Source organism: Spea bombifrons, chromosome 9 (assembly GCF_027358695.1).
Source record: "Spea bombifrons isolate aSpeBom1 chromosome 9, aSpeBom1.2.pri, whole genome shotgun sequence".
NCBI lineage: Eukaryota > Metazoa > Chordata > Amphibia > Anura > Pelobatidae > Spea > Spea bombifrons.
Genome location: NC_071095.1, coordinates 26,686,998 through 26,810,147, shown reverse-complemented (window position 1 = coordinate 26,810,147; position 123,150 = coordinate 26,686,998). Strand labels below are relative to the sequence as shown.

General features: G+C 41.5%; 3 protein-coding genes across 4 annotated transcripts; 1 reads left to right on the top strand and 2 right to left on the bottom strand.

The window, feature by feature from the left end:
• Positions 1-11,605: 11,605 nt before the first annotated feature.
• On the top strand, positions 11,606-26,644 carry LOC128505357 (carbonic anhydrase 14-like). Its single transcript, XM_053475725.1, has 11 exons — positions 11,606-11,789; positions 14,959-14,979; positions 16,247-16,426; positions 21,238-21,380; positions 22,452-22,547; positions 23,075-23,141; positions 23,420-23,577; positions 24,288-24,411; positions 24,611-24,634; positions 24,902-24,986; positions 25,456-26,644. Exons 1-11 carry the CDS (start codon positions 11,705-11,707, stop codon positions 25,553-25,555), a joined length of 1,083 nt encoding a protein of 360 aa, XP_053331700.1. The 5' UTR covers positions 11,606-11,704; the 3' UTR covers positions 25,556-26,644.
• Positions 26,645-27,897: 1,253 nt separating this feature from the next.
• On the bottom strand, positions 27,898-35,094 carry APH1A (aph-1 homolog A, gamma-secretase subunit). Of its 2 annotated transcripts, none has more exons than XM_053475726.1 (7): positions 34,923-35,094; positions 29,795-29,965; positions 29,625-29,698; positions 29,119-29,241; positions 28,765-28,892; positions 28,537-28,660; positions 27,898-28,205 (listed from the first exon to the last, which is right to left on the bottom strand). In XM_053475726.1, the coding sequence occupies exons 1-7, from the start codon at positions 35,033-35,035 to the stop codon at positions 28,141-28,143; spliced, it is 798 nt and encodes a 265-aa protein (XP_053331701.1). In that variant the 5' UTR covers positions 35,036-35,094; the 3' UTR covers positions 27,898-28,140. The 2 variants fall into 2 exon arrangements, with proteins under 2 accessions (XP_053331701.1, XP_053331702.1); XM_053475727.1 differs by having other exon boundaries at positions 27,898-28,158; positions 34,923-35,092.
• Positions 35,095-44,361: 9,267 nt separating this feature from the next.
• KIRREL1 (kirre like nephrin family adhesion molecule 1) lies at positions 44,362-122,116 on the bottom strand. Its single transcript, XM_053475724.1, has 15 exons — positions 121,650-122,116; positions 63,377-63,526; positions 60,494-60,643; positions 58,861-59,018; positions 57,432-57,582; positions 55,553-55,658; positions 53,709-53,857; positions 52,980-53,107; positions 52,749-52,875; positions 51,050-51,150; positions 48,034-48,232; positions 47,634-47,741; positions 47,018-47,157; positions 46,459-46,533; positions 44,362-45,260 (listed from the first exon to the last, which is right to left on the bottom strand). The coding sequence occupies exons 1-15, from the start codon at positions 121,699-121,701 to the stop codon at positions 44,790-44,792; spliced, it is 2,265 nt and encodes a 754-aa protein (XP_053331699.1). The 5' UTR covers positions 121,702-122,116; the 3' UTR covers positions 44,362-44,789.
• Positions 122,117-123,150: the final 1,034 nt, after the last annotated feature.

Here is a 123,150-nt window from a genome sequence, read left to right as displayed (position 1 = left end):
TCTTTGGGCATTACTGGATCCCTGATTCAATGTGTGTAGGTCCCTTCATGTGTCTCAGTAGATCCTCAGCTTACAGTGGATCCCACCTCTGATGGGGTCTCTCTCTGTATCTACCAATACCTATGTCCCTTATCTAGGCTCATGCTGTCAGCGGATCCACTGCTAATTGCTTCCCTCTCGGTAGATCCTCAGCTCAGTGTGTCAGTGGATCTCCTACTAGCAGTATGCATCAGTTGCTCTCCCAACAGCTGTGCTTGTCAGTGGATCCTCTGCACAGTGTGTCAGTGGGTCTCCAAGCAGTAGTGTGCATCTCAGTGGATCCCTTGCACAGTGTGTCAGTGGATCCCTTGCAGTGTGTGTGTGTGTGTGTGTGTGTGTGTGTGTGTGTGTGTCAGTGGATCTCCTACCAGTAGTGTGTCACATTCAAGCATTATGCCTCTTAGTGGATCTCCTGGTAAGATTATACTTGCCTTTCAGCAGATCTCCGGTTCAATGTGTGTCAGCGGATCTCCTTCTTGCAGTATGCCTGCTTCTCGGTGTATCCCCGGTTGGGTTTGGTATGTCAGCGGATCCCCGGCTCGGTGCAGTCTGTCAGCGGATCTCCGGCTCGGTGCAGTCTGTCAGCGGATCCCCGGCTCGGTGTGACTGAATGTGAATGCGTATCTCTAGTCCCCGCCCTCTGTCAGCCACGGAATCGCTTGCACACAAACACGTGCCGCCTCGCACGTGCCTCCCCCTGTGCGCCCGTGCCTGCTACTCCATTGGCCAGCGGCTCACACCCAGACGCCCCGAAACAAGCCCGCCCCTGATGCTTTATTGGTCAAGTCCTCTAGAGGGAGGCTGAAAGAGGAGGACTAAAGAGCGGATTGGTTGTGTGCCTCGCGTCGGCTCCTCCTCTGCATGTGGACCAGGCACTACCTGTCTGAATGCAATGTGAGGAGGACAGCAAGCTGAGCGACACATAGAGGAGGAGGTACAGGGAACTGGCACTCGGCAGGGCTGGCCCTTAGAGCTGCATTCTGTAAGAGGAGTCATAGTGAAGGATTGCAGCGTCCTCAGTTTAATTATTTAATTCAGATGTGGAGGTCAAAGCAGTGCAGCAGCACATCTGCCCTAAAACCACCAGCGACCCCCTCCTGCAGGGGCAAGTAATGGCCTGGGCTCCCCATCTGAAATAGGAGCTGCCTCAGAGACTCTCTAAATATTAACCCATTAACAGCCCAACCTGAAGATTATATGTGACAACCCATTAAATGGGTTACCCAAATGGCATTAATGCCGGTCGTCATGGAAACATAAGAACCCCCTACACAGAGCTAAATCCTCGGACGCCGGGGGCTTGAAAACCCGCCGAAAACCCCCCAAATATTTTCATAAAATTAAGATTTCTGCTAATAAGCGACTCAAACCCCAAAGCAAAGAGGCGCACAGGAGCATAGATCATAACGAGAGCCCGGCGTGTGCCATTACAGAGTCCAGAACACCGTGCGTCTGAGTAAGAGCAAAGGAAAAACTTATTATTGATGTCAGAGCAGGTCGCTGCCACGGCTGAAGCTCATTACAGCCAATGGAAAAAACTTCTTATGTCAGAGTGGGTCGCTGCCACGGCTGAAGCTCACTATAGCCAATGAGGTACAGCAAGTAGCGCTGGGACTTCTGATTGGCTGAGATTACTTTTGAGTTAAGAATATGTCTAGAATCCGTGATCAATATTTGTGGTTTACTCAGGAGCAATTTTCCCGCCATCGTTGAGGTTTAGTGGGGTCACCGCATTGACCCCCCGGACCCATTTCACTCCCCTTGAGCGGAGTGCTAGCGTACCTGGTCGGTCAATGGTTAAGTTCAGATCCAGTCGTATCTTTGGCTCTCACAAACAGGAAAATGAAGTAACGAGCGCTGTGTGTCCTCAAAACCGGGTCAACGGATCCGTGACCTGGTACATCCGCATGGGTGCAGCCCGTCGGTATCCTCGGTTCAACCGAGCACGGGTGATGCATTTAATTACCACTAATTGCTTTTCTATAGGATGAGTAGGTTGTTTGCCGAAAGTTCGTACGGCATGTGCCATCCTGGGTTCTTGCCCAACTCACCCAACAACAGGGTCAGGTGACTAAGCGGTCCTGGCTCTTTAAGGCCAATGGCCGCGCATTACCTCTTCATACAGCTAGCGACCAGGCGTATCCAGCCAGCAGCAGAACTTATCAACCACTGGCCCACCTGAGCCGGATGGCTAGTCCAAGCCTGTCCATGAATGCCCAGCTGGTTATAATATTTTTAATAAAAATACGAATTTTTAAGAAAAATATGAATTAAAACAAACCCAACAGCGGTTTTTAAATTTTTTTTTCATAGAATGCATTTCAGTAAACACAGAATGAAAAGTGTAATATTAAAAGGAGAAAAAAAAACAACAAAATGTGATAACTCTAAATACCAAGATCATTCTGGGTTTTTTTTTGGAGGGGGGGGCTAATTTTAGGAAAAACTACTTTTTAAAAGCATGACTAGAGAAAAAAAAAAGTTTTTAATGCCTTTCAATACAGACATAGAATAAAAATGTGTATAAAAAAAAAAAAAAAGTCTTCTCAAAGGGAAAAAAAACCAAAACAAAAAACAGTAACATTCATAACTCCATCCGTAATTCCAAACCAGATTTCTTTTTTAACGTTTTCATTTTTCACACCCTTGTTTCCTTATTAAAATAAAGTATAAAAACAAAAAAAAAATATTGAAAAATAGATGAAAAAAGCAAAAAAACAAGATTTCAAAAAAAGTCTTCTCATTGGCCCAAAACACAAAAATTCACGGTTTCCCTTGGCCAAATTCTGTGAAAATATAGATCTCCGATTATAGGCAGCAGGTGGAGGTGTTTGAGTTCTGGTTCTGGTGCAAAATAGTGCAGTTACCATGACAACCAGTTGTAGCTACAAGTCTATTTTGATGTCCCATTGCAGGGCAATTTGAGATAAAAATGAAGCAATTAGGGGCTTTGTTATTGGGCATGTAGTAAAAAAAAGTCTTGGGAGGTGGTATTTAGTTCATAGCGAGAAGATTTAAAGGGGTGGCAGAATATCCCCATCAGCCTCACCCCCCCCCCAAAAATAATGCATATTAAAAAAAATGTATGAGGACTTTAATATGCATTCTTTGAAAAGTATAGAGAAGCTGCAGCTCCCTGCTTCCTCTGTGTTCTGACAATTATCACCACTGATTGGCTGCTTGAAGAAGCCAATCAGCTGCAGGAAAGTGCTCTCATTAAAATCAGTGGGGGCTCTTTCTGTGCTTTTGTATGGGGGGGTCTAGTTAGCCCCCATGGGAGCAAATGCACATGGGGGATGATTCTGTATACACATACGTGCTTATTGCCGCCCCTGAACCTGCTGCCCCATAATGCCCCTCTGTACAGTATTCCATGTAATAAGCACATGCTCGGCTCGGGGTTTCTAGACGATTAGCATGACGGCAGATGCATGGAGAGATCGCTCACGTGTTTGCGTATTCTGCAGACGGAGCACAGGCGAGATTAATGAATGGGGAGGCAAGCCCGCCCCTTTTGCACTGGCAGCCAATCACAGCCCTGGCCACTCCCTGTTGTTTTGCCAGGGAGAAGGCTCTATGGCTAACACGCAGAGGCTCGGAGCCGGTTATGTAATCATGTGTAAGCGTGTGTAACCATCTCACGGCTGCAACGCAACACGTGAAGCCCGAGGATGCGTGCTTATATTAAACAAATAAGCACATATATAATGTATACGTTATATAGTATAGAATAAGTACACCATTATATAGTATTGCCTTTTTATTGGATACTTTAAAGGGATGCTCCAGCCATCATATTGTTATGATTATTTTATATAGCGCCATCATATTCCGTAGCGCTGTATAGTGAGATGTAAGTGTATATGATAGCTGTGTGTTCTCTGTTATTTCTGCAGACCCCCCTCCCACACCCCATGCATTTGCCCCGTCCCCATTCCCCAGCTCTGGCTCTCACAAGGCTTCCAGGGGCCCGCAGAGAGCCCTGGTGCATGCATAGGAAGCGGCCTTGTAGATTTCGATGGGAACGCTGTCCGGTCACTGATGAGTTGCTTCACGCAGCAAAAAGTGCTGGAAACAAGACCACAGAGGGGTTAACGTGCTGCAGCTCTGGAGCTGAAGCTTCTCCCAAAATTAACTACTCCCCCCCCCCCCAAGAATGCAGTACTTAATAAAGTTCTTCAATATGCATTCCTGATTGGTGGGGCTGTATTAGACACCAATTTATGAGATGGACTTTTGAAGGGTATTGCCCCCTCTTTTTGGAGTGACCCCGGGTGACATATATATTAACGTGGATCTATACCCTGTGCATCAGAATGACAAAGTGATATTAGTTACTGTGGCTGGATACACACAAGCCGCGGTACCAGAGTTATTCCTGTATCGGATACTTTCGGTGTAAAAAAGACATTCAGAGATTACACAAAATTTGTAAACAAAGTCTGCTCCCAGAAGTAAACATTTTTAATTAATAAATAAAACTTTCTGTTACCTAGAACCCACTATTCCATATGATTTTATTGTGGAAAAAAATGCTTTGTTAGTACTGCTTAATGGCCCCTGGGACTGCTATCACATTAGGTCGGCACACATCACCCAGATACTGGGTATAGCACAGCGGGGTAACACTGATGATGTGCATGCGCTGCGCTGGAATTGCATTGTATTTGTAAGAGCACACAAAGCCTCTAACGTAACAGCGCCCTGCAGACATCCATAGCATTTCCCCGAAACCCTGATATTCCTGACCCTTGGTGTGGCTGCAAAGACCTGGCTCATCACACACCAGTTCTAGAATGCTACAACCTGAGTCTTCTTACACTAAGCTAGAATGCTAGAACCATGGTCATCACACACACCAGTTCTGAAATGCTACAACCTGGGTCTTTATACACCAGTACTAGAATGCTACAGCCAGAGTCTTCATAAACCAGTTCCAGAATGCTGCAATCACGGTCATCACACACCAGTTCTAGAATACTACAACCAATGTCATTACTCATCCGTTCTGAAATGCTAGAACCAGGGTCTTCATACACCAGTTCTAGAATGCTATAACCGGAGTCTTCTTACACTAAGCTAGAATGCTAGCGCCACGGTCATCACACAACAGTTCTAGAATGCTACAACCTGGATCTTCATACACCAGTTCTGAAATGCGTCAACTTGGGTCTTCATACATCAGTACTAGAATGCAACAACCAGAGTCTTCATAAACCAGTTCTAAAATCCTGCAACCATGGTCATCACACAACAGTTCTAGAATGCTACAACCTGGATCTTCATACACCAGTTCTGAAATGCGTCAACTTGGGTCTTCATACATCAGTACTAGAATGCAACAACCAGAGTCTTCATAAACCAGTTCTAGAATGCTGCAACCATGGTCATCACACATCAGTTCTAGAATGCTAGAACTTGGGTCTTCATACACCAGTTTTAGAATGCTAGAACCAGGGTCTTCATACACTAGTTCTAGAATGCTAGAACCAGGGTCATCACACAGCAGTTCTAGAATGCAACAACCAGGGTCATCGCACAGCAGTTCTAGAATGCTAGAACCTAGATCTTCATACACCAGTTCTGAATTGCTACAACCCAAGTCTTTGTACGCTAAGCTAGAATGTTAGAACCTGGGTCTTCACACAGCAGTTCTAGAATGCTACAACCAGGGTCATTGTGCAGCAGTTCTAGAATGCTAGAACCTGCATCTTCATACACCAGTTCTAGAATGCTACAATCAGGGTCATCACACACCAGTTCTAGAATGCTACAGCCAGGGTCATCACACAGCAGTTCTAGAATGCTACAACCAGGGTCATTACACAGCAGTTCTAGAATGCTACAACCAGGGTCATCACACACAATTTCTGTAATGCTACAACCTGCGTCTTCATACACTAAGCTAGAATGCTTCAACCAGGGTATTAATACACCAGTTCTAGAATTCTAGAACCTGGATCTTCATACACCAGTTCTAGAATGCTACAACCAGGGTCATCAGACACCAGTTCTAGAATGCTACAACCAGGGTCATCACAGCAGTTCAAGAATGCTACAGCCACGGTCATCACACAGTAGTTCTAGAATGCTACAATCAGCGTCATCACACACCAGTTCTGAAATGCCACAACCTAAGTCTTCATACACTAAGCTAGAATGATAGAACCAGGGTCTTCATACACCAGTTCTAGAATGCTACAACCAGGGTCATCACACACAATTTCTGTAATGCGTCTTCATACACTAAGCTAGAATGCTTCAACCAGGGTATTAATACACCAGTTGTAGAATGCTAGAACCAGGGTCTTCATACACTAGTTCTAGAATTCTAGAACCTGGATCTTCATACACCAGTTCTAGAATGCTACAATCAGGGTCATCACGCACCAGTTCTGAAATGCTACAACCTGACTCTTTATATACTAAGCTAGAATGCTAGAACAACCAGGGTCAGCACACACAATTTCTGAAATGCTACAACCTGCGTCTTCATACACTAAGCTAGAATGCTTCAACCAGGGTATTAATACACCAGTTCTAGAATTCTAGAACCTGGATCTTCATACACCAGTTCTAGAATGCTACAACCAGGGTCATCAGACACCAGTTCTAGAATGCGACAACCTAAGTCTTCATACACTAAGCTAGAATGATAGAACCAGGGTCTTCATACACCAGTTCTAGAATGCTAGAACCAGGGTCTTCATACAACAGTTCTAGAATGCCAGAATCTCAGATGACACGGTCTTGGTAAGGATCTCCTGAATATATTGTGTAACTTGGCATCATAATGTCCCTTCCCATGTGTTAATGCCCATAAGCAGTATTATACAAATCTTTGTGTAATAAATGTCATCGGGAACCAGACGCAGCCCAGCGAGCCTGGCCAGGTGCCGGCGACACACATTGAGATATTAAAGCTCCTGCCGGGGCAGCGCGGGGATCAGATTGCAATGTGTGTGTGTGTGTGAGCATATGAGCAATATGATCTAACTATGATTACGGAGCAATGAGATACACATGTTCCATCTCACCGCCAGACACGACACGCTATACAATCAGATCGGCAAGTAAATAACCCCTCTATCGCGGGGTTCACCCCTCTGGCACTCAGGAGGGTTAGCCGGCAGCATCACGTTGAGAACACGCACCAGTTACATAAAATGCGATCACCTGGGACGCAGTCCGGTTACAACCTGGTAACAATACTGTGGCACGTGTTTGGAAGCCATGGGATTAATTACTTTATACAACCCCACTCGCGTAACACTCATACGTTTAAAGGGACACTGCAGCTATCTGATGCACTTTAATGCATATGACAGATGAGAGGTCCCTTCAAATCTGCGGTGTCCCCTTCCATCTGCCCCTTTTTACCCCACCCCACAGCTATTTGCCATCCAGGAGATCTGTCCGACTGATCTCCTTGCACAGGTTATACAGATACAGTGCTGGCTTGGTCGGGTGTTGGGGTGAGGGCAGACCCCCGTGCGCATGCGGGATCACGCTCCTGCCACTGATTGACTGCTTCAATCAGTCGATATGGGGCACTGACGCTACAAGAAGGGAATCGAATTGCTTAAGTTCATGCATCGCTTTGCACACGCAAGCACTTAGAAGGTGCTGGTCAGCAACATGTTAAAATCAGACGTGTCCTGGCAAAAAAAAGTATAAAGGTAGAATACTTTCCATACAGATCATATTAATTTATACCAGTATATCATACATATTCCCTCAATGGATTAACTTATACCAATCCTGCTGGGGGGCTGCTCCACTTATCTATCATCCTCTTAGTAAAGTAAAAACTTTGTTACATCTAAGTCTCTGACGCCCAAGAAGCAGCCAACTGAAGTCGCAGTTCTCCGTTTCTGATGCTATTTTAAATTGCGAGTGTGTTATTAAAGCGCACCCTTCTCATTACATGCAACGAGTGGCACTGTTACTGCACTGATAACTTATAGCCTCTAGGTGGCAGTATAATAAAGAAAGCATGATTCTGTTATTGTTTTGTATAGCGCCACCATATTCTGCAGCGCTGTACAATGGATTGCTAGAGCCCCATCAGCCATCTGCTGGTCTTTTATTGCCTCTTCGCGGGGCAGCTCACCTTAGCGGGAACATTACCGCCATCACTCACGTCCTATACTGTGAATTCAACTTACAAGGAGCGGGGGTCCTGAATTTGGTGCCCTGATATCCTAAAGGGGCTCCTACATGTGTTATATCCTCCTCCACCTCCTCTTCATGTGAATAATATAATATCTATCCCCATTGTACAGCGCTGCAGAATATGATGGTGCTATATAAAACAATATTATTATTATGAAATAATTATCAAATAATAGTACTAAAAATTATATAATTATTATGACTATAAATAAATAATAATCTAAATAATACTAATAATTATGAAATAATTGTGATGGTAACTCAAAAGGTACAAACTGGGACCGTTTCTGAAATGCCAACCAATGGCGGCCCTGGCTGAGTTATGTCTGCCAACAGCTTACTTATCACATCAGTCTTCGCTTCCAGAAAGATTTGCCCCACTCATCACCCTTAATATGGTTTTATACATATAGAACGCAGCACATCCAGGCGGTCCCTTTAAAAATCACTTTTTAATACTTTATAATAGCTTTCTGCACACCCCAAGCTTGCCAAAGCCGATCCTACTTCTTCCACCAAACGGCCATTCCACATATCTACTACCTCTTCTGTAAAGTAGAACGTCCTTACATTAAAAAGTTTGGCTGTAGATATTTTCCATAGTATAATAGCAGCCGGTAAAGGGTTACTCTGACGAGCTGCATGATGCCTTCATGGTACTCAAACGAACCATTATTTAGAGCGTAAGCTCTTTGGGGCAGGGACCTCCTTACCTATTGATTTCACTATAACGTCACTTATTATAAGTCCCCTGTAAAATGCATTAAGATAATATTATGCATGTATATGGGGTGCTTAGGGTCCTTCATTTAAATTAAGCGGGTCCCACGCATCATAAATTCGGGAGGGGGGGGTTCAGTTACTCATATTATTACAATTATTACTCTATTTGTTTAATATTATGACTGTTGTTTCTTTAAGTCAAATGTTTATGCGATATGCTACTTGTCATGTCGTAAATACCCATTGTACAGCGCTGCGGAATACGATGGTGATATATAAAACAATAATAAATACTACCAGAAACAAATAAACAATAATATTGTAAAAAAAATAATAATAATATTGTAAAAATAAAAAAAAAAATAATAATAACAATAATAAATAATTGATGCATTCGAACTTTTATTTTTGGGATTCTGCCTCCGTCACCAGCTCTTACTTTTTTTCCTGCTCTTTATTTTAAGTAACCCCCCCCCCCAGTAATGCTCCCCTTTGGCCGCTATATTCTTAGCCAAAGCACAGGTCACGGATGCCGCGCGTTCCTATAGAGGCCTAGGTGCCGGATAACGTTCGCAGTCACAAGTCTGATGTCTAAATTTAGGTCCGTGACCTATAAGAGACTCCTATCAGTTCTCTATGGATGGAGATGACCCACGAACCGAGGGTTCTACCCCAAGGGGGGGGGGCAGGGGGCAATACAGCCAAAAGAAATAAATATTAATAAAGAGTGACATTATGTATTAAGTAAAATCCAGGTTTTCAGAAGCACATGTAGTACGTGCCACGGATCACGTAGCGCCCTTGGGGTTAGTCAGCGGTGCAGGTCGCCCCTCCCAGGGTAAGGACCAGTTTGGTGATGAAATGGCAGTTTTGGCAGTAAGCGGGGTGGGGGTGGGGCTGGGGTGACCCGCTTACTATTGCCTTTTAATTGCGCCATCGTAGAACATCTTCCTATTACCTGCGTGACTGGCCGGTTACCAATAGCTTCTTCCTGTAATGAAGAGCCCATGACTTTCTGCAAATCTACAGACTTTAGAAAAAATATCATTACAGTTTAACCCCTTCTTTACCCTCAAAATATTTTTTTTTCATACTGTTTTCTTAACCACAATTCTATTTAACCACAAATAGAGCTTTCTTTTGAGGCCACTGTTTAATGTTTAGGCCAATATTTACGGCAGTATTAATAGTAGTTTTATGGATGTTAGGGGGCATGAAATGAAACGTCCCCGTTCCAAACTTTAAATGGTCTAATTTTATATCTGAAGCCTTTGTCTCATTTGGGGCCATTTAGCGGCCCACCAGCTCAAATCCCCCCTCGAACAACACGCATTCAGCGGCATCTCCGGGTTACAGAAATACCCCACAGCACACAGAATAGGGCCAGGCGGAAAATAAAGGGTTAAATCAACACACACACACACACACTATACACTGACAAAAGATACACAAGTATTCCAGCCTTCTGCTTTTCCTCGTCTCCATCGCTTTTGTAGGCCACACGTCCCATCATCCGTATCAGCTTGGCTGAGTGTGATGGGAGTTGCAAGCAGGTGCGTGAGAAAAGCAAAAGGCTGGCATTAGCCTATTTGTTTTTAAAAATAATGCAATTTTAGGGTATATTTTCTCATTTTGATTATTTTTATATATTTTTATTTTGTTTTATTTGCAGGCGTGGGGGGGCAACTACAGATCAGCTAGCAACCTGTTGGCACACTTTGTTGACCTTTATTTTTTTTACTTTTTGAAAAATGATTTTAGATTATTATCATTTATTATTATTATTATTATTCACTTTTCTAAGGTTCCTGATTGGTCTGTTACCGATCAGGCGCGCTCGTTATACATGAATGGAGCATCGCCTTCATGGAGAACTGAACGCATCCAATTATAAAGGAGCACAAATGCGCAAGGCTTCCGGCACTGGGAGGGTTAACGGCAGCTCCCGAGAACACCGCTGGATAACTTTTTTTAAAAATGATTTGTATTTTTTTTTTATATTATTTTTTCACTTTACGGCATGGAAGGTCTTAAGGGGTTAAAACACAGTTAACTTTAAAATGGTATCTAGCTGGAAGCTGGCGATCAGCGGCAGGAAAGCGCTCCCACCGGGATCAATAGGCGCGCTATCTAAGCGCGCGGAAGGGGGGTTTGGTCTGACCCCTCCGGGAAGCCTCGCCAGCGCCGGAGCCGACCGGTGGCGAGTATACCCCGCATCCTGCGGGCCAGGAAAGGGGCAACTGCATATGAGGGGGGCATTTGAACATTTAAAGGGACCTCTCGGGCATCATAGGCAATAAAGTGCTTCCAGGCGGCGCGTCCCTTTAAAGAATAAAAGAGCATTCATGGATGATTCAGAAATTAGCCAAGACACAGAGCATTACAGAACACGATAAACCCGAACGCGGTCATCTATCCGCAGTACTCATCAGCAGCATGCGCGGAACGTATCCAGGATCTCCACCACCCCACCGAATTAATAGCATTACCCCATTGGGGGCGGGGGATTACTAGATCCTTTCATCCGATTGGCTGGCCAGAGCCAGCCTTTTTTTTTTTTTTTTAAAGACCACCTGGGGAGGAAAAAGAAAAAAGTGCAGTTGTGATTCTGCAATCTCATGATAAGACTTTGGGAGCTAGAGGGAGCAGAGGGACCGAAAAAAAAAAAAACCTTCCACGCTCTCGCTCAGTGCTTGGTCAGCAGAGAACGGGCAGGAAAATATTCCAGGACATTTATCCTTCACTTGACATCGAGACCGCAGCGGATATGTCTCTCCGCAGCACCTGCCGGCTCCGTGCCACGCTGCAACTCTCTATCCTCATCCTGAGCCTTCAGCAGACTGCCGTCCGAGGTAACTTCAACCCTTTTCATGTATTATAAAGAAGGTTCGAGACACTCGGCATCGGTGGATGCTTTTATTTTGAAGATCAATATTGATCGCTCATGGCTGCGTGCGCCGTTTGCTTTACTGAGAGGGTGGTGGATAAATGGAACAGCCTCCTGGCAGAAGTGGTAGAGGTTAATACAGTGAAGGAATTTAAACATGCATGGGATAGACATACAGCTCCCGAATCTAAGACGAGACCGGGGACTAGATGGGCCGATTGGGTCTGAATAAGGGAGAAATATTCACACGGTTCATCTAATATAAATTGTATATAGTAATAATTTATATATATAAATATAATGTATTTTTAAAAAAATAAATATTAAATATAGACAAGCAAGTTAGCACAAACACCCTGTGTATCACAGCATTACAAAACATAAGAATTTTATTAAATAAAAAAAATATTTAGAACAGATTTTTTTATAAATTAGACATTTGTTTTTTTTTCGTTTTTTTTTATTACCAAATAAAACATAACTTGGTTAATTTTTGCTATTGTATAAAATTACTGTACTGATTACTCTGCAAAATGAGGTCAGAAACATACTTTTTTGGAGCTAAGAATTATAATCCTATCTATCCCAAAGAGCCCGAAAGACCCCCTTTATGTTTCTCAAACAGCCCTGGGGAGGGGGGGGGGGCAGCCAGGGCTAAATCCCACCAAATCTCTTTCATGGATAAAGTTCTATCCTACATGATCCCCCCAAAAATGCAATTAACAAGAGGATGTTTTAAATACCCCCCCCCTTAACATTAATATCTTCTTGGTTGGTTGCTCATTATTTTAACTCTAAGAAACCTAAAAAAATAATAGAATGATTCCAAGAACTTCTCCAACCGATTTCCTCGGGGCTCACGGCACGTATTAAAGGACACAGACATACTTCCAGATCAAACACGGATATATCAATAGCTCTATATCAACACTGATCAGAATATCTAGAGTGTAAGCTTATTTGAGCAGGGAATTATTATACCGCGTCCTGTCTGCCCATTGTACAGCGCTACGGAATATGACGGCGCTATATAAAACAATAAATAATAAAAATAATCCCTGATGACCTGTGTGCATGAATATATATTTAATTATTCACACGCCGTCTCAGTGTTCGCATGCCGGGAATATTTTCCTAGCACGCGGATTGCAGAAAGTTTTTTGTTTTTTTTTAATATAAAAAACATGGATTTTCTCTCAATTAATTTATTGTATACTCTGATATATGTGCTTCGAAGCGATCCGGCCCGTCAAGTCTGCATGCTGGCCTCGTCTTAGATTCAGGGGCCGTATGCCTATCCCTCGCGTGTTCAAGTCCCCCTCGCTGTATTACCCTCTACCACTTCTGCTGGGAGGCTGTTCCACTTATGTAGCACCCTCCCAGTAAAATCCCTTTAGGTATTTAAATGTTTCTATGATGAAATATAATGGGGAAATCAGATTTTTATCGCAAATAATGCATATTTTTATTTATATTTATCCACTAATTGCAACTCTAGAAGTAAAGAAGCGTTATAAAGTCCTGAAAGCCTATTTCTTTTAATTTTCCTGAGATCGGCGCATGCACATTTTCCCAGGAGAAGCAGAAAAGCTTAGAATGATTTTCCTTTTTAGCCGCCGTGTTGGGATCTTACACATAAATCCGCGTCCTGGTTTGGGTATTAAAGCCTCGGTTATCCTTTGTACGGTAATTAGGAGGAAGTTGCTCACTTTTTGAACAAAAACAGGGACACAAAAGCAACCGAGGGGCAAAGTTCCAAATTTGTGGCAATCACCATGGAAACTAAAGGAATGCTCTACATTCAGCTGTTTTACTCCAGAATCACTCTTTAGAAGTAGAACTTCTCGGATCCGGAGGGATCAGCGGTGGGAACGATCTGCCTTTCGTGATAGAAGATGGATTTAAAGAAATAAAAAAAATATATATTTGTTTATAATAAATTGTTTAGAAATATGTAGAATTATAAATTAAATTATAAATAGTTTATAAAAATTATAGAAATTATTATTTATAAGTAGAATTATAAATTTTTTATAAATATGTAGAATGATTTATAACAATGCAGAATTATTATAAACTGTTTATATATATATAGTATATATATATATTGTTTTCTGTAATAGTTTTGTTACTTTCACCAATATTGTGACCTCCGTGTAGTTGTTGAGTCTCTATTTTGAAGTGGTTTTGGTAAAATGCCAACGGTAACTGAAGAAAGGGTAAATGCGGGATGACCTTCACACGGTGCTCCGTCTAATCGCTCGGATAAGGTTAGGCGTTTTCACGCTCCGGTCCGCCGGGTCCCGTGAGAATGGTATGGAGAAAGTATGGGGAGAGTATGAGTTGACCCCCCCTCCTCGGAAAACACTTTAAAAGTAGAGTTGTGTCCCGGCTCTTGTATTTCACTTTACATTATGAAGGGCCGATCGCAGTGAGCTTCTGCTGCAGGAAGAGCTTGACTAGCCCTGTATAAGTTATACTTAAATCTCCTCGCCCATTGAACTATACATTAGACAGGGCCAGCTCAACCCTTCTTGCGTTGGCCCTGTCTAACGAATTGGCTTAGGTGAAACCGCAGCTCTCCTGCAAACTCTCCCTTTAGTAAATAAACCCCAGAGTCTTTCTAGATGGATCAGGCCCTGTCTGGCAAACCATTCTCCGTTGAAACCCAATGCGGGGGTTTGTTCACCGGAATGTACCCGGTCACTACATTAAAAGGTATATTGGCCCAATGCATGGTGCCACTGTGTTATTAGGATAAAATGAATAGAAAATCACAGTGTTACCACTTTAAAGGCTTCATCCTAACATCTACCACCTCTGCTGGAAGTCTGTTCCACCTACCCACCACCCTATCACTTCTTGCATTTCATCTGAGACTCTTGTACAGGAAATAGAACTCTTTGGTAGTTGCCGATGTGGTTGTGAGGACATCCGTGGCAATACTCCTACTTCGGAAATGACCCAGAAACACTCGCTTCTTATATGTTGCAACCATTGTCTGCATGCCTATCCTAAAAGAATTTTCCTATGGCGTGTTTGGAAGTAGTCATACCCGCCTCCTCGTGGATTTCATAACTAAACCACAATATTTCATTAATAATGTAATCATGATGTCATTTTCTGTCTTTCAGGTTCTTCCTGGACCTACACAGGTAAGATTATTAGTTTTTAACGTATGGATTCAGTCGCTCCCCAAACCCCTGATGCCCCTCTTTCTCCTCCCCTGATATCCCCTCTTTTCTAGGAGCTGAGAATGTTTGCTGGATATGAGGGTATCGCAGGGTTCTACAGCCCTAAAAGCCCCGATAATGTATATAGAAACAGCAGGAAACGGCTTTAGAAATTAAACAGGGTACATAAAATGTACTACTATTTAATCATTCTAAATCCCCACCCCAGCCACGCCTCTACCCACACCCCAGCCACGCCTCTACCCACACCCCCTTAAATAATTTTTTGGCCATTTAAATTGTTGGAATGTTCATTAATTAAAAAATTCCTATGTTGTAACATTTAATGACGTTTGTCTAATGCCAATCCCAGTTTTAAGCTGTTTGTATGTTATATGTCGTAGACGGTATTCTAGTTTTAGTAATTAGACAGTTGCCCCCGGTGGGATCATCTGTTCCCCAAAAAGCTGTCGGCTTGTCCCGGCCTTACATACGCCGGCAGCTGGGTGAGATGCCGACGGGCCATGTGCCGTATTCTTGCTTTCGCCTAAATATAGGTATCCTTTGGGGAGGTTAGTCGCTGAATATTTTGCAGGTCGCCCCCACAGCTGATGGTTCAAATGGTTCGGTGTTTGTGAGCCAATTATACCCCTGTATAGAGCTTTTTGTCTATTCTTTTTAGAAAGGTCAGAGGTGGGGTAAATGCATTGAAGGAAAGGGGGGGTCTATTTAACTCAGGAAATTAACATAGCAAAAGAAGAACCTTTCATTTAAATGCAAATAGTCCCCATTTACTCAGATTTACCCCCCACAAGCGCGAGTGTTTTACTTCACACTTCAAGAGTCAGGGGGTGATTAGGATCCCGAGCACGTCCATACAATGGTGTTATTCACCAATCTTTTGACGGGTATTCTCAAAGTGTTAGCAGCTGTTTCGGAATTTAGTCCGTCGGTAGTGGTTTGTTATAGAAGAACCATTTTGGGAAGGAAAAAAATAAAAAACACTCAGTAGATCAGCATTATCGGGAGACAATCTATAGGACTTGAGGATGTCCAGTAGGTTTACGTGTCTTGTATTCTGATGCATTATACAAGGCACTGGACATGCACACTCCTTCCCTGGAGGAGACCCTACAATCTGGGGCACGGTAGCCGTTACGACACGCCTCGTATATGTAATATTGTATCTAAAATTGGGATTTTTTTTTCTGCCACACCAAGATTGTCATGTCTACATTTTCTACACCAGGACACGGAGGCCAAGAGCATTGGGAGGAGACGTTCCCAGACTGCGGGGGGACGGCACAATCCCCCATCAACATCCAGACGGCCAATGTTTCATACGACCGGTCCCTGCCCCCCATAGAGCCCGAGGGATACAACGCCATTGGAAGTGGACCATTCACCTTGAGAAATAACGGACACACAGGTAGCATTTCTTAGAAGGGGGGGCGACAGTTCCTCTTCGACACTCCAATAGTACAACGTAAATTAAAGGCGGGTTCTCCTTAAATTGTCTACTAAGTCCGCCGTCACCCTATGTACACAACTGGCTTAATTCTACGTCCTGTCGAATACAATCTCCGGGTGTTAAATTCCAATTTCCATCCAAATCAATTGTCTTAAATACCTTCTTTTACAATGAGCATCAGGGGCCTTAAAAGATGCAGATCAGCTCCCGTATAAACAGCCTCTCTCTCATAGAGACCCCCACATTGTTTGCCTTTATAGCAGTTCAACCATTTCCTGAATACACCTTGGACAAATCATTATTGTTTCCAGATTAGAATAAATGATAAGACATTTGCGTTAACATCCAGAAGACAATGGCTTATCCCCCCCCTAAACTTATATTATACCTTTATTTACAAAGGCTCTTGTTATCATGTTTATCTAGGCTTCCCCTGATACCATGGACATATACAAAGCTTTTAAACGGTACACTTTACGGCAGGGAAGGTCTGGTACCTTCTGGCCCCATCAGCCCCTTTCCCCCACCCCATACGCACTGGCACACACATTTACATAAACTTACACACTCACGCTAACACACATACACATACTTACTCATATACATTCATGCTAACACGCATACACATACTTACTCATATACATTCATGCTAACACACATACTTACTCATATACACTCATGCTAACACACATACTTACTCATATACACTCACGCTAACACATACACATACTTACTCATATACACTCACGCTAACACATACACATACTTACTCATATACATTCATGCTAACACGCATACACATACTTACTCATATGCATTCATGCTAACACACATACTTACTCATATACACTCACGCTAACACACATACTTACTCATATACACTCACGCTAACACACATACTTACTCATATACACTCACCCTAACACACATACTTACTCATATACACTCACGCTAACACACATACTTACTCATATACACTCACGCTAACACACATACTTACTCATATACATTCATGCTAACACACCCTCTCTCTCTCTCACACACACTTGCACATAAACATTCATATTAACACACACACTTATACCATACATTCTCATTCATATGTGACTAAAGGGGTAAATTAAAGGGGTAGATTTGAAGCGTTATATTGTAGGATCCCAGCTTGGCATATTCAAAGAATAGCACATCATTCTCTCTTTATTCCTACTTCACCCCCCCCCCTATAATTTAACTGTCCTGCCCCTTTTATCCCCTCCACAAAGCCGAGTTGCTTTCCCAGAATATAAATGAAGACCACCATGTGTCATTCAGAGATGCTGGATAAAAGGATATATTTGGTACACCCCCCTCCCCCCCAAGATTGCCAGGGCCCCCCACGGGCTCCTCTCCACCCCGTCAATGGACAATTGCTTTATGTTTAGAACAATCGGCCGGATTTAAAGGGAACAATTCACCAGAGTGCGAAGCCGGCACGTTAACGGGAAGTTCCAGCTCCCCAACCTCTGCTAATAATAATAAATAAATAATATAATGATAATATAATAATAATATAATATCACAGAATTCCGCGATCTGGTTGCAAGTCATTTGTGAAGAGTAACAGAGTAGCCTCGACGTGAAGAGCGTCTCCGCTTTCTGATGACTCAACACAGGAGCACGAGCAAAGGAATCCGCTTAGTCTGCAAGGTCGTGCGTAGAGCACGCTTTTACATTACGGTTATTTATATAGCGCCAGCAGAGGCCGTGGCGCTGTGACAATAAGAGGCAGAAAAAAAACGAGTTAAAAATCGCACGCATTTACATTATACAAAGGAAAAGAGGACCTTGCGAAAGGAAGAGTTACCTTCTTAAATGGTGCCGCGCCACTTAGACAGATATTCATCGAGCTCTGTAGCAATAAACAGAACGCGGAATTCCCATTTATATTAATATAGAGCCGGCTGTGGCTAAAATAGAATCCCATCACCCGAGGCTGAGAGTACTGAGAGTTAACTCACGGTGGGGGGGGATCAACAACAATCAACAACTTCACAATAGATGCAGATCTAGAGAACATTAAGTTATAGTTCTATTCCACCTGAAGAAAAGACCTCTGAGGTCCCTAAAGCTTTTGTAAGGTTACATACTTTACTTTGGCAACCATTTGCCCTCGGACTAAAACGGCTATATCCATTTTTCATATTAGGCTTAATAGTGCATAGTTCACACTATTTAGTAAATAAAGCCCTCCAAAAGGGTCAGTTGCTTCTGGGCTACGAAGTGCAGACATAGACAGGGTACGGCTACCCGTCGCTCTTGGCAGATACAGGGGTACAAACTCAGCATGCGCAACAATAACTCGCAGACATGGATTTATAATCACAAGGCGCTAGTACTGGATTCCAGCCAAAGCACAAACTCTTACCTGCCGTGCCACACCGTGCTGTGCCATGCCGTGCCATGCCATGCTGGGATAAATCCAGAGCATTACCGGGACCGTAACATGTCTGCGCAGCCAGAGTAAAGGAATAACGAGCAGGTGCCTGCTTCCCACACCTCACCCAATTAACCCCTTCATTAGGGAGCTTAGAACAAAAAGCAGGGATGGAGTTTTAACCGCTAACCAAAATACCAAAACAACATCATTACATACTACTACTAATAATGCTAATAATAATAATATCTACTACTACTAATAATAATTACCACTACTAATAATAATAATAACAGTAATAACAAAATACTAATAATAACAATAATAGTAATACTACTACTACTACTAATAATAATGCTAATAATAATAATAATATCTACTACTACTAATTACTAATAATAACAATAACAGTAATACCAAAATAACAACAATAACAATAGAAATACTACTACTACTACTACTACTACTACTAATTACTAATAATAACAATACCAGTAATACCAAAATAACAACAATAACAATAGAAATACTGGTACTACTACTAATGCTAATAATAACAGTAATACCAAAATATTAACAATAATAATAATAGAATAATAATATGAATACTACTACAAACAACAAAGCCAACAATAACAGTAATAATAGCAATAATAATAATAAGAAGATCAGTAATAATAATATCAACAATAATACTACTACTACTAACAGTAATAATAATAATAGTGATAGTAATAATTATTATTATTATTGTTATTATACATAACAAATGCAAGCCAGACCCACTTTTATAAATCAGATCTGTCCCTTTTCCCAAATCCTGTGTATTCCTTTTATATACATCAAACCCACGACAAATATATATATTAAAAACCCACCTTACTTGCAAACCATGGGAGCAGCCATCTAAACCCCCCGGTCTCGGGATCTGCATTGCTTATTCCTCCTCGTTAAGTTGCTGATTGCTGTTGATTGGTTCAGGCATTAGCTATAGGTGCTTTTAACACATGATTTTAGTTGTGATGAAAGCTGTGCCCCCCTCCGCACTTTCTCTGATTAAATATATCATTTTATGTATATCCTGGAGAAAAGACAGAAAGGGATCATGGAAAAAGGGAGTCTGGAAGTCGGGGTATTGTCATCACCGAACGCAACGGCAACCTGCTTTCCGGGATTTTATTACAGGATGAGGGTGGGGAGGGTCACGGGAAAGTTAACTCAAAAATGTGTATTAATAAAAAAGCTCCCGTTAAATTTTGGAGAAGAGCGGTTGTTTTTGGAAAAAGAGGAGACGGATGACAGAGCTGTGTTGGCTTTCGTCCTCGTAAAGAGAGGGGACAGGAACAAGGCCAAGGGACGAGATGCTGCAATAGGGACAGGAGTAGCCTCATCGACAGGAAGTCCAACAAGCGAGGGGGAATAAAGAGAGGGTGGGCATGGGGAGCAGTGGAGAAGGGTAAAGAAAGGGGGGCATTAACAGGAGGAATGAGGAAACCGAGAAAGATGAAAAATAGCCAACAGTGATCGTCTGAGAAGAGGTTAGGATATTGAAGAACGGAGGAATAAGGGGGCATTAGATAAAAGGTATGGAGGTTTGGAGCGATGCCATGGGGGGCAGAGGTGGGTAGAGGAGAGTGAAAGAGAATTGTGAGAGGTGAGGGGGGTATACACAAGGGGGGAATAGTGATGAGAGGGAAAAGGGGTGATGAAGATAGGAGAAGAGTACAAGGAGAAGCGAACGTAAGTGCTGAAAAATGTATGATGGAAAGAAGGAGAAAACCTGGAAAAAAGTGAAGGAATTTGGCGGTCCGGGAATGGGTTAAACTCATGACCCCCTGTGGACTTACTGTACTTACACAGCCGAGCTAATATCTGCTCTGATAAATCAGACTAATTAGCGCTAATAAAACAAAATCCGTAAGCAAAATGAAAATAAAATCCCTTGGCTTTGCACATTCCAGAGGGGGCAACGAGGCAGAAGATTGTCAGACAGTCCCGTGGCTAGCGGTGGGGTCAGCGTCACCCCGGGACGCGGTCCTACACCCCCCTCCGGCTCTGAAACTCATTTCTGAAATCATTTGACCTCCACCGACGAGACTCCCCTTTACTTTACAACTTGGCAAACCTCTGCAGGGAGAACGGACTGCGTAGCATTAGTAACGCGTTGGATCTTCTGCCAGGATCCCGTTAGCTTATTATATAAATGTCATCATGTAATAATTCAGCTTTTTTTTCTTTCGTACAGCTTCTGTTTTTACTGTCAGTAGTTTAGCGTTTATTTTCTTATAAAGATGGTGGCAGAAGTGGGATTTCTGCTATCTTCTATTAAAACACTACGCCGTGTGTTCTATTCCAGTTGTGATGAGTCTCTCCCCATCGATGCGTCTCAGAGGTCTGCCCAATAACTTCACCGCTGTCCAGCTCCACTTGCACTGGGGTAGCCCATCTGATTCCAGAGGCTCTGAGCACCGGATAGACGGCGAAGCATTTCCCGCCGAGGTAAACCTTTGACATTTTACACCGTGCTCGCAAATTATTTCAGCACGTGACCTTTCCACCTTCTGTCTTCCTGTTCTTCTCACTCATCATCGCCTATTTCTAGTCTACTTTCTCATGCTCTTATCATCTGTTTGGCTCGTAAACACCTTGAGGTTGCAGCGTGGCGGATACAAAGAAATCCATGTGTCCGTCCATAAGAGATGACAAACAGATACCCTGTAGTACTTCCCGCACGGATTATTAATGCTCCTGCGCAACCTGCCCTGTGCCACCTAATAGCCCCAGTGAGGTATTAGGAGCATGTCTAGATTCTGTTGGGCTCCATAATCTCCTCTAGACTTTCTTTATTGACATTTTTAAACAGCCCTGGTTTAAAGAACCCCCCGTATGTTTAGGAATTAGAAAAGAATCATTCTGTTTGGCCGAGGGGTATGCGGGGTTCCACTTACGCCCCATCTCACTATAGAGGCAAAGTCGGGTGGGGATATCTGTCTTTTTTTAATATTTTGTAACCCGATAGGTTTTAGTTTTGGGATTACAGGAGCGGCTGATTCCTCACGCTGGCCATAGGAATGCGCTTACAACTCCGTAGCCAGCGGCCCCATACGGCTCAAAGCTAGGAAAGAAAACAAAGACGCTTTAATAACTCAGCTAGCCGAGTCAGCAAAAAACTGAAATCCTCCACCAGTCCACGGGCAGAACTTCGCACAATAAGCATGAGATCATAGTGATGACTGTAATATCCGGAATCGGTGGGACCCCTGGTAAAGTGCGGATAAAATGATGGCACAGAGTCTCCTTCCATCGTAAGCTCCTTGGAACCATCATCATATTAAACCAGGAGAATGTTGGAACACGTTCTCCCGTTTTAAGGTCCTTGGCACATGGCCAACCTTTAATGGAGCTTCCAAAGTATACTAGACTAATATGCTACTGGGCAGCAGGATCCTTGGGACAAAGTTCATGCCATACTTCTAGACCTTTGACCCTATTCTATAGTCTCCTCTAATTCCAGGAGATGCTGAGAACATTGGTTGTCCCTTAAGCTCGGTACTTTCTTTTGTTTATCAGATGCATATCGTCCATTATAATTCGGACAGATACGCTGACATCGGAGAGGCAAAAAACAAGCCAGACGGATTGGCTGTCCTCGGGATCTTCATGGAGGTGAGGCTCGTACAAGTTTCTAAGGACGAGTCGCCGCGTTGAACATAGTCCATGAAAGCAAAATGGTTCAGTAAAAATCAGTCCTATCGTAGTACAGTCAAGTAATATCATCGAAGTGTACCGTGACATTGTAACGATACGAAGGGGAGTTCAGAAGTAAACGGTCATCTCAGAGCTCTAGTGGACATGATTCCTGCAGTTGGACAGATCTTCTCTCCTGCATGGCAGGATTAGAGAAGGTTCCAAAAACGATCTCCTGTTGTATGGACTCCACATTGTGGAGAGCAGACATGACGAACGTCTCCTGAATTAATATCAGAACCTAGACATGAGTGGAAGGACCCCCCAGTCCTATGTATCCTGGTTCTAAGCCCAGCTTGAGTGAAGGTGAAGAAGGGGGTCCCGTCATCTTCTTTTCACCCCCATAGCAGCGATAGGCGCAGAGGTTCATTTAAATTGAAATTCCTGCTGTTGTTTTGGAAGCACTGATCCGATACACCTTGTTTTTTTGTCCCCGGGTGGTGCAGGTCGGAGCCGCGGATAATCCAGCGTATGGGAACATTTTCAGCTATCTGGAGAATGTCAGTTACGCAGGTATGAAAACAATACAAAGGGGGCTATTTGGCACTTTTGCTCTTTACACACGTTGAGTAATAAGAAATAAAGCCTCGATCCTTAATGGGATGTCTATCTTGGGGTTAATCCCCCTTAATTCCAGCGGGCAGATGTGTATTGAGTCCAGCGGAGTAGTTTGAGAAGTAAAAGCGTTCTTAATCTCGCTGTGTTGGATTTTGGTCTCATTTATTTTTTTGCCCCCCCACCCAATAACCAAAGACCCTTCCTATAGAATCTTGTGTTCCCGTTGTTCACAGATCAGAGCGTGACGGTTCCAGCTTTCGACGTTGGCCAGCTGCTCCCTGACCATTTGGATCAGTATTTCCGGTACAGGGGGTCCCTAACTACCCCACCCTGTCATCAAAGCGTGCTGTGGACAGTCTTCCACCACAAAGCCCAAATATCAGTGTCCCAGGTGAGCAGAATCATTATATTTTTTTAGAAAATTAAGGTTTTTATGGGTTTAAATAGCCATCCCCCCCCGAGATATGCTGCCACTGTCCCCCCCCCCGAGATATGCTGCCACTGTCCTCCTCCCCTCCCGAGATATGCTGCCACTCTGCCCCCCCCCCCGACTTACCAGAGCAGACTCCCGGGTGTCTTGCGGGGCCGGCGGGGGACATCTACGCAATACGCGTATACAACTTCCGGTGCCGGCACTCAGCGGAAGTGCCGGCACCGGAAGTTGTATACGCGTGTTGCGTAGATGTGCTTTAACAATCTCCCTTGCCGGGACTCCCCCTGTGGGAATTCCCGGCAAGGAAGATTGTTAAAGCACATTGTGCAGACCTGCCGGCAGCAGAGGCTGTTTACCTGCATCGCCGCTGCCTGTGACCGTCCGCACGATGCGCTTAGACAACCTCCCGTGCCGGCACCACCCCCCGTGGAAAGTGCTGGCAGGGGAGGCTGTCTGAGCGTATCAGACAGTAGGATACAGGTCCCCTGCACCGCTGCGGGGGATCTGTATCCTAACCCTGCTGCCTGCTAGACCCCGAATATAGGCCGCACCCCCACTTTAAAGACTTAAAGTTGGGGAAAAAAGTGCGGCCTATATTCGAGCCAATACGGTATTATTTTAAAACAAAATATGAGGATCTTTTTTTTTTTTTCCTCTTCTGTTTGCAGCTGGAGAAGCTACAGACAGTTATCTTTTCCACCAAGACGAGCATCCCTCCTATACGACTACAGAACAACGTGCGCGACCCTCAGCCTCTGAACCAGAGAACTGTATATTCCTCGTGTTTCGTAGGTAAAAGACATTAATAAATTGCCTCCAATCTCTCGTTTTACGGAATTCTGTTAAATCGGATTGCTGAAAGTTTGTGGCACCTTTAAGACGACCGGTTTTGGTAATATTAACACAATGGCATATTTTTATATATATTTTTTAAATCTCGTCTCTGTTTTTAAGGCACTTCTGATCTTTTTTTTTTTTTTTTTTTTTACAGCTCCGCCAGGATCCTTCTCTACAGGTACCGTGTGTCGATCCGTCTGTCTCTTTCACTTTGATTAATCGCTCGGACGCTCGGGCCGTTAGATGTTTTACTTGGACGCAGAGTCACATTCCGATGATTGTAGAGCATTTACTAAGAACAGCGTGTGATGTTAGGAGTCCTGGATTATGTTTCGGCTTAACGTACAAAGCACGAGAACTAAAATATTGTTAAAATAAATGAACAGAGGACAGGACGGAGGATTCAGGATTCTATTAAAACTAACCTTTTTTCTCTCCCTACCAGCTAAAATTCTCGCCATTGTTTTTGGGACCTTCTTGGGAATATTGGGCATCTTCTGCATCATTCACTTCCTCTATAAGAATCACAGGTACGGCAGCTACAGTATGATTATGAAGGTTACCAAGTTCATTAACGGTTTGCCTAGGTGGAACAGCACCTTTAACCGCGTACTTCCGGCTATTAATAACACCATTTTTCCATATGGCGATTGTTCCATCCTTATTCTAGCGTGGCTCTTGTGTCACCATGCTGGTCAGCGCAGAAGTCTATTCACTTGTGTCCAGCTGCAACCAGATCACTCACATCGAGAGACCGGTGACGTTAAACTTGCTCCCATCCCAGGATTACTTTCATTAATGTGCAGTCAAACGCAACGTTCTTCAGCACTGAGCATTTTCTTAACGTTAGGATGCAGAAGACTTGGTGGAGCTGGACCCCGTTGTATAGTATGAAGTTTAGCAGCTCCACAAGACAGTCCACAATGTTGTAGGATGTATTTTTTCCCCCCGACAGGACCGTTGAGTAATAACTTAATTTTTGGTTGGGTGTTCCAACAGGAAAAGCAAGATGGAAGTCACTGGAAAACCAGAAAACGTTGTCGTCAAATCTCCCTCCCAGCCAGCTGAGCAGGTAGAGGTGAAATCCTTCCACCCATAGCCATCAGATGCAGAGGCTTTCAACCTTCTGAATACCATGATATTGCTGCTTTCATGAACTGACCTCCGGAACTCTGCCACACAACCACACACAGAAGTCTGTCATGACTGCCGCTGCGTCTACGGGCCGGGCAGAGTAACTTAAGTACCCTCTCAGGTGTGGTTGTAGCAGATGTCTTGTTGTGTTTAACCCTAAACCATGCCACCGGCCGCCGAAATACACCGGGTTACAATCTACAAACTCCATAGACACAAACGTAAAAAATCCCTTTGCAGCCGTACAGCAGAATCCTACCAACCATATTGCAAAGACTAAAGGTAAGGGGTTAAAAAGGTGCTTCTAAAATCCAAAGGAGAACAGAATTCAATGTCTGGAAGTGGGAGAAACGCAAAACCCAACTCCATGTTATATGCGACACGGTGCCCTGGATCTTTGGTGCCCCAAACATTCACCGATAATATTTGGAAGCACCTGAGCGGTTCTTCTACATCTATGTTGGGTCCTGGAGCCTATTCCTCCCCGCTGTTTGGGAATAGAAGACATACTGGTTTACCCAACGGTTCTGCTTTCTGGTGATGGCTGCCGCCAACTAAAAAGACAGGAAAACGTAAACCCTCTAGACGTTTCATGCCCCAGAAATATGAAGAACATCTAGTGGTCCCCCTTTCCCAACCGCTTCAGCAATACAGTATCTGCATCACAAAGTGCCTTCCACTTCTGCGGAGCACAAAAAGAACATGAAAAAATATATGGATTTCTGTATATTTTACCCCAAATACACACTGACCCATGTTCAGCTGTGAGCTACAAGCAGAATATCATAAATTAGTTGGACTAGCAAGCCCTGTCATCACCAAAAGTTAAGTTTAAGCCTCCCCTTGAGCAGGATCGGGTATATACTGCTGTAAGAAGCTCTATGGCCCCGCCAAGGACCTTTTATACCGAAATACCCAAATGATATGCCATATTGTGTATATGTCGCGATTATTTCATGCTTGTGTAGCATTTGGTACTGGATGGTTTTTATGATGTGTGTTTTTTTATCAGTATGTAATAAATTCTCTGCAATGTGTATTTTAATTCCATAAACACCACGTTTCTGTTTGCTTAGTTGGTCTATATTGTTTCAGAGTGGGCGCCGTGCCATGAACGGGTGGGCTCCGTGCCATGAACGGGTGGGCGCAGGCACATTATTAATGAAATCCCGACTAAAAAAACTCGATGTCAGCCTTTCCCATTAATCCAATATCATTTTTCATAGAAAATGTAACAAATAAACAACAAAAAAAAAAAAGCATTCTGCAATAAAAAAATGGAAAAAAAGAAAATTTTATTTGAGAAATGTATTCCAGGGCTGTAAAAACAGTGAAATTTTCATGTCCATTTTTATTACATTAATGTACACCTGCTGTTAATGATCCCGACACCGTATGGAAAGCCAGTTCTGCTCGTTTGCACCCTTGTGGTGTCACAGAGTCTGCAATGCATAGTAAAATACTAGGGGTCTTTGGGCTTCTAACTTATTCCTGGGTATAGGGCTTTAGTTGGGGTGGAATAAATTTAAAATTCTTTAGACCGCTGCGTGCGACCAGTGGCCCCCCATGATGGACTGTGACAATGTCTGTACAGATGGCACAGACCAGGCGAGACCTTGGAGTCCCCCCCCGAAACAAAAAGTTTTAAAAGCCCCTCTGCTTTACAGGAAAGCTAAACAGCGAGGGGTTAAATTTCCAGTTATCCCAGAGGATCCCAAACATAGGTCTGCAGCCATAAAGACACCAAAAGAGAATCTACAAACCAAGATGCTGATGCCTTTAAGAGCGATATCCGCATCCAGCTGGGACATCAAAAGCCCAAAACAGTGACTTCACAGGGGTAATAGATCGTCGCCCCATTTTCCTCTGTATGTGGGATCTAATTAATATTCATAAGCTGTGGGCTGGGCCTTAGCTGCACATTACTATGCAGAACTCTCCGCCCACCAGATAAGTAAAAAAAAAAAAAAAAAAAGGTTTTATACATGTATTAAATGACAAATTAACAAGACCCCTGCCATCTGCAGAAATAATACAGTTCCTGTCCCAGGACGTACTTTTCACCACTGGTAACGCTGTTAACCTCTGCCTCTCTGCCCTGGCACTACTTTAAGGGATAGAATGCAATAAAATTTAAATAAAAAATACTTTACTCATCTCTTAGTGGCTTGAATCAGCTCTCGGAGAGCCGCCAGCCTCCAGTGTTGGAGCGGTAGGGCAACCGCGAGGAGACGGGGGTGGAATTATTGACTCAATATGAAGTTGCAGACCTGTTCGGGATGCCGTGTTTGAGCAAAAGTTACGGTATTGTACTGGTTTAACGCAGGAGCAATTCCAGATTGCTCCATGCAGCCTGAGTTGGCCCAGTGCCGGCGCATAGGACGGGCGGAACCAGAGGAGGAAAAACAACTAAGAAGAACCAGGAGAGAAATGTCCTTTTCATCCGGGGAGGTATAGAAAAGGGTTTGCCGGCTTCTGGGATTGAGGAGCACTTTGATGGCGTCTCGGTCGCAATAACTGTTCATGGCTGCACGGCAGCTGAGCTGACCCTCAGTCCTCACTGGGCACCTGAAGAGCAGAATAGACCATAACCTGGTTACTGTCTTGCCGTCTGCCTGCAGAAACAAAACGGTTTCTGGTGTAACTAAACTCGGTATCGCCGCTGGGGCATCTTAACCTGCACAGAGCTATAACGGGAGTGGGGGCAGCAATCCTGCAGTACTCAAGGGGTGTAATATTTGACATTCTTGCCCACAACATACAATGTCAACCCTGCAAGCTACCCCCCTGCCACAGAAAGAAGGGTGTTAGGGTAACCTGCGCATTTCCCAAAGGTCACCACACGCCAATGGGGCATAAATAATTTGCATACAGGAACGCTTTGTATATCATTTAGGTCATAAGCTATGCTTCCTTGGTGGTCTATTACCCCGGACCGGTACTTACACGTGAGGCATTTGCGGATATTGTGATAGTTGCCCCCGGCTGCCAGGAAAGCCCAGATGCCCATGCCCAAGGTAATGATGTATATTGGAATCAGGCTGGCCTCATACCACGGGTTCAGGAACGTCTGCGGGACCAAAGAGACGGCATCGATCAACGGCAGAAAGCAAGTGAAATACACACACGTCTTAAAAAAAGAGCGCGAGTGCGAGTGAGCTCCGGGACACTTACCAGCCCAGACGTGACGAGGTGGCTGAGCACTACCCCCACGATGTGCAGCGGCTGCTTCTTCTCGCAGGCAGCAAAGAACACAATGCCCCAGAACGTGTGCAGGAACACGATCGCCATGGTCAGGAACGCTGGAAGAACACGGGGAGGAAACATTCACACAACCATCAGACTGGGGGAGCCCGCTGTGGGCCTCGAATTCTAAATAATCACTCCCATGACAGCCAGCCAAAACAGCGCTGCATAAAGCGCCTTGCAAATATATAGTAGTAAATAGTAGCCGTTATTGTGATGTATTCACACCGGACATGCGCAGATCCCTTATGCAGTCTCTACCCACCACCAGAGGCGCAGTACCTGACGTAAGAAAGTAATACTGGGAATCTCCGTGCACGCCGACGATGCCCGGCCCCACCGCATCTGCCAGGATATTGATCACCGAAAACACTCCGCTGATTATCCCGAAAGAGAAGCCGGACACTGCAAGGAACAGACAGCTTTTATTCAGAATCGCTAAGGATCCCTGCATACAATCCAGGATCTTTCAGCATCTGGCTGGCTGGGTCCAGTGGGAGTTGTAGAACCACTTGGACAGCAGAGAATGTCTACTTAAAGCCAACATAGATCTGTTCAACAAAGCAAGGCTTCTGCATACTGGTTAACTACGGCGACGACTAAAAGTTGCAATAAATCGGGGAGGAAAAAATACGATAACCTTGCTCATTTAATTAAAAGAGGACGACTGAAGATTTAAATGTTATGCGCACTTCTATATAATCCAGTACTTAAGGGGGTCTCCGATCCCAGTAAGGGTAAGAAAACTGGAAGGAGACGGGACACAGGATTTTCGTAGTCATGCTTACCGTACGCCATCTGCTGGATAGAAATGGGAGAGCGGCCATCTTCACTGATGGTAGCCAGGCCCTCGTCGGCTTTCCTGCGGGTCGGACACAGGGTTAGATAAAAGTGATCAGTTTGAACGGATCCGCGCACCCCGATGGGAAGGCTTCGCGGGCGCGGGGGGTTTACTTACTTAAGCAGCCGGTAGTAAGCGTATCTGAACACCTCCTGCAGGAGGACAGAGACCGCCGCGCCAAATATCAGCAGCCCGTACTGCAGGCTGGAGTCGTTCTTGTTACTGATCTGGACCGACACAAACCAGATGAGAGACGACAACAGGACGGACACCAGCCAGAAGAACGACCTGGGCGAGACCAGAGACCGGCGTGAGGAGGAGAAGACAGAGCATGAGGAGCCTAAGACCCCACATCTACGCATACACAGCACTGTACCTACAAACCATAGTCCCAGCATGCATCTCTAGACGCCCAGACATTTAAATTAAAGCCCATGCAGGGTATACTCAGTGTCACTATATACTACACCCCATCTATAGAACTGTGCAGGGGATACTCAGTGTCACTATATACTACACCCCATCTATAGAACTGTGCAGGGTATACTCAGTGTCACTATATACTACACCCCATCTATATAGAACCGTGCAGGGGATACTCAGTGTCACTATATACTACACCCCATCTATAGAACCGTGCAGGGGATACTCAGTGTCACTATATACTACACCCCATCTATAGAACTGTGCAGGGATACTCAGTGTCACTATATACTACAGCCCACCTATAGAACCGTGCAGGGTATACTCATTGTCACTATATACTACACCCCACCTATAGAACTGTGCAGGGTATACTCAGTGTCACTATATACTACACCCCATCTATAGAACCGTGCAGGGGATACTCAGTGTCACTATATACTACACCCCATCTATAGAACTGTGCAGGGTATACTCAGTGTCACTATATACTACACCCCATCTATAGAACCGTGCAGGGGATACTCAGTGTCACTATATACTACACCCCATCTATAGAACTGTGCAGGGATACTCAGTGTCACTATATACTACAGCCCACCTATAGAACCGTGCAGGGTATACTCATTGTCACTATATACTACACCCCACCTATAGAACTGTGCAGGGGATACTCAGTGTCACTATATACTACACCCCATCTATAGAACTGTGCAGGGATACTCAGTGTCACTATATACTACAGCCCATCTATAGAACTGTGCAGGGGATACTCAGTGTCACTATATACTACACCCCATCTATAGAACTGTGCAGGGTACACTCAGTGTCACTATATACTACACCCCATCTATAGAACTGTGCAGGGTATACTCAGTGTCACTATATACTACACCCCATCTATAGAACTGTGCAGGGTATACTCAGTGTCACTATATACTACACCCCATCTATAGAACTGTGCAGGGGATACTCAGTGTCACTATATACTACACCCCACCTATAGAACTGTGCAGGGTATACTCAGTGTCACTATATACTACACCCCATCTATAGAACTGTACATGGTATACTCAGTGTCACTATATACTACACCCCACCTATAGAACTGTGCAGGGGATACTCAGTGTCACTATATACTACAGCCCACCTATAGAACCGTGCAGGGTATACTCATTGTCACTATATACTACACCCCACCTATAGAACTGTGCAGGGGATACTCAGTGTCACTATATACTACACCCCATCTATAGAACTGTGCAGGGATACTCAGTGTCACTATATACTACACCCCATCTATAGAACTGTGCAGGGTACACTCAGTGTCACTATATACTACACCCCATCTATAGAACTGTGCAGGGTATACTCAGTGTCACTATATACTACACCCCATCTATAGAACTGTGCAGGGTATACTCAGTGTCACTATATACTACACCCCATCTATAGAACTGTGCAGGGGATACTCAGTGTCACTATATACTACACCCCACCTATAGAACTGTGCAGGGTATACTCAGTGTCACTATATACTGCAGCCCATCTATATAGAACTGTGCAGGGGATACTCAGTGTCACTATATACTACAGCCCATCTATAGAACTGTGCAGGGGATACTCAGTGTCACTATATACTACAAGCCCATCTATAAAACCGTACAGGGGATACTCAGTGTAACTATATACTACAAGCCCATCTATAGAACCGGGCAGGGTATACTCAATGTCACTATATACTACACCCCATCTATATAGAACTGTGCAAGGTACACTCAGTGTCACTATATACTAAACCCCATCTATAGAACCGTGCAGGGGATACTCAGTGTCACTATATACTACAGCCCATCTATAGAACCGTGCAGGGGATACTCAGTGTCACTATATACTACACCCCATCTATAGAACCGTGCAGGGGATACTCAGTGTCACTATATACTACACCCCATCTATAGAACCGTGCAGGGTATACTCAGTGTCACTATATACTACACCCCATCTATAGAACTGTGCAGGGATACTCAGTGTCACTATATACTACAGCCCATCTATAGAACTGTGCAGGGGATACTCAGTGTCACTATATACTACACCCCATCTATAGAACTGTGCAGGGTACACTCAGTGTCACTATATACTACACCCCATCTATAGAACTGTGCAGGGTATACTCAGTGTCACTATATACTACACCCCATCTATAGAACTGTGCAGGGTATACTCAGTGTCACTATATACTACACCCCATCTATAGAACTGTGCAGGGGATACTCAGTGTCACTATATACTACACCCCACCTATAGAACTGTGCAGGGTATACTCAGTGTCACTATATACTGCAGCCCATCTATATAGAACTGTGCAGGGGATACTCAGTGTCACTATATACTACACCCCATCTATAGAACTGTGCAGGGGATACTCAGTGTCACTATATACTACAAGCCCATCTATAAAACCGTACAGGGGATACTCAGTGTAACTATATACTACAAGCCCATCTATAGAACCGGGCAGGGTATACTCAATGTCACTATATACTACACCCCATCTATATAGAACTGTGCAAGGTACACTCAGTGTCACTATATACTACACCCCATCTATAGAACCGTGCAGGGGATACTCAGTGTCACTATATACTACAGCCCATCTATAGAACCGTGCAGGGGATACTCAGTGTCACTATATACTACACCCCATCTATAGAACCGTGCAGGGTATACTCAGTGTCACTATATACTACAGCCCACCTGCAGAACTGTGCAGGGTATACTCAGTGTCACTATATACTACAGCCCACCCGCAGAACTGTGCAGGGTATACTCAGTGTCACTATATACTACACCCCATCTATAGAACCGTGCAGGGTATACTCAGTGTCACTATATACTATAGCCCACCTCCAGAACTGTGCAGGGTATACTCAGTGTCACTATATACTACAGCCCATCTATAGAACCGTGCAGGGTATACTCAGTGTCACTATATACTACACCCCATCTATAGAACTGTGCAGGGTACACTCAGTGTCACTATATACTACACCCCATCTATAGAACCGTGCAGGGGATACTCAGTGTCACTATATACTACACCCCATCTATAGAACTGTGCAGGGTACACTCAGTGTCACTATATACTACAGCCCATCTATAGAACCGTGCAGGGGATACTCAGTGTCACCATATACTACAGCCCACCTATAGAACCGTGCAGGGGATACTCAGTGTCACTATATACTACACCCCATCTATACAACCGTGCAGGGGACACTCAGTGTCACTATATACTACACCCCATCTATAGAACTGTGCAGGGGATACTCAGTGTCACTATATACTACAGCCCACCTGCAGAACTGTGCAGGGTATACTCAGTGTCACTATATACTACAGCCCACCCGCAGAACTGTGCAGGGTATACTCAGTGTCACTATATACTACAGCCCATCTATAGAACTGTGCAGCGCATACTCAGTGTCACTATATACTACACCCCATCTATAGAACCGTGCAGGGTATACTCAGTGTCACTATATACTATAGCCCACCTCCAGAACTGTGCAGGGTATACTCAGTGTCACTATATACTTCACCCCATCTATAGAACTGTGCAGGGGATACTCAGTGTCACTATATAATACAGCCCACCTATAGAACCGTGCAGGGGATACTCAGTGTCACTATATACTACACCCCATCTATAGAACTGTGCAGGGTATACTCAGTGTCACTATATACTACAGCCCAGCTATAGAACTACGCAGGGTATACTCAGTGTCACTATATACTACACCCCACCTATAGAACTGTGCAGGGTATACTCAGTGTCACTATATACTACAACCCAGCTATAGAACCGTGCAGGGGATACTCAGTGTCACTATATACTACACCCCATCTATAGAACCGTGCAGGGTATACTCAGTGTCACTATATACTACACCCCATCTATATAGAACTGTGCAGGGGATACTCAGTGTCACTATATACTACACCCCATCTATAGAACCGTGCAGGGGATACTCAGTGTCACCATATACTACACCCCATCTATAGAACCGTGCAGGGTATACTCAGTGTCACTATATACTACACCCCATCTATATAGAACCGTGCAGGGGATACTCAGTGTCACTATATACTACACCCCATCTATAGAACCGTGCAGGGGATACTCAGTGTCACTATATACTACAGCCCATCTATAGAACCGTGCAGGGTACACTCAGTGTCACTATATACTACAGCCCACCTATAGCACCGTCCAGGGGATACTCAGTGTCACTATATACTACACCCCATCTATAGAACTGTGCAGGGTACACTCAGTGTCACTATATACTACAGCCCACCTACAGAACTGTGCAGGGTATACTCAGTGTCACTATATACTACAGCCCACCTATAAAACTGTGCAGGGATACTCAGTGTCACTATATACTACACTCCATCTATAGAACCGTGCAGGGGATACTCAGTGTCACTATATACTACAGCCCATCTATAGGACTGTACATGGTATACTCAGTGTCACTATATACTACACCCCATCTATAGAACTGTGCAGGGGATACTCAGTGTCACTATATACTACACCCCATCTATAGAACTGTGCAGGGGATACTCAGTGTCACTATATACTACACCCCATCTATAGAACTGTGCAGGGGATACTCAGTGTCACTATATACTACAGGATATTGGCCTAGATGCTGAATATCACTATACACTACTGTATATTATTGCCCAGCTACAGATCTGAACGAGCAGGAGATACTCAGCCCCACTATATAAAGCAGATAATATATACCCGGCCACCAGGATGATGACTCTCAGAGGATCCCGAGCTATAGTCAAGATGAACAGCGACAGAGCCGGCCCAAAGGCCACGAATGTACAGCCGAAGAACACGGCTGCCCCCATCTTCCCGGAGCGCCCCACTTCCGCCTGTTCGGTACGGCGGCCCGTACAGACACAAAAGGCTGAAAAGCACGGGGTAATGACGCGCAGGATGCCACGCGCAGAGCATGCCGGGAAACGTAGTCTTCAGACTGAAAGGCGCCTCCCAGTTTGGACAATGTAGTGCAGAGAATGTGTTTTCACCGCAGAAGCCAATGCTGAGCAATTCCATTAGTTGCTATGATAAGACTGTACATACAGCCATACACACACACACACACACACACACACACACACACACACATATATATATATAACTATATATACACACACATATATATATTTATATATCTACATATACACACACACACACACACACACATATATATATATCTATATATACACACATATATATATCTATATATATACACACACACACACACACACATATATATATATATATATATATACACACATCTATATATACACACACACACATATATATATATATATATACACATATCTATATATACACACACATATATATATATATATACACACACACATATATATATACACACACACACACATATATATATATACATACATATATATACACACACATATATACACACACACATATATATATATATACACACACATATATATCTATATATACACAGATATATATATCTACACATCTACACACATATATATCTATATATACACATACATATGTATGTATGTGTGTGTGTGTATATATATACCGTATTTGCTCGATTATAAGACGACCCTGATTATAAGACTACCTCCCAAATCTGAATATTAATTTAGGAATAAAAGAAAAAGCCTGAATATAAGACGACCCTATAGGAAAAAAGTTTTACCATTATATGTTAATTCATATAAACTACCGTATTTGCAAGATTATAAAACGACCCAGATTATAAACCGACCCCCCAAATCTGAATATTAATTTAGGAAAAAAGAAAAAGCCTGAATGTAAGACGACCCTATAGGAAATTTTTTTACCAGTAAATGTGAATTCATATAAACTATTATTTTAATAAAAGCAATGATTGAGAAAAATATTTTGGTTTTATTTCCTTCTATTTTCCAACCTGCCCCCCCCCCAGTTATGCACATCTGCCCCAGAAATGCCTTATACCCCCTATATGCCACTGTGCCCCATGATATGCCTTTTAACCCTCTAAATGCCACTGTGCCCCATGATATGCCTTTTAACCCTATATGCCACTGTGCCTCATGATATGCCTTTTGACCCCCTATGAGCCACTCTCAGGGCCGGCCCAAGGCAAAATGTCGCCTGGGGCGATTTTTAAAATGCCGCCCCCCCTTGTCTACCCTTCCTCTCCCTCCGTCCCCGCCCCCTCCCCCCCCCCTTGTACTTGCCTTTCAGCAGTCCTGCGGCGAGTCTCCCTCTTCGGTCTCGGTGCCGGCTTGTAATGCTGAGCGCCGGAACAAGCCGGCACCGAGACCGAACAGGGAGACTCGCCGCAGAGGAGAGAGAGAGGGGCGCCGAGCGGGTACTGACAAAGTAAGCGAAAACCACTCGGCGCCCCTTTCTCTCTTTCCCTTTAAAAAAAAAAGGGTTTGGGGCGGCGAAATGCCGCCCCTTCAAAAGTGCCGCCTGGAGCGGTTGCCCCACTCGGCTCCATTGTCGGGCCAGCCCTGGCCACTCTGCCTCCAGAAATGCATTATACCCCTATATGCCACTCTGGCATTTAGAGGGTTAAAGGCATATTATGGGGTAGAGTGGCATATAGGGAGGTACACAGATGCCATGCCAATCAACTCCCTGGGGTTCACAGTCTCACAACACATACACTGCCCTTACACATGACTCTCCATACAGACTGCCTTTACACACACCTGCCCATAAGCATACATATACACGTACACTGCCCTTACACACACATATTTACACATACACTCCTCACATACACCTGCTCACAAACACACACATATACTGTCCTTACACACAACTGCCTTTACACACAGCTTACAAATACCTATACTGCTCTTACACACGCCTGCCCAAACACACACAAGCTTACAAACACATACATACATATACGCTGATATTACACCCCTTTCTCCTCATCTCTTACCCCTTCCTTCTTCCTTCATTCTTCATCCTCCATCCTGTATCCTGTGGTGGGAGCACGAGGTCTGTCACTTAAGACCTCATTTTACTGCTAGTCAAGTGGCCCGTTGCACCACGGAATCAGCCCACCATTCATGCCCATTTTTTCCTGATTTTCTAACGCATATTGATGTAATGTGATGGGATTTGGAGTATTCAGTACATTTTAAAAAAAAGTCATCATACACGGAACGCCTAAAGCCACAATTTACTGCCACGAATCCTTCTTAATAAAATATGCCGATTGAAATAACACAAAACCTTTACTTTTCCTCCCACTGATTTCTGTGCCTTGAAAGTTTTGTCCTCTGAAGTGACTACAAATTCGGAAGGGGGTTTTATCTCTGGGTAACTAAAAATTAAATGTGTTCAATTTATTTCTACAGAAAGTAAAGTGCCAGGAAACCGCTGACCAAATACACACCAGGACAAGCTCTGCCACACCGACACAACAAACACACACCAGGGTAGGCTCTGCAACACTGACACACCAAACGCACACCAGAACAGGCTCTGCCACACCGACACCCAAACATACACACACACACACACACAGACACCAGGACAGGCTCTGCCATTCCGACACCCAAACACACACCAGGACAGGTTCTGCCACACCGACACCAAAACACACGCACCAGGACAGGCTCTGGCACACCGACGTCCAAACACTAAGAATCACTAAGACATCACACATTTATGAGGCAAAACATTGATCTCAATTGTTGGCTTCTGTTGGCTTTGAACGAGAAGGTCTATGTGTCTGATACCCTAGCCAGGGTAGCTTTAAAACACAGAGAATACATCGACGTCCTGGGGAGAGATGTCCCGGAAAAGAAGTGGGCAATCCGGGGCCACCCTGCTGAAAATTCCATTGTCTCCCATATAAATACATGTAGTATTTTACTGACCCTGGCCTACAGAGCCTTTAAGAACCCCAATTACCGTATTTCCCCATGTATAAGACGCACATTTTTTAGAAAAATTTGGGGTCTTAAAACTGGGTACGTCTTATACAGTGGTGGTAGTAATATAATATATTCTCAATATAATATATTATATATAATATATTTCCCAATATAATATACACTCACTGGCCCCTTTATTAGGTACACCTGTTCAATTGCTTGTTAACACAAAAAGCTAACCAGCCAATCACATGGCAGCAACTCATTGGATTTAGGCATGTAGGTGTGGTCAATACAACTTGCTGAAGTTCACATCGAGCATCAGAATGGGGAAGAAAGGGGATTTACATTGAACATGGCGTGGTGGTTGTTGGTACCAGACGGGCTGGTCTGAGAATTTCAGAAACTGACCATCTACTGGGATTTTCACCCAAACCATCTCTAGGGTTTACAGAGAATGGTCTGTAAAAGAGAAAATACCCACTGAGCGGCAGTTGTGTGACGGAAATGCCTTGTTGATGTCAGAGGTCAGAGGAGAATGGGCAGACTGGTTTGAGATGACAGAGCAGCAACAGTAACTCAAATAACTACGCGTTACAACCAAGGTACGCAGAATACCATCTCTGAACGCACAACACGTCGAACCTTGAAGCAGATGGGCTACAGCAGCAGAAGGCCCCACCGGGTGCCACTCCTGTCAGCTAAGAACAGGAAACTGAGGCTACAATTCACACAGAATCACCAAACATGGACAATGGAAGACTGGAAGAACGTTGCCTGGTCTGATGAGTCTCGATAATATAGTAATATAATTTATATTAACTAATAGAAAATAAAATAATCTATTAAAATCCTATAAACCCTAATGAAGGAAGTTGGTGCTAGAGTAATAAAAAATGTTTAGAGTCAGGCTTATCCATTTTTTTTTAATCGCTATGTGCTTTTCTTATGTATTCTGTAACGAAGATTAAATTCCATTTGTGGCGCAAATCATTCTATGATGTATAAGATATTTCATGGCCAGGCATATTGGTTACCGATTTCTCACTTTGATTGTAACAATGTGCTGGATCTGATAGAACTAAAGAATCCCTTTGATTCTTTCCTGTTGACAACAGAACAATGAACGTTGTTTGAAAATACACACACACACACATAAATATATATAGCTATAGATACCAAATATTGAGATTTTTCTTCTGTTCAGTCACTTTCCATTTTGTTAAATTTTAAAAAATATTTAAAAATAAATTTTTTAAGGCATTCTTACTTTATAGCATTTTTTCCACACCTGCATAAAACTTTTGCACAGTACTAATAATAGTACAAATATATATATATATTTTTATTAAAAAAAACTATAAAAAAACTCACACAAAACCACAGTTTTTGTAACATTGATATTTATTTATATATAAAAAATTAAATATTTCATATATTGTGTTGAAGACTAAAAAATATTGTACATAATATAAAAAAAAAGGAGAAAAAAAAAGTTAAAAAAACCCCGAAAGTGATTGTTTTACATGGGAATGGTGAAACACACATTTCTTTAGAATTATGAAGTTGGATGATAAAAAAACAAAATGCTTTTGTATTAATTAAATATGCCCCCTCCATACTCCTTCTGACCAAAGAGACTATTTGTTTTTTCCAGGTTGCGTTCTAATATAAGATTGTCCTCTAACTGTAATACACGCTGATCGCACAGTGTACCCCCATTCAATGGCGGAGTATCCGTTAGACAATAGGTATGTGCCTAGTGGCCCCCGAGCTCTGGTGGACCTCTTTGACCTTTCAGTGTATGTCCTGCCACTTTCATGACTGCATGGGCTACTGTAGTCTAGAGACAGGCACTCGGAGTGGCTGTACATGGGTGCCTAGGGGTCCCAATGGTCTTAACCAGTCGCTGACCCAGTTCTTCGAAACTTAATTGAAACACAACATCACATGGTATTTTCTGGCACAAAGAGATGTCTCAAAGCTTTGCACCATCGTCACCCTTGGTTCAATGACATCAGAGAACTCTCGATACCTTTTCTCGATACCACGTTATCCCTCGATGGGAGTTTTTTTTTGGGTATCAGAACACATCGTGCCTAAGAAGCAGTTACCCCAAAACACAAGAAAAAAATTCACAAACATTATGAAACCTTTGTGACCTAAAGCTTAGACGATCACGAAGCAGAGCAGGAAATCCAAGTGAATGATTAACACAAAACCCAACCTAATTATTGGAGGAATTACAGAAACTTTATGTACCCAATGAACTCAGCTGCAGAATACAGAAAAATATATCCTAAAATCGTTCAAACCAAATATTCTCATAGAGAAAAACTCTATTTCCTTGCGCTCATGGAAATAACCCCAAAAAGCTTTCCACAGCTGGTACATCAGAACTAAATTAATACATTTTAGCCTCCTACCAAACGCAAAAAAAAGTCTGTTCACTTTTCTATATGTTTTTCAATTTTGGATTCCTAATAACATGAACAAAAATTATTTGATTGTCCCCAAAAAATCAGTATAATCATCTGTAATCTGCAACCCTTTAGATTCTTACCAAATCAGCTATTGGCGTCAATTATCAAAGCAGAATATTGTAATTTTTTTTTTTTTTTTTTAAAGCTCAAAAATCTTTTGATTTTCCCTTTAAAGCCTGAAATGTATTACTGAATCCCGTGGCCGTATGTTCTCAAACTGGTGAACACCAGTAAAACACTAAATGATGTATTGCACATGTCTGACGCGCTTTTTTTGTAAAAAAAGGAGGTAATATAAAAAAAGAAAATTGTGATTTCATGGCAAATATGGCCAATGAAAAAAAAACCCAGCCATGCATATTTTTAGGTATTTTTAGGGTAACCGGTATCCTGAAGGGAAGACTTTACACCCTTTCGGTGATCGGTGGGTTAAAGATGCGAGGAATATCCGGCAGATCAGGCCGTTTGTGCTGACGGCTCAGACAGTCCAATGGCCATTTAAAAAAAAAAAACGCTGACCATTTAATACCTACAGCAGCCGCAGATTTCCCCGGGGCCCTATTCCTATCTTTGTAATTAGAATTCGGATCTAATAAGCTACAGGATGATTTTAAGGAGCCAGCGTGATTGGTTTTCTTTAGTAGCCAATGGGGACAGAAATAAATTTAAGGCCTAGAAAACTATTAATTTTGGGCCAAGTTGGCTTATTGAATAGAATTTGGAGAAACCGCCAGTTTTTCTGGAAAAAAAAAAAAATCGCTTTATTTATGCTTTGAGTCTTTTTTTAATTATGTGTCAAACACTTGTATCTGAGAAATGTCTTTAAAAGGAAGATTTCATACAGAGAGGCACAAAGAGACTGTCGACCAGCAACCCAAGGGCTCATCATTAAAGAGCCCGAGGCCAACAGATGACCCAACCTTTTTTAAAAAAATTTGATTTTGACATTTTCCCTTGGAAATCTTTACAAAAAATAAAAAAAATACACCCCATTCAGGTACATTTCTAAAGGTGACAAGCAACAAACAAAAAAAGTGAAGATAGTAAAGAGCTTTAATTATCACAATATTGGTTCTTTTGGTAAGAACTTCAAGAAAGTTGAAATTTGTGCTCATAAAAAAAAAAAAAATACAAAAAACATAATACTGATAATGACACACGTGTATGAAATGCACGGTTTACATCTGATATATATCAAAATAGATATATATATATATTTACACGCATATTGTACAAAATATGACTCCTAACATCTGTTTGCAAAAGGAACAGATGCCCCAACAAGGAGAATTTTGCTCCAAATTGTAAAAAAAAACAAACAAAAAAAACCAAAAGTGATATATTTCTATTCATATATGTACAGTTCAGCAGGACGCTGCTAAAGTAGTAGCCCCATCCGTTGTAAGGAGGTGACGAATCCACATCTCACCTAAAAATGAATAAAAGCATTGTGTATTGGCTTGTTCTTGTAGAAATAGTTAAATAGCTATCCCACTTCTGACACCAAAAACTAGGAGTTTATAGACTTAACAGGTGCGGACGCCGTATCGTATCAAAGGCGTTATACGTGATCCTTGGACCCTGCCAGGATCAATGAACGTTGCCCTTACCTCGGAGGCATCTCATCATTTTATTCTCTATTAAAATCGACAAAGTGTATAGGATCACCTGTTAGCGAATAAGCCAGTTTTGCTGATATGTAGCAAAAAAGAGGTGAAAAATATCATTACAATGAGGGTTTTTTTTTTTAGTTTTTGACCAGATTGGGAATATTACAAGTGCACTAAATATTTCGACTACCGTGAAAATGTGCAATACTATATGTGAATATGTAAAGTTCACATTAAACAGCGAAATAATATCTTAAAGCAGCAGATGTGTACCATGCCTGTTCATATAACAGAGACATTCTTAAACGCCCTCGGAGACCTCTCGAGAGGCGAGGTCCGTAGGGCGCTCCTTTGTGAGTACCGGCAGCCCGACAGCGGCTTATTGGGAGTCGCTCATTAAAATTAACCCCTTAAGGACAATGGGCGGTCCCTAAACCCATTGAAAACAATGCATTTTGAGCCCGTACATGGAAGGGGTTAAGATCAAATCCAATACGGCCCATAGGCATTGGAAAAGGACCCTCATAAAAAGGGTATTGTTTGTAGACTTTCGTCATCTCGAACGAGTCTTTGTTTTGATACAGTGTTATTGCAATTAGGATACTTTGGTAAAGAATAAAAAAAACAAAACAAAAAAAACTACATTTACACTTCTCGATAACCCCAAAGGGGGTCAGAATATCATCCATGCAAGTTTCTTTCTTGACCTCAGGCCAATGGCGTACTTTGGTGAAGATTGGGGCTATCAACCCTTACTTCTGCAGCCTACAGGCCAACGTATACTTAGTTCCGTAGCCTACAGGCCAACATATACTAACCAACTAAAATATTCTTCATGTTGCATCTTCGACGACGACGACGACGACGACACAATAGCCGGACTTGCAAAAAAACCCCAAAACATAAAAAACTCAGGTTCTAGGTTACGACTCGTGGGCTGATTAGTACCCCAATATAATAATAATTATTATAATAAAACAGTGCTATACAAGTGGAACCCCCTAACAACTAAAGATTAAAAAACAAAACGTGGCAATGAAGAATATCTAAAACATGGGTCAAGGTTTTTGGGGCAGTTGGTTCTAGACATGCATCTCTATGGAATGTTTTATTTTTTATTTTTGGGGGATCCTAATAAAAGCATAACATTCAAAAATACAAATGATCACACCGTGATTTACTTATTGAAGCAATAATCTGACATCATCGGACTGTAACCGGAGATATCTTTATTGTAGAGCTTTCTCTTCTCAATGAGATATGGCTGTGGTTGCCCTTTTTTTTTGTGGTCAAAAAGTCTATATTTTGGAATTGTTGCAATAATTTTTTTTTTTTTACAGGGAGACATTCGGAACCCTTTGTTTTACAAAGTCCCACTGGACGTATTTAGTTAACGTTTCTATAACAAGCAGAATCACAGGAAAGTATTTACGTGAACCATGACCTACCCGGCGGTCCACAAAAGGTTTAACCATTGAGATGCACAGGGGGGGGGGTGACACGGCTGGCATTTAAAAGATTAACCCAGTCATCCCTGAGTATTGTTCTGAAGTTATTTTTTTGTAGTCCGACCGCACGCAGCACAATATCTCCGCCTTGTATGTGTTGGCAAAGCCTATACAAGAGCATGGTCTACATTAAAATAATAATGTGCAAAGCTGGGGCAGTAATCAGGGGAGAGCTGGCGACATTCAAACCAGGGGAGCTAGTCCACCTGGTCACCCCGGAAAATAGCACCCCAAACATTACCTAAACGTTCACGACTATTCTAAAAATGTACAATGCGTTATCAACCCTATAGAATACGACGTCTTTGTATACGTGGACGATGATCATGCGTCTTTGGGGTTATCATGTAGGGGTGTTGTGTGAAGAAGCATATATGTGGATTCGCAAACATTCTTTTTTTTCAGATTGTCCAAATGTTTCAAATTTAGCTAAAGACAGGAAAAAAGCGGTCACACTGGCAATGACCCATTTTGTAGAAGAAAGAGGGGACTCCGCGTTATATGTCATGCATGTTACAGAATAAGGTTCCTCCATCCTCTCTCTCCCAGCGAATGGAATGTGTGCCTGAATCCCACCCACCCAATGAATCCCGCTAGCAATCTAGAACCGAATATTGATTCTAAAAACAGCAATAATCTTCACAAATGAAACAAAAAGAGCAGTAAAAGAAGTAGGAATGTGCCCCGACGGAGGGCAGCTGCAGGGGATCATCAAAAGCATTGGTAGGATGATAAACTTCACTGGTACCGATACAGAATTGGCTCGTGGTTATACTGCTTGCCATGCCTCCGGACGGCAAAATCAGTGGTATTCAAGGAATGATCAGGTGCTAAAAGGCCAGCCTTCTGTTTGATTTCTTTTTTTTTTTTTTGTATCAAAGCCTCAAGGCTCAGCCTGGTTGGGCAACCTCCACTGGTGTCTTCATGACATTAGAGGTCAAGACATTGGGTCCCTGAGTATCAGGAGACATTTTCTGAGAGGTCACATCTTCTGGAGTCTCCTCTCAACTGGTATCATTCCAGAGAGGAATTTCCACACAAAAGGGTTGTCCTGCTCCCTGTCCCCCTCTCCCATTTTTCAAGCCAGTCTTGGAATCCGTCCTCAGACATGCGTCTGCATCCTCTGCTGAAATCTTTGCCCGTAATCAGAATGTTGGGAAGCATAAGAAAAGCGCGTGGCTCCCGTGTATTTCCCTACTGGGTCGTACGTATCATATGGTCCCCGATCCATGCCGGTAGTGGTTGGTTGGGTGTAACCAAGACGAAAAGTGGGATATCCAGAGTTGGGTGGGAACCCGTGCGTCCCAAACTTTTCGTAGTTATCGTAAGACAGTTGGCTGGTGGTATCTGTTGTCGCAGAAGTCACTGTGGGAGCTTGGTCTGTACTATAGTCCGACACCGGAGCCCTGCTATATGTATTTAGTTGGGCATAACCGCTGGAATGCGAGAGGCGTGAGGATGGACGGCCGTCAAAACGAGTTGGACCAGTAGTACGGTAATCGCCGTACATCACAGTCCGGGAATTTGGCCTGTCGTCGTGAGCGCGGACGTTGTAATAACCGTTTGTTGGGTCCTAGGAAATAAAAAAACACAGAATATTCAGCTTGAGAAAACGTTGGAAACGCGATGATTTTATATTAGCGTTAGAGCAGAAGATCATGCAGATAAACCGGTTAAAAAAAGTTAATGGATGTGTCTTACCTTTCATCCATTAATTGTGCACAATACGGAATACGTTTGCACATATATACTTGGGTGAACATACAGAGTGAAGAGTAGGTCACTATACAGTTGCATAAATTTATTCATTTAATGATGTCAAATAAATAATTTTCATCAACAGACATACATGTCAACAGACTATTGTGGTTGCCCTTCCAAAAACAAGACGTTTTTAAGACCATGGATGAAGGAACAAGACATTGGCAGAACTCGGATTTCAGAGGTGGTCACAATCGTCCGCGTTACTCAAAGTGCAGAAGATAACGTTGCGTTTTTAAGGGTCCTCCAGCGTGTTTAACCGTTTCAGACAAAAATAAATAGACAACCAGGCTATACTAAGTCTTTCCATCCAGCAGTCAATGAACTGGTGATCTTCCCATAACGAATCCAGTTTTGATAGCAAAGTTAAACGTTGCCCCTTTCCAACTCCGACTGATATCGTGTCCAAGACCAACAGTTTATCGTTGCAGAGGTAATAAGCGTTATCAATGTTAGAGCGCCAAAGCATTAGCGGACTCCTCGTTTTAGAGTTAAGGTTCCAGAAATCCAATTTTGATTGTCCATCAACACATATTTATCATGTCCACAAGGTTAACACACATCCTACCGACGCCGGACGGTAATCCACAACAAGGTTATAAACACGTGACGTCTTAACTTGTGAATTGTAACACAGACCTTGGACTTACTCCATAAATTAGTGCAACTGTATAGTAAAGTTAACTTCACTCCGTATAGAAATCGTAAAGAGAGAGAAGCAGAGAGAGGTGTTATATTAGGCAGGTTATTTCATATTAGATCACATGTCATACAGATATTAAATATCACGTTCTGATTTGTCATGCAGGCTGATGTTCTCATGCTTATAATACAAGAAACGTTAAATTTCACTTCCTACCAATGACTTGATAAAGTCGGCCCTGTCGGTGCGATATTAAAGGGTTAATAACACTAGAGTGCTCTGAAAGGCACAAGCGAAAAACTGCGGAAGCTTGATTCGTGGAATAATTTTTTTAACTGCAATGTTTGGGAACGGACAGGTAGCGCACCTTCAGTTCGTATTCTTCCCTGTCGATTGTATCACAACGTAGGTCTTGCTTCAGGTCCACATCATCCTTAAAGGACTGCAAGTAAAGAAGAAAGAAAACGCTTATTTCACGGAACCTCCATCATTTCTTTTTTTTTATTTATTTTTTTTTATTATGTTTTGTTTTATATAGCGCCATCATATTCCGTAACGGTGTAAATTTTGTATCATATCATCAATGCGCAAAATGCGCCATATAGAATGGAACGGAATACATGGTGCCATTCCCATGTTCATATTTTCTGCTCAACTTTCATGGTCCGTGTCCTTAACCAAAATTAATTTTATTTTAAATAAAATAAGGTCAGTAAATTCCTATATGCCATACAGACATGGCCAGGTATAATATATAGATAGATAGATAGATAGATAGATAGATAGATAGATAGATAGAAGGTAGCGTGTGTGTGTGTGTGTGTGCAAAATCTCATGTAATCTTTACTTTACTTTACAAAATTTACTGAAATGTAAGTTATTAGGCAATGATTGACATTCCGCAATCCAAAATTCCTGCGGCTCACCGAATAGATAGCCTTCATGACCCGCGTTGCTGTAGACACGCTGGATGTGTCCTCCTCTCTATCCGTGTGTAGAGTCAGTGGCTCTCTGTTCACAGTTTCCACTTTGATATCAAGTTTCCTCAGGGTGACATCTTTACGGCCTGATGAGAAAATTAATTTGTATGTTAGGTGGCGAAGGCCTTGCGTATAGTTATAGTTTGGTATTTCATCTTGGAAATCTCTTACATTATGTCAAACTAAATAAAAAAAAAAAGGATTCACTATGTGTTTTCTTGGTCAAGGAACACCATTTTCTGTGGAGAGTCACACCAAAAAATATTTTGCCACGTCAGAAAATTCAAATCTTCCCTAAAACCTTCTAAGTGGAGGTCTTGACGACACTCATTGATTCTTTTAAAAATGCTAAAACTTCAAGGTATAGCTTAAAGAAAACTTTATGTATTTTGCATGGAATTGGAGAAGACCTTACTGGTTGGAACTTCCATATAAGTCACCAATAAGTACTACTCAAACCATGTTTTTGAAGAGGCATGACACAAGCTCTTAACTGGTTCCATGGGGAAACAAAATGGTTGCCCACACATTTTGAGAAGGCAGCCCTTGCCCCGGTACTCACTGCCTTTACGACGTCTGTACAGGAAGAAGACGAAGAAGACAAAGAAGATGATGACCAGAATCCCTGCTCCAATCGTTGCTCCGGCTATGATTCCTACGGGTACGACTTCTACAGAAAAAAAATGAAAGATGCGTCACTTTAACATTCTAAGATGCCTAATGGTCCAAAAGAGTCCTGGTAGGAACCTGGGTGTGGTTTAATGCTGACTCCACCCACTTCCACCTAGTCCCTTACCATTTAATCCAATGACCTTTGGCCCAAATCCCAATGGTTGTAGCACAGACATGGAGTCAATAGTACTATTACAACTTCTTTTATTTTTCTTAGGCCAAGGTATCTGGAGGTACTCGATATGTTAACCCAGCCCCGTCGTTGAGTGGTTAGCTTGTTACGTGGTTACCTTTCTCTACGAGTTGTATGATGGCCGTTCCGGGACCGAAACTGTTCCACGCCGTGCAGTTATACCGTGTCTGAAAATCCGCCTCCACCACGTTGTTGATGGTTAAGGTGGACAGGACACCATTGCCGGTGTCTGTCCGTTCCACCGTGTATTTCTCTATGGTTCCCGTTTCTAAAATGTTATCTTTCCAGGCCCAAGCCTAAGGTTCAAAAGTAAACAAAACAAACAAAAAGGATGTCATTTGGCAACTCGATTTCATGCTCGACAACACTTGCTGGTTGACAGTGGTTCAGAAATACAAAACCAGTAAGGTGTGTGGTATTATATTTATAATATTATATTACAATGTTATATTATAATAGTTTTATTCTATCTTATACCATTCTACCAAATTATTATATATAAGGTTATTATAATATAAAATATATTATTATGTATTCTATTATATATCTTGCCTCTTGTTCTTCTGAAGCGCGGAGAGTGAGAGTAAGTATAAACTTTATCCATTACATATGAATAAAAGAATATTATGAATAAATATCATGTATTTCTTCATATTTATATATATAATATTTGTAGCAAAATGTGCATGTCTTGTGGCTCTCAAAGATCCGAAGATGATTTTATGAGGCTTTTACGGCAAACAAGTTTGGCCACCCCTTTTATATGATATATTAACTAAGATAATATAAGATAATATAACATATTAACTAAGATAATATATTAACTAACATCATATAATATATTGACTAAGAACAATGTAGAGGCGCACTTTATACAGTGAAAACGTCACAATTTATCGCATATACCGGGCAGAAACGAGCGCAGACGTTTCGAGGCATAATGCCTCTTTTTCGATGAGCTAATTGGAAGCTTAAATGTTGCTGTTGCTGGTGTTGGCCACCAGGTGGTGCTCTCATGCTACTATAAGTGTAACATCTATCCTTGTAAATAAAGTTTGTTTCTGTGAATGAAATACTACTATGTTAGCGAGACTGTGTGCGTTACTCGTTACTTTATTATGTTTGCGGATTCCGTTTAAGAACCGGTTGTGATTACGTTTCAATGTGTTTTTTTTTTTCTTTTCCCTACTGATGTAATTGTGTTTATTTACCCTGACTTACCCGTCGGACTCTGATGATGTCATAAGGGGAGCATTAGCACATTGAAAAAGAGGCATTATGCCTCGAAACATCTGTGCACATTTCTGCCCAGTATATGCGATAAACTATGACGTTTTCACTGTATCCAGAGCGCCTCAGCGGTTTCTAGTTTGCATAATATAATATATAAAACACATAAAAATATATAATATAGTAACCAGTAAAATAATATTATATGATACATGCACAGATTTATTCATATGTAGTTTATAAATATAAACTGTTAATATTTATAAGTTTCAATAATCACAACAAGCACACGCATACATACTAACGCCATCATTCCCTCACCTACACTTACCCCACATTCTCTCACTCCATCTCTTTCTCAATGTCTCCCTCCCCTCTTCTTCTCCCTACCGACCGCTTCAATGCCCCTGTCTCCTTTCAGCGCCGCTTCTTTCCTTTTTGGGGATGGAAGTGGTCGGCGGGGAAGGCCATTAATCTAATTCTATAATTATAGCAAACCCGTCACTTCTCCCAAAAGCTACATTTTTAGTTAAATACCTACATAATTGTGCTTACAGATGAAAATAAGGAATATCTCCTACTAAAATGTCTATAATACGGGTTATAATATTTTAAGGTCCTGTTCTCATAATCTATCTCATTCAACAATAATCAGAACCCACAGGTGGTGTTAATTAAAGAATCACATGATACACTTACTATATTAAATTGATAATACACTATTATATATTAAAATCCATGAATTTAATTGTAAAGCCTCAGGCTTGCGTGGCTGTACCCGGCTGATATTAAATAGTTAAGCGGAATATGTCACATTACTACACGCCCGGCAATGATTTCTCCTCAGTCACTTCAATTGCTAAACACTTCATTTTGCAAGGCGTGATAAAATGATTCCAGCCGCGCTGGATGCAGCATTTCCCTGGAGACACTGTGCGGAGGCAGCTACAGAAACTGCCAAACTCTGCACTTTAATTAACAAAAAAAAAAAGAGAGAGAGAGAAGGAAAGAAAGACAAAAGAAATGTCTGAGATGAGACACGTCGGGCGGCTCTCTGATAACTGGAGCCGCAGGAACCCTCTCCTATGACCCCCTGCGTTGTCCGCAGAAGAATTTCCTCACGTCTGTTAAGGAGTCCTGAGGATTGTTGCCAATCTTAGCTAATTTCAGAGTGAAAAAATAATTTCACACTAAGGTGCAATTAAAAAAAAAACACTAACAAAAAGCAGCCGGCGAAACGCGTTGCCGCAAAGCCAAATAACGTCTCCAAAGCGTGTTATAATGAAGCCAATGCTCTTTGCACCCCACAGCAGGGGCATGTTCTCGCGGAGGGTGGCAGCCCCTCTGCCGCAGCACCAGAGGCAGATCACCCTACTGGGAAATTGGGCTCCCCTGTGCGCCACTTCTCCTTGGGCCAGCACTGTGCTTAGCCGGCACATCCTCCAGGATATGTAACCCCGCCATTCCCGGAAACATCCAGGCTCAAGCTACCCAGACCCCTCTCTTTTTGGGATGCGGGGAGACTTTCCCGCTAGCCCTACACTCAGGAAGACACCACGGTTGAAAGGGAGGTTGGCGGGAAGTGGGGCGTGCCGCAAAGCCGCTACCATGGTTCTCCTTGGAGTCTTGGAGAAGAAGCGCTTCACCCAGAGTCTGCAGGCGAAACTCGGAGATTTCCCAGGTATGATCCCCGCACTCAGCACGGTAGATGCTGGCGACAGAGGAAAGTGGTAGGGGAGGCCCCACAGCGGTAAGTTGGCCTCTGTTCTCCTTTCTTCCTCCAACAGAGACCTTTTTAGAAGTAGCACATTTTGTTTAACAGTTTTAAGTAATCTGAGCCATTTCTAATACAAATTTGGACCCCTGGCATAGCGTGTACTCACAATGCGGTCTGGCGGAGGGGTGCTACCAATGAAACACTCCACTTTTCCGATATCGCCACGAATCGCATACTGTATTTCTTCACTCGCAATCTTCGGGGGACCTTGGAGACAACAACAAATAATTCTTTAAACTTGACATTAAGAAGTCCCATTTTTTTTTTTTTAAGTAGAGACAGCCGGAAATGTAGGTATTAAGGAAGTCAAACAATTTAATAAAAAAGTGAAGAGATAAGACCCAAAATGTAAAATTCTCTAAAAAAAAACTAAAAAAAAAAATCTAGACCTCTCTCAAATGTAAAAAATATAAAATGTTCTTCTACAAAAACACTCCGATCGTTAAAGAACGAGCGTGAAGGATAATTATCGGAGGTGAAAATTGCAAACATTAGCATTTCATTAAAGAAATGCCGTTTCCTTCAATTTTGACAACCGTTTTATACAGCATAGCTGGCACTTGTCCTGGTTTTGGGGAGGCCAGTCCTGCTATCCTGTTTAAAAAGTTCTTGTTCCTTTCTTTCCCCCCGGTGCCGGTAGCTCCTTAAATATTACCGGCCACCGCCAGATATTATTAGCTGTATCTTTAATAACCCACAGACAACGCGTTCAACTCAATTCTTTAATAGAGATTAGAAAAAAGAAGAAAAAAAACCATCAGGTCTATTATCTCATCCAGAGAAATTAAAGCAATCCCGCAAAAGCCTCTATCACATTATGCATAATACGCACTATTTGTTTTATATCTTTTTTTGTTTTATCATCCAATCTGCTGATTTTATCGCCGCGTATAATTTGCCCGCGCTGGTTTAACGGAATCGGATATTATTATGATATATTTTATATCCCAGGCACAGCGATTCGTCCTCACATTTTCACAAAGGTCACTCGGATAAAGGACTGAAAGGCTGGGTAGTCACGGATCACGTTGGTCTATCTATGCAAACTGGAATTAGCTTGGATTCCCGCGGGTTTAATGGGTTCCTGACTGTGCCGAGCATACTTTTGGGAACGATAACATACAATTCACTATACGTTAATGGTCACCTGTCCGTCGGGCTCTCGCCACTTAGACCGAAATAAGTAACAACAAAGTGACACATGGTAACAACAGCGACACAGGTGAAAGAATTCTGATACCGTTACCATAGCAACAGAACGTCTACAGTCCCTCGTAAAACAAAATCTATGCACTTTTTAGAAGGCACTTGAAGGAGGAGGCTACTCGTGGACCTTATACGCAATTTTAAAGTTTAACTCTGGAATTATAATACTTTAGTATATGAGAAACCAGAATACGAATTAAAACAAACAAAAAAACTATTTTTGGTATGATAGGCCTTTGATGGACCCTAGGTGGGATGTCCGCTAAATTGTACTACAGCAGGAGAAGACACTACAGAATATGATGGGGCTCTATATAAATCAATACATGATTATTTGGTTGCCCCTGCCTCTTTTGGACACTGCACTCCCATCTCTCAACAATCAAAACCAAGACTGCTAGGGTAGCTTCAACCCTTGATGGAGGCAGGCAAACCGGTACGTGGACACCACGAGACTTCTGAAAGTCGTTCTTGCCTATGGGGCATTTATTGCAGACACCTAAGGCTTGAGTAACAATTCTTAATTTTATAGATGTGCCCCGAGTATAGTGTCTCTAGATTGCCAGGGAATATGGTTTATAAGAGACATAAGAACTTACCATTGACATATAAGGTCACCTCTCTCTCTCCGACGCCAATACGAGGGACTATGGCCTTGCATACATACTGGCCGGCGTCTTCCTGGCTCACCGACTTGAGGAACAGCTGGTTACTGTTGCTTAATACCTATCGGTAGTTTGGGAAAGCAAACGACAATGTTTACCTAGAACAATGTTTCTAGAAGATTTAATGCGGAGAACGATCTATGATGGTATTAAAGCCTCACTTACCATGTTAGATCCTTTCTTGGTCCAGGTCAGGGTGAGTGGTGGATTTCCAGCCCAGATACAAGTCAGCGTTACATCAGATCCCATGTCAGTGGTTGTTGGCTTTGGTTCAGCTACAACACGAGGGGCGACTGAAAGAGAATCGGATGCTCATTAGCTTGGTCCCCAGGCATCCACATCAAGAGAATAACTCGCTGAACCAACCACCGCCTCTTAAAATAGAAATCCCTGTTCTCCGTCAGGGGTATTGGCCATCATTTATTCATGGCTGTCTATATTACCAAACCAAGAGCATATTATAAATCAAAAGCTTATCACTTGAGAGATGGATTCCCACGCTGCCTTCAAAAGAATAAAGAATGTGTTTCTTAATGTAAGAGAAATGTACATTTTATATCAATCAAGAATGCCTAATTTCCGCTTCCATGGATTGTTTTTAACTATTCAGAATCTCAAGATGTAGAATTCAAGATGACCTCGAGCAGAAAAGAACACTTGAGAACATAGTTCTGGTCTACTTCTTTTTTAACTAGCTTCTGTACAAATTAACAAATGTCTTCCTAAAGATTTGCTATTCTCCACTATCTTGTCTCCTTCTGTTAGGATCCATTGACCATCGTTCCTATGCCAGCCCTCAGTTGATCACCTCAACTTCTAACGGCCTGAGACCTGACCCCATGGGCTCCCTTCTAATACGTCAACCATAGCAAGAGAATGAACACGAGTTCTTACAATGTACGTCTACAAGAGTGCTGACGTTGGTGCTCCCCACTTCATTGTGCACTTCACACGATACAGGTTCAGTGAAATAGGAAAAATCCACTTGGGTCTCAAACGTGCTGTCCTTCTCCGATTCAATAATCACACCTCCTTTAGCCCACCTGAGAATGACAAACAAGGGAAAGACAGGGTCAAACTCACCGGGTTTGAGAGAAGACAAAGACGTTCTTCAGGGCCCAACAGTAAAAGAAAAAAAAATATACAGAAGATGAAACCACTTCTGGAAAGAAGTCCAACCTTCTCCCTTTGGTTCGTAATTGTGCTGCAAATATTTGGTTTAAAAAATTCAGCTCATAGTAGCAGCCTGTGGCAGAGCCAGCATTACCCAATCAGTATCTGTCCCGATGTTCTCTCCCTTCCCCTTTACAAAGGTTGCCTGACCCAATCAACAATAATCAGCAACTTGACAACAGATAGAGGCAACTTAATAGAGAGGGATAACGAGGCAGGTCTTGTAAAGTTAAGATGACTGTTCCCATGGTACTTACAAAAGGTGGGTTTCTAATACATTCACGCATACACATACGTACACACACATACACGTATACTCAGACACGTATACACACTCACGTATACATATAAATACACAGAAAAGTGACAGACCCGGTCTAGGAAGCCATGAGTTAACCTATGTCAAGCCCGTCAACCCCAAACAACAGATTTTCTGAAAGTGTGGTGTATGCGGAGGGGCAGCGTGCTTAGGGCAACTAGAAATGAGCATTCCATGGGGTTTCCGCTAATGCTGATAGAGCCTCTTAGTTACTACATGCGCACCATAAACATGCAGAGGATAACCGGAGTCATAAATAAAACATTAATATACCTGTTGGCTTTAAATATGCAGGATTGTAAAACAGAAGCAGTTGGCAGTAAACAGGATCATAAAATAAAAGGCATTAAATTCCTCAGATAAGGTGTTTAATAGACAGCTCGGGACTGCTGCCTTTACACTTAAAATTCAGCGTCTGTCTGCACACTTTATAAAAACACGAGAGTTCTATTGTCATGGGGACTAGGCTGGTCTAGAACCAAGGGGTTAAATATATAATTAAGTCTTTCAGGCTCATTTTCACCAAAAGTACCGCTAATAACTGATTTTTCCAGCCAACGTCCCCTGGCACAGAGTTGTTGCTTTTGAATAAATCCCCCCTAATAATAGACACAAAGAAGAAATAATTGAGGGATGTGCCGTATGCGTAATGAAAAAGGTCTAGCCTTATATACCAAGTAGAAGTGCAGTGTAGCATTTTCTAATATGATGCGTTATATAGACTTGCCCATCGAGACAGAAGCGTGCCATAGTCTGGTCCACCAAGATGGAAACGCGGAGTAGCCTGGCCCACCAAGATGGAAGCGTGACATAGCCTGGCCCACCATGATGGAAGTGCAGCATAGCCTGGTCTGCCGAGATAGAAGCACGGCATAGCCTGGCCCACCATGATGGAAGCGTGCCATAGCCTGGCCCGCCGAGATGGAAGCGCGACATAGGATGGTCCACTGAGACCGAACTGCGGCGTAGAATGGCCCACTGGACTCTCCAGACTTGGAGTACTTTGATGTAGTGGGGGGCGAAGCGATATATGACTGTATAGTGTCACGAAATCCCCAATATTAATGCCGCCAATGGGTGTTTTTTTGAATGGCATTCGCTGGGCATGCGCTGAATTCTTGTTCTGTCTTGTACATTATTTAGACTTGCTTATCGCGGTGTAACCTGGCCCACCGAGACGGAAGCGCTGCATTCCCTTATTTATTGAGAAAACGAAACTCAAGAACAGAATGTGTGAAATACTGACCTGTAGCCTTTAATTGCTGGGTTAGCAGTGGCACTGCATGTGAATTTAACCCTTTCCCCCTCTAGCACGGTTTGGGGGTGAATGGACAGTGTGACAGTGGGGGGATCTGCGGAGAAAGAACAAAATAAGCACTTTATCTATAGCTTAGAAATAACAACGTATTCAAGTTTAATATCTCTCTATTCCTATTTGAACAGAAACCTGCTTGACATAAGGTGTGTTCCTAGGATATGCATGACAGCCCCTCCTATTAGGTTGCTCCTCTCTATTGGTAGGATGGGTTAAGGAAGACGAGTAATTAGTTATGCAAGTTTTGCCCCCAAATGCCAGTAAACTCAAAAATCACTAACTTCCAATCATTTTTATTAACATTTTCATTTTAATCGCTTTTTTAAATTTATTTATTTATTTATTTTTAACTCTCTGCTACTTTTTAGTTCTAGTGGCAGTAGAAGGGTTAAAGGTCTGTAGTAGTGCGGAAATGCTGTGCATGCACAAGGCCACAGATTGGGGTGGAACAGATCACTGGCAGCCACATAATTGGCTTATATCAGTAGAGCAAAGCTCAGCTTTCATGCGAGCGAGAGATAAATAGCCAGAGATATCTTAAATCACTATCAAAGAGATGCATTGTCTCTCCTTCCTCATCTGAATTCACCGGGCGTCAGATGCATTGAATCTAAAATAAGCGTAGGTTAGATAAATGCTATTAAGTAAATTGTTTTTTAAGTCACACAGCCATGCTGCCTATGCAAATGAAAACCTGAAAAACTGGCATTAAATGTGAGGACTGCAGTTTTCTGAACGAGAGAATGGGGAGAGAGTGATAATGAGAAATGGGAGGGAAAGAGAGATAGAGAGAAAATGGTAGAAAGGAAGAGGGAGAATGGTAAAAAGGAAGAGGGAGACTGGTAGAAAGGAAGAGAGACAATGATACAGAGAAAGAGAGAGAGAGAAAGAATGGGAGAAAGAAGGAGAGAAAGAATGGGAGAAATAAAGGGAAGGAGAGAGAGAGAGAGATAATGGTAGAAAGAGGGAGAGAGAATGGGATGTGAGAGAAAGACAGAATGAGAGACAGAGAGAGAGAATGAGGAATAGAGATAAGTGTGAAAGAAAGCGACAGAATGAGGGAGAGAGAATGATAGAGATGGAATTAGGAAAGGAGATCCTGGGGAGGAAGAAAAAGAGGGAGATAAATTATTGAGAGAGAAAGATGAGTGTGAGGGAGAGAGAATGGAAGAAACAGAATGGAATACAGCAAGAGAAAGTGTTAGATAATGACAAAGAAAAAATATGTAAGTGAGAACTGAAGGGTAGAGAGAGGGAAAAGACAGAATGAGCGACAGAGAACCGGAGAGATACTGAAAGATAAAGAAAAAAAGAGAAACATTTAGAACCAGGGAAAGAGAGAAGTCTATTCACTAAGGTTGATTTGGCCCCAGAATAAACCCAAATTCTACTAGAAGCAAACTGAGGATGATTACTCCAAACTGAGCGCCTGCAAACTCAGGACAAGTCACAGAATCAGATCGCTCTCATGTACAAAAGAGCGAAAACTCTTTTTTCACAACTGCCCCATCATTGAACTAGAATACTTTCGAACTAAAGCTATGAAGTATTTACACTCAACAGTAATAGGATATCACGGGGGGGGGACACAAAAAAATATGACGATGTTTGGAGAAATGTTCTACGGAACTTCATTTCCTGTTGTGAAAATGCTAAATGTTTGGGTGTACAGAAATACTTGACAGAAAGAACATAAGAAGGGCTTGGTTAGAAAATGAATGAATTAGAGAGTATGAATTAAAATAATTAAAACAAGATGAAATGTGAGACATTGGGGAGCTTCTACAGCTTCTGTGGCGCGTGGACTTACGGTGGACATTTAATCTGACGGACGTCTCTTTGCCAGATGGAATGGCTTCGTTGGATGTCCTACATGTGTAAACCCGGCCGATGTCCTGATCCGTCGGGACAATTAAAAGGAAGCTTACTGTAGTTTCCCTTTTCCCATCTGCTAGAACTTCCTGGAGGACAGAGACATGATATTAGTAATAGAAGAACTTGGATCTACTCAATGTCACCAGGCTGGACCCCTATATCTTAGAATAACTTGATATACAGTCATACAGTTGCTCTACAATCTATTGAATCATGGGGTGCACTTAGTTTTTCACAAATGGCTTCTCCATTTTGGCTTTATTTTTGTTGAATAAATCATGATTCAGTAAAATATGTCATGTGCTGCTGTTCATCTGAGATTGTATTCACCTCATTTTTAGACCTGCTAAGGAAGAGATGATTGTTATTATGTCCTGATATGTAAAACCATAGAATAAAAAGATGGTGAACTTTCTTTTTCATGCGACAGTATACAAGAATATGAGTTGGCCATAAATTTACTATAATCAGAGTTCCACTGTAGAACCTCCTGACAACACTGCCAGTCTTCTTAAGTCTTTTTTGGAATAAGGAGAATAACAATATGATATCTGGCAAACTTAGCTGGATTGGAAGTGAACTGGAAATCTAGAAGGCATTTAAATGTAAATGACCACTCATAATAATAATTATTTTGCTGCAGGTCTAAGACTTACTCAAAATAAAAAGGTTTTACTTTGTCTTTTCTCCCCCCCCCAGTCATAATTCATCTTAAAGCTAGGGCTTAGCAAATTCAAAATATATACACAAAGTAAAGTAATTTTTGCCAAACTTTATAAAAAAAAAATACAAATCAAACACCTGATTTATAAAAAAAAAAAAAAAACAAAAAAAAAAAAATCACAAAAAGTCACTCTTTTGATTATTTTGTAGATACTTGTATATTTTTTTTAACCCCATGAAGCCTGCAATATTGAAACAAGAAACAGCTACAAATGCACTATTCCCTTAAAGGCTTCTTTTTAGTAAGAAGGACCTTTTTAATGATTGTATTGTCTCACACGTCAAACCCTTAGGGTCCATACTATCTCTCCTGGGTTTGAAACACTTTACTGAGGATAATGAGTGTTACAGACTAATCCGGACAGGGTTAGATGCTACTCATGGATATAGTTACCAGGTTCAACAATAGAGCTCTGGTCACCTTAGATATCTCTTTTTGAAAATACTGAGTCTTCAAAGAACTTTTATGTTGAATTCACAGAAGAGATCAAAATGTCTTCTGCTCACCAAGGCCAGCCAGAGTAGCTGGAGGGCAGAATAAGACCGGGAGGGGAGTATTACAGAAGGAAGAATGAAAAATTCCTCAAAGGGAAAAAGGTTGGAGTAAATCAGAGAAACATCCATGGCCTCGGGCAACGTACCGTGCTGGTGACAGCTCCTTCCTGCTGGTTTCCATCTCGAAACCACACAATGGAGGCTGCAGGTTTAGCACTTCGAGCCCGACATGTTAGATTGGTGGGTGTCCCGGCCCTTAGCAGGATTTCAGGTCCACCATCGATAACTGGATCTTCTGGGGGAACTGGGAATGCAAAAGAGACAATTATTATTAAGATTGTATTATCAATCTATTACTTCTACATACTTACTTCACATCACTATCCTATACATTATGTGAGTTGAAAAGTATCAAGATCACCAATTTATATAAAATATTGGAAGCAAAATGAGAAAAAAACAAAACTTAATAAATAGCTCCTAAAAACCCAATTATTCCCAAAAATATTTCTGCTGAATCAGCAAAAAAAAAAGGTTTATTAATCATAATAGGAGGTTGGCGATTCCTAACCCGAAGGATCTAAAACAATCTTAAAACTGTTTAGATGACTCTGTAGGATCTATAATAGGTGAGAGCTCTCTAGGAGGACACTGAGTTCAGACTGCAAGCTTTTTAGACAAACCTATGGAATTTATTACAAATTCGCAAGATCAGCCTGAAAGATGAGATCGCAAGCTCTATGGACCAGCCTGTGAGATCAAATTGCAAACACTTTCATCTCCATTTTCATTGTAAAAAAATTGGCTAAGAGACCCAGTGGTTCCTCCATTTTTCATCAGTGGAAAAAAACGGTGGACAAAGCCAATTAAAAATATTCTACAGTGAAAAATAATCTACGACGGAGCTACAGCTGGGCTTTGGTGTCAAGTGGGTTTGATGAGGCCTCCTCAATTATGCGATTATAACCGCTGGGAGTTGTACATAATGGGATAGGTGCTTCAAAAAGACAAAAAAGCAGAATGGGGGACATATGAAAAGACTTCATGCAGGAGAAAGCCCGTACAAAAGGCGGATTGTTCTTGCGTCTGACAATGGTTCTCTATCCTTTGATTGTTAGCAAGAATTCTTGATTTCACTCTGGATAGAAGCTGCTCTGCCTCAGCGGTTACCGACGGCACAATGACAAGCTCTAGCAAGTCTCTCCCCAGCCCGTGACAAGCATTATTCCTACCCAAAGCTTCCTTGTGCAGCTGCGCACGTTGGATGGGTGGGTGGCCTGCACCTACTAAATAAACTCAAGAGCTGCTTGGGGTGTGAGAAGATTCAGAGGAACCCGGATCAAAGTCATGGGTGTGTGTGTGTGTGGCAGGTGGGGGCCAAGAGCTATAGATTTTTAACCCTTACAACCCTGCTGTGGCGTACAGAGCTATGGCCCTGAGCCTGTCTTGGGTTGAATAGGTATTCGAGTAATCACTTGCTCGTTAAGGTCTCTTTCTAGAGGTGGAAAGAATAGATGTTTGCCAGGGTTCTATCATAATGATGTATTTTTTAAACAAACACTTGCGTATTGTGTTCCATAGTCTAACTATAAATAAATGTATGGATGATGCTGGAAATTAACCCCTAACATTGTAGCTTAGGGGCCAAAAAAAACCCCAAAAGCTTCATCACATGGGTTTTATGGGCTCCCGTTAGTCTATGATTCTACGCCAAAGTAGAATGCTGCGGAATATGATGGCGCTATATGAATCAAATAATAATTTGAAGTATCTGCTTACTTAACACCGTTAGGTGGGCACGCTTGGAGCGGAGGGCGGCTTCCGTGGCCTGACAGTCAAAGTCGGCATCGTCCTCGATGGTGGCGTTGGTTATTTCCAAGTTGTACTGTCCAGAGTCTGAGTTCCCGATGATCTGATAGCGGGGCCAAACTTTGGGATGAAAAAAAAAGCAAAGATAAATGATTACATCCCCTTGTGAGGTATCTACTTAAATCATTCAGCTATTATTAATATTACTCAAATTACTCAGCATGTCCAGCCAATAATAACGCCGGCTTTTTAAAGTGTTAACCCTTTAAACCAGCTGGTAGCTTGCAATGCAGCACTCGGCCCATAGGTGTTGCTGTTGTCCTGAAATAGCCCCCCAAAATGCACAAACAAAAAGGATGATTAATTTTGCAGACCAGAATATCACAGGAAATAAGCCTGAAAAGTGATAGTTAAAGACAGACACAAAAAACAGCCAATTTTAAAGCCATATGCACCGGGATATAGCAAACATGTATCCAGGTTAGGAACGAACAGAGAACACGGAGAGAAGAATACAAAATGTATACATTCTAAAAATACTACAAACATGTTTTTCTTTTAAAATTCAGCAAAAACCATAATGTGTCTCATTAAAGGGACTCTCCAGCCATCATAAACACTTTAACATACGGCAGCTGGGGAGTCTCTTTTTGCCCCTATTACAAATGCATGGGGGATTCTTCAAAATCCCTCCGTCATGCATTTGTCCCCTTTCCCCATCCTCCAGCTACTTGGAGATCTCCTTCCATGTGATATACCCACTGTCTACACCAGAGCCCACTTGGGAAGTTTTCGCAAGGGGGTCAAAAGAGATCCCCAGTACGCAAAAAAAGAGATCCCATTGAGTTGATTGCTTGGAACGGCCAATCGGTGGGTGCAAAACATCGGCACGCGGAGGAGATGTTCCAAGAGAAGATCAATTAATGAATTGTAGAGCATAAAACCAGAACGTGCACTTGAGTCAGGAAGAACGGGTTGGTTTGCTTACGTATGAGTTTTGGTATATAATGACACCACGATAGAGCAAATGAACAGCTGAAGACCCCTCCGGTGTTTAGGGAAACCTTCCTGAACTGGACTTCTAAGTGAAGAAGGGTGTGAGAATTGTCCATTTGAGAAGTTCATGGATTCTCTTACAATGAATAAGAATGTACATGTTATTGTTTTAACAGCAATACGAGATCGAAGCAAGGCTAAAGCGCTAAGACCTGCGTCCAATCGGATATTTCCTTACTTGTGTTATGACTAACAAATCAGGGGGGGATAGTTTTCCATCCGCATCTGGATGGCTGCTTCTGCCGATGGGACCCCAAGAAATAAAAAAAGACTTCCTTAGTAATAAAATGACTCCAATGCTCAGTGTTTGCAAGAGATCCCCTATGTGGAACATCATGGGGTTTGGAAGGACGCTATCATGGTTGGGGACACTCCAACGTTTGCTGACCAAAAATGTCCATCAAACTTGACTATCCCCTGGGTTGTTTGGCCTCTTGAATGAATGGCCGTGTTTTATGTGTTCTTACGTCTTACATACTACCTTGTACAAATTAGAACCTACATCCTCTGTTTTGTTTCTACTTCATGTATCAGCCTCAGACTTTGCCTCAATGGCTTCTTGGATTTAGCTCCAGTTCTCCAAGAGGATCCAACTTAAAATCAAACGATACTTGATGTCACCCAAATATTGGCTGGTAAAATACATAGCTCAACGGCCACCAGATCTGTACTTTTGGGGTTTATTTGCTCAAGGATGACTGGCTTAGCATTGAGAGTTGCAGTCCTCGACAGGTGGAGCGCTAAAAGGTAATCTATCCCTTCCTTCACAGTAAGAATACCACCATAATAGATCAGATTTGTGTGTCCCTGTAGCTTTTATCATATCTCCCTGCTCATTGCCTCCTATGCTGCAAGCTGCAAACCCCTTGGCATCTATCACCGCGTGTCGACAGGACGCCAACAAAATGAAGCATTTGGAGCAATCCTGGTTAGTCAGCAGAATCCAGAGACGTGCGCAAGGCTGGGGAATAAATTGTTGCCTGCGGATTCTGTAGCATGAGCAGGGGGCGAGTGTACGAGAAGAACTTGATGGATGACGATGACTTATAGAACCTGTCCTGATATATTAGGTACTTGCCTTGGCCTGGTGGGTATATATCGAGCCGATCTATAACTTGTAGCAAATGAGCAGGTGCACAGAGCCGCACGGTACACTACATCCATTGTTCCGGCACATTTGGGACCAAATATATAATTTAATATAATTAGATATGCCACGCCAGTACAGCGATAGGAAAAAAAAAATGTTTCGTGACATTAACACATGGCACTGTATGCAAATTAATTGTTCTGCGTCATAGTGGTTTATTTACAAGTTGATACCGTATGGTGATGTCATACCAAAAAAAAAAATCGTTGTATTCCCTTATGCAAAGTCATACATTAATAATACTTAAAGATATACATTAATAGTTTTAGGTGCTTGTCCCATTTGGTACACGGAGTTAAATTTGGGGCTCCCCTCCTTGGAGGTCTGTGAAAACAGTATGATGTGCCATTAACCTTCTAAGAAAAAGTGTTGGGATATGACATCATATTTCAGTGTGCAGCAGAGGGGACTGCGGCCATGGTGGTAGACCATGGGGGGCACATGGGACACTTACCTGGTTCGGGCTTAGGCCAGTTCCCAACCTAAATACACCACTCACTGTCACATCCAACACGGAACACCATCTCTCTCATTTTCATATATATAATTTTTTATTTAACTTATTAGTTACTGGCACTTGGAACCTCAACGATTTATTGCTTTTCGGGATGAGTGGTGGAACCAATAAATAAATTAATGGTTCTTACTTTTTGTGGTCTTTCCGAGGCCGAGGGCCAGTCCATCTCTGGTCCATTGTACGATGCCGGTATAATTCGATACGACGCATGACAGCACCACTTTCTGATTGGCCACCACCGTCTGGTCTACCGGTTCCTGGATGAAATGCGGCTGGACGGCTGAAGAGAAGACAATAACACAATGAGAAATGTGTATATGATAACATGTCATCGCAAGTAATTTGGGGGATTGAAACATTTGGAACCCATGAATAAGATATCTGACCTGAATGATGTTTGTTCTTGAGGACCCCCGCCACTGGCTCCTTTTCATATATTTATATGGACAAAGGGATGGAACATAGGCGACAATTAACATAATTTATGTGGTTATGTGGACATAGAACCCAAACTAGTTCCATTAGGAAGAAACCATACATGATGTCTAAGTGACCTCTTTCTACTTAATATAACCTGCATTCTCTGGAAAATCACAGAGCACTAAGCTCGGGCTGAGGCGACCTAGAACTTTATTTTTTACCAAATCACTTTCCTTTCATTTCTGGAAAACAAGAAATTATTTAGAAACGCCAACATTTTCCTAAAGCGCAAACCCTTCTAAATTTCGAATAAAAAAAAAAAACTGTTATTCCTGGAAATGTTAATGCATATATAAAATGTGTTTTTTTTTTGTCATTCTGAGATGCTGATTTCCTTTTAAAAGGGTTTTGCCACATGAGATATAGCGAGCTGGAAGCCCAGCCGGCACTAAAATGTTTAATTCTGGACTTGTCTTCCGGGGAGAAGAAGGCTTTATGATTCTGCTTGGACTTTAATAGCCCTCTCTGCCCTCTCTCCAGACACATTTCAACTTCTCTTGTAATAAAACAATGAATCTCCATCAGGCTGGCACCGTTTTACGCCGGATTCCTCCTACCCTGCCACGTTTCTACTACACTCAGTATATCAACAAGAGAATCTAACCTCAAGGGGCATCTGTGCTATTAATTCCCCTGGGGGAACTAGAAGACATTGTCCTCTGCATGTTCAAGGGGACTTTTTTAAAGATCATTCAAAGGAACGTGGCCTGATGAGTCCCACCTAATTATGCACTAATTAAGGTGTGTTTATTTCTTAAACATTAAGTTCCTAAATGGGTTCAAAGAAGATTGTTAGAGTATAGAGTATGTTTTTTATTTTCTAATATTGCGTCTCAATCAATTCTTTTCCCCCAGCGCTAAGGTGGACCAGGTCAAGGTTGACCAGATGCCCTGAGGACTAAAAGTCCCCTGACCCCATCTTTTTCCAAAAAAAAGTTATTTACTAAAATCACTGTCACCACAAACATTCCCACCAAAATTTTTTCCCCATTTATCAGTGACGGTAAACGTGAGAAAATATGTATCAACTACATGAACCACCTCCTACTTGGGCGCATGGTCACCAACATAGTCTTGTGGTAGAAGGTGAAGACCTTCATGTGCTTGGGAACATTGGTGGGCTTATACACCCTTGATCAAGATGGGGTTTGGTTCGATTTTAGCCCGGCCACCTCTAAGTTTTTTTGTTGCCAACTTTATTAGTTAGATTAGGCTTTTGGGAGGTAAGTGTTAGTGAAGAGGACCTAGCATGGTGGCTTATGTCCTGCTTGATAAACCTTAGGGTTTGGTTTACGTCATCTTGCTAGTGATAGGAACGTGGAAAAAAAATAAAATTAAAAAGAACATGAGTGGGTGATTTCGATCCATCAGATTCACTTCCTAGACCCCAGTCAAAGAAGACAGCCTGAGACAATGTGCAATATCCCGACCAACACGCAGTCCACGGGGAGTAATTGGCGTTAACAGTGGGTCTAAACGCAGCCGTTTCCCCAGCCCCCTCTCCTCTGAAACATCCAGGGCAATCAATAACAGTCATGTTTTCAGAGAGCAATGGCTTGATTCCGTCCCGACGTTAAAATCAGCTCTGTCGCTGCACAGCCTGGGGGGATAACGGCGTATTGATCAGACAATGTACGGCTATGGCCTCCCTGAGGATTCTTCCCAGCAAAAGCCGGTACGCTGCACCGGAAGGGGGGGCGCCGAAGGTCACTTACAGAATTGGGGGGTTCCATTGGAAAACAAAGGAAATTCTCTTCAAAAAGGCAGAATGTGCATTCTTAATGAAGATGGGATCCCTCTACAAATGCCGACAAGCCTCAGAAGAGCACTAGCACCAGGGTTAAAACATATCCACCAAGTGTCCCTGTTTAGTTTGCCTAGTCACTCTTTGGGATCCAAATTCCTGATGCCCCTCTTTTCTAGGAGCTCAGAACGTTTGCTGGGTGTGAGGGTTTCGCAGGGTTCTAAAGCCCTAAAAGCCCAAATAATAAAAAAAACCCAGAAACATTGCACAATGTCTGACTGAGAATAATGAGTGTGGCTAGCCCTCTTCTACCCCAGTCCTCCTATATGGAAAGCTTTAGGACTGATCACACAGATGCTGATAGAACAGGGTTAAGAAAATACATATTTTTTTCTGCAGATCTCTAGAAAAGTTTAATTTACTAAAAGCATACTTTAAGTGCCTCCCTACCTATCCCTGTCAATTCAATTAATTGTCATAAATCATAAAAAAAGAAGTGGGAATAGGAGCTTTTGGCAGAGTTCCTGTGCCGAGTAACCCAGTTAAGTCCTCAGTCTTGGCGATACGTTTGTTTGGCAGGAATATTTAAATAAATGATTAGTCGGGAGTTAATCTACTCTTTTTTGGGAGCCGAGAGATTATTGATTTTATAACATTCCAACTTTTGACTTCTGTGAGGAATCAGACCATTATCTGCGAGTCGCACATCCACATTTAAAAGATACCAATTATTAATAAAAGCTGAAAAAGTGTTTTCCTGATAATGAAAAATAGCTATTTTTACTGCTGGGAGACACCCCATTCAATAATGATAATAATAATAATAACAACAACAGGTATATCTGCTATATTGCTATTTTTGTCAACTTACAGTATTGACGTGTTAAATATTTTTATAGTATTTGATAATGCAGGGAAAGAATTTCAACATTGTCCTATCCAATAGCCAAAAGAGATTAAAAAAACTAATTAAAAAAAAAAAATAATATATTAACAATAATATATACCGTATATATATATATATATATATATATATTATAAATAATATATATTATTTATAATATATATAATAAATAATATATATTATTTCCTTCTCTGAGCCTTTAAGACAGGTCTTGCAATATACTCTCGTCAAGTCATCAGTATGTGCAAAACTTTAAATATATATAACCTAACGTGGTTTGATTGCAGCGCTATACAGAAAGATTGATTTTTGAAGCAGGAAAAAAAATTGCATTAGAAGAATTTTTTGTTAAAAAAAAATCAGGTTTTTTTTTTAGTTTGTTTGTTTTTTTGTATCCAATCCTGTGCGCAAACCTTTATTTCGCGTTTTTTCTCCCAGGAGTCAATAAGAAAAAAATTAATTTAGCCAAATATTAACACTGAGCAATTACTTGAAAGCAGCAGTCCCATGAAATTTATTTGAAAATGAACAGTGCGTAAAAGTGGTTTTTTTTTCTATGTATTGACTGCTCAGAAAATCATTTGAACACAAGTAGCTTGTAATATCTTCCATCGTTGGTATCAAGCAGGAAGACGACCAAGGTTTGTGTAATTTTTAAATAAAAGCTCTTGAAACTATCATTTATAGATAGAAATTCACATTTGTTTCTGTCTATAATTGCGGAATTAGGGACACATTGTATGATGAACATCCTCCACCAACCTGCACACAAAGAAGACCAAAGTTGGCCAACCTTTTGATGTTTGATGTCACTTGAGTTGAACCATGGTGGAATTATAATGTACTACTATGGATATAATTTGATGATTTCATCAGGGTCTAAGGGGCAATAATCAAGTATTTCATGGAAATCACCCTTTTGGTTTTCAGTAGGAGATTCAATGTTAAACTAAATAGGACCTTCCTATGGAAGCTTCTACAAAATATACTCATTTTAGGACCATAAAAAAGAGACCTTAAGAAGAAGAAGCCCATATCATCATAAATGCTGACTTGTCTAAGATCATCCATCGTTGAGGTTTAGTTGGGTTGGGAACCTCAAAATTAGATGATGTTTTTGAATAATTTGGGTTTTTGGAGCATTTACATTTTAACCAGTGGGAGCACGGAAGTGGTAAGAAGACTCACCAAGTGGAAGGGGTAAGCAAGCCTGGGGAAAAGCATTATGGACCATTGGTGATCCAATTTACCTTCTCTCCTAAACAAAATGCTAAGGAAGGGAAAGCTTTTATTTATCCATCCAATTTTAGTTGCCGTCAACACCCAAACTAACATTGAGAAAAGTCAAGGTTATATGACTAACCGATTTGCTACGACCCAAAAGTTTTTCCCTAAAAACATTATGGAATGTCACAGTTTTCTAGATTTCAAACACAAAGCTAGCCTTTTAAGCTCGAGCACACATTTTTGTTTTCCAAAAAAAGTCCTAATGCTATCTGACTCCCCTCACCGCAAACTGCACGCGTTGTCTCTTCTTTGAGACGTCATCGAGGGAATATCTTTTTCATCCCTTTTCCCTTGTCCTTATTTAAGCTGTCTCGGCTCTTTTTTTTTTTTTTTTTTGCTACTCAGTTCAGAAAGAGCGCACAATAAGAAAGGAATGCCACCTGGGATATCAGCCGCAGATTAATAAAGTGTTCTAAGCCGTGTCTTTCAATAGTCGAAAGGATTCATGCCCTCCTTGTTCGCTTCCCAAGGAGTCCCAAGGAGTCACGTTGAAGTGAAAACTTTGGTTTTGTTTCAGGATTATCTCCTTGGTGCACCTCAAAAAAAAAAAAAGTACCTTAAATGGTACATTAACGTAACAAAAAACCCTGTTTTGGAATATACGTTCCAAATTGAATCAGATGCCCTATATAATCAGATGCCCTTTGCGTACTTTGATAGGTCCTCTGTTCACCTTCTGCAGAGCTTTTACTCAGAGGTCCAACGGGAAACTCGCGCACAGTATATCGAAATAAAGTTCCTCTTAGAATTAAGATTTTCTGTTACATTCCATTTATTCTTTACTCAAAGTCACAAAAGGAATCTCCACGCTTGCCATGATGCCTTAAGTAGCCGTCCCTACGTTCTTAACACTCAGTAGATGTGCGCCATTATATTTTTAAGTGTTTGACCACATTTTTCTGCCTTTAATATCATCACACGAAAAGGTCGTGTCTGGTTGAATATTCTTCCGATCTTTGAGACTTTGCAAGCGCTTTGATCTCTTTGAGATGGGATGAGGATGAAGGGAAAGTTATGACAGTCTCACCGTACTCTCATCTACATGACAAAAGAATGAGTGGAAGGACTGATTTTCATATTCAGATTATATAAAAAAAGGCTTAACTCCTTTGCTGTTAAGAATCTAGAAATGATAGACATTCTGGTCAATGGAACACAAAGGAATTATATTTGTCTTTAAATAAATTCTCGGAGAACGTTCTAAAAAGGAGAAATCGCCATAGAAACCCAACGGATATTCTTGGTAAACACATAAAACCTTTGGCTCTTTGGTGTGCTTTATAAACATGGATACATTATAATGCTTTTTTTTTCAGAATTCTTAACATTTTAAATGGTCCAGGAGAAAAAATATTCACTTGTTTCAGATTTTTTCTACTTAAATTCAGAGATTGCATCCTCTAACAAAGATCCTCTTAACAATTCATTAATTAGTATTAATGTTCTTCCAACCTCAAATTTATGAAAGCAAAATGAGGACAATTAGGCTTTTTATGCCTAAATATTTGGGTCAAACACCATTAGACTTTTGGATGAACGCGTCGGAGCCTTGTGGACAGATAGGAATGGTTCTATATAGAACTGACCCCATCACACACAGTAGATGACTTAGGCAATTGCAAATTAAAGTGGGTGCCACTATGCGTCACATCAGAGGTGGACAGAGTGGACATTCTAGGGCGTCTGAGAAGTCATTGGGTTGGGAGAGTCAAAGACCTCCCTGCAATGAGTTAGGGGTCTCTGCCGCAGACTGTGGCATGTCCTAGTCGATAGCCGAGGTATGGAGACACCGGATGCACCGTATTCAGTGGTAGAACATAATCCGAGGAAAAAGTCTGGAAGTCAAGAGGACCTCCACCCTCTTCAAAGGGAAGCTGAAGGGAGGTGGAGAGCAAAGACCTTCTTCTTTTCAAAGTATATAAAGACACCCTGGACATGTGCCTCCTGGGAACCCCTCTGTATATTCAGAATAGGAGAATCGGTTCATTTTAAGGAAATCTCAGTCTTTGAGAAAGCCTAGCTTTTGGAAAAAAAGGATCAAAAAGCCAAAATCACACAAGAAAACTGAATATTGCCTTATTGGTTTTGAAAGTTTCTGCGTTTCCGCACCCAATTCTTTGAGCATTGGTTCTACCAAAACGTACCTCAGACTTTTTCCGACTGTATATTAGGGCGATTCTGATCCATTTATGCATTACTTTAAATGAAGAGATCATTTAGAGGTCTTCAGAATCCGTTTATTGAATCTACCGACTAGATTTTATCTTGGTTAACAAGACAACAGAAATCGTACTCCCAAGATGCGCGCGGGAGAACACAGACTCCTAAAACCCAGACGATGCTGGGGAAGAGGAGGAAAATTTAATCTGTGGAAGTATTTGAAGGAACGAGAAGATATTTAATTTCTAAATATAAGGCTATGAAAAGATTACGGCAAATATGTCCAGAGATCCTCCTAATTAAAACATGCAGGTGACATGATAGAGAGATTAACCGATAAACCCCAGTGTAATTACATTTACAGAGCGAGGTGGTTAGAGAGGAGGGAGAGGAAGAAAGAGAGAGGAAGACAGACTTGCCAGACACACAGGAGAGAAAAGAGACAGACAGGGTGAACGGGGACCAAGAGACAGACTAGTAGATACTGAAAAGAGACAGGCAGAGAGAGCATACAGTGAGACATTGGAGGAAGATTGGAGAGGCATACATACAGAGAGACAGAATCCTTTAAAATGTAGACATTAATAGAGAAGATTTAGGAAAGACAGCCTCTGTCAGACAATGAGACACCTTGGGGGAAGAGACCGGCAAGGGGAACAGGAGACTGCCTCTGACAGACAAAATGTTGCTAAAAAAATGAGAGAGACGAGAGAGACGAGAGAGACAGAGAGATCTACAGGATGGACAAACACCCCTCCCCTCCTTATTTAATAAAATCCACTGGCTTTATCTGCTAAGAGCTGTCTTTTCACTGCATCTGGAGGCTTAAAAAATAAGACTCGCAATTTCTCCAAAGGCTTAAAATCCCCCGCCAAAAAAACTGGCAAGATATTTAGACTGAAACGGCTTTTGCCCCTCTCAGACAGGCCTGGAATCGGGGCTAACAATTAAGCCCCGTTTCATTTACCATTTAACCCTCTCTGTAATGATCATTTCACAGTCTGGGCTTCTTGCGAGGAAGGGTCTTTCGGCTGGTATTATACCTACGTGGCCCACCTAATACCCTCTGACGCCTGCAGCCCCGCCAGCAGTCAGACGTGAGGCAGCCGACCGTGTCACGACGTAAGCCATCCCCTGGCCAAATTAAGAGCAATGAGTTTGTTTTGCCAAGTTGTGCAGGAACAGGACTTAAACTAGTAGATTTGGGTGAAAAATATTTTGTGATTTTTTTTCCTTTTCACAAAACACAACAAGCTTCCTAAGCACTGCTGTTCATTCTTTCTTGTTTATCATTTTTAGGATACAAGAGACAATGGTTTCAAAAAACTTGATAGATTTCCAGCAAAGGAAATCTTTGCCAGGACACCCAACTGTGTATGATGTCACAGCCTGGCTACGTACAAGGTTTGTGACATCATACTGTGCCAACATAACTCCCTGGCACCGTACAAAACATTGGCCTACTTGGTTATCAACATTATTTGGAGACAATGGTGGGCAGAAGCAGCCCTATAGGCAAATTGTCTAAAAACCCTATGGCTGGCACATTTGGTCAGGACAACCATCAGCTATGACGTCAGGACTGCTCCTCCAAAATCTTTCCTGTTGGGAACGATGAACAAGAATAATCAAAGTTCTTACCTGATAATGTCACCTTTTGGGCTTGCATCCACTTTACATTCATGGATGTACATATAATGAATATCTACTTCACAATTAAATATTCTTCTAACCCTTTTGGCTCTAAAACCATTAAAAATGGGCCAGCACCGTACAGGCTCTGGAGTTTTACCCCGGGTAGATGATCGGGAAGGACCACAGGACCAATTGTCTTATCCACCATTAAATGTTCTATTTTGATGGAAGTCACCTCCGACGCTTCCTGCTGACAGGCCATTAATAATAACTGTTGGCTATTGCGAATTCATTATCCTGCTAAGAATATTACAGCCTGGGTTTTCCACTGAAGGAAAACAAATTAAATTGGCGTAATTTGCATTTTTCCAGTTAAACTGGGGGAGCACGGTCACTCGGCAAAACGCATGATCAAAAGCTACAAGCTCCATGATGTCTGTCAAGCCCGGCTCACGATCCCAGAATATTTTCTTTACGAGTGACTAAAATCTTCTATTTATATAATTCCTGTTGTTTTTTTTTTTCCATGGCAAAACACATTAAAAGTATTTCTTTGTTAATGCATCTTTGAACGTTATGCTAAGACCGACTGGATCCTACCCGAGAGTTTTTAGCCTTAAGAGGGATTCTGTGTACCAACTTCACTATCTCCATAGAGACTGAATTATTTAGAGTCTTAAAGGTCTAAATGAGGTTGAGCTGACAAATCCAAGGTGTATTAAAGATGCTCAAAGCAGTTTACATTGAGGCAGAAAAAAAAACAGAACCAGCAAGGTGCTTGAGGAGATTTTTGGACCCTCAAACCATGTAGACCTATACCCTATAAGATAGAATAGCCATTTTTCTTTGAGATTCCAAGAGTAGGGTGACCCGATGTCCTTCTTGGCAGAAAGCAAGCCCCAAAACTTTGCCTGAAATGGTATTAAGCCTCAATATCATCTATATTTCACAAAAAAAGCTGGACTTTTGCCTTAAAGGTCATAAAATACTGTATATCAACCACAGTCAAAATCAGTATAAAAAATAAAAAAAAAGTATTTTATAAAATTATAGAATAGAAACTACAAAGTACAATGTATTTTATATAGTAGAACCCTTAATCAATATTGATTTTTAGAAAATAGATTAAATATTTTAATCAGGTCATAACAAAGTTATAATCAGGTCATAAAGTTATGACATATCTGGGATGGCCCAGAACAGAATTTTGGTAAATATGTAACATAACGGCATTAAAAACGCCCAGAATTTGGCTTTAAAAATCTGGTTGACTCTCGTTGGTATCATGCTAAGCCTTTCCTTGCGCCCACCTATAATTGTCTGTTTTATATTAATGTTTTTCTCATTGTTGGACCTTACAATGTTCACTAAGACCTTGTTCTTGATGTTGGAATTCTTAAAAGTAGGAAAGTAGCAACAAGCTGGAGAAACGTATGATTTGGATAAGAGTCCACCCACCTGAAGGTTAAACCATGGGCAGTTATTATTAGCTATATTGGTGCACAAAAAAAACAAATTATTGACCAATGATATTGCACGGATTCCCCAAAACGGGCACAGGGACCTTCTCCAAGCCCCAGAGGTAGCAGCAAACAAGCTTCTTCATTTGAAACCTCAAACACATTGACCTTTATCTCCATCCCCAGCTATTTCTCAAGAGTGTGCTGGCTTGATAAATCTCATCTTATATCTTAAACACTGCAAAATCAATTTGAGAACCAAAATGCAATCAAATCACGTCTACTGACCTTTTCTGTTTTCTTTGGGTAATGTGTGTATCCGCAAAAGCCTTTTAATTAGATTTGTGATTTATATTTTCGAATGCATTTTGGTTCAGAGGTATTTACGAAGACGCATCAACGGTGAGTTCCAGACACCCCTTTGGATAGCGTCCGATAGATATTTAATGCGTTGTCGTACTCCAAGTCACCACTGAATTGGAGTTTCCAAGCCCGTACTTTTGCGTTATAAAATGGGCTTAAAAAGGACAATAAAAGGTGTTTAGGTGCTTTAAAAAAAACAAGTATGTTCTTAATACATAAAATATCACCGCTTCCTACCTTATAAAATAATCATTTCTTTGTTTTCTAAATCGCATGGAAACGCTCTGTAGAAATTTTAGTTGAAGCTGTCAGAGGTCTGCAACAATTTTATTTATAATGACTATTAAGTGACCTCGGAGTTCTTCCTCGGTCAATATTTATAAAAGGACGGAATTCCAAGTTTCACAAGTGATTATGAGGGGGATTATATTGGGCATAAAATTGGGAAATTGATATTTGGGGGGAAATAGCGACCAGACCAAAGTTGCTGGTGGTGTTTCTACTTATCTAGTCTCGAAAGAGCCCATGTTCAGGACGGACCAGTTAAGTGCCCTCTTAATTTGATTCATGTTGTTCTTTGACAATCCCTTGAGAGAATTTGTTTTGGGGGGAATGCATCAAACTGGGTTTGCGCTATGGCCAGGTCAACCCTTAATACCTTTGGAGTTATGAACCGTGGAAAAACTGCAAAAATAGGGAATCTGCCAAAAAAGTCAACAAACCCGTTCATGAAAAAAAAAGATAATGCAGGTACGAGAGGATGAGGTATTAAATAGCATGTGAACACGGAGAGTAAGAGGCTTAAGAAGCCAGAGGGATAGCCACAGAAACAGAGAAAATAAAGGAAAGGCATCAACACTCACACAGTGTAGGCCCTGTCTCTCTGTATTTATCAAATGAAGGTCTGATTAAACCCTAGGGCCCCACTTTCCAATTGCTCTCTCTCCTCTCGCTATTAAATTCAAGGTTCAAAGAAAAGCCTTTTATTCGTGCCGACAGCTTTCAGATGGAACTAAATCTCTCTGTGCTATATTTTTTTTTCCCCTAGTCCTTCTATTTTTCTCCTTAAAAATTAAAGGTTTTTTTTTTTGTTTGAGGACATCCATTATTTTTTATAAAGACACCAGAAAAAGAAAAAAAAAAGAAGTAATTTTTATTTATTCGGGGGGGGGGGGATAAAGATTGTTGCAGTATAAGGATTGAGCGTCTTTGATGGTAATAGTTGAAACCTAGAATTACTGTTTGGCAGAAGATAAAATGTGTATGTGTCTCCTAAAAATGTTCTTTGGAATCTTGGAAAACATGGAAACGTATCAAATTTTTTTTTTTTTGCAAGACTGAGAGTGTCTTTAAACACTTGGCCTGGTATGGTCACCACCGAAGGTTATCGATGTCAAGGTCTCCGACGAGTACATCGCCTTCAACCTTTAACTTTGACGTCCAAGCATACAGTACCCCAACCTCTCATATATTTGGAAAAAGCTGGTATATCAGGCCTAATCGGAGAATAATAGGCCTTGTAGTCCAGATTTTGAATACCTTTGCTATAGTATAGTTATTAAGGAACGCAGAATGTCGCGTCCATTTTTTTCCCCCGCTCCCGCTTTTTTCTTGGGAAAAATCAGTGTTTATTTAGCTAGACTTTCTATGCGGTGTTTTGTAAATCAACCGCCGCTAACAGTTTTCTCTATACCATTTACTGCAAGCTGCATCAAGACTGTTAATCAAGTCTTGTCCCCCTTCCAAACAGATCGTTAACTTGGATTTACGTCAACTGGAAGGCTTTGCCAAGCAGAAAACGGGAAGAAGAAAAATATTTTAGGCTGAATTTGCTACATCCTTTTTTTTTTGTTGTTGTTGTAAAGATGAGAACATTATGAAGATCATCTTTTGTCTGTTGCTCATTAAAGAGGAATATGAATAAGAAAAACCAAAATATATCCCACGCCAAACAGCGTAAAGCACACCGAGGGCTCTATAACAAGGGATGTGTAAAAAAATATCCTACAGTAATATTTTTAATGCGGTCCTACGCAATGTAATTTGCAATTGGATTCTTTGGTTAAAGCAGCTATTTACAGCCTACATTACATAGGTTCACAAAGCTAATTTGTCCCAGGGCAACGGACCTTAGCAGAAGCCCCAGTGCCATTTTTGGATGATTGGGCTCCAAGGTCCACCGTTGCTCAAAGGGCCTCTTGGGAGATTACAGATCCTCCACGTAACTAGATCATTTATACCATGGCGGCTTGTGTCTTGATGGCCCATGCATGTCTTCTTAAGGTGGACCACCAGCATCTGATGTCACATCCCGGCATGGTACCAAGAGGACACTCGGCTCGACATGTTAATCTCCCACAACATAACTAAGCCTCTGCTGCTCAGAAGAGATTGGTAAATGGTCCAGCATCTGCAGGTCTTCCAGAAAGTACTTTTTTTGGCATCATAGCATCTCCAACCATAGATCCAGACAAAACTCAAAACAGGTAGCTCACACTCATTGATGGGTTAGGGATTCCAGGTATTTATGCTTTTTTGAGATCCTCCTCTTAACCTTGTGTATTTCAAGAAACTAATTCTAGAAAACACTCGAAAATAGCTAAAATCCAAAGAAATATCATTTAAAAAAAATGATCTCAAAAACCCTTGTTTTCCCTCAAAAATATTTTGTAACCTACTGGATTGTACATTCTCACAAACGTATGTGAATATACGCTAAAAATATCTAATTTCGCATAAAATAGTTTTCTATGGAAGCACCAACGCCACATGGCACTATGAGTAACACAACTATAAATCTTAACACATTGCATGAGCGTTGGAAGTGACCCTGTAATGTGAACCAAAAAAAATGACCTTATTACGGTCTAGATTTTTTTTAAATCCCCAGGCAGTGCAAAACGCGTTGGCTGACCAAGAGAAGGGGTTAAGCAAAAGGAAATTATTTTTTTCATCAGAAGACCAATGCTATACAAAAAAAAAAAAAAATAACGCAATTATAATAACATCCAGCTAGCCAGGAAAGGCAGCACATAACTTGTGTTAGAAACAGTGTGCGGAACCTGACATTTCGTCCTAACTAAAATACGCTGCTGGGCTGGTGTAAAGTTGTCCCAATTACACCAGAGAATGTGCCTTTTTTAATCTTTCTCAGGCATCAGAGAGCACATTTATTATAACGAGAGCAAGTCAGACAAGGTTACTTTAGTCATGTTCTAAGGAAGAAGTATTCGGTTTCTGCTTTTGCCCACTACCGCTAACCCTTTGGATCCCATGCTGTAGGCTGCACACACCGCCAGTAATGAATGCCCGGGTTTCTGGAACCGGAGGATGTGTAAAGAATAAAGTTAGAATGTTAGGACAACTGGCAAACCAAGTATAATACAAATGTAATTTCTGAGAAAATGTCCTACTAGAATGAAGAGTAATTAGTGCAGAAGGACCTTGTATGTTCCCGTAAGACATTGAAGTACAGCTTCCTATAACATACTTAGGACCTTCTTCCTAATCTGACGTTTCATGGGTCCAGACACCACCCATGGGCGATCTGGAACCAAAAAAGGTATGAAGTGTTCAGATATAACCCATATGGAGGACATCCTAGAGGTAGCCTTCTGGACTAATGTCACCTAGACCGTTTGGAACTTACAAATGCTGAGTTAATGGAGAAGGACCCCACACTATGCAAAACATATAATATAAAGACAGCCAGGTCATCCTAAGATAAATACAAAAAATGTTTGTATGACTACAGAATAAAATGTATTCTATAAAATTCCACAACGGAATCCTTCTAACGGCTAACATTCCAGCCTCCTGTCACCAGCCGGTAACTCCCCACTTACTTCAGTTTGAAACAGACCATGTTTTAGTCCCAAAGCGTTGTTTGAAGAGTTTAAATGACACATCAAATAGGTATTTTCTCCGTCAAAGCGAGGACAACAACAGAAAAGAAATTGAATGGCGTCTTATGATCTCTGACAAGGTCATTCTGAACACACAGGCTATGATTAGACGCTAGTTCCTGCCATAGTCTGCGGATGACAAAACGAGACTTTCATCTTCTCCGCATGTTACGGGCTCACAGCATGGACCTATATTCAATGTCAAGAACAAGTGTCCATAGGGGATGGTTTGACTTACAAATTGAAAGGCTTGTTGAAGTAACTATCTTTTTATTCAAAGGGACTCAAGCAGTTCATTGGTTAAGCCTGAGCGTATGACATGTTAATGACATCACACAACCTATAGCACAAAGGCCAAATGTAAATGCATCTAAGTAGGATTGTACACCCACTTTAACCCTATTTCAATGCACAAACCCATTTTTATTTTGACTGTAGATGGGTTCCAGTAGTGAATCCAGTCGTAAACATACAATATTTAATAGTATATAAACCCGTGTGAGCCTTTTTTCTTAAGCCCAGGGTAGTTTCCGCCATCCTAAGCCCCCCCAATAAAAAAAAACACAGAACACCCCAATAATCTCAATGGACATTGACCAGTTCTACCAGACATTGCGGCCAAAGAGGGACCAAACATGGGATTCATAATGCACAAAATCCTGCTTGCATCTTATTCAAAACATATCGACGTGAGATTCCATTAAAAAGTCAGTGTTCCAAATTCTTCTTATAAGTGAGACCGCCCTTTACCAGTACCTGCCCCTGATGGAATGGTGCTCTGGAACATGTGTTTCTAGATGAAGCCAGGGGAACCGGGAAGCTGGTTTCTTGGCCGTTCTGCTGGAGTCTGCTTGCGTGGGAAGATTAATTTATCTCTCCCTCTCTGGCCTTTACTCTTTCCTCTGCAAGCTGCTGTAACACTCCTAATTCAACACCTGTTAACAGGAGCTACGTGAACACATGCCTTCCACAGACTCCCCACTAAGAGGAAACGTACGTGTAGGTACAATTAACCATTAGTGTAAAAATACGTAATCATTTGCTACAAATTCTGATTGAATTTCTCCGGTACATTATCCAGCTCTTCATTCATAGCAAATAATTTCTTGATGAGCGGGATAATGGACTACTCTTAGTTAAAATCAGGAATTCAAGGAGACAGCAAACTAATAATCGAAAGCAGAATGGGCTATGTTTCCATTACTCAAGACCATAAGTACTGGATTTGTGGCATTTGGGATCCCCGTTGCCTTTAGTCTGGGTCTACCACAAAGGATGGGCCACTAAACTAAGTCTGGTAAAGTTTAGTTGCTGAGGCCAACAGACTTGAAGGAGCTCTGATGGACAACCCAATTACTCACCAATGTCAACGTCACTAACAATTCAACCACATTCCAAAGCCAACTTGAGATCTAATTTGTGGTGAGTTCCAGTTGAGTTGATCTACTAAGTTAAAGGAAATATCTAACTTGTGGTGGGTTTCAGTTTGAGTTGGTCTACGCAATTAAAGGAAAAGTGTTCAAACTCAAGAAAAGCAATTTGATTCATCAAGAGAAGAGAAGTTAACACAGAAATGGTGAAACACTCAAAAAAACAGACAACAACCAACTCGAATAGTCAAAACTTGGTTGTGCTCAACTCATTTTAAGAGTCAATCAATGAGATGATTTGATTCCCATACGATATGGGTTCACTTCTATTTTTTATTTTTAGGGCCAACGCACTATATCAGAAACATGAATACCATTAGGCAACAATGGGTAAAAATACATTTTATTTTCATGTGTGGACCAATTTTTGTCTTGGATGCTATCAGGAGATCCCAGTAAGGACCAAACTTTGAAGATTTTGCACAGCACTGCGGGATACAAAGCTCCATAAATCAATAAATAATAATTTATAGAAAGGAAAGACTTTTAGAGCCTGTAAGTGCTGTAGACCAGCGTAGGAAGTCGTTAAATATTGGTTGCAATCCAGCAGCTCCACACAACGGAAGATAAAGTACAAATCCTGGGTAAAACGCTGAGATGTTAAGACACCGGGAAGAGCTACTATCAGTCTTCTATAATTAGGAAACAATCACTGGCTATTTATTACCATATAAAGCTCCCTTGATGAATTATAGGAGGCAACAGTGTACGAGACAGGTCCTCTCGGGATCCAGCTAACGATGAGACCATGTCGTAATTCAGACAATATATATGTTGCTTTAAATGCAAATTAATTGTAAAAGCCTTGGTATGGACAAGCTTACTACACGAGCAAGTAGGGAGTAATTTAGAAAACGGGGAGGATGTTAGCTGCCCCATGGAATGTTGGCAATAAAATTAACAATGTAGGGGTTGTTCGTGGGTCAGATACAAAGTGGACAAAAAGGGAAGTGTATCGACGATCTGTGTGCTCTACAAGAGGTCCTGTCCAGGTGAACATTGAGGTTCTCCATACACTTAACACTGAGCTTTAGGAGGCCTGAGCTACTGAGACTTTATATTGAACCTTGAACATCTCCACAAACATAACATTGAACTCAAGGCCAGCTCTACTGGGCTACCCTTCAGAATTCAGCTGAAATTTACGGCTGTCTGTAGAAAATTAAATTCAGGAGGGTCATCCTGTTAATAGAAGGTCTGAGCAGTTGAGGTGCCCTACTGAATTCTCCTAAACCTTGTAGTTCCTCATGAACGTTACCCTGAACTCACCATAAGTGCTGCTGAGACAGCCTCCCAGCAGAAGTGGTAGAGGGTAATACAGTGAAGGAATTTAAAAATGTATGGGATATGCATATGGCTCCTGAATCTAAGAAGAGACCAAAGATTGTGGTTCTCTGTATACCCAACTTTATACCAATGCCTTGAGCTACCAAGATATCTCGCCAAGTTACAGCTGTTGATTCCATCATCCATGTTGAATATATTATATTTTATTATATTGTACCGGCATTCCATTGTGTTCTAATACCGCCGTACACAGTAGTATATTATTTTTGTTTTACCTGAAAAGCCCTCGGTGTGACATTAGAAGGACGCCTTGTGGGAATGTCACAACACGGAACACTCTGTTTCCATTTCATTATGTCCTAGACTAATGCAGTAAGGGACCGGCTCTCCATAGCACCAGAGAGCAGCGGAGGCGAGATTCCTCTCTGACAAACGATTAGAGTGATTCTGTAACAACAAATTGTAACCGCCTCGGCCGGGGCCGATTTGGAAAATAGCTTTACGTGTAACCGTCTCCCCAGCGGTTGTGCTCAGATGTAAAACTACAACCATTTTCCACCCGTCGCTCAATCTGCATCCCAACCGGGGAATTGTGTCTGTGTCTTTTTCAATTACCTTGTTACAAAACCCTGCTCTATATGTTGATGAAAATCAAGAAAGGGTCTGTGAAACCGGTACTTAGTCACAGACAGAGTCTTTCTTTATATTCATGGCCGCACTCTGCTGCAGAGGGGTGTACGATGTCTCCGGGGCAAAAATGTATATTCCTGGGCAAAAAAAAAATCAGAATACCCCTCCAACTGGGACTGGATTCTACATATGGGTGAATGAGCCTAGAGGACAGATTTTAGAGAGACTTTTCAATCATATCCTGCCCATTATTGCCCATTTGCCATTAAAAAGTAATGTAAGGCTTTACATTAAAATAGGTAGGGTATGCTTTCAACGGAGTGGGGTGCAATCATGGTGGGCATGTTTTATCACCTGCAGTGCCTCCGAGCATTAATAATCTCTGGAGGATCCAACTGTGGTTTGATGATATCATCAAATCATCCTTGTGATGTCATTAGGACAACTGGCTTGCTTATTTTTCACTTTGCCTTTAGCCAATGAGCACTGGGAGGTAACGCCAAATCCATTCAATCAGCTAATGGGGAATGCTGGTACCCTGTGCATTATCAGCACATGGGAATTTGGTGCTAAGCAGGGACTATCCCTCATAGACATGGACACTTGGGAGGTATGTGCCTTCCCCTGCTTGATTTGAGTATTACTGCATATATTCCTACTCTGGCAAGTAGGAGAACATAAGGGATAAAACCCCGCCATGTCCAGGGCTGGTGGGGTAATTTATAATTTGCCCCCTAGCCAGCTGGTTATGCGGCATTTAAAATTAAAGAAGAATAAAAAAAAAAATGCCGTACGAGAAGAATGAAGGAGGGGTGCAGAGGGAGAAACGAGAAAGGATTAATCCTGATTTAAGCACTTAGGCTGTAGGAAAAGGCATAAAAAACCCTTCTGAAAATGGAAGATATTCCTCTGCAGGGATTAGCCCTGAGCCGTATTTCTCTCCTTGGCAAGGCCAAGGTATGCGAGAGTTGGATTTATTCAAATAAAAGGCAGGGTAAGATTAATTCCCAGCTGTTTCGCTTTTATTGGGGGAAATTGGTGTCGTAAGCTTCTTTGTGTGTTAATGTGCGCGCCGTTATGCTGATGATTTGTCGTCCAGAGGATATTAAGTTTTTGCTTGTGTAGGTGATGAGTGAAGTTTTAGGTAGGTACGGCACAGTCGGACGTAAAGGAGGCACTGAATATACCCGGGGGGGGGGGCGTGGTAAAATCGGATTATGGTTGGAAACTGGGGATCTCGGTAAATCCATTCCAGTGGCCCTTGGCAAAATAATACATCCCATGTGTGTCTGATTAGTTTGGACAGTCCCGGTTTTCTATCCTTTTTTCCTCCCCCGATGCCCCCTTTTCTAGGAGCTCAGAATGTTTGCTGGGTATGAGGGTATCACAGGGTTCTACAGCCCTAAAATCCCCGATAATGTGTATAGAAACACACTCTTCTAAATTCCTCACTCAGTAACACAAATACCCAGCAACAGGGCAGAAAGCCCTGCAGCAAGCACCCCCCCGAGACAAATTGCCCCTCTTCGGGCCATTTCCCAAAGGCTGGAAAAGGATCATAAGTGGTGTGCCAGTCTGCTAATCCTGGCCAATGGCTCCAAGATGAGACCTTTACAGACTAGATGGGTTGAATGGATCTGATCTGCCGGCAGACTCTAGGTTTTAAGCGTAGGATTGGAAGGGTTAAAACCACCCTGCGTCTTTTTAAGTATCTGAAATTCCCTGGCTTCGTACATTACGACTCTTTACCAACTGTTGAGTTACATTCAGCAGTTTTCTTCGAAAACAAACAATTATCTTGCCGGGTGGTGTTCTTTTGTTAAAGCTTTTGTGTACATTTGTTCCCCCTCCCCGAATTCTCCCCTCTCCTATTTTACTGTACACAAATAAAGCAATCAGACGCTCAGCGCCGAATCCAATATCTTATCTCTGCATGGATGAGAAGTAAAACGCAGTCTTTGTGAAACAATGTTACCAGATCTGCTGGTGGAAACACATCCATCAACGTCTTGGAGACATTGTCAAGTAACGTTCTCTCTGTGTTCAGTGTTCCAACTCATTGTTCTAAGCCATGTAGCCTGGTCAGGCCAAGGGCGAGTGGTATTCTAGACTCCTTATTTCTTTAATAAACCACATATATTTTGTATAGTCTAAGTAAAAACTCTGAGTTCCTTCCAAGCCACCAACTTGTGGTGTTCTAAGCATTCGCTTAGCCCAAACTATAAGGAATCCAGCCTGGAACAGGCCTGATATAAAAGGTTCTTCTGGCCAATGGGGACATCAAGCATCAAGTCAGCCCATTTGCCCTGCTATCCAGACCCCATTACACCCTAAAAATGTGTTCACTTATAAATAATCTGGACTTTGAAAACCTGGGGGGCAACGATACAGACATAAGAAACAAATAGCCAAAGGATGTTACCAAGGATAAATCAGAAGGCTTCATCGTTACTGTTGACAAAGCAAATAATCAGAATTTGTGATTAGAAAGTCCGTCGGCATACAATTAATTATATGTAATAAGATTGGAACTTCTCCATTCAGCCAAGTTGTCCTTTAGCCCCCAGAAATGTTTATAGCCTGTAATACTGGGTGTTATGCCGGGAATGTAGGATACTGCATCTCACTGTCCCTCTCACTGTGACTAGTGGCTCCGCCTCTGTAATGCCTCACAGGTCAGAGAGCACAGGGGCCATTTTGTAAGCTAGGGAGTGTTAAGCAGTGATGCAGCATGGTATGATACTCTTATATTTGTGTCAGCATTAAATATCCTGATTATTCAGTAATGTTCAGCAATAAAGCAACGTTGTATTAAACTACTGGTATTATATCTGGAGCACATAGGACTACAACACTGGGCATGCACAAACATTGCTGTGAGAGGAGAGAAGAAGTTGCCCTGATTGGGGACCAAATGAATTTCCAACCTGTTCAGATAAATATAACATTTTTATACATTTTATTATGAATATTGGAGTTTTTTTTCTCCACGTCCATCTAAGAAAACCCAGATTTGGACAATGGACAACGTTTCAGAATATGATGACAACACGTAAAAAATAATAGTAATAAACTCTTGCATTCTTATCAAGTCTCTGCAGGCGATGGAGGCTAATGGTCCTGGTTGTCTACGTCTGTTTGTTACCAGCGAGGAAAAAGACTATTTAAAAAAATATTCCATACTTTGTTTTTGTTTTGTTCTCTCTCTCTCTCTATTCCCTCTATAGTGTTTTCAAAGCTCTCCAGAGGCTAGAGATAGCAATTTAAGCTCTAATGAATAGAAGCTGCCTAAAGAAAGAGTTCTTTGCCTCTTAAAATTGTAGCACGTTAAAGGGCATTCAATTGGTGATTTTAAATTCATTCTCACATGAGCAGGTTGTATGGAGAACCCCCCCTTTTGTAACGTGTACAAGTATAGAAATAGTCAGAAAAGGACTATAAATGGTTATATATATATATATATATATATATATATATATATATATATATATGTAAATAGACTCGCTTTAATCAAAAAGCCATTGACTTTCTGAATACAATCGGGTCTTTATTAGAGGAGAATACCAAATTTTGAACCAAAAATACTTAGTAAACCGAGTAATAGTTTATTATTCTCACGACTGCCTTTTGTGGAACTAGTATTTTTTTCAGAATATTAAAAAAAAACTAGTGTAAAATCTATTAAACTTGTAAAGCAAAAATAAAATAAATTAAAAAAAACTGTTTTAGCTGAAAACTTAAGACACAGGTTAGTTTGGAGAGCTCAAGGATAAGCAAGTGGTCTTTAGAACCCCAAAAAACGTATTTTATTAAAGAGTTATAGATAAATAAATGTGAAGTTTGTGGACAAAAGAGAACTTCATGAATGAGCAGGTAGAACAAAAAAAAAACAGATGTTTGGAGGGCTGTTCGGAGATTAAAATACACAAAGCATGGGGTGTTGTACAAAGAAGCTTTGCCTACACAAAAGATAACACTTTGGTGTTGCAGTTCAACCATACAGACATTTCCAACTGGTTTACATCAAAATAAATTGCTAGATAACCAGGATTTATAGTAAAATTAAAGGGCCTCCTAAAGGTCTCCTGGGAACAAGAGGACAACACAGTCTTTACCAACTAAACAAAGAACCTGGAACACCATACATTGTCCGTGTTGTCGTATGTTGTCTAATCAAGGATACATAATAGTATCAACCTATGGTAATATGATAAGAAAACATTTGCTTTATTGATTATAAACTTGTCATAAGACAGCCTAGATCATTCTATTGACTGCCTATTCTATTATCTGCCGGCGCGTTCCACATTTCTGATTCATTATTTCATATTAATACCACCAGAGAGTATAATATTTCCCTGACAGAGCTGACAAGAGAATTAGAGACGGGACAATGTCTCTTCAATTAAGAGAAGACAATTCACACAATGGATTTGACCAATGGATCCGGAATTAGAGACATAGCCAATATGCATGAGCACGTTGACGAAAAATCCTTGGCAGATACATTGGCCTATTTCATGTCTCTTCATCTAGTGAAGAGATGTAATCTGATCTTGGACACGGACCCTACAGAAGATGCGTGTCTGTATAAAAGGGGAAGCCAATAATTTCCATCATGTGAAGCCATGGTTTTACGTATTTATGAAGTTTGGAAAACTCTTGCCAGGACTGGTCAGTATATAGTGGTATTAGTAATTCAAGATGCAGGAAATTATCTAGAATAAACCCAGGAAGGATTAAGACTGGTGAGAAAATCAGTCTACGAGTCCCTTGTGGTCATCTACGGAACTGCAGCTAAAACAGACAGGCTAGTTGGCCAAACTTTCAATAAAGCATTCTATGGGTAATTACCATTATCTTCAAGTTTCTTTTAATCTTTTTTTATATATATATTTAATCACTGCCCAAATGCTACCACAAAAATCTGATTTAAAACTGTAATGCAGCCTACGACACACTGTCAGTAGTATTTAAATGATGGAAACATTAATGCAGCTCTTTACAAATGAACCTCTAAAGATCCAAACGAAAAATCCCCTTTTTATGTCATTTTGCAATCCAGCCACATTAAGTTCAACAACGATTTGGTAGGTCCCATACAAACCAGGTACATCGGACACAGGATTTTAATATAGTTTGTTAGACAGACGTGTACCTCAAAACAACTTTTTTTTATTTAAAATTGTGCATGCACTGCCTCCGTGCTTTATAGATTTCTCAATGTTTGTCAATCCCTTCTACCTAGAAACTCTAATTGGAACATTTAATCGTTATAATTAATCCCAGTTAAAAGATTGGAGTAAACGCAGGATGACTTTTTGAAGCAATTAAGAAAGGAGGTCAGATCAGTCCTATCATACTGACGGCAGGTTCCTTCTAAAAAATCAATACATTTTGCTTTGTCTTTTTTTGCGGGCGAGAGTGTGCACGCGCACGGGAACGAGGAAAAAAACACCATTAAATGTTAATGCCGAAAAGCATAAAATAAGGATGACAAAAACAGGATGATTAAATAATTAACCAACTTTTAATTTGCTTGCAATATGGTATAATGAAATATTTAGGGGCATGCAATGTAGAATGTGTGTTAGCAGCTGTCACTTGGAAGGCGGCTTGGCTTAAGTTTTTTATTTTATGCTACAGAATGCGGAGAAGTTAAAAGTGGAAGATAAAAAAAAAAACACACGCACGAAAACGCATCTGTACGGATTATCTGTGTTGTGTTTTACAAATCTCGGAGCTGTGGAAGCAATCCGCAGGACCTTGTGAGAGTATTTCCAATTGAAAACGTATTGACCCAGTGCCGATCAGCAGCCTTCACCGAGCTACAGATATAGTTTTGGGAGAGAAGACCCTAGGAAGCCACCCAGAATGAAGGTATATGGTTGGCTCCACTTTGCCAAGAATGGTCCTTATGGAAACCATGACTTGTCAGTAGGTGAATAAATTTGCCTGCATTCAAGCAGGGATACCAGTTAAATATCAGAAAAGCACCAATTGAGATGCTCAGACATCATTAAATGAAAGTCAAATATGAAAGAGTCGGCTCTTGACTGTGTGACCCCTAGAGTTTGCCCGTTTACCCAAAGACTAGGTTAAAAACCCAGACTCATCACACCTTAAAGCTGTCAGGGTATAGCAATACTCAGTTTTACCCATCTGTACTCAAGTTTACCAGGAATTGCCCAAGATGTATTATATATACAGTATATAAAACACAACAAAAAGTGTAATTTTTATGATCAAGGGTGCATATTCTGTAGTCTAAGGAAACACCTCCATGCAGTGTTCTCCCGGAGACAACGAGCTAGGAGTTTTGATGTTTCAGAAAGCTGAGCTACAGAAAAGCGCAAGAAATCAATTTTAGTATTTATGAGCGGCTGCGTGGTGACAGAGTGTGGGCTTGCGACCCTCCCTGACCTGCATCTATTTCCACCGTGTGCTATCCTTCCCACTGTAAGACAACAAATTCATTTAAAGACCGTGGCACGGGGGACCTTTAACATCCTAAATCTGACCTTTTACAAAAGGCTGACGGTAAACGCGTTTTACCCTTCCATGGTCAGCGCACCAGGTTAGAACCTTACAATAATTTCGCAGTTAACAGCTGAGCCGGGTTACAACCCTTAGCTCTGATTTAACCCATTACTGATAAAGGGAGTCAGAACTCCATTTCTGGGTTATTTTCTGTGTTTTTCAGTGTTTCGATCCATTTAATGCTGATTACTCTGAAAACCGTGAAATTTACGGCGGGATTTTCACCAATCCCTTGTCTTTTAAAAAAAAGAATCAGACATTACCTAATCAGCGTGAACTATCTTCATAGAGAACATAGCTTGTTATTGACCGGACGGAGAAGATAATGAATCCAATTACTTGGATTACTTAATTGCAAAGTAAGGGGAAACATTTCCAATATACTATGGGTTTTTTGTAATTTTCACAAGTATATATGTGGCATACGACCAGCATGAATTACTGAAGAATTGAGCCAAGCAAATGAAGTCCCGGCATTAAAAATGCAATGTTTTAACAGCAGTGCGAAGACTCACGGATCCCTATGCAAAATTATAACTTTGTTTTACCACCCCATTCATTAAAATCCCTTGTATTCTACAGGCTGGGCTAAATGACCTATTAGATCTGCTTCATGTACGAGCCAGATCTACCCCACTGATTAAAGGAGCAGTGAACCCTGCCGATACCAATGGAACGATGGGCAAGAGATATAAAAAATGAAGTCTGGGGCAAGTCTATAAAAATACTTTGCAGAACACATTAAGGTTGGGTTGACTACTAGAACATTTAAGGAACGCGTCCGTCAACCATATTGGCATCACCATTTTACAGAACTATGACCAAGACCACATCCTTGGGCCATTCTGGTGGGCTTTCTGGGCCTCTGACCCATTCCCTACCCAAGTTACCTACACATAATAGTCTTATGTTGCTGCTGAAGCCCATTAAATGGCCCAATGTAGACCCTTTGCCTTTGTGTTGGTTGCAGAATGTTGTCTGATTTTTCTTCCATTATTTTTTCCTTTCTTGTTCTACAGTATGAGCTTTCAGAACCTTTATGAGCATTCTGAAAATGTCAGTGTGGCTTCACCAGCTCTCAAGTCAGACTGATGGGAAGATAAAACGCAGAGCCCAGACGCACTCATTTCTCTGCTCCGGTGTATGGTAATTGGCTCCTGACTGTCGGATAAGGAGCCAAGATAATCAAAGGCCCACATTACCTATTCACTGGCAACAATATTGCAAAGAAGGGCTCTTATCGCCTTCTCCAAGCTCTTCAACTCTGACGGAGGTCTGCCATGTTCTGCATGCCGCACTAATACTCAAACAGTTAAAGGGCGAACCAAGATGTGTTTAGTTACATTACAGGGTTATATGCCTCTTTCCAACCTACGAAGGCGGCTTTCACAAATAAACCCATACGGATATGGGAAATGCTTGGAATAATGGTCTTCTCTAATTTCAAAATGTAGTAAGTCTGGTCTTCTAAGTTGCATCCTGGTGGTATATGAGAACATCGTGGCAAGGAGCTTACAATGTGGTGGTCTCATTATACAACCTGATCCCATAAATCTACAGCCTAGTGTGGCACTGGGAAGCTCTGCCCCACGGAGCCAACAATATAGTGGTGATCGACGACAATCAGTAATTTAATAGGGGAGAACTAAGTTAATGGGGAGGAATAAACACACAGGTACCTTGAACAGAGAATTAAGATGGGAAGGATTCAGATGCGTTGTGAGTAACCTGTTCCAACGGGGTAAATGTCACGGGTGTTTAGGAACCATCCGTCATTTTATGGGACTATAGGTTCCATGCCTGCATCGGACGCTTTATTAGAGAAACAAGGCTAGGATGTTGATGCGCAGGAGTAGGCCGATATGCAATGAATATCATCCTTATGGTCTGTCCGCATTATTATCTGTCAAATTTTTTTTTCTGTGTCTGTGAATCTTCTTCACCTTTCCCCTCTGTTTCCCTGCTTCTCCTGACATATCTTTCCATCTGAAATAACCTAATGATTTCTCATTTAGCAGCTCGGCGCTGGAGCCTTGGTCACTCTTATTGGCTGTGACACCAATCTCACAACAAATTTAGTACCTCATTTCTTAAACGATCAAATATTCCACCTTGATTATCTGGCTGACTTGAGGATGGGGGCATTTTGCATCCCAACGAATAGGGGGGGGGGATACTCCTACTCGCTGTCAGAGTCAATCAAGTTGGAGAGAAGGGGAGAAGGTGCTTAGGCTGAGGAAAGGGAAAATGATGGGTGGGGGGAGATGTGAAGAGAGAAAAAGTGGAGAATGGAGAAAAAGGGAGAGGAGGTAGAAAACAAGCCTAAAGAAAGAGGGAGGGAAAGGAGGAAGGAAGATAGAGAGAACTAAAGGAGAAAAGAGGATCATTACAAAAAAGAAAACAAATGAATGGGATAATATATAGATAGATAGGAGCAATGGAGGGGTAAAGAAAAATCAAGAACACAAAAATAGGAAATAAAAGAAGCTTTAGCTGGTTGAGCTAGTTTGGTGGAACACAACAGCTCGCTCAACACAACTTTTAAGGAAAGGAAGAGACTCCCTAGAAGGGACTTAACCGGATGGCTTGCCTACCTGACCAGGGAAAAAGGGAGGAAATGAAAGAAATGGATGGTGTGGGCGATGGGAGAAAGGAATCAAATGAGGAGAAAATCAGAAGTTAAGAATAAAGGAAAAATAGAAAAGGGAATTAAATTGGTAGAACAAGTGGTGTGGATGAGGGAGAAGTAATTGATGGTGGTAAGAAAGAAATTACATTTGGAATAGATGAATTAGAATGAGTCGGAATGATGGGTTGAAACCGAAAAACACAAGAAGCCAGGTGAAATAAAAGTGAATGTGAGAGAACAGAGAACTAGCAGTACTGCAGCGAGGTGACACAGAACACAAGGTACCACCGTTTCCAAGAGACTCGCATACTTCTCATTGACCCTGGATGAGCGAATGTCGCCCTCTTTTGCCAACTTGACAAGTGAGCTCCCATTAGCTGGAAGAGGCCAAGGCTAGAGGTACGAGTGCCGACTGTACTCCTATAATTGGCTTGCAGAGTCACACGTATCTCCATGCATGCATTAAACAATGAGCAATTATAAGCTCATCTGCAAAAAACACCACCTTAGATCTACTGAAGGCGAAAGAAAACGATTGTATCAAAACATACAATAAATAATGAATCGGAGGTCCGATCATGATGGGAAATATTACATTCAAAGCACTTCGGAACCCTTCTCCGGGTATCTAAATCCTGGTATTTTTATAGTTGAATTATGGAGGTTATTGTTATTTGTTATGATCATGTCGATTTGTAGCATGTTTGTCCCTGTTAAGGAAGGCGAACCAAAGCTATAAGTAAGGGCAGGGACCTCCGGGGGGGGTAACTCCAACGGGGGGTTTTGTGAAGAATGGAACCCATCACTTTATTGGAGATGTGCATTGGGCATGTGTGAAACAGAGCAGATAATTTGACTGGAAATAGCAAGAGGGTGAGTGAGGGCAATCAAGGTCTCAATGAGCAAGCCATTGACAGCATTCATAATAAGCAAGGGCTTATTTCCCGACTGTGGCTGTTTAACAAAGGGAGAGGCAGAACAATGAATCCATGTCATGATGGGGTTAAGTTTAATTAAACTCCGAGTTAATTTCAATAAGTTTCAATTTTGTTTTTTCCTCTTTCCCCGTAGCTCACAGGGGTTGATAACACGCAGGCAAGAAAAGAAAACAGCTTTTTCCAAATGCCAGCAAAATGAATATGTAAATTTTATTGTAAGCAATTAAGTGGGAGAGAGAGAAGTTACATGAATCTGACAGAAGAGGAAAAAATCCTTCTCCGGGAGATGTTTAGATGTTTTATTTGTCATTCCTTAAAACTGCACAGTGGAGACTATTTATGCCGTTTTGGCAATTACAGTACGGAAAGATAAGAAGAAAAAACATTTTAAAAAGAGAAGGTTTTCAGTGCATCTACAAAATTGTTACAGCTTGCTCGAGCCGATAGTTTGTGCCGTTCATTCATAGCTGGGGGGATTTCTATTGAAAGCCCAGGAAACCAGGGAGAACTCTTTGCGGAGGGCTTAACGCTATGTCCACCAGCTTGGAGATGCCTTGGGCCAGACCAACATTCATTGATCTCATTTGAGAATTGGAGACCCCAGAGAGTCCCCATAACCTGATGGTGGAATATCTTGTTTTTATTGCAAGTCGTGGTGCTGACTGTGGTGGAAAAGGGTCCTGAGTTTTGTGGCCATCACTTTCCCCTGAAGACCGAGGACTTTGGAGAACTTCCACCACCGGAGGATGGTCAAAGACCTGACCTACGTATCTGGCCTTCTGGACAGCGTGTGGGTTTCTGGCACATCTGGTCTGCCATTAATCAACGAATAAGCTTCAACCTTTGGCTTTGCTGGTAGTAATATAACGTGGGTAGTACCCTGTGGAATTTCTTTTTGTGGCTGCTGCTTGAACCTTAGATATAAAATGTATCCTTTATTATCAAGGATAAAAGTTATTTGACCTCTCCAGACGTTACCCCGCAAAGCAAACACACGTGTCGGCCTTCAGTTGTTTTCTATACGCAGCCCTCCCGATAGCCCGAGGCTGCCCTAGTTTTAAAGTCGTTTTGGTTTAAAATATTGTCTTTGCGAATCCACAGAATATCAGAGATTCAGAGAAAAGTGCTTGAAAATTGTCATTTTTTTGGTGTAGCAGCTGGTAGCCATACGCCCTTTACCTCTACGGCTCCCTGGAAACTTGTAAACACTGTCGTATTTCTAACGGCATCAATGAAATAGGTCAAACGCCACATCGACTTTGCCAGTGGGTTGGCCTCGTTGCAGTTTTATTAAAGGACAAATATTAAAGTATACATTTTCTAATCTGAGTCGGTTCTCATTCAAGAGAATTTCTTGTTAAAATGACAATTTCCCAACATTCCAAATAGCCATAAGGATACTTGTTTCAAGGGGGTGTGGTTAGAGGCATGGCCGGGGGTGTGGCCTTCAAAATACTTTTTATGTGTCTTTATAAAGCTATTTTTTGCGTTTTCTATACACATTATTGGGGCTTTTAGGGCTGTAGAACCCTGTGATATCCTCATGCCCGGCAAACATTCCAGAGTCTTCTAGAAAAGAGGGGCTTAAGGGGGGCACGTTGGATGCTATGGTAGGAACAAGACTGTTAGAATTCTAAAGAAAAGCAAGGGTTCAGAGACCGCTGTTTCAATAACCCGTCACATGTCACTCAAACCATCCTCTCCAGGGGCTGTCACTTCAAATTACAATATTGATTCATTTAGCCTAATGACACGTCAATCCAATGTGAGGGCAGGAACATGTCGTAATTGGAGTTCCTTTTGTGAAATTAAGTAAACGTCACTCTCACATGAGTATCTCCGTGTGATAGAAGACTGCTTATAATTGCTCGCCTTAACTCTTAGCATGTCTCTTTGGCTTTGCAAATGCCACCCTTTTCCCCTTCCCGACTGGCACACAGAAGGTTAATACATAAGACTTGGATGTGTTAAGGCTCATATGATCTCCCAACTACTCGCAGCTCCCTGGTACATTCAATCAGGCTGTGTCTCTTATTACGACTTTCTACGCCGATATAAATGAAATATAATTATCTTTTTTTCCACCAGAGGACATGAACATGCACGGTATTCTCAGTAGAAATAATTACTTTAGAATATGTTCCCTTGGAAAGTACCTTTTTGCCAATGGGTTGGACCTTAATGTATTCCTACAAAAGATGCTTAACCCAACGCAGAAGATTGTTACGATTCCGGGAAAACTACACAAACAGAAGGAATTCATTATCGATGTGTTGGGATAAGGGCACGGAGTAGCTGTGGCTACAACAAGATCACTGTCCTTGGAGGCCTTCAACTAGTCGTCCTTCAACTAGTGGTCATGTACATTGGTTTGGACACAAGTCCTTGAGGTTCACCCCACCAGCCATATATCAGTCTTATAAAAGATCACAACTATTTTTGTAGGTTCACAGGTGGGAGTGAAATGTTTTTAGTTTTTTTTTTTTTACACCAAAGTCTTTTTGTGATGGGTTCTTTTACAGGTTTCTTGTGACCCCTTAAAAACTTCAACCTACCCATGTATTAATTCATGTTCTTAATGTTTAATGTTGTTTAGGACAATATTTCAACCCTATTTAGTTTCTTTAATTAACAATAGAAGCTAGAAACCAAAAGATTCTGCTCTCTCTCTCTTTTGCAGAACGGTAGGAGGTAGAAGATTTCCTCTTGATTAATAATCTAAGTCTCCTAATGGTTCTCTGAACCAACTGAAATCATGTCAGAGTCTGGGCAGTCCCTGAGAAAATGTATTATTGCTTTAAAAAGATGGAACCCTGGGAGGATTAGCTGCAGACCTGGAGGAGATAGAACCTTACATCATCTCCTCTCATTTAGACATGTCCGAATTCACAGCCGATCCATTATCCTGTGCTTGTGTCCTCACGAGCACCAAAACGAGTAAAATTCAAATAATTTAAACTTCAAATCGTGAAAGGTTTAAAAAAATAACCAGTATTCGAATACAGTTTGTTAAATAGTGACATGTAAAAATAAGCCAACATTTTGTTTTCATTTTGTTAAATTTTGTTTTCATATTTAAAATTTTTTTTTCGTTTACTCTAAATGCAACACAACTCAATGAGTAGCACAAGATACAAGAGGAAATTTTATTTTGAATTAAAGGGCAAAAACTTGGAGGGTGAAGGGTGCCTAATGAGGCTTGTTGCCCAATTCTACATCATTTGTTGAATATGCTTTAACTCTACGGGTAAGCCTTTTGGCTTCCCACCACCACCAGTCATCAAGGACATCCACCAGATGGGTTCCTGGGCCTTCCTACGTTGGGGGAACAAGAGGTCGCAATTTTCAAGGAGCAATGCCTTGACAAACCTACGCCCCAGAACTAAAGTTACTTCGGTATATAAATTAAGTTATTGCTTACACCTACCACCATACGAAGAGCAAAACACAATGGCCGCCTGGCCAGACACTGGTCAAACAATAACTCCGGAATTAGGTAAACAGTGTTGCAGGTGAATAATACTATGCCGGAGCGTAGTAGTTTACCCTAGTAAACGAGGATAGTGTAAAAACATATATCTTAAGATGTATTACTATATGCCGGCCTTAAAGAAAAATGGCTGGCCAACACAGAGGTTCAAAATAAAAGGCTTTGTAATTAGGAGTCAGATGGATTAAATTGCTGGCGAGTCCCTCGGTAAACATAAGAGAAATCAAACACTTTTATGTTCTATAGAGATTTTTGTCACCGTGGGATCTATTAAAAACCGTGAACTTTTTATCTCTGCCTCTGCTGGGATGTGGTCAAGAGATAAAGGAAGCGGAAGGCAGGAAGGCAGGATGGAGGAAACGTCATATAGGAAAGGTCTAGGAGAAAAGGGCTTGATTATCTTGAACAGATAAAGGGGTCAGGAGGGCGAGCGTATCTCAAATTGCAGTGAACTGTATAGTGACAGGAAGATATAGTCAGACAGCTTGGGGAAATATATGCCAAGACACACTTAAATATCTACCGCCACTACATCATCTTTCTTTTACCACAATTTCTGACAGGCCCAGAGGGAATCAAGATGTTTTATCCGAGAGACACCTTTCAGAAGATCCCGGTTTGTTTCGTTTAAAGGAACAGTAAACCTTAGCATAGCCTTAACGTGCCATGAACATGACTAAAATGAACCTGGACATTCTTTAACCCCTTAACGACCGGGCTCATTTTTTCTTTTTGTACCCTGTGGGACCGAGGCTGTTTTAATACTTTTGTGGTGCTTGTGTTCAGCTGTAATTTTCTCCTCACCCATTTAGTGTACCCACATAAGTTATATATTGTTTTGTTCAGGACAAGATGGGCTTTCTTCAGATACCATTATCGTATCATCTTATTTACTATAAAAAAAATAAAAAAAACATGGTGAAAAATTGAAAAAAACCCACATTTTATGACTTTTATTTGAAAAATCTTTTACTCACCTAAAAACGCAAGTAAAAAAACTAGCTAAATAGATTCTACTACTTGTCCTGAGTTTAGAAATACCCAATGTTTTTATGTTTTTTTGCTGTTTTTTTGTAAGTTATAGGGCAATAAGTACAAGCAGCGTTTTATGATTTCCAAACCTTTTTTAACAAATTTGGTCAGTCTGCCTCCATCTCCTCTTTGGAACATCTTTGAAGCCGGTTAACTCAATTTAACCCATTCAAACCATATATTTTTGAAAACTAGACACCCCAGGGTATTTCAAATGCTGTTATTTTAACCCTTTCCATGCAACAGTTATACAACCACACTTTGTCAAACTTTGTAATAGTAATTTTTTTTATTTATTTTTTCACACAAATTGTACTTTAGTTATAGATATACAGGTTCTGGTATATGTCACTGTCAAACAACACCCCAATGTGTGTTCAGGAACATCTCCTGAGTACAGAGATACCCCAAATACATGGGTTTGTCAGATTGTTTGGCTGGTAAAGGGCTACTTTTGGGGCATGCATAATTCAGGTGGTCATTTGGTCATTCTGCCTCCATCTCTTTGAAGCTGATTAACTCAGTTTAACCCCGTCAAACCATATATTTTTGAAAACTTGACACCCCAGGTTTTTCAAATGCTGTTATTTTAACCCTTTCCATGCACCCATTATACAACCACACTTTGTCAAACTTTGTAATAGTAATTTTTTAAATTTTTTTCCACACAAATTGTACTTTACTTATAGATATACAGGTTCTGGTATATGTCACTGTCAAACAACACCCCAATATGTGTTTAGGAACATCTCCTCAGTACAGAGATACCCCACATACATGGGTTTGGTAGATTGTTTGGCTGGTAAAAGGCTACTTTTGAGGCAACACAGACTTTTAGCATCTGGTCATTCTGCCTCCATCTCCTCTTTGGAATATCTTTGAAGCCGGTTAACTCAGTTTAACCCTGCCAAACCATATATTTATTGAATCTAGACACCCCAGGGTATTTCAAATGCTGTTATTTTAACCCTTTCCATGCACCCATTATACAACCACACTTTGTCAAACTTTGTAATAGTCATTTTTTTAATTTTTTTTCCCACACAAATTGTACTTTAGTTATAGATATACAGGTGCTGGTAAGATGAAATTCTAATACACATAAGTTGTCTGTATCCATCTGTGAACCCAATTACTCTGGTAATTTACTTGAAGGACCCCCTTCCTACCCTCTTCTCCCCAAGTCTACATTTAAATAATCTAGACATTCACAGCTCAGTCACTTCCTTGAAATTCCTCTTTAATAACCCTCCCCACTTTTTCGTTTTGTCTCCCGAAGCCCTTTGGTCCATGTCTGATAAGACTTTATGGTACGGACAACCTGCCAGCTCTCGAAATCTTCGGTGGCAGAGATGACTCTCTTTTTCTTTCCTCTACGGATCTCCACAACTACTTAAACCTGAATCCTCGCCAACCACAAACTCTGCTTGCGGCCAACTCCCGTAGCAGGAGATCAGTAGCTTGCATAAGAAATTTCATCCAGGAGCACCAGGCTGCGCGATACCAGGCGCTGACTTCGGCATTGCAAACAAACGTGTAGGAACTTGCAAGCCCAGCACAGATCGTATCTGTGGGAACCTGCGTTTTGTACTTGACCGTACAGAACACAAGAGAATAAAGGATGCTATTGTACCATTTTATTCAAAAAAGGTTAGGAACGAGTCTCGCAACACCTGCAGGAATTTTCTGCGTGTCTTAACAAATTAAGACCTGATTAATTGGTTCCAAAAAACATCACCTTGGGCAGAGATAACCACCAGAGTTTGTAAAGGGCATAACAAGCCTTGGGTGATCGTTAGATTTGTATAAGAGGTGAAATTTCTTCAGAATCCTTAATGACATATTTAGACACAATGGCGGTTCAAGACACCGCACATAGGTGGGTTGTCCGGTATGAAAATGATGGAAAAAGGAGCATGGACAATTCTTTAGATGTCTTGTACAAAAACAGGAGTTTTTGGAGAAGGTATTACGCTTAAAATCAACACCAAAAAGTTTTGAAGTTCCAGTGTGGCCTTACTCATATAAGCTTTGGGCAATTCAAAATGGCCGCCTCCAGGACCTCAAATATTTATTCTGTACCAAATACTGTAATTTCTGACTTACTTTGATTGAACATGCCCAAATAATTGTCTCCCAATTGAACAAATGTATTTATTGGTATCCTACATTTAAGCTGTCAGAAGTCTGAGTTGTCCTCTCAATCCGTTGACCCACCTCCTCTTAGGTTATTTACGACCTACCTCTAATGAACCACAAACCAAAAAAAGCCATCTGGTTGTCCTTTAATTCAGGCAAAATTCTCATGTCTGCTAAAGCGCTCATTAAATATAATAAAACAGGACGGAGCCATTGTACTGTAGAAAAGACAGAAGGCTAGTTTTTTTTTTTTTCATTTTTTTTTTTAAATCAACTGATCATTAAAGATTTTTTTTTTCTTAATTAGCCATTGTTCCTAACTGGGTTATTAAACAAATTAATTAAAGACAGCCGAATAAACACTAGAGCGCGGCATGTCTGGAAGGCGGACGGGAGGTGAACGCGCTGCCACGCGCTATGGGGATTATTGGATGTTAACCATTTTGCGGTAGTCAAGGATAGGCACATGTTAAAAACGACACCTACAATACCCATCTAGCTGATGTTCTTCTTGCTGTTAATAAGATCTTTTAAAGGAATAATGGATTAAAGTTGATGAAAAATTGTGTGGCGGAAGCCTATCATTAGCTTCTTTTGAGTCACATGACAAAGTATTTCCAGAAAAAAATAAGGAGTTAAAAATGTGTCCCGTTAGCCAAGGTAGAAGCTCCATTGTCTACCTTTGGGAGGCAGTTGGGATCATTGGCTGGCTGGGGGGATCCTCGGGTCACCCCCGACTGGCCCTGAGAGCTATAGGATCAATGGACGCCCATCGCAGCACACACATGGCCACCTTGTAATGTTAGCCGAGAGCCGCAAGACAGCTCTTATATGCTGATAGTCCGAGCTTCGACTCAGCACGACCATCCCCACCTCCGGTCACAACCTCCAACAATAGGTACCCCATTTTAGCTACTTGAAATGTTGGGGGCTATGAAAATAGCTGGGGTTTTACTCCACCAAGGCTACTATTGGGATCTATGGGGAATTTACTGTCTCTGCCAAAAAGCAAACCCCACAGTGAAGTTTAAAACAGGAATTGCTCCCCAGGTGTCACATGACCACCAACAATGGAGAACTCCAGGCCAGCAGATAAATGGACCAATTAACACTACACCCCTCTGAATTCAATGCAAACAGATTTTTACGTGGGATTTATTCTTTAAATATTTATTCTTTATAAATTGATTTTTTTTCTGACGGGGTCCTTGTTCTTGACAGTTTTGCTTTCAATCGCACAATTGCCTTTTTTTTCCAGGAGGTAGACGTGCAAACAATATCTCAGGCTTCAGATAACCTGCAGTTCAGCGCTGTGTGATTTCTAACACTCTCTCCCCTCCCCGTGTTTTTTAAAATCCATAAAGAAATTTAACCCATACAGCAAATCATCCTCTGGGAGAAGAAAAGAGAAGAAAAAAAAAAAAGAGAAAAAAAAATGAAAAAGAGAAAAAAAGCCCCCCCTCCCCTATTTGGTTGAAGATGCTGTTCCACTTCGACAATACATTACTTGAACGCTCTAGTATGCAAATGGTCCTTAGCAAATCTCCCTCAATCACAAAAACTGAAACTTTTAAGAAGCTTTTCCTGCTGCTATGGCAACAACCTATCAGCACTTAACCAATGGCTGTTTAAAGGGCCGGTGTGCTATATATACACGTTATTTACTATACTGGACCTAATGGGAGTGACTAGTCACGCGGCACCTGGTAGTATGTACGTGTTTTTAACGGGATCTGCAATCAGACATGTGAGACGTCAAAGAATTAGTCACAGGAAGCGGTTCGTCACTCGAGAAAATCATGCAACGGAATGAATATTTACCACCCTGCAGACATACGACGGTCACCCTCGCTCATCAGCCTAAAGGGCTTGTCTGCAAAGAAATATTTGGGCTTTGAGTGTGTCAATCAAGGTTAACCATTTTGCTGCCAAAGGAATAAACGGCCCATTAGCTTGCCGGAGATCACACTCTTCCTTACACTAAAAGTAACATTATACCGGCTTTAATTGGGGCTGTTTCTATACACATTATCGGGGCTTTTAGGGCCATAGAACCCTGTGATACCCTCACACCCAGCAAACCTTTTGACCTCCTAGAAACGATGGGCATCAGAGGTTTGGGGGCAAAAGAAGGACTGGGCAAGCTAAACAAGGACACTTGGTAGGAATGATTTTTGACCAGTGGAACTACAACTCCCATTAACGCCAGGTTTTTTCCAAGAATAGAACACCCCCCCAACAAACACCCAACTAAACTACACTCCATACAAGTGCTTGTACATACATGAACTGGCACAGAAAGGGGCAAATCCCAAACACGATTTTCCAATTACAGTTAACTTTGGGTAAATGAACCGTTTGTAACATCTGGATTGTCGAAATGCTCCAACATATTAATGCCTTGAAGGTTTCAAATTCCTTCAAACCCAAGAATGCGTCTATTAATTGTCTCGCTCCGCAGAACAGTCCGTCTCTGTATCACGCATCGTGCATCTTCAGCTCGTAACGAAGAGGCCAAATACCGCCCGGCTCGCTAACAAGGGACGGTTGTTTTGCTTAGAAAAACAAAAAAATAAGTAAAAAAAAACTACTATATTTAACTGTACAATTTTTATTCACCAAAACATTCGATATTTTCCAAGCAGCCAATGGGTTCTGGTCAACGCGTTTCACCAAATTTCTCACCAATCAAACCGATCTGCTAACCAGGCTGGTAAATTTTCTGGTACACACACAATAAAACACATTATTTTATTAGCGGATAATAAGTCATCCCAATTGGGGCCTAATTCAGTTTCATCAGTTCACCTGTTTTCAAGCAGCCTGAACAGCCCTATGCCACCCAGATGTGCCTGTTTAGTACATTTATATATTAAAAGAAATGGTATAAATTGTGAGCTTATCAAAAGTTTCATTTGAAACAGAAAAAAGCACAATGTGACATACACTTTAAAAGGACTAACAAAAAAATACTAAATAAAAAACTAATAAACAAAACGAAAACCCAAAAAACAAAAAAAAACAAAAGAAAACCAAAACAAAAAAGTATTCCTCTTGCGGGGGGGGGCATAGTGCTTACAAAATCCCTTTTTGCTAGGGTAGTAGATGCTAGAAATCTCCTTCCAACGGAGATGGTTAGGACAAAAACAAAAAAAGGCCAAAAACCTTTTTCTTAAAAAAAAAAAATATATATATAAACATATCCAAGCTCTGTAGGGATTTTACTGTTTCTATTAACCCTTTACTAACCCTGTCATGTTGTGAACGCAGGGCTATTCCCAAATACTCTATACATTTGAATCCCAATCCCTGTATATTCCCTTCCCCACTCTCGTCTTTTCCCTGTAGTCTCAACTCAGCAATGACCCCAGGAGCCAGGAATCTGAGGAATTTCCTGTCGGCCTCACTGGAAGAGTAACACAGACCTCATCATTAACCCCTGACTCTCCCATCCTGTCTTTACAAGCCTAGCAGTCGCAGGCACGTTGCCCTAAGGGCACCTGGCACCGCACACACTGCCAAGCGCTGGTATGTCTCACAGACCTCAAACACGTACGTCTCAAACTCATAAAGCCAATTTCTCTCTTTTGGTCTGTGGAGGCCAGATTTCAACCGGAAAATCCCGAAAGAAAAAAAAAAGATATCATCCAGACTGGTTGGGTAGAATTTAATTTATATGTTACTTTAGAGAGTATTTGTTCAATTGGTGTGTTAACCAAAACTGAGAAAATACAGAGAAAATGCTGTAATTAATATTGTATTACGAGCCACTGTTTACAAGAGCTTACAATCAAACATGCTATAAGACCCTGAAACATATTGGAATTGCCTATGGGGCATGGCATACGTGTTGTAATCACTGGCGTGCACGTATGTTGTTGGATGTGATGTTTCAGGCTCAATGTACATGCACGTTATCTGTAAACGTTATGGAGAAATGGAATTCTCCCTCTCTGTAGAGACTGTATGGTCTAGTACATGCCAATAGTCCCAGTTTTGCTGCAACAGTCCAGACAACCAGGCTCACTATGTCCCAGCTGTTTTAATTATTGATACCAAAGGCAGCTACCCATGCAAAGAGCTGGGAACAGCAAGATGGCTATTCTAGTATGGTGGGCAGGTGATCTCCCCTCCGACCATGGCCACTCTGTTGTCCATCGCAGAGTCTAACCACACACACCTCAACAAAGGTGTCTCAATGTCAACAACTGAAATGTTGAGGGTATGTTGTGGACAGACCTACGGAGGCCAACATGTGTCCTGTGGTAGCCGCTTCTCGACAAATATGATACAATTGTAACTTTCGAGAAAGGGGCGATAATTTGCAAGAAATAAATAGAAGGTTGTGCATTTTTTATTAGGGATTGTTCAAAACGGAATGCCCCTTGTGTTCTTCAGGCAATAAAATTTATTCTGAAAATAAAAAGACATATTTCCGATGTATACGGCTGCAGTTAGAGTCTCGGCTAGCGGACAGGGTTAAAAAAAAATTCTTTTGTAATCAGTAATAATAAAAATATAACCTTGAAAGTGAACATGGAGAAATTTCTCTCTTAGTTCTTATCGTCGTGTATTGTTTCCAAGGCAATGGAGATGCATCTTCCCTACACCCATCGCATTACCCATACAATTAGGCGGCCGTGGTGTTGTCACCTTGTTTTTTTTTATCCCCGCATCAATAACCAATGGCATAAAAGACACTTTGTTTTATTGGGACCGCAAGCATCGAATCCAGCAATTACACAATGGGTGCTATAAAAATCACAGTTTATTCTCCGCGGAATTATGCGAAGTCTAAGCGTGCGGCGAGCAGATTAATCACGATAAGCAAAATACCGTATAATTCCGGGAAAACCAAAAAAGACTTGGTTTCTTTAGAAAGATCTTCAAAATGTATTTGCAAGAAACAAATTAGAGCTCGTAAGTCACTTTTTTCCCCCCACCAAAATATTCCAATATCCAACATTGGGAGAGTCATATGCTTTATAGAAGATATTGGAGGTCTTAAAGAGTTGTCAGACACCTATGCTCTATACAAGTCTAGTCGTAAAGGTTTACTTGGTGAAACCTGAGGACTCTGGAAATATAATAAAGCCATGATGACGAAGTATGGTAGCCATCAGGACTTAGTGGAGCATACTGGTGACCTTACCCAAGTCATACTTGAGACGTAGACATCAGAATTTTGTAGATAAACTCTTTAGAACCAGTGGAACTTAGACAAACATCTTTAGGTGTGCTTATCCAACATACGCCTGTCCTAATTTAGACTGGTTTAAGTGAACTATGGAACCCAAGACTAATTCCTTTGTTCTGATAAGTTTCAGGAAATTAAAGACTGCATAGGGCAGACATAAGCCTATCATGAATATAAGACAAGATCAAGGACCAGGTTAAGGTTCAGTTCTTACAGGTGCTGGAAAACAGGCCAAATGGCTCTTATCTGCTACAAAGTAATTTATCTCTTCCTATTTTACACCATGCTCCTTTAGTCCTGCTGAGATGATATTGATGATGATGACGAGACCAGTTTTGTAAGGAGCCCTTTCCCAAACTTCTCAAGAAGAGAAAAAAAATGTCAACTTTCTCTCCAATCATTCATGGCGAACACATTTTAGTAATGCTCCCAACAAAGCTTATTTATCATTTCCCTTTCTCACAAATATTCTGACATCTGGACTTCGATATCAAAGTAGCCTCTTTGCTTTATAAAAAAAAATGAGAAAAAAAAAATTGAGTAGGGAGGGTGAGGTGCCCTCATTTAATTTCTTAGTCGTCCTAGAGATTTGTCTAAGCGACTGGATTTTTATTTATTTTTTTTGCAATTCAAAGGCAACTTTCATCTTGTGTAGGAAGAAGTAAGCGTTCACCGACGTTAAGCCTGTTCAAGGAGGGAATTCCCTATGGGAGCTAATGTGCAGATGGTGGTCCGATGTCAAAAAAATAAATAAATCACCGCACCTTTAAATAGAAAATGCATTTGGGGAATGAAGTGTGAGATATAAATTATAAAAGAAGAACTGGGTTTGGATTGGGAGAAGAATAGAAGCAGCAGGTTGGCCTAAATAAAACCTCTTTTTTTTTGCTTGGTGAGATAAAAGATCTCTCGGAGCAGGGAACATTTTTACAATACATGTTCAGTTCCTAAAAACCTAGTATACCTAATAAACCTATATATATTTAACGGCTTACATATACATCTAATATATATGTGTGTGGGAATTGCACGTACATCTGTAAAAGAAGCCATCTTAACTATTTTGTTTTAAATAAACAATTACATCCTACCGATAAGTTGCTCCTCCTCTTAGGAGGAAGTGGAGCACAGGAAGTTTATGGGAGTGCTTCCATGAAGCAAGATGGCTGCTACCATGTACTTTTTGTAAACTTCAGAACAGAACAACCAGCGAATAAATTGTTAAAGTTTAAACGTTTCGGATAGGTTATGTAGCCCTAGGTATACCTAGTGTCCCATATAGCCCCACCAGTGAACACTAATATGCTTTCTTCTACCTGTATGGAAGGGGGGAAATTACTTTTAGGATAAGCTGCTGCTCCAGAGCTGCAGCACACCGCCTTATTTGTGGTTGGGTTTTAGTGCTACTTTTTGGGGCAGAAAAGTGCTCCCGCTGAAATGCCCCATCACCTTGCCAAGCCATCTCTCCAGGGAGATTTCTGGGTAGCGTACATTGGGAAGTACCCAGGTATGTTAAGAACATCTGGAACTCAAGCCGATCACCTTGTACTTACATTGATTAGAACCAAAATCAATGTTTTATGGCTTAAATTTTCTATTTTCTAGTTACAGGTATTTAGAAGTGAGCATATTACCACCAAAGCATGACTTCTTTGATCTGAGGCTTTTGTGCAGATTAGATATACAGACAAGCAACAAAGCCATATAGTGTAGAACGTTCATAGTTAATGAATGCTAGAATTTTTACATTTTAATAGGATTTCTGGTCCCCAATTCCCAAACATCATTCGTTTGGAATAAGTGGACCATGACAGGCAGAGGTGTGGCTGAACCTCCATCAAAACTGAAATTACCGTAATATGGTAACCTGCTATAGTTTAGAAATTCCTTATTCTTTCCTTAATGTTGAACAATTCACCCAAGAACCGAGATCACAGTTAATAAATGTAATTTTAGGATTTGGTTATTTCAGGTATCGATTCACACACTGCAGTAAATTACATCACAGTACATCCAAAAAAAGCATCTCTGAGGTCTTCAAAGCATGCGACGCAGAAAAACAATGAAAGTAGGTTTTAATAATTAAGGAAAAAAAACAGAGAAATATTTTACGCCTAGGAGGATAATACCAGCCAAAAAAAGAAGTCTGTAGTGACATCACTTCCTGTTTGCCAGGAAGTTGCCAGAAGAGTTAAGTCTCATCAATTTCCACCCAGTATAACTTTAAAAAATGGCTCGAGTCTAGACAATTTCTCTCTCTAAGTAGTCAGGATTTCAAAACGTTCTACTAAAATGGCTCATGTGCAGTGTTAGAAGTCTGTTTTCCCTTTACCCTAAAAAATATATATATAAATTTAAGGGAATAAAAGGAAAAAACCTTTGTTCGGTCTTAAAAATGTTTAATTTATCCTGGCATCTCTAGACTCGATCCTAGCTTCGTTTAGACAAATCCCTCATTAACAAGACGGGGAAACAACGTTTAGGGAGGTTAGATAGATACCGCTCAGAGCTCTATTATATCGGGACAAAGACTTAACGAAATGAGGCAGGCGATACGCTGCAGGCAGCGACAGGGCCCACAAACCCACAGCGTTCGCTGCTTAATTATCTCAGCATTGTTTTGTTATAGTCTTTAATAAAACGTACCCCTATAGGGTCGCTGTCTTAGAACATGTATCTACTCTTTCGCACTGCCTATGCGTGTTCCTTTTGCCGTTTCTATGGCAACCCTATTACAAATACAGCAGGCGTCTTGGATTTAAAAAATAAAGTTCTTTTTTTCCCTCTAGTATTAGTTTTGTTCTTTTGCCGACTGTGTCCCTCTCCTTTGCCCCCCTACCCCGCATCTTTATCGCCTCTCTTTCCATTTCGTTTATATAATCTCCCTGTTTCCAAGGCAACAATGACAGGACATTTCTTTCCAGACTGAAAAAAAAAGAAGAAAAAAAATAACGTATCCTCCACTTCTTTAGTTAATTTTTTTTTTTTAATATTCTATTCAGAGAAAAAGAGAAGAAAGGGGTTAAGACGATGAAGTAAAAAAATAAAAATACAAAAATAAATAATAATAAAAATAAAGCTATGAAGAAAGACGGAATGGATAAATGATGGATTCTGAGGAGCTAATGAAGAAGGAGCAGAGACAGTAAAAGTGGAGAAGAATGAAGACATAGGGCAAAACAGCTGCTTATTCCATTTAGTTTATGTTCCTGGCCAATGAAAATGAAGCCCTGTTGTCATAGAAATACAAAAATTTCCATGACTGTTGTCCAACGCATTATGCACGTACACAATCCACTGGTCCGATGGTTAAAGAGCATCGGGGTAAACCCACTTATCCGCATTTAAAAGCTTTCTGAATCAATCAGTGAATTCAAGCCTCTGTTGGAGGCCATTATGAAGTAAGTGGCCGCTCGCTCTAACTCCCAAGTTATCCCGCAGAGTGAAGACAAGTCACGTGTTGGCTATTAAAATGTAAATGAGGCGATGGTGTGGAGCCACACTGCTCTCTTAATGACCCGAAGACGGAATGATGGTAAATTAAAAAAAAAAAAATCCTAGACTGAGAAAATAAATTCTGTTCTGAGGCGGAAGAGGTGCTATTTTTCGGGGGGGGGGGTTTGTAGAAGAAAATTAGGAATAAAGCAATTTTTTGACCTACTAAACAGGATATCTGTAACAAAGAGGTGTTGAAACACTGAAAGAAAAAAAAAGGAACCAATTTTGATATTGAATGGGTTAATGGTAAAATTTAGGATTTTATTGGTTAAAATTTACGCTTTCGTCACATAATAACCAATGAGGCCATTTAAGAAACAACAATAACTGTCATGATGACCTGACGGCTTTCATTACGCACAGTCATGTTACTTGGCAGCCATTTTTTTTGTTTCCCTTGAAAGAAGTTTGAGCCGGATATAAAATCAATAAATACGTTTAATAAAGAAATAAAGTTGTAAATAAACGGTTGTTCTAAATTCAAATATTCCAATTGTACAAATAAAATAAGAAATAAAAAATGATTTGCCACAGTCCATAGTGGATCTACCATAGTTCATTCACACGCACACACTCATCCATACACACACACACACACACACACACTAGTCCAGAGCGGAATCCACATTTTCTCTGTATTTTCTCATTTCTACCTTTACTGGAGCCGTCTCTCCCTGTCTCGAAGCGGGAGGCTATGAAAATGAGCCTGGTGCCCAGGAGACACTAATTATCTACTAAGTGTGAAAGCCGAGTGATTAATTAAGAGATAATAAAGACAGAGGGAGGGCAGGACAGGGAATAATGCCTTGCTTTGATGATAAAAGTTGAGGTAAGCCAAGCAATTAGGGGAATCTTTATCACGAGTTAGCTGTAATCCACAAGTTATCACCATCCCAAACAATTCAGCGAAGGAGGAAGGAGCTTGCGCTCCATACGAGACCAACGGTAAAAGGACGGTCTCAAAGGTCAATTAAAAATCTCCTTCCTGAATGTATGAATTGCTTTAAAGCTGCTGTTCCACCTACTCTGCAGAACACATATTAAACACTGCATTAGAAACATTGTTCCCAGTATTATGGAACACCCAAGTCCTTCCCAGGAATTATCCTTTCATCACGGAATATTGACCGAATCAGAATTTTTCTCGATACAATTTCTGATATATGTATTAAAAGGTTTAATAACCCCCCTTAAGTGTGCTGTGAAGTCTTAGAATGGCTGCAATTTACTACATGCTTCGGGTCGGGGCAGGAGACAAATAGTTGGAAGGCGGTGGGGAGAATGTCAGCGAAAGACAGCCAATGGAAGAGGAAAGGGGCTACGTTTGGTTGGGTCTGCCATGGCCTTCTAGCGCCATCATAATCCACAGTGCATCACATCATTTGGATTTCCCGAAACAAAAAGGTGGGGAGGGCCCTGTTCAAAAGAGCTCACAATCTAGAAACACTTCCCAGAGATGCCCCAGTTCTAGGATAGCAGAACCTGTAACAGACCTGGAGGCCGCCATTGTTGTCAGTCGTGTGATATTTTGGTTGACTTCCTTACTAAAACCCAATACTGAGCTGATGCTTTATGGCAATGCTAATGAAGTCCATTCCTCAATAGACTTTCATTAGTCAGAGAGTCCAACTGGGTGGTTAAAACTGAGCCATTCTACTGTTTTCAACAGGCAGGGTGTTTGTCTAGTAGATTGAGCTGAGATTACAGGAGGAGCACTCATAGAAATGGCTGATATGTAGCTGCCTGAAAACACTACATTATGGGGCAAAAAAAAACCCTAGCACAATATGTTTGAAACTTGATTTCTTGTGTTGCTTCTAATAAAACATTTGGTTTGCCTGTTGATAAATGAACATTAAGCGTCTGATGAAGCCCTGTCGAGCCATTACCACTTGGCTGCAGTATTTGTGGTGATGCGAGTGTAGTATATTAGGGACCCAGTAAAGTGCTGTCACTTTAAATGGAAAATATAATGGGGGAGACAAGCCAAAAATTAGATCAGAAAACTGGCTCAGCAAAAAAAATATATATAGGCAGGTTTCCAATTGAATATAAATGCAAGAAAAAAAAAAAAAAACACGGCCAGTTATATTTCATCTGAACCTGGTGTAGGGATCGATGAGAAAATCTCTTAAATGGAAACCCTCCGTCTTTTTGATATTTAAAATCCTATGTAAGTTAAATGTGGCCGCATACAAAGCTTTTTTATAAATATACATTTTATATATAATTTTCTTTGTTATTTTTTTATGGAGGGTTAAATGATTGTCTAGGAACGCATGTCAAAGCAGCAGCCCTTTACGCATTTGATAATAAACATCCGACTTTAACATGCGTGCCTAAGGCACCAACAGGCATAGCCTTTCAATGGCTAGAACCAGACTGGCTGTGGGGTAGTTGGAGGGGCTTGAAGGCCAGCCAGGAGCAAATTTCTGACTAGGGAGTGGGGGGAGGTCTTCTAAGGTCCCCAAATCCCTTCGTTCCTCTTTTTTTCCTCCTTTGATGTCCCTTCTTTCTAGGAGCTCAAAGAAAAAGAACGCATAATCCCACCATTTTCATTAAATGCGTCTTCCATGCCCAAGTGCATCATGGGTTATCTCCACCATCAAATGAGTTACTTCATTACTGACACATTCTTTTAAATTAATTTTATAGCCGAAGTAAATCAAACCCGACAGGCCACATATTCCTCTAGGAGACGTTCCTAAATGTACTTTGAGGACTGATAATGGTTTTTAAAAATACAGAGAGTAATTAATCTTCAAGATAAAGTAATTCTGCGGTGTGCAAATGAACTGACGAAATGTGCCGTTTCCAAAGGAACAGGCATCTACTTGGCCGAAGGGCTTGCTGTTGACTTTAACATCTAGCAACCTCAGCATTGCCACCCGCCTACTTTAATCTAATACCCACTTTGTTGCCCCAGTGTGGTGAAGAAGCCACATAGGACGTCTGGTCAGGAGACACCAGAAGATCTCCCCAGTTGGCCTATGGTCCCCATTGCTGTGCCCAAAACTCGGGAATGTATCACAAAATCTGGAACTGTTTGGAGGTATTCAGCACATCTATTAACGTGGTTTCTATTTGTTTTGAATTTGGTGGCCAGGCAATACATTTGCAGAGAATACCTGAACCTTTCCATGGGATGAACATTAAACTCGGCAGAGGTACAGGGTGTTCTGGTCGAACTGAGATGATCCCTGAAGACCTTAGGGGAACATAAGAGCGGTTGGTCCATAATGACCCCAACATCACATCCATTTCTCAACCAGACCACCATTCACAAGTATCCATTGAAAGAACATTGACTAAGCAGGGTCGGAGCTGCTGGGATACTCCATCGAGTTCAATGGAACGCCGCAGATAAGCATGGAAGCAGGAAAGGTATTGGAGATCCAAGAGAAAAATCTTTCCGCTCTGTATCTAGACCAACAAGCCCAGGGGGTCTAGAAACCAACATTCCAGAATTTTGGGGTCCTATCAAAGCTGAACATGTAGGTACACCATTACCCTTTTACTTTGCTGCAGAAGCCCCAGAATAGACTTGTACTACACAGGGGATAAGTTTAAAGTTACCCAGGAGGTTCATCATTGACGTCACACAATCTAAAAGGTTCAAATTTTTAAAAAGTTCCCTGCATCTCTGAGCGGTCAGCCCAAGAGTTAAAAATGAAATGAGACTTCCACAGCTCAGAGCTTCCGAAGTGGATTGCCTACCTATCTCTGTCTACAGTCTGTTCCACCCGTTACCTTCTACCGAGACGGCACTGAGACATGCGCCTAATGACCTACTTTCTGTCGAGTCTGAAGATCAATTTTTTCCTGGACTTTTCTTCAGCTTTTTTTTGTTACATTGTCAGTCTCCGCTCTTCTCCAACAAAACCTTCTTATCAATCAGTAGAGGGGATCCAACTATGTTCCGTCAATAACAAAAAGGAATACAAATGGCCTTGGGTCAAGCCAGGGTAGGATCGCCTCAGGGGCCCCGTGTTCTTAAAATGAAATTCTAAAACTTGTAGAAATTCATCATTAACACATTTTGGATGAATTAAAGAAACAGCAACACCTGTGATAGAGCTTAAAGTACCTTACTACCTTTTAGCCCCAAGGAAGAGAGCCTTCTTGAGCTAAAACACAAAGGAGTCTGGGCTTAAAACACCGGTTTAGTCAGCAGAATGAATGCTGGATAGAAAGACAAAACTCAGAACTGCCACTAAAATTTTGGGGCCTGTGGCAGGTACACAATGTTTTCTAAAAGAACTATAGTTGAAACACCTACTTTACATCTCTAAGGCACCAATAACAAATTTGGAAACTGATTTCAGACTTGGACCAAACAGGGAAAAGAAAAAATGTCGGTGCGCTAAGCTAGTCTCAGGTTCAAATAATACATATGTATAATATGAGGCCTACCAAACAGGTGTAAGCATGCTGCAAATACAGTGTGTTGGCTGTACAATGTATACAAAAAACAAAATACTGTCTGCGCTTCTCACCCTAATAAAGTTGGCAACAAATATATAAACATAATATAAATGAGAGGTTTTGGTTATATGAATTGGCCAAAGCATAATTAAGCTCACCCGCCACGTCAGACTTGGACCAAACTGAGAAAATCATTCGAGAAAAATGAAACAAACGTCTAGTGGAAAAAGAAATTAATAAAAAAAAAATTTCAGTGATTATCCCAACAGTCCTGTCATATTGGGCAGTAACAGCTGTGGAGCAGGACGGGGCCCCCACGCTGTGAAACTAGTAACAGCCGCACAGCAGCGCTGGTGTTATCAATATATAAAATACGTAAAAATAAATGCGTTTATCTGTTGGCTTTTTGGAAGAAAAACAATAATTGGCCACCCTGCCGGGCTGCGGAGCCTGCAAAGAGCTGTCAGACTGTGGCATTTGCAGTTCGGCATCTTCCACAACGATTCTCCTCCCTGCTCTGACTGATAAAAGGGCTACTGGGGGTCTCTCCTCCCATTCTCCTGGGCTGCCCGAGCTACTCCATGTTTGTTGCTTTTGGAACTTCAGGAGGACGTTGCAAATGTATCTGGAAGCCTGGAAGGTGCTTCTGGGTGTGGTAGGAAAACAATGGTAATTTTAGAATGTTTGGGGGTACACAGAGTCCAGGGAAAACCATCTTTTTGGTTATGGGTTCCTTGCACATTTTTTTTTAATCATTGATTAGGGGGAGCGCCCCCCTCCAAAAAAAAATAAGACATTCCACCAGAACCACTAGGACTTTGTTTCCAGTAAAAATAACCTAGAACGCTCAAGAACTTTACAACAAATTCAAGATCTTGGATTACTTAAAAGGTAGATTCTCATGAATGGCCCGATTAGTTAGAACTTGAGAAGATATTCTAGATTCTGAGATGGAATGGATTGATTCTCTTCTTAAAGGGGGTTAGTCGGTGGAGGGGGGTTTTCGGATACATTTGTTGGATCCTAGTTCCACGGCCAGACCCTCACGTTGGGCACGTTCTCCTCAAAGTGCTTGAATATGCATTCTTCATTGGTGGGGCTGGATTGTCCCTTTAGTACATTTTGTCTACCTTTCATTGAGCGTTATAGCAACAATGTAGAATTTCCCTACATTTTGTAATATGGGGATAATTCTGAAATTAAGCTTGAATCATTCAAAGAACATTCTATGGGCCCGTTTCCATCATTAGGCCAAACAAACTCTTAGAATCCTAGCTTGTTTCAAAATGTTGGCGGGTTCCTTCTTGGATTTTATGGGCTTCAGGTATTTAGGTGGACCCAATACCAAAATGGTTCTGGTTACACCCAGATCGGAAGCAAATTTATATTTTTTAATGCTTCATAAAGTAATGTCTCATCAGTCTCTCTCTCTGCATCTGCCGATTTAGTTAAGCACGATCATAAAAAAAAATAAAAATAAAAAATTAGAACGTAAAAGATATCGGAAGAGTGAAATTAATTAGGATTCGCATCATCACGTCAACAAATTTGATGAGGACGCCGGCCTGGCCAAATTTGGGTCATCCGGCATCTCCCTGATGAGTCAATATTCAGCTTCTGCAAATCTCCAGCTGCAAACAGTCTTCCTTCCAGACAATAAAATCTCCCTACTCGTATAGATAAAGCTTTTATAGACCGCCGTAGCAATAAGCAAACAAAAGCCACTGAAGTTAAGACACGAGGGAAGAGACGAGAATTGGATGCCCTCACAAATGTATGTTTGCTGTTGATAAGAGGTTTAGAATTTAAAATAAAAAAAAAGTAGTAGAAAAACATTTTTTTTTCAAGGACTTTGGATGACGAGTCACATTCACAAACAAACATAGGGTGACCATATCCACCCCCCCGCCTCTACTAGGGGTCAGTCCTACGAGACTTTTGTTCCCGGACGTGCCCCCTGAAAACCTTTCAATCATAAAAAAATTGAAAGCACAACCAACTCAGTTGGCGTTGACAAAAACCTGCTTTTATGTCTTCTTTTTCCCAATAAACTCCACACTGAGCTGACGCTTTATGGCAATGCTAATGAAGTCCGTCACCCATAGACTTTCATTAGTCAGAGAGTCCAACTGGGTGATTGAGACTGAGTAACTCAATTGTTTATCACAAGACAGTGTCAAGTAGTCAACGTCAGCCTGACACACAAGTCAGATAGGGTCATGGCTTACAAAGTGGCACCCATGCCACCTTATAAGAGGGGCAGTAGCGGATTGAGAATCAGAACAGAGAGTGACCAAGTTTTTGTTCCCGTTCCATTAATATGCAGAGTCTATTTCTTACAGGGAAGATAAGCGCGTATGTTCATCCGGCAATGGCGTTCATTTGTGTGACAGGTGCTAACAGCGGATGTGTCACCTACAACAAACCCTTGGCGTCGGTATCTCATTAAAATCCCACTATATGGGCAGATCGTACAGACGGAGTTATACAGAACAGATTTCACAGATTTCCACTTGTGTTTTTTTTTTAAGGTTACTTAGCGAGGAGACATATGCGAGGAACGACAATTTAGAAATTGTCACGATCGCAGATTTTAGTATAACTAAATGTATTAAAAATTATTTTTCGGCTTATATTTTAAAGTCCATAAAGCCACAGGTTGAAATTGGGCATAAATATGTATTAGAAACCCCATCTTCTATGTAGACCATAGGAGAACTTCCGGTTCCCAGGATCTGCATGGATTATTCCTCCCCATCGGCCTTTGTAAGTGTTGGGGAAGAAGGAGAGAACTTCAGTGCAGGAAATGCTGGCTCTGCCACAGGCTGCCACCGGTCCCAGCTTCCCTGATGTAAAATGTTTAAGTACACCCAAGACAAACAGCACAATCTCACAAATCAATGCATTTAAAATGCACGGAGCGGTACTTTTGTTAGTAAAATGCTGATCAGCGTTAAGACGGCTTTTAGTGCTGATAAGGGACAGATTACAAAATGAGACTGCTCACTTTGCCAGCCCCGAGACTATTAAATTGTGCCATTAACCCTTTAATAACGCAAGACCAAGAAAGATCTGCCTTTAAAAATTCTACCGCAGAAGCTCATTAACTGGGTTTTTTTTATTATTATTATTTTTTTAAACAAAGGCCAGGATATCTCGATATCTGATTAATTAGTTCTTTTTTTTTTCCCCCTGCTTAGCCAGAGGTGATTATTATGACAACTGAAGTCGCTTAAGACGGGAATATTAATAAACATCTCCGATCGTGTCTTCATCATTAAAACGCTTTTGTTTTGAGACTAAAAACGCTTAATTACAGATGATTTTATTTGCACAAAGCTTCTTAATATAAACGCCGGGGATGCGGCTTGAATCGGCAAGTACCGTCCAGATAAACAGCTGGAAGGTAAAGTGCATTTAAAAGGGAGAACACGGGCTGTGTTATGAGCCAATGTGAGGCATTAGAGACTACGATCAATTATGTAGCGCTGTCCTATTCCATAGCGCTGTACAACGGCTCCAGGCAAGAATACATGCTGCCTGTCAATTCGGGTGTCCTAATCGGGGGGCCTGTGTTGGGGTCAGCCCTGGAAGCAGGTGGGGTAAGGGCAGGGCCACCCAAGCATACGGAGAGGTAGCCACATGGCAGCTACAAGGGAGGACCGAGAGGCAACAGCACGGACCACCATGGTTTTTACAGGCGCTTAGGCCAGTCATGGACCCCAAATTGGTCCATGATGCCCCCACTGCCCACAAAAGCGGCACAATGTGGCATGTTACATGGGACTGTTGGGAGTTATGGAAATACAACAAAGATTTGGGTACACAGAGCTGCCATTTCAGGGTTTATTCACTAAAACCCCAGTATTTATTAACATTATTACATTTGTAGGGAAATTATTTAACGGATACAGCCTTGGAACCTCGTCAGCTGGGAAGCCGTTCCATGAACGCACTCCATTTTGAAGCCATAAATGAAAGGAGTAGCGATACATTTAACAGGGTGATAAATTTCTAGCGTGTCTGCCCGGCAGTCGCCGTTAATGTTGTCTAACAAAAGGTCCACAATGCTGCGCCGGAGCTGCCAGGAATGAGCCATTGAAGCGACACTGAATGAAGTTGATTAAAAGACAAAGGTGACATCAGTTGGGCGGTTTTGTTGGACAGTGACACTGATTTATTGCCGCGGAATCAAAAGCCACAGCAGACAAGCGCTCCTTGACACCGGCCAGCGTTCAAAGGGTTGGAGACAAAGACGTCACTCTACTTCCAGGAGCCCTACCCCTTCCAGAAGAACCCTGTACTACTTCTAAGGGTTCCAACGTTCTGTGCCTTTAACAAAGGCTCCTCATATTCTAAGGAGGACATCTTTTGGATATTATGGCTACATGTATGATATTTCATGGGGAGAGGGCCTGTCTTCGAACAAGGGACACTTGGCTGGTATAGCAGTCTGGACCGGCCCTGACATTAATCAACCAAATTGCCCATCATTGCCAGAAAGAAGAAGAAGAAGAAGAAGAAGAAGAAGAAGAAGAAGAAGAAGAGATTAAACATTAACAGCCCTAGAAAATGTTTTCCGGTTTTCTCTAGGGTAATGAATACCTCCAAACAGTCCTGCTTCTGGCAGGACATTCCTTATGTTCTAGCACTGTCCAGTAAGATTATGGGTCAGTTGGAAGTCTGTTGATCTCCCCTGACCGGATCAGGGAGATCTGTAATGAAAGCCTTGTGGCCGTCACAGCGATTAGCAGAATAAATAAAGGCGAATTTCCTTCTAACGGAACCGAAAGGGGGGAGAGGGGGATTAAACTGACTCATATCAGGCACGGCCGGATTTTGGGTGGTGACTGCGGTGCTGACGGACATATTGCACCCACTTTGTCGCAGGATGCGGCCCGCAGCAAACGCTGATTTCATCTCCCAGATGTGTCACCAGAAAACTAACGGGAGGCCGGAAAGCACATGTGACATGCGAATGAAAAACAGCAAAAAAATAAACAAACATAAAAAATAATAATAACAATGTGCACATCCTAAGTCGGGTTTTTGCATCCGTATGTATAAAGTAGCAATTAAATGCCTCCTGAATCTATGACGAGACCAACAACTGACGAAAGTTTGAGTCTTTACAGCAGAAGAAACGGGCGACCAGACGGGGCGAAAGCAGCTGATCTGCCAGAACATTCAAGCAGGAAAACAAAATGTTACCATGAAATCTGTCCTCGCTACGTGTCCTAAAACACAGCAAATCTCGGAACAATGAATTTCGGAGTACTTCATCATTAGCAGGACCTCCAAGCCTCCGTGGGTGCAAAAGCCACCTGCATCCCCTTACATATAACTGTATTTGAGACTTCTGTGACATATTTCTCAGTTCTTCTCAAAGTGAATAATGATTCCCAACAACATAGCTCGTAACGTCTCCAACAGCCCTTCACAGTGACTGATCAGAAGCACAAAGATGCCATACGGGAACATCATATCCTATAGAGCTTATTAAATCCACTTATGGGGTTCCGGTTGAGACAGGCGAATGGGATTTTATCGGATTCATATATTGCTATATGGTACACTTTATCCTCCTGCCACATTCCTTGCTCCCAATAGAACGAAAAGGAAAAAAAACTCACACACATATCCATACATCCAACCACATACATACACACACACACACACACACACCCATACACACACACACACACACTCATACATATACACACACACACTCATACCCATGCACATACACACACTCATACATCCATGCACACACATACTCATACAGACACACACCCATGCACATACACTCATATATGCACACACACACACACACACATACATACACACACCCATACCCATGCACATACACACACCTATACCCATACACTCATACATACACTCACACACATACCCATGAACACACACACATACTCATACATACACACACACTCATACCCATGAACACACACATACTCATACATACACACACCCATACCCATGCACACACACTCATACATATATACATGCACACATACTATATCTAGGATTTCATTGGCATCCAATAATAAAAATTCCATAGAAACATCAGCAATGGCTGACACTTATTACCCTCTTCATCTATATTATGAACCATAGTCGCCACGTTTTACTTTAAAGAAGCAGAGTGCAAGCTCCTAAGACCAAAGGCCAGTGTGCAGTCTTTGAGCCTAAAAGCAGGACAATGGAAATTTGATGAGACGGTGGCTGAACTCTGCTCTGCCTGCCAAAAGACAGAATCACATATCTCTCCCAATCCGCAGAATGAAATATTCCAGATTATAGAGTTTCTTTACAAAAAACCCCGCTCCCGGCCTCTACGCACATTAAAGTTTGGGCATAATATCCAGAGGCCGTTTAGTAAAATTGATTCAGAGCTTCCGATCCACCAGCGCCCACTCTTACTTCCATCTTTCGCCCCCACACTTTTGCCAGATTCCTCTATTTTTTTTCTTCCATGAATGGTTGCTCTGTTTATAAATAAAAGTTCCCTATATTCGTGAAATATCAAGAACAAAAAAATGTGATCAAATATATATGCATTCTTTAAGGGTTTCAAAATATTTGTAAAATATAACGGTAATATTTTTAAATAATTAAAAGCTATTTAAAAATAATAATAATAATAATAAATATATGTAAGTATCTGCTGCAGCCTCAAATCTCAAACCACTGGATTTGAGGTACAGTTCTGAATTTCCTGATTTTACTACACAATCCCTCCAAGAGTTTGAAGTACTATATAGAGTTTGAAGCAGTCTATACTGCTGAGCTGGGGCATGACATCATACCCTGACATCATCTCTTAAGTATGCTATGGACTCTGTGCCTACTACTCCCCAAGTGCAAATACACAAAGCAATTCTTTTTACAGCATTTCAGTTGCGTATGGGGGGGCTCTACCCAAGGTCACAATTTATGAACCATCGTGTGTCAATCTTGCTGTTTCAGGGTCTCCGTCTGCTAGACCAATGCTGTGGTCCGCGCATGTGCCTTTCCCTGGGTCACATGACGCAGACAAGGGCAGGGGATTGGCTTTTGGCAGCTTGTTTTTCCGGCCTGACCCAAGGACATGGCTCGTGAAGAGAGAGACAACTCAAACTCCTACATTCAGCCAAGACGTTGCGCAATGGGAAGTCTCGCCGGTATCTTGGCTGGGGCAAAACAGAAGGGGGTTATAAGGGCAAGAAGGGGCAGCCAACTCCAACCAATGCTGAATTATCTCAGAGCTCAATGGCCATGTTGGCAACCAAAAAAAGCCTGCCATGTAAAGTTTCTAAGACGTTACGATGTAACCATCAGAGATAGACGTTCAATAAATGGCACACAGGAGGAGAGCGGGTACTCCATTTATGAGCTCCGTCTTCTTCTACACGGAGAGCACTCTTTGCCCACGTCTTTCCCCCTCCGTGTACTCGGACTTTACAGCAGGGGGGGCACGTTATGAGCTCAGAGGCTCCAACCATAAAGAGTATTGAGCGAAAAGACTAAGTAGTTTAAGAAAAGAGTGATCGGTTTGGAGACGATGAAGATTTTGCAGTAAAAAAAGTCTCTGGTAGTCGACGCAGAGCCCTGAGGCGATGGATTCCCAGCCCCCAGCCCCGTGGAATTCAATCCTCACTGGATCTGTTTCACAACTGTCATGCGCGGCTTCCACCAGAGGGAAAAAAAGTGCCTTTCCTGCCCGTCTCTCCCCGATTAAATCCATATGTTCCTGCCGCTGCACGCTCCTCCTAGCTTTCAAGCTGTCCATCACAGGTGACCCCTTCTCGGCCATCACCCAAGACCACCAACCACAACGGAGAAGACAACACAGCCTCAGGGCCTTCCCCCCCGGATAGCGACACTATAATCCGCGGCGCTGTACAATTATCTCCGATTTCATGGTTTTACAAATACTGTAAACATTAAAACAGTAGCTTCTGAGCCTAAGAAATCTTTAGAACACATCTAATTCGTGGCCACTCATAGGTCGTTGCCGTAGACTCGGAAAACGCGTCTCATCAAAACTTTAGGAGGAAGCTCTAAGGTTTACTTGATTAAGATGTCATTAATTTTTTAACATTCAAAAAAATTTATATTTTTGACTTTCAAAAACACTAGTTACTATATTAACATACACATTTCTATGTATATTATATAAATTTACCACCACTGCTGGAAGCCAGTGCCATCAAACCACAACTCCTTTGGTGAAGTATAACTTCCTTCATATTTCACAGGAGAAATACATATTTTTTGTGTGTTCCCCCCTCCCCCCCCAAGCCATACAATACCATAAAAACCCATCGCTTTTAAATTCTTAGACTTCTACCTTATAAGTAAACGCTGCCTACTCGCGCATGCTGTTGTTACTCAATTTGCACTCTGATTCTAATTATACTTAATGGCATCTCATTTGCATCGGGCTGTAGACGCATCTTGTCGCGAAACCCTGAATGCTTCGAACAAAGGGAATCATTTAAACAAATGGGGACACACTGTTCCTGTGCCATTAGAGTGTAAGCTCTGTGGGTCAGCATCAATTACCGTTTGTTCGATCTTGCAATTTATAAAACTCAAGTAGTGAAGCCCTGTCTGTATTTAGAAAACATACATTTCTGATATTGGCTATTTAACAGGTAAGGGCCTGATTGTTTTGAGTCCAACTCCCATAATGCTTGGCCAGCTTTGTGCCGACAGGAGCACAATGGGAGTAGTAATTCCAAATCCATTACACCCTGTTAGTATACATATAAATGGGCTGTACGTTTATAGTTAGAGGGCTTTAAAATATCTTTTTTTTGGCTTTTGTGGGGTATAATAGCACACGGACGGATTGTCAGCTCTTGGGACCACAGGGAAACATCCCACGTAGTCACACAGTGTTATATCAAGCTCTTCAAATCAACCTCGTGGAGCTGAAACTGGCCTTTCAGGGTTCAAAATCCATCAGTCTGGTCTGAAGAGCTTGCAATCTATTATTTGGGATTTGTGGGGGAGGATCCTAGGACGCAGTTCTAGGATTAAAAACGACCCTGAAACGTTAAGGTCCCAACAATGAGTATCTAGACCCCCCCCCAGACTGTCAGAGCTCACCAAACCTTGAACTAAATTGTTACCCCGGGGGAGGGGGGGCAATCAGTTACAGACGACACTGGCCGGGGAGGAAATATCAGCCCTGGCACAAAGTCAGAGTTTTGCACTCATGTTGGAAGATGCTTAGAAGGCGGCCAGCTGTTTGAGGAGGGTGAGGAAATACTCAGTGGGATGAGAGAGAAAATGCTAGGGGTTTTAAACTCGGTCCTCAGGGGCCACAATCCTCTCGGAATTGTAAGATATGTTTTATACGTCCTAGCGAATCATTGCTAGGAGCCACGTCCTAGGCTCTAAGGAACCCGCGTATCTGTGGTTCTAGAGCACAGAAGTTTGACACGCCTGGATAGACAGAGGAGGCACATCTGGGGGCAGCCGCACAGCAGTCGCTTCCCTTCCTCTTCCTGCCAAATTTAGGAAGGAAACCCCTTTCTTTCCCTACCTCCTCCCTTAATATGTGCTTCCTCTGCTTTCATAGATAATTAACCCCATAGTGCCACACGTGGCACAGATCCGTTCGGAAACGGGGTCTCTAAAAGCTCGGAGCTTAAGTACCCCCCTGGTACCAGGAAGTCTTTCTTTCAATGTTTCCCGTCGGCCGTCCAGAGAGATTTCACCGATTAAAACAAGTACTTGTTGGCTTTTTTGTGGATCCATTTACTGAAGACCCCTATGGAACCTCTCTAGCAGTAACAAGAATCCCCCCCCATTACAAGAAAAGGGTCGTGGACCCTACAAATCTGTCTACCACAGTGTTTTCCCAAGAAGCTGAAATTTACGTCCAAATTTTTCCTTGCAGAGCAAGCACTTAAGCATTAATCCATAATCAAATATTGTTCCAATTTTACCAGTATTAATAGTGTCTACCACGGGACAACTTCTAGCTTAGAAGAATAAGTTGCTCCGCTCCGCAGGAAAAGAAAGGGTTAACAGCCTCACTTACTGATGTACGTTACACTGATTTAAAGCGTTAAAGAGAAAACCCGAGGAAGCTCGCGAATCAATATGAGTTATCGGAGTAAATGGCACCAGCGAGGTCCACCGTCATATAGAGAAACCCCTATTATATTTAGCATCACTCGATGGAAACGTCTGCATTGGCCACCACCAGTCCAGCACTCAAAGGGTAACGGATGCCAATGAGCGCGAAGGAGAAAGGACTGGCACTGAAGAAGTTAAAGCGCTAGCCAATTTCTCTCTCTCCGCTGCTGCTCCCCGTCCTGACTCATCTGCTTTGTAATGCTCATCGCTGTCTAATAGTGTCTACAACCCTCTACAAAAGAGGGTATCCATAAAAACAGAGCCGTGCAAACACTCAAGACAATAGCTGCCCCTCATCAAAGGGGCTGGCGTGTGGACCAGCTGAAACTTAAAAGCCCCCTTTGGCTCCTTGGGGTGCAATCAAAAAGCTTGAGGGCATCTGTCCATCTGACCAAAAACATCTGAGTCCATCAGGTCCTACAGCACCATCTATTCATCTACCACCAACCCAGTTGAGAAGTCCGTCCATTCCCCCCGATTCTGCGTTTGCCTCCGTCTCTGTCCACTTACCATCCTAGCCAGCCCAAGTCCATCTATTTGTCTCGTTCTTCTAGCCATCATCTCATCGATCAACATGAAAAGTCCATGCATTCTACCACTTCGCTCTTCATGTCTATCCATCAACCCACCTAAAAAGTCCATCCATTTCCCTGTCTATTTCTTTCCCCACCGAGGCCAAACGTAAAAAGTCTCCATCCTCCCGATTATATCTACACATCTGTATCGCATCTACTTCATCCAGCTGTCAAAAATAGGTAATAGGGTCTCTACGCCAAAAGTCTTTTCTGGTGAACATCTCAGCTTCTCCAAGAAAAAAAATCATCATCATCAGCATCATTACCTTTCACGACACACAAAGTTCTCAGCAACAAAAACATGTTTTTATAACATCTTTATAAATATTGCCCCTTTTTACCCCCGGCTTCACCGTACATTAAACTAAAGTGCTAGGAACATTCTGTTGGCGCTATATATCTTTGGCCATGGAATATGTCAGCATCATACCCACGGAATGACGACAATGTGGAACAAGAACTGAATAAAATTAATGTTTTGGGGGTTTTTTTGGAGGTCTTACCTTGAGAAATGGTGCTTGGCAGAGAGTAAATCCAGATGAGGAGGAAAAACATTTCTCTTTGCCTCCTCTTTTCCCAGCCTTAAGAGTTAAATGGTCAAGAGTCCTTTTGGCCAAGTCGTCTTCTGGTCTACTTCTTATTGTCCTCTGGAAACCATATCCCGCACAAAGGGGAAAAAAAAAGATCTGCGCTCAGTTACTGATGAAATTTGTTCCCACAGAAATAAAGCTCCAATGTATTTTCGATCCTTCTCTCCCTCTTTGCTTTTCTCTCTTCCTCTCTCACTCTCTCTCTCTCTCCTCTCTCTAACAACAAAAAAAAAACTCTTGGAATGAGAAAGAATGATTATTCCAACAGGGGAAGGAACCATTCCACTGGCAGAAGGGGGAGGGAAAATACTTTCCTAAACTCTCTTTTCACTTGCACACATTTTTTTCTCTCTCTCTCTCTGCATCAGAAGAGCAACACAAGCCACATTATGAAAAAGAAAAAAGGTTTGATTTAATTAAGTGGAAGGAGGACACTAAGCATAACAAAGAAGGAGTTTAAAGTGCAAGCCAGGGGCGGGAGGGGACTAAGGATTTGCTGATGTTTATAAAAATTTTTTTTTTTTTTAGAAAAAAAAAAGGAATTGAGGAATTTTGGTTTTCTTTTTTTTTTTGTGTTGGAGTTTCTTAAACCCAGTCCCCCTCCTCCTCCCCTCTTACAGACTGCAGCCCTCCCCCCTCTCCAGCATTCCATATCTTGTGTGAAGAAAGACTTCAAGAAAGGGTAACTTTTTTTTTTTAGTTAAACAAAAGAGAAGTTGGATACTATGTAACCCGCGACCGCTCTGCCGCGCTTCCATTTAAGAAAAATGAAATAGATTGTTAGTTCTTTGGAACAATAGCCACTTTTCATTGTGTTGTTTTGTATTGTTTAGCTCCTCATGCATGGAGGACTTTATATAAAAAGTTTCTATAGTTTATATGTTATATATTCGTACCTAAAATTACGTTTTTTTCTATTTCTACATGGCGCTATAGAGAATTATTATCAGTGCTTCCTATACTACTATCTATATCTACATATATTATATATAAATAACCTCTCGTCAGAACGTCAGAACGTCAGAACCAGAGTCCCATGGTGAATTGTCAACTTGCGCATGTTGAGGTCCCATCATTTGGTGTTTCGCAACATTTGGATACTTGTTGACTTCCCAATCAAATGTATTTAGGTAAGGAGGTGCCCTAGGTGTGACATGGAACACTTTCCCCAACACATACGATCTATCAGCACGGAGGTGGTTCGCTTTGATGCACATCTTTAGAAGGATGCTCGGCACTAAAGGTTATTATGGAGGTTGTGCCAAAGCTTCAAATGCAGATCAAACTAAGCTTGATTGGCATCAGTGTAAATCACAATAATTGGGGTCTTCACACACCAGTAAACAATTCATTGGAAGCCAAGACCCCCTAGTTCACATCGCACTAATAACCTCTACAGGGTTCTTGGCAAGTT

Excerpts from the sequence above, each read along its gene's own strand:
- APH1A (XM_053475726.1), bottom strand. The coding sequence starts at position 35,035 with ATGGGGGCAGCCGTGTTCTTCGGCTGTACATTCGTGGCCTTTGGGCCG. Across the intron at positions 29,699-29,794 it reads GCTTACTACCGGCTGCTTAA|GAAAGCCGACGAGGGCCTGG; the intron begins GTAAGTAAACCC and ends TCCGACCCGCAG. Across the intron at positions 28,661-28,764 it reads ACCTCGTCACGTCTGGGCTG|ACGTTCCTGAACCCGTGGTA; the intron begins GTAAGTGTCCCG and ends TTGGTCCCGCAG.
- KIRREL1 (XM_053475724.1), bottom strand. The coding sequence starts at position 121,701 with ATGTTTTTCCTCCTCATCTGGATTTACTCTCTGCCAAGCACCATTTCT. Across the intron at positions 63,527-121,649 it reads GCCAAGCACCATTTCTCAAG|CCGTCCAGCCGCATTTCATC; the intron begins GTAAGACCTCCA and ends TCTTCTCTTCAG. Across the intron at positions 53,858-55,552 it reads CCAGCAATTAAAGGCTACAG|GTGGGCTAAAGGAGGTGTGA; the intron begins GTCAGTATTTCA and ends TGTCATTCTCAG.
- LOC128505357 (XM_053475725.1), top strand. The coding sequence starts at position 11,705 with ATGTCTCTCCGCAGCACCTGCCGGCTCCGTGCCACGCTGCAACTCTCT. Across the intron at positions 24,412-24,610 it reads ATATTCCTCGTGTTTCGTAG|CTCCGCCAGGATCCTTCTCT; the intron begins GTAAAAGACATT and ends TTTTTTTTACAG. Across the intron at positions 24,635-24,901 it reads GCCAGGATCCTTCTCTACAG|CTAAAATTCTCGCCATTGTT; the intron begins GTACCGTGTGTC and ends TCTCCCTACCAG.